General features: G+C 43.6%; 3 protein-coding genes and 1 pseudogene across 4 annotated transcripts; all 4 read right to left on the bottom strand.

The window, feature by feature from the left end:
* Positions 1 to 4819: 4819 nt before the first annotated feature.
* GAD1 (glutamate decarboxylase 1) lies at positions 4820 to 45673 on the bottom strand. 2 transcript variants are annotated; one of them, XM_037044485.1, is made up of 17 exons: positions 45566 to 45673; positions 44011 to 44155; positions 40714 to 40776; positions 35139 to 35297; positions 33559 to 33801; positions 27070 to 27160; positions 20045 to 20157; positions 18693 to 18808; positions 18529 to 18608; positions 18251 to 18305; positions 16858 to 16974; positions 15724 to 15788; positions 11979 to 12057; positions 10776 to 10925; positions 8492 to 8599; positions 7085 to 7174; positions 4820 to 6263 (listed from the first exon to the last, which is right to left on the bottom strand). In XM_037044485.1, the coding sequence occupies exons 2-17, from the start codon at positions 44090 to 44092 to the stop codon at positions 6090 to 6092; spliced, it is 1785 nt and encodes a 594-aa protein (XP_036900380.1). In that variant the 5' UTR covers positions 44093 to 44155; positions 45566 to 45673; the 3' UTR covers positions 4820 to 6089. The 2 variants fall into 2 exon arrangements, with proteins under 2 accessions (XP_036900380.1, XP_036900379.1); XM_037044484.1 differs by lacking the exon at positions 45566 to 45673 and adding an exon at positions 44710 to 44877.
* A 13132-nt stretch (positions 45674 to 58805) lies between these two features.
* On the bottom strand, positions 58806 to 96932 carry ERICH2 (glutamate rich 2). Its single transcript, XM_037043468.1, has 10 exons — positions 96388 to 96932; positions 89189 to 89224; positions 86824 to 86854; positions 86573 to 86621; positions 86310 to 86346; positions 80481 to 80629; positions 77284 to 77471; positions 66388 to 66445; positions 59775 to 59846; positions 58806 to 59119 (listed from the first exon to the last, which is right to left on the bottom strand). Exons 1-10 carry the CDS (start codon positions 96930 to 96932, stop codon positions 58998 to 59000), a joined length of 1287 nt encoding a protein of 428 aa, XP_036899363.1. The 3' UTR covers positions 58806 to 58997.
* A 29403-nt stretch (positions 96933 to 126335) lies between these two features.
* On the bottom strand, positions 126336 to 129337 carry SP5 (Sp5 transcription factor). The gene is made up of 2 exons (XM_037044486.1): positions 128790 to 129337; positions 126336 to 128079 (listed from the first exon to the last, which is right to left on the bottom strand). The coding sequence occupies exons 1-2, from the start codon at positions 128838 to 128840 to the stop codon at positions 126934 to 126936; spliced, it is 1197 nt and encodes a 398-aa protein (XP_036900381.1). The 5' UTR covers positions 128841 to 129337; the 3' UTR covers positions 126336 to 126933.
* Positions 129338 to 132079: 2742 nt separating this feature from the next.
* LOC118985159 (uncharacterized) overlaps positions 132080 to 144179 on the bottom strand; it is a 62257-nt pseudogene continuing 50157 nt past the window's right edge.

Consider the following 144179-nt stretch of genomic DNA (forward strand, 5'->3'; position numbering starts at 1 on the left):
GCAAAAGGCAATCATACAATTAAGAGTATTGACCAAGACAAACATTTTCTGAATAGCTTAATGGAACTTATGAACCGCTGCTAAGATGAATACAAAAAGAAACACAAATGGCTGCTACTATGGAAAAACATGGAGAATATAAGTACTGATGCAACAGATTTTTTAAAAGAAGATATTATGTTTAACTTTATGCCAATGAATCTGAAGACTTGAAAATGTATATAAATTCCTAGAAAAATGCCACTTACAAAAACTGACTCAAGAAGACATGGAAACCTTAGTTTGTGAGGTATACAACATTAATTAAACCTTTTCATTTATTATAGGAACTCTTAGCAAACTAGGAATAAAAAGAAACTTCTTTAACCCAGTAAAAGGCATCTACAAAAAACCCTAAAGGAAAGATAAAACTAAGTGGTAACTGGTGAAAGTATTTTCTCCAGTATCAGGAATAAGGTAAGGATAAGTGACCAACGCTCATTCCTGCATTGTACTGGATGTCCTGGCCAGGGCAGTGTATCGAGGAAGAGAAAAATGGTGTAAGGATCAGAAAGGAATAAATAAGCTGTTTTCATCCATAGGTGGTATATTGCTCCATTTGGAAAACACTAAAGAATCAAAAGTATTTGTGTTTACCAAGCTTTCTGAATACAGAATCATTACCCAAAAGTCAACTACATTTCTGCACAACAGCAATAATCAGTTAGAAAATGTAATTTTAAAAATGCCACTTAAAAAGCACTGAGGAGTAAATGTATCAGAGATTGTGCATGTCTATTATGAAATTTTACTGTAAGACACTAAAGATGACCTAGTTAAATGGAGATACACACTATGCTTGTGGTTACTATATTCAATATTGAAAATATGTTAATGTACTTCAAACTGATCCACAGATTCAATGAAATTCCAATAAGGATTCCAAAAGGATGTTTTTTGTTGTTGAACTGGATGGATTGATTTTAAAAGATAAATGGAAGAGTAAAAGGCACTTGAAGGAGAGCAAAATAGAAAAATCAATTCAAGGTGGATTAAAGACTTAAATGTCAAAGAAATAAAACTTAGAAGCCTCTATATATGAGAATATCTTTGTGACTTTGGGGGTAAGGAAGACTTTCCTAAAGAATACACACAAGAGAAGCATAAATCATAAAGATAAAAACTGATAAATTCTACTACATTAAATTTAAGAATGTATGTTTTCAAAAGGACCATTTACCAAATGAAAAGGCAAGCCCCAAATTGGAAGATATTCGCCAAACATATAATCAAAAAGAATTAGTATTTAGAATATACAAAGGACGTCTAAATATCGTAAGAAAAGGACAAACACCTCTATTGAAAGTTGGACAAAGGGCATGATTTAGGCATTTCAGAGGAGAGAGAACACAAACGGTTCATAAAATCTGTAAAAAGGTGCCTCGTTTGTGAGCAGGGAAAGACAAATTAAGACCATATGAGATACTCTTCCAAACTCAGCAGACCAGCACAAACCTTAGACCCAGTGAGGGCGTGGTTACAGAGCAATGTGCACTGCTCGTTGGAGCGCAACCTGGTGGGACCTCTCTGCTTTACTCGATACAGTTCAGCAAGTACTCTGCGACCCAGCACTTTCACGTCCAGGTGTACACTGTAAAAAAAAATTTGCCCCTGCATACCAGGAAACAAGTACAAGAATGTCCATAGCAACATTTCCCTAAAGGCAAAAAACTGGAAAAAAATTTAGAATGGGTAAAGCAACCAAAGCTCACTCATACAATCAAACAGCATTACAGCCACAAAAACGAATGGATGACACTGGAATCATCATCAAGGGGGAATCTCAGCGGCACGAGACCACCACATAAGACTGTGCTTAAGGCTGTGGAGGGGGGTGAGTAGGCACTAAAGTCTGTCACGTGCTCCACCTGCCGAGTGGCATACACTGGATGCCTGTCCCTGAGGAAAGGGCTGCCTTTTTGATTTTTTTTTTTACTGCACAAAGGCTCCCTACGGGTTAGTTCTGGCTCCACAAAACCATAGTGTTGAACAGAAAGACAAACAACAGAAGTATATGTGTCCTGCATTACGCCACTTATGTAAAGTAGAAAACCAGGTAAAACTAGATGATTCATATATGTGTGATAAAACTGTAACAGAGAAAAACAAAACAGTGACTAATCAAAATTCAGAGTAGTGATCCTGTCCTAGGGAGGAGGTGCATGCGGTTGGGAAGGGTTCATGCTGGGCTGGAGACCCCTGAGGTACTAAGAATGGTCTGTTTATTTGGCTGAGTAGTGGGTACTCAAAAATTGCTAAGGTCATTCTTTATCTTATACATGTATGTTTAAAAAACCTTCCTTACATCATACACACAATTGATTTCTGCATAAGAGGGACCCCTCCGTGTAGAGTACTGTCTGGGGGGAGGGACCTCATTTGGAGAGTGTAGGTTGCTGGGGGCCATGGTCTGAGGATCTGCGTGGATCACAGGAGGACAGATCTTGATTGCTTCGGGTGTGGTGAGGGGGGGGGACACCAGTGGAATCCTTCAAAAATGCCTCAGGAAGAAGCAAATTAAAACAAAAACTTGTAGACGGATGTTATCGGTAGTATTATTTTCAATAGCCAAAAAGTGGAAGTCACCCCAATGTCCATTAACCAATGATTGGATAAATACAGTATATTTATACAATGGAATATTTAGTCAGTAATAGAGGAAGTGAAGGTCTCATACACGGTACAGCATGGACGAACCTAGAGAACATGCCAAGTGAAAGAAGCCAGCTGCAAAAGACCACACATTATGGGATCCGTTTCTATAAAGTGTCTGGGAAAGGCGTACCTGCAGCCTGAAGGTAGACTGGTGGTTTCCCGAAGCCGGAGGGCATGTGTTTGTGGGGATGAGGGATGACTGGAAATGGACACCAGGTTTCTTGGGGGGGGCGACAAAAATGTTCTGCCCTTGGCTGGTGACGGCTGTGCAGCTCTGAGAGTGCCCTGCCAGCCAAGGAACTGTATGCTTTAAATGGGTGACTTATACGGTACGCAAACTACATCTCCATAAAACTGTTAACAAGATGAAATGGCTAAAATAAAAAAGTGAGAACACAATTATTACCAAGAACACAGAGCAACTGGAAAATCTGTACTTTGCTAGTGAGAATGCAAAATGATACCGCCACTTTGGACAACAGCTGCTTATAACGTGAAACATAGTCTTGCCCAGCAATCCTACACATAGGTATGTACCTAAGTGGAATGAGAACGTATCTTCACACAAAAATCTGCACATTAATGTGTATTTGCCAAAAACTGCAAACCACTCAAATTTCCCTCTCCGAGAGAATGGATAAACAAAGTGTGGTACAGCCATACGGATGGGCACTAGGCAGTAATATAAGGCGCAAACAACTGACACAGTCAGTGTTGGTGAATTTCAAAGGCATTGTGTTGAGTGAACGTGGTCAGAATCAAAGGGCTGAGGTGACAGGATTCCATACACATGATGAGGCAGGCGAGATGCCAGAGGCAGAAAACGAACCAGAGGTCTCCAGGAATCGGGGTGGGAGAGGCGTTATGTGCAAAGGGGTGTGGGGAGCTCATGGGTGTGATGAACCCTCCGAAGTCTCGCTTGGGGTGGTATTAGGTGACTGAATGGGTTTGTCAAAGCTCACAGAACACTCTACATAACACACCACAATGAGTAATTTTACTGTATCTTAATTTTACCATAATAAAAAAGCCCCATTCCCTCCAAAAAAACTGTCCCATGGGAAAAAAAATCTCATGGACCACAGGCCCCGATGCCAGATGGTAATCTAACAGCTACCTAAAACTGTACCTTTGTTACTTTGTCCTCTTCCCCACCAGGCAGGCCCTAAATAAGGAAATACAGCAGCCAGGGATTGGAGATGAGCTGAAAGGCGAAAAAGGGCCCCAACTCCGCCCCACCGCCAGGGCTGCTCCCGCCCCCGTGGGGCTGCAGTCTGAAACAGAGAGGAGAAACTCTGTGCTCTACAAGAACGTAAAGACTGGCTTACTGCATTGAGCTGGGCATTTAGTTGCTGAAATGAGACTCCTCCTGTGACTGAGAGGCTGGAAACGCTACGGGACTGACCCGAATTCAAATTGGGACGTGAAAAGAATTAGCGCACAGAGGGGATTCGAATGAACAGTGAGAAAAAACTAAAGTGATGTTTTACGATTACCTCCCTGGAGACCCCAGTTCGTTTAATACAGTGGTTACACACGCAATCAGTATGCTGATGACAAACGAGTCTTGCCCTGTTCCTGCATGTGCTAACCAGGGGTCTCCTTGGATTGCAAACACGGGAGATAGTCTTATTACAGCCTAACAGAATGTCAGAACATGGGCCTTATTTCCTAACAATCCAGAACCAAAAGATGGGACACTGGACAAGCATAAGCAGCAGGATGGTGCAATCCTGTCATCTTAGAGGCATTCAGATGCCACCGACACCAGGTGACATGGAGTCCCACCAGAAGGACAATTTGTCGGAGGACAGTGCCTGGTACAGAGGAAGAAACACTTGTGAGTGACTGAATGAATGGAACTCCGAGACACAAAGGGGAAAATGAGAAGGAGATGGCTTTTCTTTCCCCAGGCTTACACTGCAAATATTTTTAAAAAGTGTAATCATTATGATTTTGTAGCTAAGGGGCTCGGGAACCTGTGACAGCGGGTTGAGTCCCAGCCTGGGAAGGGTACTGAGTGCTGGGGAGTAGTGAAGGGGCTGTGGCGATCCAAGTGACTGTAACTGGAAATCTCTCTTTCTGCATGAAACACAAACTGGAAGAAGATTTTGTTTAAATTCTCCATGGAGAATATTTTTATTTATTTATATTCTTGCACACTCTCAAACGCACAGTGTGAATTTCCTTTCCTCAAAAACAGTGGTGAGCCTGGTCAATGTATCTGAGATCTTCAGGAGGACTTCGGAAATGCTGCCTTAGGTTTGAGCTGAGCGAGTCACAGAGATTGGTCATGAACTACTACAAAATTACAGGAGATCTAGTTATTGTCCAACTGTTCCTAGAAAAGCATCGGGAACACCAGACATACAGCCAGACAGAGAGGGTAACAGGAGAGCAGATGCTGTTGAGTAATGGGATTTCCATATATATATGGCTCTATGTACAGTATCGGGATTCTCTTATAGACAGTAAACTTATGCTTAAGTCATTTTAAGGGCACTCTAATAGAAATACAGTTCTCACTAATTTTAATCTTTTTTTCTTTGGCTCACAAATGCACAAAAATACCATACACAGTTTTCAGAACTTACTGCATTAATATATAAATAAGGTACATTACAAATGGGAAGAAAATACGAGACACCTCTTTAACATGGTAAATCTCTGAATATAAATAAGGAAATATTTCATTTACCTACAATTAAACAGTCTTTTAAATCATTACATGTGTTTCCCCCCTGCCCCCACGGTCAGACAACAGAAATACGCACAATCTACACAAATTAACCTCTGAAAATACAGCAACAGTACACCTGAAACAACGAATCTGCTACTACGTTTCCCTAACAGGACACTGATGGGGAAGGTGTGACTCTTGTCATCCGGTGGTGCTTTTTCTCATCTGTCATCACTTTCGGTGGGAAAAACAATGCTAATGAGGTCAGCTCCTGCTAACAGAATTTCCCTCGGTCCCTACAACATGACAATTTGAGAAACACCTTTCCTGGGGTTGCTGGGGGGCGCTGGCGGGCAGCATGTTTGGTCGCTGAGTAACTGCTGAGGGTAAGGTGAGTGTTTTTGGAGTGGGAACATGCTCTGATCTATTATTAAGCCACACTCACTATACATACATATATATATAGAGAGAGGTATATATAACTGTACATATATACTGTGTTCCTAATGTGCAACTTTTTAAAAAGGACATTACATCCTGCTAACTATAACAAGCTTAAGTAAGGGATTAACAGTGTTCTTCAAGATACTACGTTCATCCGCAGTGAAATGGCCTATTGTTGTGGCAACTTACAGAGGCTCCTCTGGAGTGCGGGGGGGGGGGGGGGGGGGGGGTGGGGGGGGTGGAGCCCCACAGACGCCCGCTCTGCGGGCCATTACAGGTCCTGGCCCAGCCTTTCTATCTCCTCGATGAGGAAGTCAATGTCAGACTGGGTGGCGGCAGGGTTCGAGATGACCATCCGGAAGAAGTTGGCCTTGTCCCCCTGAGGCTGATAGCCCACCATGGTCGTGCCGGACTCCATCATCAGGGCTTTGATTTTGGGAGCCACCTTGTGATGGAAACACAGAACAGAGCTCAAGACGGATGTCAACACCACTCTTTTTTTTTTAAACAATGCAGCTCATTTCTTGGTTGGAAAAGAGAGCAGTTTGCGTTTTACCCTTTTTACACTGATGTAAAAACAAGAAATATCTTATATTGAGGTTTTTTCAGCGGCTAAGGTCTAGTGACTATTCGAGTCTACTCAGTCATATGTTCCCTCAGAAAATACTGTGTGACTGAACTTTGACAGTCAATCATAGAATAATGATAATAAAATAAAAATAAAAACAAAAAAACTCTTCCAGGCGACAGCACAGATCAAGGCTCCCATGGAGTCCGGGGCCCAGGAGTCTGCCTGGTGTGCAGGCAGGCATGTTTGGTGAGTGGTTGGATGAATGAATGAAATGCTACATAAATGAAATATACCAACAAGTAGCAATAACGTGTAAACTAGACATGGAAATCAACAATCAGTCAGCATGGATCGGCATCAGAGTAGAACTTAGTGAAAATATATTGTAGGAGAAACAGGATGAGATGGAAGTTCCCAGGAATATGCACAGGATTCCACTGCCCTGCACAGGACCTGTTCTTCAATAAAGAATGCCGACCTCAGACAGGAACACACCCTTCGGAGGTCCCTGTTGTGTCCGAACCACAGCAAGGGGACGATCCAGATCCAAGAAGAATATAACAAGGTGGCTCCCCACCACCCCCAAGTCCCGAATTTTTATCTCTCCCTCATTAGAAAAACACAGGAGCGTAAGGCCGTTCCAACCAGTCAGAGTAAGGCCAAGGGTTAGATGAGACAGAGGAGAGACTCCATACCCTGTGCAGCTTTTCCCGTCGCTCAGGGCTGTCCGGCACGCCTCGGAGGCTTTGTGGAATATACCAGAAACAGACGTTTGTATGTTCAGGCTGCAGAGATTTTCACAAACAAATGTATAAGCAAAAGAGAAAATTAGAGAACTTGACAGAAGGCTTCTCCCACACCCCTCGAGACCCTTGGTGTCTAACTGAAAAGAACAACAAAAAAGGAAAAACATTGAAATGTTAAAAAGTAATTGCATCCTGATAGTATTTTTTAAAAGGGTACTATCCATCTTGCCATTCTGTAGTGCCTCAAATCTATAAGATGCTTGAAACACAATTTTATTGACAACTAAGTATTCTGTTGAGTTCATTATACTGGCATACTGAACCTTCTCTTGATGACTCAGGGTTATTCTAATGAACATTAATACCGGTTCTCGCCCATAATACAGGACTAACTGTGATGCCTGGAACTACTTAGTGTCCCTCCCTTAAAGACTGTTACATTTTTCAGTTCTTCCAGATTCTTGCTACAGTTTTTCCGGTTCCTTCCTAGTTGCAGGGTTTGTCCTCGTAGTGCCTGCCTCTTACAGGCTGGAGACATCGAATCTTTAACCCAAAGGATGTTTAAAATGGTGTAGCTGACCAGAGCGAGGTCTCGCGGGTGAAACGCATGAGCCCTGTGTCATTGACTTGAACTGCCCTGGGCTCTTCCTTCCTCCTTTGGTGATTCTCCTGGGTGGTCCTACTAGTCTAGACTGCCTAATAAGTGGACCACTGAGCTGAATGTAGCTGTTCTGACATTATACCCGGTTACAAGTGAATTTTCTTTTATTCAACAGTGGCCCCCATTCAGTGATGGAAACTTTTTTTATTAGCCAACTGAAAGCCCCATCAGGGCAGGGACAGTGTCTGTCCTGGTCACTACTACATAACCCAGCTCCTGACCTGGGGCCGAGCACCCGGCAGGCACTCGGTCCACACTGAGTGACAAACACCGCCCTGCGTTGTGTCAGAGAGCGCAGGGCAGAACCCCTGCACTTTGCTCTCCTCCTAATGAATCTGTGTGAAGTAGCACTTCATTTCTGAGCCAGTCCTGGGGGACAAGTATATGCCCATTCTATAAGCCTCTTAGAACTGAGGAGTAATAATATAGCCAAAGGATTCAACACAATAATAAGATCAACCAAAAGTGATACAGGATTCAGATTTACCAAGGAAAGACCTCTTGTCTGCAAAGAGGTGAAGGGGAAAAGTCATCCCAATGCCACTGGAAGGAAAGTTCACGGACACATGAATCATGCAGAAGCATGAAAATTCAGAAACAGTGTTTGGCAATACGGGAAAATACGGTTTCCGGAGCTGCTCTCCACAGATTTTCTGGAAATGCTGCTGTGCATGGAATCCATGATGACAACGTACCTCACCATTGAAAACCATCTCAAATTCTTCTCTGTTTTTAATCTTGGCGTAGAGGTATTCGGCCAGGTCCAAGCACCTGTTGATCTGATTTTCAAATCCCACTGTTCCCTGTTTGAAAAAAAGGAAAAGTCAAGTTTGTTGGCGAGAGGTTGTATGTCCCCGTGATGGGCATCTGAGAAGGCCATGCTGTCCTTGTCTTCTGGCAGTGGACATAGTATATTCTTGGAGACGATTAGAAAGAAAGGCAGTCATCCTCCACAGGCTTCCAGTTCCCTGCTAGTTATCCGCAGCCTGGACCTGAAGCCCATTTTCTGCTTCGCTGTATGACAGTGCTGCTCAGTTCTCACAAGCTGCAACTGGCCCATGATAAGATGAGTCCAGAAAGTGGCATTAAGCAATAAGAAACTTGTATAGCAATTGGACAGAATAATTGTAATGTGTACTGAATCTCATTTAAAAAATTGGTGCTTGTACCTCATATGGTTTTTTATTTCATTTTTCAAGCAATTCATCCTTATGGTATTGATCTGTGATAGGTTAAAAAAACCTGCTGGCTCTTCGCCACAGAGAGCTGGAGAACCACTGCTTAGAACCCACCTTCCGCAGCGGTCAGTCCTGGTCAAACACGTCCCCCAGGCAGGCTGCCTTCCCCACAGACAGCAGCACCCCTTTGCGGGGGCAGGCAGGCAGGCAGATGGGAAAGTCACTGGTTTCAGTACATGCCCCGAGATTGCAATAGTTTCAGCTATTGACAAACTGGTTGAGCATGAGTTTCAAAAGCCAGCATGACTGATTGATAACAGCAGTGTGGACGATGCTGAGTAGGTCAGGGTTAACCAGAGCAGATGCACAAGGCTGGCTTGTGCATGGCTAACGGGCCTGGATGAAGTCCGACCCTGGTAAAGCAGCAGCCACTGCTGGGTACACACCAGCCAGGTCACTTTGCACCCAGGAGGTAAGCCTACACCAGGGCCCCACCCCAGCAAGCAATGCATGAGGAGCCAAACTTCCAGCAGATGGGTCAAAGGGTTATTTATAGGGAAAATGAAGACGCAAATTACTGAGACAGTGTGGTTATTATATTTCTAAATGATAGGGCTCTTTCTCTTGTTGCTTATGGATAGTTATGTGCTTAAAATACCTATAATTACTTTGTGGTAGACATCAAATTCAGACTATTTCTATATTAAGACAAAATGGCTACATGAGAAAAAGAATTAATGATCTGTCAAATTCTTCCTACAGAAAAAATATTTGACTAGATATTTCACTGGAAAGCCTTGCTGTTTTGGTGTTAGGTAGACCCAATCTTAATCATGGAAATTATTAAAATTAATTTTCAGTAGGTAAATAAAAATAATGGACTTGGTATACTGCTGTGAAATAAAAATTGCCTTTACTTGACTGCATAAAAGTACTTTTGAAATGAATAGTCAAGTGGTAATCCTCTCCCTCACCCATATTTTGGAGAAAATTCTAATAGTTTGCTTTTTAAAAAAGATTTTACGTATTTATATTTAGAGAAAGGGGAAGGGAGGGAGAACGATAGGGACAGAAACATCAATGTGTGGTTGCATCTCGTGAGCCCCCTACTGGAGACCTTCCCTGCAACCCAGACAATTGGGTTTGGTTGCCCTGACCGGGAATCAGACCTGTGACCCTTTGGTTCCCAGGCTGGCGCTCAATCCACTGAGCCACATCAGCCAGAGCCTGTCTTTTTTTTTTTCTAGACACAGAAATGTAACCTGAAGGGTTGATGAATGCAGAACCAGCACTCAGTCTAACAGTAGGATTTCTCACAATAAAGTATATATTTCCCAGAATAGTGTATAAAGTACAAGCAAAGGGAAAGCCATTATTTGAACAGGACTTAAAACTGTCATATGTATCCCATGATTTGAGGCCTCGTAAAGGAATTCAGGGTTCTGTACACAATAATGCAGTAGTTTTATCTTTATCTCTTCCTTTACATCTGCACTAAATAATTGCAGCGTCCCTAAGAATTGCTGTGGAAGTCCCTATCTTGGCATCATTTTTAGTTGTTAGAAGAGAAAGTTGTAAGGAAACTTCGCAGTCATTCAAACTGAAGAGACTGACTGGAGGAAGGGAGAATTTGACTTGAAAAATAAAGTGATTTCATTGCAAAGAAAATACAGTTAGCTCAATTATCTAGATATTGATTGAACACATACAGAATTATCTGTGATATACCTTCCCTCTCTTTTGCCAACCAGCCTGTGCAAATTACATTTCTGCTCTATTTCCTGAATTCCCTTTCTCATACCTTTGCTTTCCACATCAGCCAGAACTTGAAAATGTCCACGTGGCGGCCACACTGAATTGCCTTGTCCCCAGTGTCATAGGAGACATCATACTGCTTGTCTGGCTGGAAGAGGTAGCCCGCACACATCTGGTTGCATCCTTGGAGTATCCCCTATTGTGAAATCAAGACAGGCGTGCATCTGTATTCACAAGTCAGAGATGTGGATGGCTTTGAAACAGGGCTGGCTGGACTTGGGGTCACATGCAATCTTCCTTCTAATGTCTTAGGAGGTCGAACGCTTGTTCTGATGTTCTTCTCTGAAACCACACTTGGGAATACCTTTGCCCCTTTCCCTCTGTCAGTCTAATTAGAAAGCAATCGTTTGTCTCAGGGGCCAACAACAAGGGCCCCACTGTCCCTCTCAGGACATCTGGAAGTAGGCGTGGGTGTTCTGGGTTGTTCAAAGGCTGGGAAGTGCGGTGGCCCTCAGTGGGCAGGGGACGGGATGGTCTCATGTTGCAAAGACTTTCCTTCCCCAAAAGCACGCCTTAAGAAGTCTCCCCATCTTTTTCAGGATCGCCTATGAGGTTCACAGGCACTCTCGTTAGGAGCGGGGTAAAGAGCTTGTGCAGGTTCTGGCTCCTCCAGGGGCGGGTAACAGATTTCCCAGAATGCCCTCCTGGAGCACCTAATGCCTGAGGGCGGCGTCCTGTTATTAGATGCTCACAGAAGGGAAACACTACTAACTCATTCGCAGGGGCTTTGGGGTCAACAGCTCTTGCTCGTCTGAGCTGACATTTGTAACATGAAAAGGTCAACTCTTTTTCAGCTCTTGGGACCACAAATTCATGCTAAGGAGTTCAAGTATGTTCCAGTGACCACTCTTTTGTTCTGAGGTGAGAGCTGGTACTCCAACTGCTTTCCCTTCTGCTTGTAGAGCATGAGGAGTGTGAAATGAAATACTGCCCTTACAGTCTCTGTGGCGGACAGGGCCCTGAGCACCGGGGGAGAACGAAGGGCAGCGGCAAGCGAGAGCCCAGGGGAGGCCCAGGGTCAGCGGCAGACTAACAGATAGGGCAGGGGAGAGCAGCAAGGACCGTCCGACGGGGGTGGTCCACCTCATGAGTCTGCCACCCAGCACTGTAAAAAGACCCCATGCTTTGTTCTCCTGTGCCTTCTAAAGGATACGCAGGCCAGCAGCTCGTCTCTGGAGGGAGTACAGACCTTCTCCTTGACGAGAATGGCAGAGCACTGCAATAGCACTCCCATCATCTTGTGAGGGTTCCAGGTCACCGAGTTGGCCCTGAGAGAAACACATGAGCTCTGAGAAAGGAGCAGGAATCAGCAAGAGGCAACTGTCCTCTTAAAGAAAACACCACCCAGCACAACCCAAGTCAGTCCAGTTTTCAACCCTCAGTCCCCTAAACTGACTAACCAAGTGGTAAACAACTGTTTTGCGGGCAGTCTCAGGGCACTAAGTTGCAGGCTGCCTCTTCTGAATAACTGCTACTAATATCAGCTACCATTTACGAAGAACTTACTTGTCCTCTCATTCTGAGAGCTTTACAGGCATTATGCCAGTATGGCGTCAAGATTAACAACTCAGGAGTTTGGAGCCCAACTGTCCAAATCTGAATCCTGGCTCTGACATGTGCTAGTTTGGACAAGTTCCATAACTCCTTTGTGCCTCAGTTTTCCCATCTGTAAAATGGGGAGTATTTGTCATAGAATATAATAAAGGAGGAAATGAGTTAATAAATACATATTGCTGATAACTGTGCCTGGGATACTTAATTCTCACAACAACCCTCTTATGTAGGAACTAGTCTCTATTTTAGGTGGAGAAACTGAGGCACAAAAGGGTTAAAAGCATCACCCAGAGTCACACGGCAAGGAGGTGCAGGAGCCCAGGTTCACGTCCAGGGAGTGGAATGCAGAGCCAGTGCTCCTCACCCCCGCACTACCTGCCTCCCTCTAGACAAGGCTCTGGCTGCTTCTGCCTTCCTGTTCTTAGTTATGCAATGGGCTGGCCACGCTGACCTGACTACTTATGAGGTAGTATGAAGAGTGACGCTCAAAAGCAAGGATCATTTAAACAATTCTAGACTTTGACTACTTAGCAGCTTTGTTTAAACGCTAAATGAAGATGACATTGCCAGTTTAGGCTGCCAAGCTAGCTTAACAAGCATGGTCTCCTAGCAACTGCATCACTCTGTCAGACACAATTAAATGGGTAAGGAGCACACTAGTGAGGACATTACGGAAACTACTAAGTAGAATGCATGACGATTAAAACTTGGGTAACTGCTTCAGTGGTTTAGAGTCCTTCCCAATGGCTTGGTCCACAGCGGGGCCCAGGCTGTAACACCTGTGAAGGGTGTTTCCCCAGACACAGCAATTGGCTCTGAATTATATGGACTCTGTACTCCCTACAGCTAAATCCTTGCTGTGAATTTTTAACCTCTTCATCTTGCTTAGGTCCTTTAGAGGGAAAATGATTTAGTGTAAACGTGACAATAAGGTGTGCACCGTGTTTCAAAGACAAGAGAGAGCCCTGACTGGGGTGGCTTAGTTGGTTGAGTGTCGTTCCTCAAAGGAAAAGGTTGCTGGTGCAATTCCCAGTCAGCGCACATGCCTGGGTTGTGGGTTTGGTCCCTGGTCAGGGTGAGTACGAGAGGCAACCAGTCTGTTTCTCTCTCAACATTGATGTTTCTCTCCCTCACTTTCTCCTTCCCTTCCCCTCTCTCTAATAATAAATACAATTTTTTTTTAAAAAAAGGTAAGTAGCCCTGGCTGGTGTAGCTCAGTGGATTGAGCGTGGGCCTGTGAAGCAAAGGGTTGCTGGTTCAATTCTCAGTCAGGGTACATGCCTGGGTTGCAGGCCAGGTCCCCAGTAGGGGACACATGAGAGGCAACCACACACTGATGTTTCTCTCCCACTCTTTCTCCGTCCCTTTCCCTCGCTCTCTCTAAATAAATAAATAAATAAAAATAAAATAAAAATTTTAAAAAAGGTAAGTGATAAAGGACTGAAGTCCTGTGCCCCTGAGTGTATAATAAAGAAAACCTTTGTAAAAGAGACCTATGAGCCCTGGCTGGTGTAGCTCAGTGGATTGAGCGCGAGCCTGCGAACCAGACGATCGCGGTTTGATTCCCAGTCAGGGCACATGCCTGGGTTGCAGGCCAGTTCCCAGCAGGGTACACATGAGAAGCAACCATACATTGATATCTCTCTCCCTCTCTCCTTCCCTTCCCCTCTAAAGATAAGTAAATAAAATCTTTAAAAAAAGCATTCTTCATTTAAAAAATATAAATAAAAAGCAACAGGAATTTATTTTTAAAAAAAAGAGACCTATGAAAAGCTCTAAGAAAAGTTGACCAAATGCTTAGTCATTAAAATGCATTAGTGTGTCAAGCCATGTTTTAAAGGTAGTAGATTTAATCAATTTTCTCATAGCTATCACCACTGAGTTATTAAAAATTATATTTAGATTGCCTATATTAAGTGGTTTTGCAATGTCCTAAGGGTCTGAAGTAAATGATCCTTTACTGCTACAAATGGAAAGTAGTAAGATATGGTATGGATTCAGTTTCCTTCAGAAGACATATGTGTTTTAACATATGCTAACTGTTTCCAGTTTCCCTACACTCAAAGAGGGAATGTGAAAATTGCCTAAGAACTCTAAAGTATAGTTGAGCCGGCTCATCTATATTTAATATATTATCCTCCAAGTTATGGAGCTGAATAATTATGCTGCAAAGAGTCAGTCCCACTCACCTTGACACTGGCCTTTTGAAACTATACCAGGAGGGAAGAGCCGAGGCAGAGACAGCAACACCTCAAGCCAGAGCTCTCCCTGCGAGAGAAGCCACTGGTGTGTCTGCTCCCAGTCCCCTCTCCATCCCTGCCTGCTCCCACCTGTCACTTTGCCCCAATCACACTGGCCTCTTTGATGGTCCTCCACCACCTTGCCAAGAACGGTCCTGCCTCCTGGCCTTTGTATGTCCTTCCTGCCACCTAGACACGCTTCCCTGTATCCTTGCTTCCTGTCTCCCGTTATTCCAGTGCTGCTGAATGTCACCTCCTCAGAAAGGCCTCTGACTACCCCATCTCGAACAGCGTGCCTTGGCACTCACGGCTATTTAACCCTCTTTTAGTTTTCTTTACTATGAGGGAGGTGAAATATCTCTTTGTTTATGTACATCCAGCCCACTGAAATGTAAGCTTTGGGAGGGTAAATCTCTTGGTCAATCTAATACTGCCTTATTTTTCCTACATGTAGCAGGCACACGTTTTTTAGGGAAGTGCCATAGATGACTGGACAGAAGGTGGGTAACCAAGTGCTCACATTATGCCTGCCTGGCTTGTGACAGGTGCTGAATATTTGCTGAATCAGTGGGATCAACAGGGATCAGCACATTGGTGTCAGGTCAAAATCATATTTGGCTTAGCATACCCACTGAACTTGGATGGTGAACAAGAAAATTAAGTTGGATGAGCTGGCAAAGCATAGAGGCGGATACTCATTTCCTGAAGATACTCATACTCTCCCCTTTTCCCAGCAGTAAGCTTAATGAGAAAGGAGAGTGAAACGAGTGCCGCTTCCCGTAACCCTGGCAAACTCTTGTCTAGCTTCTAAATCTGCCAGCTGCTTGGTTTCTCTTCTCTCCTACCTGGGCACCCAGCAATCACATCCATTTTTGTGCTTATCATGTTGGGTTGTAACTATTTGTTTACTTGTCTCTCTCTCTCTAAATTGTTAACTCATTGTGGGGGGAGGAGTCATTTGACTGAGAAAGCAGTTGTTTTTGACTTCCCAGGGCCTAGCATACCATACGTGCACAGTAAATGCCGATTGAGCAAGAGTGAGCTTAGTCACACTGAAATAAGATGTTGGGAACACCAGCAGACTCATGGGCGGCTTGTCTGATGGCCTGGATGGAAGGAGGCCCAGACTCTGGCCCTTACCTCTCTATGCCGCTGAGTTTATGACGGTGCTTCCTGGACATGAGCAGACCACCGCCCCAGGCAGCCTGTGAGGACACAGAAAGCAGGGAGGGGGAACAGAGACATTTAAGAATCCAACCCAGTCACTCCATACCTCCACTAAAACATGAGAAAGCAAATGGTCATGAAACATAAGCTTCTTTGACAAAAGGGATCCACACTGATTGTTCACTGGTGGCAGTTGTAATGCACCATTTGTCACTTCTTCATAAGTTCCTCCAGGTTAGAGTCAGAGTAGCTGTGAGCAATACAGGTACATCTTGTGTGAGCCTGTATGGGCTTTCCAAAGCCTACAAATCCTCTGGAAAGGGAGAGGACGCTCAGTGACCCTGAGGGGTGGCTCTGCAAGTGGCACAGAGGACCAGAGCCTGTTACCTGGTTCTCTGGGGGGTGGACCCCTAAGGGCTTCTGCAGACTCAGGAAGTAGCAGCCCTGCCAGACTCGATGTCCCACCCCAGCGCCTGCTACACCCAGACATTTTTGTGGGTACGCTGATGCATCCATTTACGGAATAGCTTGGGACATCACATGGCACAAGAACAGCCTTTGTTAGTCATTTGTTCAGCAGTACCACAGGCCACCCAACTGTCCAGTTGTGAGAAGTTATATCCATAAGAGAATGAAACGAGAAAAAGGAGAAAAATATACTCAGTCACGTATGTGAAAATGTATCTTTTCTGTTCTTGGGACAATCTGGGACTAAATCTCTTAGTTGGTAACTCCTTCCATATACTGTCTTATTTTTCCTACAGGAATCAGATAAGCATTTTTTTTTTTTTTAGAGAAGTGTCATAGATGGCTGGCTGAAGGTAGTTAGCTTGGCATCCAGATTCATGGCCACTTTCGACATATTGTATCTTATATTTTCTCCCTCTGACATCAGTTATATTTCTCTCTGTAGCTATTTCTCCAGATAAAAGCTACCTGGGAAGGTGATAGAGACCATATTCTGAAATAAATCACAGAAGGGCAGAACGAAAGTGGTGTGGACAGAGAGCCAGCTGTGGCGTCAGAAGAGGCTTGAGGCGAACCACAAGGCAGAGGGGCTTCCACCCCCCGACTGGACTGGACCACTCCGTGAGTTACAGCACTTACATCGACGTGCAGCCAAAGGTTGTATTTCTCACATATGTCTGCAATCTCCGGTATCGGATCGAAGGCTCCGTAAACAGTCGTGCCAGCAGTTGCATTGACATAAAGAGGAACATACCCCTGTAAGGCGAGAGAGACAGGCTGATTCGCCTTTTTTAACCTTCCTCCTTTCCACAGGAAGCGGGTGAATTGCAGTGGCATTTATTCGGAGATCAGCTGAGCTGATGGGGTATCAGACACTACACCTGGGAGTATTCTTTGTCGGTACATTCACTCATTCATTCATTTATAAAACAGATAATTTCTGAGCAGTGTGTTATGTGCCAGCCCCTGTTGTAGATGTGGGGAATACAGTAGTGAGTAAAACAGATGAAGATTTCTATCCTCATGGAGTTTACATTCTGGTGGGCAGTGACAGATAACCAACAAAATTAAGTAAGCAAAATACACAGTATGTTTGCTACTGACAAATTCTATGGTAAACAGTAAAGCAGGAAAGAGTAGTAAGTTTCAACCGCTAGGCAGGTAGCTCTGACTATCATCTGGGCTTTGTAGTTTTAGCAGCTGTGTTATTTTAAGTGTACTGATGTAATAATAATACTGAAGCATTGTTTGACTATTTAAAACTGGATATACATTGTTTCACTAAGAGTGGACATGGTAAGATTTTGGTGTGAACAAGAAATAAATGAGCAAGGGGAGTCAGACAGGCTGGGGGAAATCCCTGAGTCCCAGGTTCTACCGAAGCTCGGCTCCACCTCCGCTTTCTGCTCAGTCCTAGCGACATTTCCACCAGTCTCACCCACTGAGACCCCAGCAAACAGCTACAGTTAGAGAAAGAGGTGAAGGATGTAACCACAATGAGTTGGTAAATGCCCTGACAACTACCTGGCAGTGTCTTGTGGATACATCTGTTCTACGAGATTTTTTGTTTAATAGGCTTTGCTGAGGCTGATTCACCAAGCATCACTGGCCATCTGCCAAGGCACAGAAGCACTTTGTTAAACAGATTCCTAGGCTAGAATGATATTTGTTAAAATAAGATTACACCTAGCATGTAGCAAATGAAAACCTGAAGAGGCTATATCTTCATAGTGCTTGGGTGGTAGATTTACTGAAGTACATCACACTAACCCTTTGGCACAATCAAGACAGGACCAGTGGTTTAATGACTGAATTTTTCATTTTTGAAAAAAAAAAGTGATATGGTATAGACACAGCCTTAAAGCCAAATCATCTCACAAGTTGGAAATAAACAAACACTTGAGAACAGAGTTTTAGAAACACAACAAAATACTTTCTTATATTATCAAAGACTTTTATTGTCTACAGCAGAAAGAAGGTATTTTTTAAAATTTGTATTCACCAGAGTTTAGATGTACCATAGAGTATATACCTTTTGCTTGGCTTCAATAATTTTTGCCTCTAAATCAGCAGGAATTATCTTCCCCCTGTAGTTATTATAAAAGGAGAGAAATGAATATGAAAAATCAATGAGACTGCACATGAAAAAAACTTCAGCCACAGCAAAAAGTAATTTAATTGGATATTTTCAACAGCCCATTAGCAGCTTGGCACGCTGTACTGAGTCAGTCCTTAAGCACAATAAAACAAATTTAACAGATGAACACATTTAATACATCAAGAACCGAATATCCACTTTCCCCTGCCTACCTTTCATTGCACTTTATCAAAATCACATTGTCGGTTCCAAAGCCAAGTGCAGCCCCAGCCTTTTTTATGGAATAGTGACTCTGTAACAAACAGAGGCTTGAAGTTAGACGATAGAGAGTCCCTTGGAAAACACCACAATCCATGAGCAAGAGCACCCAACTCACATGTTCTGAGGTGAAGAGGACCAATTTGGGCACAGCCGCCATGCCCTTTGTCTTAACTTCCGGGAAGTGCTTGTAGCGAGCAGCCATGATGCTGTACATGTTGGATATGGCTCCCCCTATCGGCAAGCAGACACATTGGGAGGTGTTGGAGCTCCTTCATTATCGTTTCTAACAGCAAAGGCTAAGCTGGTGTCTCAGGAGACAAGGGAGGTCGGAGAGGAGAAGGATAATATCTTGATAGGTTTTGATGGCTTCCTATTGCCAGGACTTCCCTCTGGCCCCTTTGCCCTGGGAACACAGCAGTCACACTCATCGCCAAAGCCATTGTGGCAGTTTGGCTGGAGGTGAGTCACATACCCTAGGGCCCGCCCCAGGCAAAGCCTAGACATAAGATATAGCAGTGACTGCAAAAAGATGGGTGAGTTACAACTTCCCTGCTTCTGCTTTATTTAAATTTTTTTATTTACTGATTTTTAGAGAGAGGAAAAGAGAGAAACACAGATTTGTTGTTCCACTTTTTAATGCATTCACTAGTTGATTCTTCTATGTACCCTGATTGGGGATCTAACCCGCAACCTTGGAGTATGAGGAGAATGCTCTAACCAACTGAGCTAGCCAACCAGAGCCCTGCTGCCACATTCTGCTCAATCTATTTACTGAACAAAGATGAATTTGTTCCCTGAGGCAGAAACATAGAGAAAGAGAGAATAATGGAACCCAAAGGAAACAGAGTCATTGCCTGAATATTCTCCTCAAAGGACTCCGGAGAACTGAGGTAACTAGGTACATCTGGCCAACACACTCACTTTTGCATCGATTACCTGACACTCAAACAGGCAAACTGGTGGAAGGCTTGAATTCCCTGGACAATTTCTTCTCTTCCCCTTGTACACAACCACACCATTTCTGATACCACTCCAAATTCCTTCCTAACACCAAGAACATCTATCCTCTTAAAAAAAAATCCTTATCCTTTCTACATCAAACTAGAGATTCAAAGTAGATATACTATTTTGGCATAAATCGATTAGTCCATTGATAAGCTTGATATACTGATCCTCAGCTTAATTAAACTGCTGTGGACAAACTGGAGCTGTTTAGCATCATTGCGGCACAGCGTTTGTCAGTTTACACAGGTTAGGCACAGCCTTTGGGGGTTAGCGCGCACAGAATGCAGCATTCTTGCTAGCCTTCACCCTGACAAAGATAGAAAGGTGGAGTATAGAAAACAAGTATTTTTAAAGGTTATTATCCTTCTGCAAACTCATCCTGTGTTTCATATTCTCAAAAGGGCCCTAAGGATTCATACTACAAACTTGGAGGAGCATCAGGAAAAGAGAACAGCAACTTACCAGGAGAAAATATCCCATCGCCATCTTTATTTGACCATCCAACTATCTCTCTCATCTTCTTAAGCGTTATTTGCTCCATGAGGACAAACACTGGAGCAATTTCGTAAGTAAACCTGGAAAGGTGGTAAAAATGAATGAAAATAAAGACGTCAACCACTTATTTGGGGAACACAGATGATTGGTGTAGTGTTTGTACTTGGGGTCTTAAAAAAAAGAGGTTCAAAACCACTAAAACAATTCATTTGCTGGAAATGCATGAAGTTGCCAGTCATAAAACGTCAGAAACCAGCCTGGACTACCAAAAGAGCTGGTGGAGGTGCCTGCTCTCCGATTCTTCACCAACAAAATAGATTCTCATTTGAATGGAATATCTTAAATGTGGCCCACTGAGAAAAATAGGAGGGAAGAAAATGACTTTTCTGGGTCCCTTTCACCTCTAAGATTGTAGGATGATGCAAATGTTAATTGAAAAATATGTATTCTAAGTTTTATATAAAATTGGTTTGCAAGACACACAAAGAAACATGACTGCTAATTTCACACTTGTAGAATCTATAAAACCCAGAGCCAAACTCCATCTTTTAAAAACAATGTAAACATCTGGAAGCTAACTGTGAAGATAATTGGAAATATTGACCCAGGTTTCAAAGATCTCCATACAATTATCTACGTGGTTTTTCTACTGATAATCCCCAGGGACAGCGTGTTTCTATAGAATAATTATAAGGGATGACTTTCTAATTACCAATATAAAAAAACAAGAAGATGGTCAATTGGCATCAACAGCTAACTGCAGGCATCAGATATCCTGGTAGGTTACCTTCGTCTTCTAACTGATTTAAAAGTAGCAAGCCATGCTATTCTCAAAGCAATTCAAAACAGAGCGCAGTCTGGTAGACTAGTCACTGAGACAAGATCATGGTGCCAAGCATGGGGCTTAAGAGAAATCAAGGAAAATCATAGGATTTTCTGCATCCACAGAAAATTGAGCCAGGAAACAAAAAGATATTCACTGGCTCCAAGGCTCTTTGTCTTTCCTCCTCTGCTTGACCTTCTCAAGCACTGGAGTCTGTGGGCTCGGCTCAGACCATGCTCCCTGCAGAGAGATGCCTAGATTGACTCAGCCGACTGATAGGGGGAGACTTTATCATTGGATAAGGTGTTTGAGCTGAATGTCAATGATGAGGACTAATGGGAATTCTCACTGGCTTCATGATTTAGCAAAGCTATTTACAAGGATGAGATAACAATTGTTGTATATGACACACAGGTGAAGGTACTAAGTTTTAATCATGGAGAAAAAAGCAACAAAATTAATCACATGGCTGTAAAAGAGCACAAAAAAATCCTGGAGGATCCTCAGGATATATTCTCCTGGATATATCCAGGAGGTAGAAGAATTTTGTTTCCCCCTGCCCAGACCCCAAAAAAGAGTATGTTCATTTTCCTTAGTAGGACCCTTGAAATTTAGGAGGAAGGGGCTCGGGAATCAGGTCTTCCGCTACCATCACCTCTGGAGGTCACAGTCGTGCTTTGGTTCTGCTCTGAGCCCCATCACGGCAGCAACCAACACCCCCTCATGTGTTGGGCCTGATAAAGGAAGAAGAAGGGAAGGGTTCCTGCTTTAGCCCGCACTGGACCAAGAGCCAAACTCATGATGTGTTTCTGACCATTCTTAAACAAATGTGTTGATAGTGCCACTGATTTTTTGGAAATGCTGGAATGGCAAAAATGTTTGCATGGTGAACAGGTACTAGTGGCAGGGTGTGTGCTGGAATCTCACAATAGGCAAGGAACATGACATTATACATGGCACTATCGGAACCTTACCACGGACTGGATGGAAGCTGACTGGAACCAAATCAGTGTTAGATGGCCAGGCAGGGACCACGTGGGGAAGGAGAAGGGATGGGGCTGGAGGCAGGGGGGTGGTCTACTTCACGGTTTGAACTAATCTAGGCCCCAGGTTTAGTCTTAGAATTAGTCCTCCTACTTAAGGACAAGGAAGGAGCATGTCCATTACTCCCAGGACCTGGAGAAAGAGTCTAGTGAGTTTGATCATGAAGCCATCTGATCTCATCTTTTTCAGGTTTCTTATTTGTGCCAGGTACACAGTTCATACACCTTTCTTTCAATTCTGTTCAACAAATGCTTACCAAATGACTATTCTCTGTCAGGTGACTTGTTACATACTGAAGAGACAAAGATGTTATAAGACACCATCCTCAACTGCGAGGAAAAAATTTACAAGGATGAATCCAGCATCTGATTTTTGGCTTAGCTGCATCTCATTTGACAGTTCCTGCCTGGCTCTGAAGGACCAGTTATTTCACAGCTAAGACCAGCGTATCTTAGTCTTGAACTCAGTCCTGATATCCTCTCTTAGAAGCACATAGGTTGGTCCATGGCTGTTGATCCTCAGCCAGGTCTGACAGATGGGCTGACATGGTGCTCCCCGTCTCTGACATTTCTGTGACCCTGCCTTCCCAGCTTGGGCCATGCTTACAATTGGCCTTCTGCCTACACCCAAAACCTTACAGAAAGCCTTGAAGTTCACCCTAGAGCAGTGATTCTTAACTTAATTGGGGCCATGGACCCCTTCAGGACTCCTAGGAAAGCTATGGTCCCTCCTCCCAGGAAGAAAAGGAGGACACACACATCATTTGGTACACAGTTGTAGGAGGCACCCCTCTTGCAACCTGGACTCCAGGTTAGGTCCCCCTCCCCTAAATGACAGACAAAAGCAGATTAAAGTCAAGAGATCAAAGGTCAAATATGGATTCAGAAGAAGTTGGTTAGATGCTAGAGTTAGAGTACAAGATTATATTTCAGAATCAGAGACCAAGGACCTAAACCTGCAAGAATCTCTAAGTTGAAGCACAAGAACATGGGACTGGAAGTAGGGATGAAAAACAGCCACAGAGTGACACTGAAGGAGACTTCTGGGCCATTCTGTATTCTGAATAGGGTAGTGAGTCAGCCCTTTTTTCATGGCTCAACTCACCTTTCCAGAGGGACGCACTCAGAGCCAAGGCACATTGATTAAGCAGCTGTATTTCTCTTGTGGCAAAGTCTGCTGACTGCTCACCAGTATCATCTTGGGGTGGCAGTTCACCCAGACCAACGATGACATTTCCTAGACCCCTAGGTGTGACCGCGGGACTAAGTTCTGGCTACAGAGATGCTGCAGGAAGGAGGGGGGGTGCTTCTGAAGTTTCTTAGAAGAGTGTGTTCCTTTTTTGCTTCCCCCCTCCCTCTCCCACCTCCCTGAGGTCTGAACGTGGGTGTGATGCTAGAGCCACGTGGTGCAAAGGGGTGAAAAAGGCACAGGGGGTCTGGGTGCCTGGTGACTGCTAAACTCCTTTAATGAGAGAAAAACAATTCATTTTGACCATCTCAAAACCCCTCTTAGATTTCCTCTCCTTACAGATGTGGCAGGTGGCCTATCTTCACCTTAGAAGCTAACACGCCCGAGGGGACATCTCTGCTGTCCAGAGATGATGAGAGACAGAAACAAAAGAGCCGGGAGGCTGAAGGAAGAGGTGTTGAATGACCGCAGAGACCTGCGGGTGGCTGCCTTTCCTCAGTGCGGGTGTGCACGCTGCATGGTGCATACCCTGGGCACTTAAGACCAGTGCCTGTTTTAGTCTTCAGAACCTCTCTGTAGAATGGATGTTATTATCCCCCATTTTCCTCAAGAAGAAACTGAGGTTCAGAGAGATTCTGTGATTTGTTTGAAGACCTCTCAGTTAGTGTGTTTCCAAGTCAGAATGCCAAGTCCTTGTGTCACAGCTGTGTTTCTCTGACAAATGAGAACTGCTTGTTGCAGGCTCCTCTCTGACAGCCTGCCCTGTAGCACAGAATGACCGATAACTCCCATAGAAAATTTCTCCTGGGTAATTTCAATGAAAATAAAACACTAGGTAGTTGAAATCATAACCTCGTAAGAAAGGGCTGTGACAGATCTCGCCGGAAAGATTATGTATCGTGCTCAGCTACTTGTGGGAAGGCTGTTGTTCACACTGGGCACTACTCCCGACCCGCAGAGCTGTGCCTGCTGGCCTGGGTTGGGAATAAAAGAGCTGCACCCGCCACGGAAACTGCACACTTGTGAGGTTTTCTTTGGCTCTTCCCTGGGTCCTTGCTTGGAAAAACATATCTCAAAGATGTATGCACAGGCAGGTATAAAGGCATGAACACAAATGTTCTTTGTACTCCAAGCGTTAGACGTCTATCACTTTGCCATTTGATTTAGGATAGTGGACATTTCTTTTAAAAATACTATGCTGAGCCCTGGCCGGTGTGGCTTAGTTGGCTGGAGTGTTGTCCTATTAACTGAAAGGTCGTGGATTTGATTCCCAGTCAGGGCACATACCTAGGTTGTGGGTTCAGTCCCTGGTCGGGGTACGTACGAGAGGTAACTGATTGATGTTTCTCTCTTGCATTGATGACTCTCTCCCTCCCTTCCCCTCTCTCTAGAATCAATAAGTATGTCCTCAGGTGATGGTGAAAAATAAATACTATACCGAGGAATATTTTCCTATTATCTGTACCACCCACACTTAATGATAGTGCAGGTAAAACAAATATGAGCACATCACTAAACCCTACTCTGCCCCAACAAGAGCTTTTGCCATTCTTTCTCAGACTTACGTCGAACTCTGTCCCCAGCTGGAGAAGAAAGTGTCGTCACGAGGGAGCACATTTCTGCATCTGCTCTGATAGAGCTGCCACATTTCATGGTCGTCCAGGGGGACCGGCTTAGGACAATTTCTAGATAATACTTATTACTTCTCTAGACAACGCCTTGTCTCCAGAACTGACAGAAACTATTTCACTACTTTAAATAACCTTCTCTATCGATCTGTTGGAATCGGATCATATTTTATAAATGTCATCGTCTAGCCCAGCTGCAATTATGAGGTGCCATTTAGTTGGACTGGCCTTGACCTCAGATGGCTGGGACATTTTTAGTGTTTCATGGCTGAGCTGAGGTAAGGAAATAATAAGGGACTTTGATTTTTATGAACACATACCACAAAAGGGAGAGTTTGTGAGAACTCTCCAGTTGAAGAAAAGCCTTTTAGGAGACTATCTGGTCATAAATGGTTCAGAGGGGTAAGTTCTTTCATTTACCTTGAGATTGAGATACATATACATATATATGTGTGTGTGTATATGTATATAAATATACATATATATCCCACTCTCATGGAAAATAATACACAGGTGTATAGATACATAATCCGTGTGTGTGTGTGCGTGTGTGGAAATTGCAGCTGGAAGGCCTACAGAATGTACACTTAAAGGTGCTGGGCAAATGCAGGGCCTACATTAATAAGCGTATTTCGGCCTTAATAGATATGTATCTTTTACTCTATTTTTCTTATTCATTTACCAAATAATTAAGTTTTTTTAAAAGCTGTACTTTCTAATTAAAATTGTTCCTTAGTGTGAGATGCTCCAATTAAGCATTAGTGTCTTTTCAAGTTATAATTAGTATATTACAATGTCTGTGCTTGCTGATATGCTTTTATCTCATAAATTATACTACAGCAAAAACTGCAAAGGCAAGTGTTTGGTTTGAGGAGACCAGACAAGCAACTGTGTCTTTGACCCGAATCCCTTTCTGCCCTTTGCAGCCTGCGCGGTCCAACACGGACACGCCGTGAACTTAACCGTGACTGGCAAGCAGGGAGCATGAAAAACATTTTCAATTTCAATCAACATAATCTTTTATGCCTTTTAGCAGGAAAGGCTTCACCTGTCACATCTGCTTTTAAAAATATGTCATTTTTATCTTAAATTAGCACACATAACAAGAATCCTTAATTAATATAAACTTTTCTACACGTAGTTAAGGATTTTGAGTCACAGTATTAAACAGTGTTTTTTGGAACACATATGACTCAATAAGTAATTTTAAAGTACCCTTCCAGATTCTGTGGCTGGGAGCAGTTTGCTTAAGAAAAATAGAGTACTTTGAAGTCAAATGGAATAGCTTATTTTAAATAATACCACCCTTTCACCTAAATTTATTTTTCAAATCTGTTTTACCACGAACTTAAAAGGTAGATGATTATCGTTTAAATGTTTCCACAGTCACTAAACCCCATATAATTCTCATGTAGTTATTTTAAAACTATCGTTATTGTGAGAAACTTGTTTCATCATTTCTCCTGGATACTGAAACTGGTGGTGCTGCTGTCTAGGGGACAGATAGTGGGAAAACACCACCCTTGTGCTAGAGGAGAGACAGGACTTGGTGGGCCATCACGACCCCCCATCACCTTATCACCCGTCCTTGTCTCCAAAAACGTCATAATGAGCATGTCAGCAGGAAGCTGAGGCAATTGTCAGAGGACTGACTGCTCAGGTAGAACTACAGTGTACCCACCTCCCTGCCTGCCCCTCCCCCCACCCTCCCCCACAAGAACTGAAAAACAAACAAAGGCTTTGCCTACTCAAACTAGTATGGAAAAAAAGTCAAATTCAGAAAAACAAACAATGATTTTGATAGAAATACATATTGTATCGCTACCGGCTGAATTTTGTTGGGACATTTTTAGCTAAGCAATAGGCTGACTAAATTAGTTTGTGGCTTTAAGGCAGCTTTAACTATGAAGGAAATACAACTGCAGTATATGAACCCATGTGTTTGGATAGGAAAATGGACCAAGACCATACTCTAAAACATGACCTCTTCAATATATCATTAAGAAATATGGAGTCTTTTAACATGGAATTCACACTAAATTTTGAAAGCTAGAGTTATTGTTTCTTATAACTATGCTTCTATCAAAATTCATCATTCATTTAAAAAGCAGTTCATCAACTGTCCACTATTAAATCAGTATAAACCTAAGAGATTTATAAGGTGATAAACCTAAAAAATTTAAAGAGAAAAGATGACTAGGGTAACTGTAATAAAACTGTATTATAAAGCCATTGGACTAGATGTTTAAAGTAACAAACCATAATCATACGTCATGGTTGTTTATACGAAAATAATATAAGGGACTCACATATTTGTATTGGCAGTTGAGGTCAGCCATTCGCCGGCTAATCCAATGATGTCCAGTCCAGTGGAGAGCTGGTTGAAAAACCGAGGATGACCTAGAGAGTCAAGGGACAGGCAAGCATCAGGGCAAACCCAGCTTTTCCAAGGAATCCTCTAAGCAAAATCCTGCCCTGCTAGGGCCACACTGAAGGCGCCTCCAACCCAACGGCTTATTAGGGCTGCCAGGGACATGGGGAAGGACAGTCAGGTGGACTCGCCCTCCACCAACTTCTAGCGTGAATGGTGTCCCCCAAATTTGTATGTTTCTAAAGCATAACGCCTTTAAATAAAAAATCTAATGTCATGACACTAATAATCTTCCCAATACCTTAATTAATTCCCACATGAAATTCTCATTGTATGTATATTTTAAATTACATATCAGAGGGTAGTGGTCCTGATTTTCCTCAAAAATGTTTCAACCTTTAATCCTCAAATCAGGGCTTACTAACAGGGGAGGCTGCAGGCCTCAGAAAGAGTGTGCAGCATGGACCTATCCAAGCCCAGGGGAAGTGCCAGCTGCAGTGAGGATGCTGAGGACATGCTGTCACTCTCTGGGTCTCTGCGTCAGTCAGATGTGACATCAAGCACCAGTGCATTTGCCTACACACAGACAAGTGCCTGTTAAACTAAATTCACTGCTAAGGTGACCTGGCATCTCCTCTGTGAAACATGGGCAGACACAGCCTCACTCACTCACTGGGTTGTTGGTAAAGTAACTGGTTTCATTATACCACTTTGGAGCCCTTTGCTGCCCAGAGCATGTGTTCACAGGCTTTGTTCTCAGCAAACTGAGTTCTGTCGCCAAGCTTTGGGCAACTTGGCACTCACGGGAAAGCTCAACCCCGCATCAGCAGGCTTGGCTCTGCTGACCCAAAGGAGTCAATGCGACAGATTATCTGGGGTGTGTGACAGAGAACTGGTGCTGGAAAGATCTGCTGACTGCTGTGTTTTCTGCAGAAATTGCTTTTGCCTCTGAAATAACTGTCAGAAAGCTAGCATTTGAATGTTTCTCACCTAAGTTTCCTCTCTGAGAATGCTTGTTTCTGCCCACATGTGGGGATGACCCATGCAGAACATCTGGACTCTCCCTTCTTAGAATAGGCCGATCCCTGAATCTCAACAGTCCTCAAAAAGTCATACTGATTTTTAGAATAAATAAAAGAGGCATAAATATTAAACTTAGTGTAAGGATGAGGCCATCCATGCAGCCATCCATGTAGACTGCACTAAATAGCTTAAACTAGCCTATTTCACTCTACTTTGCTCAGTGTCACGGCATCTGGGAGCTCTCCTATAATAATTTTGTTAAAATTCATTTAAAAATACATGTGATGCCCATCTGAAAACTTTGAACAAATCTTTCATTTTAATGCAAAACTGAATTATAAATAACTTCAATCATGCTATTTGACAGTGCAGGAAAACCACACAGCCTGGCAAAGAGAAAAGAGGGTCAAAGACAGACAAACTGACAGAAACGCCCTCAAATAAAAGTGAAATAGTATGTCATTTTCCATTAAAATATAAAGGACCCAAAGTCCCCTAAAACCTTACTTTTCTCTTATAGCTACAGGCTTACGCCCTCAACAACTTAGACCAGAATTTGTATCAAGTAACAAAATGCCTTAGATTAAATTTCCCTTTCAACTCTCTGTATTCCATGAAAATAACAGATGGCAGATATGACGTGGAGCAGCACATGGTCAAGAGTCAGGGAGGGGGAGAAAGAAAGAGTAATTTTTTAAAGTAAAGCTTTTGAACAAATAAACTATGAAAAAAGGGTTGATGGGAGGGAAAACCTACTTTGGTTATGAGACATATCAAGCAGCTGCACCGTGAGGGACTTATTTGGGCTCTAACTCAAATGAATTATAACAAAACAAAACACTTCTGACATTCATGAGACATTTAAAATTTCAACACTGACTGAGTATTTGACACTGAGGAACTGCAAATTTTGTGGGCGGTTTGGATATAGTAATGATATTGTGATTGTTTTTATTTAAAGAGACCTTGATAGTAAAAAATATTTATGGATAAAGTAATATTACGTCAGGGAGGTGCTTCCATACAATAAAGAAGAGGGCGGCAGTCTGGGGCAAAGATGAAACAAAGTTGGCAGGAGTTGATAATAGTTGAAGCCGGGCGTTGGGTACATAGGGCTAATTTTTATACTATTCTACGTTTGTATGTGTTTACAACTTTCCATAATACAAAGTTAAGAAGAAAAATGAAGGAAGTCAACATATTCACTGTGACTGAGGGCTGATCAGCATCTGTCTCAGCTCATGGACAATCTAAGTATCCTGGTCCTTTTTTCAGAAGTCTTTTGCTAATTTGTAGAGAAATCTCCAGATGCTTCATCATCATCCCTTCATGGAGTATACCCAGATCAGCATGTCTGCACTATTAAAACACAATTCAGCCCTGACTGGTGTGGCTCAGTGGGTTGTGAATCATCCTGCAAAGCCAAAGGTCACAGGTTCAATTTCTGGCCAGGTCACTTGCCTGGGTTGCGGGCCAGGTCCCTGATTGAGGGCATGTACAATCGTTGTTTCTCTCTCTCACATTGGTGTTTCTCCCCTTCTCTTTCTCCCTCCCTTCCCCCTCTCTAAAAATAAATACTATCTTTTTTAAAAATTAAAAACATGCAATTCATTATTTTGGCTGAGTATTAATATCATTTTTTAGAAAAGAAATCTTCCACTACGTGTAACTACCTGCAGGATTAACCCTAGTGCTTTGGTATCCACGTCTAAACAAGAGCCCAGCACCCAGGAGCTATTTTCCCACGGCAGCCACAGCACACTTTGCCAGGCTGACACCCTTGAGATGCAGCAGGAGGCTTCACACTGTCTGGAAGACAATAAGCTCTACGGATGCAAATATCTGCTCCCAGAAGCTGCTCTGAGGAACAGGGTTGGATGGCTGCAGGGTGAATATCTAAGTGGATTCATACTCTGGATTAACAAGAGTCCATGTTTCAGAGCCCAGAAATAAACCCATGCCTATGAGGTCGATTAATATATAACAAAGGAGACAAGACATACAATGGGGTAAAGACAGTACATTCAATGTATGGTTGGAAAAGTTGGACATATACAAGAGTAAACTCCAACTGGATTGAAGACTTAAATATAAGCCTCAAAACTATAAATGTCCTAGAAGGAAATAGGCAGAAAAATCTCTGACATTTCTTTTAGCAATATTTTTTCCTGCTATATCTCCTTGGGCAAGGGAAACAAAAGAAAAAATAAATAAATGACACTACATCAAACTAAAAGGTTTTTTTCACAGCAAAGGAAATCACCGATCTCCTAAATGGAAGAAGATATTCACCAATGATGCAACCAATAAGGGGTTAAAATCCAAAACTCATACAGAATTCATGCAATTCAACACCAAAAAACCCCCCTCAAACAATCCAGTTAAAAATGGGCAGAGGACCTGAATAAGACATGTCTCTAAAGAGGACATACAGATGGCTACTAGACATATGAAGAGATGCTCAACGTCACTAATTGTCAGAGGAACACAAATTGAAACCACAGTAAGATATCACCTCACACCTGTAAGAATGGCTATCATCAATACATCCACAAACAGCAAGTGTTGGTAAGGGTGTGGAGAAAGGAGAACCCTCATGCACTGTTGGTGGGAATGCAGACTGGTGCAGCCACTGTGGAAAACAGTATGGAAGTTCCTCAAAAAAAAAAAAAGGAACTGCATTATGACCCAGCAATTCCACTTCTGGGAATATATCCTAAGAAACTCAAAACAATAATCTGAAAGACTCTATCCACCCCTATGCTCACTGCAGTGTTATTTATGATAGCCACTTTACGGAAGCAGCCCAAGTGTCCAACAGTACACATATACAATGGAATATTACTTGATCATAAAAAGAATGAAATCTTACCATTTACTACAGCATGGCTGGACCTAGAGGGTATTATGTTAAGTAAAATAAGTCAGACACAGAGAGAGATGAATACCATATGATTTCATTGTATGTGGAATCTAAGGAACAAAACAAATGAACAAATAAAATAGAAACAGAGGCACAGAACAGCAAACAGACACTTGGTTGCCAGAGGGAAAGGGGGGCTGTGTGAAACAGGTGAAGGGATTAAGAAGTACAAAATGGCAGTTGGAAAACAGTCATGGGGATGTCAAGTGCAGCCAGGTTTGCAGTCAACAATACTGTAATAACTGTGTATGGTTCCAGCCAAGTGCGTGCTGGAAATATTGGGGGGACCACTCTGGAAAGTATATAACTGTCTAGCCACTATGCTGTACACTTGAAACTAATACAAAATAATACTGAATGTAAACTGTAATTGAAAAATATGATTTAAAAAGGGTCCATGTTTCTCTGACTGGGTGATGCTTCAGGTTTACAGGCAATAGGAGTTGCTATTATGACAAGTTCATGTATTTTCCTTTGAGGGACAGCACTATTCTGGGCTTCAGGGATAAAAGTATGGTGTCCCATCTCTCTGAGAAAGTATATGTAGAGTGAACTGACAAAATAAAAAACTCTGGACCAAAGTAAGTCAAGCTAAAATAGACGTGGAGAATGCTGACTCCTTTTATCCAGCCAAATAACACTACTCAACCTCCATCAGAAATGGGTTAGCCATCAGACACCAAGGCGAGATGTAACCAAATGGATAAGTGTGCTTTTCTTTAAAAATCAAACACAGACTTTGTAATATAATTAAGTCTTTATCCTACAGTTATTGGAGGAAGCTACCATTATTCTAGTGGTGTTGGCAGACCTCAAAAGCTGTTTGGGATTCTCTATTTAAAAATGCCTCTTTGGACAACCTCATTATTTCATTGTAACACTTTGGTTTTGACATCTAATAGTCTTACTCAGCTTTATCACCACCACCGTCCCCACTCAGACTTTCAAATGACTAGGGAGAGTGAGAGGGATAATACAGGAGACAAAAAGAAGACAAAAGAACAAGAGGCTCCCATTGGTGGCTACTATGCCACGGACTGCCAGTTCCTGTAGACCTACCTGTCTGCCCGAGAGCTCCAGAGAGCCAGGCTGCCATGGGGAAAGACAGTATGGAGAAGAAACCACTGCTTAACTCTCAGACTTCAAAATCACCAGAGAGAGATTCAAAATGTCCTTGAGCTTGAGGCAATTGAAAAGTAACCATTTTAGCCCTCACTGGTATGGCTCAGTAGGTTGGGCATCACCCCATAAACCAAAAAGCTGCCAGTTCAATTCCCAGTCAGGGCACATGCCTGGGTTGTGGGCCAGGTCCCCAGAAGGGGATGTGCGAGAGGTAACTGAGCTATGTTTCTCTTGCTTATTGATGTTTCTCTCTTTCTCTTCTTCCCTCTTTTCCCCTCTCTCTAAAAATAAAAGAAGAGGTAAATAAATTTTAAAAAAAAGAAAGCAACCATTTTGGCCAGCATTGCTGATTAGAGAAGGCTTGTGTCACAAGAAAAGGAGGCAAGAGGGCATCTCCCAGGGCTTCCTGTTGGAGATAAGAGTTGGTGGCTTAGGGTGTCTGAACTCTGGAGGTAAGAACAGAATTCGAAGCGTGTGTGTTGGCCTAGCTAACAGAAAGTGTTGAGGGCTAAATTCAACACCTTCAAAAAGATATGTTCAAGCGTTATCTCCTGGTGAGTGACTATTTGGAAATAGGTTCTTTGCAAATGTAATCAAGGTAAGATGTTAAGATGAGGCTATAATGTAAGGTTAGGGCGGCCCTACTCCAAAGACTGGTGTGCTTCTAAGGAGAGAGAAATTTGGACACAGACACATGGAGAATGCCATGAAAAGGAGAAGGCCAAGCCCGGGGTGATGCCTCTCCATGCCAAGGGATGCCAAGGAGTACCCACATCCACCGGAAGTTGGAAGAGCCACAGACAGATCCTCCCCAAGAGTCTTCGGAAAGAGAGTCTGGCCCTGCAGACACCTTGATTTCAAACTTCTAGCCTCCAGAGTGGGCAGAGGATAAACTTCTATTGGTTTAAGTCACTCAATTTGAGGTAACTTGTTTTGACAGCAGGAGGAAACTACCACAGAAAGGGAAAAATACAGGCCCAATTCTCCCCAATGTCAAGAACATGCAAGGCAGCATTTATCAGAACGACATAGGCATAAAAAGGGTCATTCTGCTATCTCTAGGTTGTGAACAGCTTAGAACCCAGAATGAAGCTTTTTACAGAATTTGACAGAATGCCATGTACTGTACATCTTTTAGACCTACTTTTACAATAAATGACGATGAGCTTTTGCTGGGGTTGGGGCCTTTTCTTCCATGACCTGTCACTGTCTGAGGTTGTTGTGTGGTCACTGAGTTTGCGTCCTTCCCTCACTAGGTTTGTGTTTCTCCTTCAACGTGAAGTTTGACATCCTCACAACTGGAAGGGGTGTGGTGCAGCGCAAGCTCGCACTGCTTCTCCAGCTGGCTCCTCCCCTTACCTGTGCGGACCCCATACTTCAGGGTGTCTCTGCAGTCAACCAGGATCTGCTCCAGGGACTCAGGGTGGTCAGAGAGCTCCAAGTTGAAGCCCTCCATGCCTTCCAGCAGCTGGTGTGGGTGATGGAAGTCCAGCACCTTGGTGGAGCGATCAAATGTCTTGCGAACATAGTTGAGGAGTATGTCCACCACCTCCAGGAGGAACTGCACGGTTTGCTCCTCCCCATTCTTAGCTGGAAGCAGATCTGGGAGGGGGAGCCAATGAGTGGTTATCACTTGACTCATATCTGCCTTTCCTAGGCCCAGAAATCCTATTGTCAGTCAAGATATCTTTATAGGCCTAATTTCATCCCAGGATATGTATGCACATTGAGAATCTGATGCACCATCTCCCTAGAAAAATGCACTTGAGCATACACACAGAGGCTCTGCACCCCTTTCTGGGTGTTCACAGGCTTTCTGATAGCCAGGCTGCCCATAAGAGAAATGGGGTGCTGTACGGAGTGGGGAGAAGCTGCTGCTGCAGTTGTGCATTTGCAGGCTGAACAGACACCTGTGAGGTTTGTGGAGGAGGGGCCTTCTACCTTGCTCCCCTGGTACCAGTGTGTCCCTCTACATCTGACTGAGATACTGGGCTTTTTGGTTTGGTGTCATGATACGCTTGATTTGGTGGTGGTGGAGGGCAAGGCCTCTGTGGGTGGAGGCTGAGGTGTCCCCTGAAGAGGGTGGTCCTTTGTGGTGGCCTCAGACAGAAAACTAGAACTGGAAGATGAGACTCAGGGAGGTGAGAGAGGGAACTCCCACCTCTCAACCCCATCCTTTTGGCCCGCACTCTGGGCTGTCTGCAGATGAATTTGGGTTACTGCTTCCATTAGGCAGAGTCAGGCTAGGGGTTCGAGTAGAAAAATCGAGGGGCCCAACTGAGGTTGTCAGCCACAGCTCAGAAGCAGAACGGTTCTATGTGACACTCTGTGTCTATTCGCAGGGTCATCACTGAGGTTCACTGAAGTCTTGTTCCCTGTTCTGGTCTGGGCTCTCTGGCCTGTGGGGAGTAAATGGAAGGGGGCGGCAGGGGGTTCACCTTTGGGCCGTTTGGGAGAGAGACTGGGAAGGCCCCTGCTGAGACCAACGGTGTTGGTGAGAGTAAATGAGGAAAGGAAATGAGTTTCAGGACAGCACTAGGTCATGGGGCCGTTGGTGCTTTTGTTCTTGCTGTCATTGAAGTTGTCGCTGACCTTGGAGGATAGATGCTATTAAGGGAGTTACTGGATTTTCTTGTGTGTGACAGTCCTATGGATTCCGAGAGTCCATGAATCCACATTTGTCCTTGAAAGTGTCTTTAGTGTTGACTGTCTTACTGCCTACCCTCATCTGGCTTCCGAAGCAGGGAAGACCTGGGCACAGAGGAAGGAGGGATTCAGATGTTGGAAAAGCAGTTTCATGGCAGTTCATAGAAAGTAGTGACATTTTTGGTAAAATTTCAGGAAAAAGTCAAGAAACTCAACTAGGGGAATCCAGTGGGCACTGGATAGCACCAGAGCTGGGAGAACAGGGTACAAGGGTGAGGGTGGGGCGGGGCTACCTCGGGCAAACAGGTTGGAGAAGTCAGTCTCCGTGCGCCGGAAGTGGCCATCCCTCTCACTGTTTTCACAGGAAATCAGGTTCTTGGAGGTCTGCCTCTCTTTGAAGGCGCTCACAAGCCGGCTCTTCTCTTCCAGGCTGTTGGTCCTTTGCAAGAAGCCTGCAGCACAAGAAGCTGGGTCAGAGGTAGTGACCTGAACTCCAGCGTCGGAGACTCTGCGAGCAGGGTCCTCACTTCTCCAGAGAAGCTGAGTGTCCGCATTTTACATGTCAGGGCTCTGGCACTGCTTCCCCTCAGGCAAGGAGGGGGCAGCGCCAAGTGTCAGCTGTGGCACAGACCCAGTCATGCAAGAGAGAAAAACAGTAAGCAAAGCCCATTCTCCTTTCTGAATGTGACAGTGAACTCAGAATTAAGTCAATTGGACAGCTTCCACTCCAGTAACCAGCCCCAGGATGGGGTTTCAAGGGAAGGACATGATCAGAGAAGATGCTTCCAGCACTGGGTTCCCAGGCTGTGCAACTAGAGGGAGGAGTGAGGACCAGCAGCAGGGATTAGAAGCTGTCCTCTGCCACCGAAGACAGCTCACAGGTTGGGATGTGTTATTTTTCGGAAGATAAGTGAGGCAGACCCCTACCGTCCACGGGCTTACAGTTTGGCAGATGGTGGCCAATGTGGTAATAAAGCTAAAAAGCCATCTGAGAACTCCACGGAGGTAACCTCTGAGCCCAGGGTGGGACTCAAAGGGCCTTGAGCGCAGAGCCTCCCTGAGGGCCTGCATACATCCCCTCAGGCTTGGGGCCTGCAGGCCCACTCCCTCTCCCCTTGGCCCAAAATGCACCAGACTGAAAAGAGGAAGACAGGACTAGGCTTCCTGGTGACCCCAAAGCTGTCTTTGTAGCTACGGGGATCCTTGGGGAGTCACTTACATCACAAAGCAGACTTGGAACAAAGTCTCAGGAGGTTCAAGAAGAGGCAAGTTAATGTGAGGGGTTTGGCATTCCTTCCCCAGGACTGCAATTCAGCGGTGAGGGGTGGAGGAAGGAGGGGTGCAGTGGGAAGGCTGGGGTGATTAGAGTCCTCCTACACACTCAGGAGCAGGGGCTATTTTCGGAGGGAAGAATAGGAAGGCAGAGGCGCCACCCCTTCATTGTTCCCAGCACCCTGTAAACTTACTGCTAAAGTCCCAGAGGACACCAGGAGGGGAAAAACACAATGCTGTAGCGATTCCAACCGGTGTGCTGCAGCACACTGGCATTTGTTTTAAAACGTGCAACACCTGCCTATTCAGTCAGGGGTACCAACCTCTTTTCCCTCAGATTGTCAAATAAAAAAATGACAATAGCCAACACAACAATAGCCATCCATTGCGAATGAATCAAAATTATAACTGGTGGGTTTTTTTTTTTTGGTCAGATCAGCAAAAAATGTATCTTTTGGTGCACTGTAGAATTTTAGTAATTAGTTTGTGTGTGCCATGAGATGAAAAAAGTTGAAGATCACTACACTAATGCATAACAGAGCTCCATGCTTAGATATAAACGTGGGGTGTTTATCTTTTCCTTCACCTCTTCTCCTACTTTCTAAATTCCTCCTCCAAATCCCTAAAGTCCCAAACTGGGAGCCATACTCAGCCACCACTCCTTTGCCAGAGGGATCAGGGTCACCTGGCTCCTGAGTTCAGAGCCTGCCTCCCTGCTCGGGGGAACAGGGAGATGGGAATTTGCTAGGCCAAAAAGACCAAGTCTGTGTGGCCGGATGGCAGGGACGTCCTGCCTGCTGACATCCTACTCTTAGGTCCTGAAACCCTGGTTGGCTCCAACCCACTCCTAGGAAAAGCCTCAAGTCTCTACCTGAAACCTCCTAGGAATGCCTTTCCTCTGGGCATCTGCAGGGCCTCGGACGTCCACTTAGGCTTTGGGTATTACCTCTAAATCTGAGAGGTGTCTTGACAGGATTGAGAGACAACAACTGTGACACAACTTCAAACCTGCATCCTGTTCCTGGACCTCACTCCTTGGAGTGCCCCACGAATCTGTATCTTCCGTATGTCCCAGAGTGATTTTACGAAAAGCACACTTACATTGCATTATAATTTGTGGCAAAAACCATTCATCTGACAATATAATCACTTACTGTATACTGTTACCGGGATAACAATTTTTGGAAGGTATTTGTTTCCTAAAATACTGGGAGCCTCATAAAAGGTAAATGAGCAGGGCCTCTGGTCTCTGAGCAGCTCTGGAAGGCACTGTGTGCTTCTGCAAGGATGACCAGGCGATGGATGACTCGAGGACAGTGTGCTGACAACTTCCTTGGCTAGCAAGAAGTCCCTGAGACTGAAGCAGACTGTACTCCCTCTTGCTCTGCACCCTGGCTGTGAGGACCTTGTCTAAGACTGAGAGTAACTAGTAACCCAGTGCCACTTTCTTAAGAGGCAGACAGGCATAATAGAGTGAGAGCCAAGCTGCAGCTGGCTTTGGTCAGGCTTCAAGGGGGGGGGGGGCAGGAAGTGAGTCCTGCCATGACTCTACTTCTTGGCTGTGGGGAGATCCTGCTGCTGGTTCCTTATGCTGCCACCAAACTCAAAGGTCTAGGGGGCCCAGGGAGTGGGGGAAACGTGGGGAACTAGGAGCACCTGGCATGAGCCAAGTGTTTCCAAGCGGGGCTGTGAGTGGTGTGGGGCATAAAAGCACATGACCAAGGGCGTAAGTGGGGCCTGAAGACCAGCCCTTGTTCTCACCAGCTGAAGCAGGGAATTGCATCTAACAAGAGGAAGGGGCTCTTGTTCTGATTTTTATGGGATCTACCCTGTCGGAACGCCCTGCCCCCTTTCCCTTTACTGTTCCAGAGAAGCCAAAAGTACAGAAAACTTGAAGTCTATGTTTAAAAGTTGGCAACTGACACAAAATCAAACGTACACACACACATTGCATAGGCTAAATTAAAGAACTCAGAGGCTTTAACTGGCAGCCAGTCTGGGGCCTCTGCATAGATAATGATGAAAACGCAAGGACAAACTGGTAAGTTAGTACAGCCCAGAGCCAGAACGTAGGGCCGCTGCATCTCCTTCTGCTTATTGAGATGATGCCACCATGCCTGTAGCCACCCCACTCCTCTTGACAAGACCCTGGGTTTCTTCTAGTTGATTCCTTTCCCAGGGATTCTGCCTCCAGAGCTAAGGACACTGGGGGCGAGACCCATTGTCTTCCCTGCAGCTTCATTTCTGAGGGTTTCCAGGGAAGGGGGCAGGAAAGTGGGTGGGGGTAAAATCTTGGCAAGGCACTGAAGAAGTTTGGGAGGGGCAGGGCCATGGACCTGGGAAGAAGACCATGAGTCACTCTACCCTGTTAAGGTGGAAGGTCAAACCAACCCCAAATGGTGCCAGGCCAAAAGGGCACCCTTCAGGCCATGGAAAGTGTGTAATGGAGTGGACATGTCTGTGTGGGGAACAAGGGAGGGGGCTGCGGATTCAGGTCAAGACTGCGCCTGGCCTCCACTAGATTAAAATGGGAATCGGAGTTGGCCCATGGTATGGAAAACAAATCTCCTGGTGTTTTCTTTCTTTTCAGATTCAAACCTCAGGTGAAGCCTCCTAAGCTGTGGCCCCAAAGCATGCATTTTAGCAGAAGCCAATTTCCCCTTAAGGGACTACCAGCCCTGATCTGCTATGTGGATCCGACTGTCCTGAACTTAGCACTGGGGCTGGGGGTAGAAAGAGAGAAAAAACTCTCCAAGGAAGGTAGCCCCCTAATGCCCGAGAGCTCTCCTCTCAGGGGAAGTCGATGCAAACTCTGGTCCCCTATTCCCGGGCCAACAGGAGCACCTTTACCCAAAGGAGCTTAGATCTTTTCTTCCATTGGAGTCGAAGGGCCGGCAGTGCCGGCAGCACAGAGCGCGGCCGGGACAGAGGCCTGGAGGCGGGGATTGGGGTGGATGAGGGCTGCCCCCCGCCCCCCGGGCAGGCCCAGGACCGCAGGAAACGCGAACTTCACCCCAAGCCTTCCCACCCGGTCCTCCACCTCGGCAGGCGCCCAGGGCTCGCTCGGTTCTGCTTGCCCGACTGCATGACAATGACGGCTGCTGAAGCCCAGCGCCTCGCGGAAGGGACACGGCGCGGAACGGACCATTAAGCCGGGAATGGCGGCAGGGGGAGGGAGCTATTTATAGAACAAAGCTAGGCTACTGCCAGCTACCCCCGCCAGGGACCCGGCTACCGGACGCGCCCCACGGGCCTCGCGTGCTGGGGAGAGGGCCAAACCCCCGGGCTGGGCTTTCCCTGTAAAATGGCTAGATCTGGAGTTGAACTACCTTGCCAGGATCACGGACACAGGGCCCCCTAAATGCAGGGAGGGCGCCGCGCTTTTGGAAAGGGGGAGTGGCACCCAGAAGGTGCTAAATAACCCCTCGGCTACCGCCCGGGGACCCGGGACGCAGGGAATCCGGGAAACTCAGGCCCAGAGAGCACCCGCTCGCCCGCCTGCGGGAGTCCGGGGGCCAGGGCGCGCGGGCGCGCTCAGTGCGGCTCCGCCGCTATCTCCGGCGCGCAGCAGCTGATGGATGGCTCTTTAATAAGCCCCTCGTTAATCTTCCCGGGCTGCTCCACCCCCTGCTCGGGGACGCGCGTATTTTCTAGCCCGATAAGGCTAAAGATTTTAGACGGTGAATTGTATCAAGGAAAGCAAGTCCTCATTGTTCAGCCGGAGCCACTCGGCTGTGTCCATTCGTGCGAATCTCCTTTTTCTTTGAAAAAAATTACATCCCTTGGGCGTTTTCATTTCAGACCTTCACGTCTCCAGAGAGCTGTTCTTTCTCCTTTGCAGCTCCCAGATCTATTTTCCTTTCTCTGGCAGACCGCACCCGACTCCCCCTTTCTCTCTTGCGGGCCCCTCACCCCCGCCCTCGCCTGCTCCCTTTCCCTGCCCTCCTCTACTTTAAGGGCAAGCTCAGCAAACCCTCAGGCCTGCGCCGCCCGCACTCGCTCCAGGCAGGGCACCGGGGGCTGCGGACAATCCTTTCTCTTGCCCTCCGAGGCCCCAGAGAACGAAACCTGAATCTGTTATGGCATCTTGAGGCAAAAATCTGTAGCCTTGAGAGGCCGCTTTCAACGCAGGATGGTAGAGAGGGAAGGGGGACAACGTGTCAGCCACCGCCTTAGGCAGATACTGGCCATAGGCCTGCTCTCCAGGAAAGCCAGGCCAGTTCACCTTCTCTGCACGACCTTCCGCGCGCGCGGGGCAGAGCTCAAGGGGAGGCGCGGCCCCTGCGCGCCGCCAGAAGAGCCGGGCTGCCGCACGGGGGCGCTGTGCTGGCGCTCCGCAGCCTAGACACGCTGGGGAACCTGGCGGTCTCAGGTTGTCCTGGACGCCAGCGGAAAGGCGCCCCCGGGACTGGTCGGGAGGGGACAGAGGAGGTTCAGGGGCTGTAGAGCTACGTCTCCGCCCCGCCTCAGAGCTGTAGATACAGTAGAAAACTAGACTCAACAGCCAGGGTCCCCTTTCGCGTGCATCCCTCTCCTAAACCCGCAAGCCCGCAGGCCGCGCCGCCTGGCCCGGCCCCAGCAGGACCTTTCACTCACCGCAGATCTTGAGCCCCAGCTTTCTGGTGCATCCATGGGCCACGCCGCACCACGTGTCATACGCTGGAAAGCAAGAGAGGGGCGGTCAGTGAGGCTCGCACCGCGGGAGAGCCCGGTGATGGCAAAGGCTTTTCTGGGAAAGGGGGGGGGGGCAGGTCTTTGCCAGTGCGCCTCCTTAAAAGCTCTTTCCTGAAAGGAGCAAGAAGCCAGATCTGTGGGCAGACGGGCAGACTCGTGTCCTGCTCCCACTCTCAGGTACAGAGCAGTGTCTCTGAGAGGCCACGCACCTGTGCCCCGCCCGGTCTCCAAGAGACCCTCGCTGGGGAGCCGCGCAGGCGTGGGTGGGGGTCCGGCTGGGGCAGACTGACCCCGAGAGCAAAGGGCCAAGCTCGGCAGCTCGAATTGCCCGGAACCCACCCGCCAGGCCCTGTCTCTCGGTCTCCGCCCCAGGACTCGAAAGGGAACACAGAGGCATCTGGGACCAACACGTCTCATAATTTCTTGGCGGGTCTCCAGCTGAGTGGCAGCTTAAAATAAACTGGCATGAAATGGGGTCGCGGAAGAGTTCAGGAATTAATTGGGTGAAAAATAGTATTTGACTAGATGATCGGACTCGCCTGAATGCTCTTCAGTCTGGCCGGGGAGTCGAGCAGACAATAGTGCGCATCCCGTCTCCATTCCCGTTCTTTTCTCCCCAACCTGCCCCTCGTTAACCCTCCCCTCGACATCTGCGGGCTGGAGATGGGGAAGGGAATCAAGCACCTTTCCTCGGGGGCCCAACCGCCGGCCCGGGAGGCGTCGCACTATCAAACTCCTCAGGGTCTATCCTGCCCTCGGGGCTCAACTTCCAGCACGGAGGCCAGGGTGCCCTCGAAGTCCCGCGTGAGGCTTCTGGTGCGCCCACTGTGGAATTCCCTTCGGACCCTTCAAGGCACGGCTCCTCCACCCTCTCCGTTCCCCCACTCCACTTTACCCTAGCCGGCGCCTTCCGTCCCGCACGACTGTCGGCTGCCATAAGAAGAGCGACATCCATTAAACCGAAGCACAAAGGACACCCAGCGGGGAGAAGAAATGGCCCGACGTCTGTGAGACGGCCTGTCACAGACAGGAAATCGGTGGGCAAGCAACCCCCTAAGAACAATACCTGGTGGGTAAAAAGCCTATAAAGTGCTTACACTTTAAACGCCGTCTCAGCTACTTTTCATAACAACCCTATGAAACAAGAGGAGTGTTCAACTAAGACTCACTCTACAAATACACAACGCTGATGCTCAGAGAGACTAAGCAAGTTTTACAAGGTCACTCAGCTGGGGCGTTGGTTGTTCAGACTTACTGCTCGGACTTTCAGGGCTGGGAATGATAGTAAAAGAAAAGGAAAGAGAGATTGGGGAGAGGAACTGAGAGACCCTTTGATGTAGTGAGTGGCGGAGAGAGGAGGAGGGGTCGCTGGAGCAAGAGACCAGCACAGTTGCGCAGAGAGGCCACCTCCCAGGAGAACTTGCAGGGGCAAACAAGCAGAGCCAGCTGCACGGCCGAGGCCTCGTCTGCAGCGGAGGCTGAGGGCCGCGGGAGAGCCCGGCGTGAGCGTTCGGCCCAGGTGCTCACGCCGCAGCTGGGCTGTGGGCGGCGGGCAGCCGCGTTATCCTGACAGGTGTATGTGTTCTTAAGGCCCGCGGGGTTTTCGACCATCTTCCGTCCGCCTCGGCGGATTCCAATTGCGTCAGGCCGAATGCTAATAACTCAGTTCAGATCCTCCAGTGGGTCTCGGACCCGGGGCTGGGCACATGCACTCCACCTCCGGCTGCCCCCCGAGAAATAGGAGCTCGGTCCGAGGTGGGAATGCAGGACTCAAGGGCAGGGGAACACAATGGCCGCCCAGCCCCACTAGGCAGCAGAAGAGGGGCGGGAAACGTGGAGAAGACTGGAAAGGAACCCATCAAAGCCAACGCAACGAACAAAGAGGCGCGGGCCTTCCGTTCCTCTCGGCCTGCTCCAGCCAGCTCCACCGCCAGTGCCGGACTCACGTGCTGCCGGGGCTGACCGCTCTCCCGAGCCCCTCTTTGTCCTGCGGGCAATTGTAGCTCGCTGGGGAGAGGCGGCTGCAAAGGGAACTAGCCGCAGCCTAAGGGCTGAAGACAAGGACTCCAGCCCGACAGCACTGAGGGGCTGGAGAGGGGGGCTTACCGCATAACACCCCCCATCTTCTAAGGTGGAAACAATCCCGTTCTCTTAACCTCCTAGAAAGTCCTACAAGAGCCCAACAAAAAGCCCTCTCAAACACACTGCCATCCCTACGCCTGTCACATAGAGATTTCGGGGTGGGGGGGCGCTGCTAGTACCTGGAACGGATAGATTCGGGGGGAGGCACATTTCAATCCAAATTGGAAAAAGACAAACAATTCCCTCATCGCCCTGGTTCTACAAAAAACTGGGAAATCAATCTGAATTAAAGGCAGATTCTGGAATGGGTTGAAGAGCTCACTGAGCCTGGAGTAAGGAAGCATAAATTTCCTCCTCGCCTCCGCCCTCCGCCTCCCCTTTTCTTCTGTGTTCGGGACATGTCAGTGGCAGGCAGGTCTCCTGCCCCCAAGAAAAGAGAAGGGTGCTCTCTCCCCCTGCCTGGTCCTCCTGGTCCCTCAACCCTCTACGCTCTGAGTGCTGCTGCCCCCCCTTTTTTTTTTTTGGTCTCTGAGATGTAATTGTCTTAAACGTCCAGGCTCATCCCCCAAACTGTTTCATGCACCTTTCTCGCCTTTGGCTTCTCTCTCAGTCGTCAATAGCTCGAGGCAAATTTGGAGCAATTAGGGACCCCGAGTTTTCTAAAAGCTGCAATTAACGTCTAAATTTCCGCTGATTACAGACTTCGAGCGCAGTGCAGGGGGGAAGTGGAGGGGGGCAGACCTCCGCTTAACGAAAGCCGGAGACAGAAAACTCAGTTCCCGCGGAGACTTCCCACTCCTCACACCGCTCCCTACCCAGAGCCCCGACGTCCCATTAAGCAAAGAAACCACGCACAAGAAAAACAACGCTCTTGCCGCCCGTCCCTCCCCCTCGCTGCGAAGCCCTCAAGGATCCCCGCCGCCCCAGCCCTGCGAGGTTCCCACTCACCAGCGCCCCCAAATCGCCTAGCATCCCTGTCAGTCGAATGACCTCTGGCCGGGAAGGGTCGGGGACCCAGTTCTTTCCAGCCACCATCATCGCGCTCTCTCTTCCCTTTCCGCCAGCGTAGCCTCCCCACGTCCCAGCGTCCTCACCTTCCCCGCAGTCTATTAGATAGGAAACTGGGGCAGGACCTACTTGTGGGACGCAGGTTGGTAGTATTGGGGTCCGCTCCCGCGTTCGAGGAGGTAGCGGATGAAGAAGGGGTCGAAGACGCCATCAGCTCGGTCGTCTCGGGGCCTCTGCTGTCCGGGGTCCTCGGCCGGTCAGGCGCAGGGGCAGGCTGTAAAGAAAAGCGAGAGCTGTGCGGGGAGGGCTTCCGGGGTCCGGCGCGCGGTAGGCTCCCCCTGGACTCCTGGCTGCGGGGAAAGCAGCGGGAGGAGGGGCAGCTAGCCCTCTGGGTCGGGGCGCTCAGGGAGGGGTGCGGGGAGAGGTGGACGCGCGCGCGAGCTCCGAGACTCCGGCTCCGGCAACGCAGCCCCCGAGCGGCTCTCCAGTCTGGCGGAGTAGCGTGGCGACCTGGAGCGCAGAGCTGAGACTAGAGGAGCCCGAGGCAAGTGCGGGTCGCGAGGATACGGGGGCTGGGCTACAAGGGCACGGGAGGCTCAGCGCGCGATTTTCCAGCCGAGCCGGGACAAGCCCAATTGGGCTGTCGGCAGCCGGCGGGCGGGCAGACGCGGGGAGGGTGCGCGGGGCGGGCACGTCTGGTTCGGTGTCTGATTCCCGCTGTTGTGTCTGGCTAATTCCCTGGAAAGAAGGAGGCTAACTGCCCCGGGGACCGAGGACTTCGGTGAGACAAGGTGAGGAAAGAAAAGGCCCAGATCTTTCCGTTCTTACTCAGACTTGGCCGAGGACGAACTACAGCCACCTGCACCCTAAACAGCCAGAAGGCAGAGGGTGGCAGCCTCGTCTGTCTCCCTCCTGTCCCACCCCTCTTTGAGCCATCTCGAAGCCCCGGACAAGGCTCAGTCCAGGATTCTGTGTTTCCCCTCCACCCAAATCTCTTGAGGTCCCCGGATTTCTCGCCGCACAGACTCCGAGAGGGCGAGGGAGGCACGAAGGGGGAACGTCACCAGGGAAACACATTTGCGCCCAGCGCACGGGCGGCGGGAGACGAGGATTGGCGCGCCGCGCCCCTGCTCCGCGCCCCGCGCTGGCTCGAGGGCGTCCGTCGACTCTGGGACGGGGAGCGAGGGCGAACGCGGGCGGGTCTCAGAGCCCGCAGAGTAACGCTCACCGGCCACCGCGTCCTCGAGTTCCCTAGGACCCGGTGCCTAGCCCCGCGCGCGCACACGCACGGAAACTCCGGTCGCGGGCAGGCCGTGGCTTCTAGGAAAGTAACAGGTTACCGCTCAGGTCGCGCCTTCGGCGGCTGCCGCCCTGGAGTCCTCAGGTGAGACGGGCGCTGGGAGGCGGGAAGCGCAGCGGAAAATCACTCTGGATCCACTTCTGCGCTAGCCTCAGCCTCGGGCCGTGCATCCCCGGGCCGTGCCTCTCGTTAACGGGGCGAGGGCGGGGGTCTCCGCGAGGCGCACCGGCGGAGAGCCAGGGCCCGGACCGGCGGTGGGCTCTCGGCTGCGGAGGGTGGGTGGCGGGCGCCGGGTGTTGGGGTCCGAAAAACCGCGGGTGAAGAGACCCGGCGGCACAGCCGAGGCCGGGCACTGGAAAGTCGGGCGCCTGCGCGCTTACCCACCTTGGCTCGGAGACAGCAAGCCCAGCGCTCCCGCCGCTGCGCCGCGCAGCGCCCAGCGACCCGGTCGGCTCGTCTGGCTCTGCCACACAGCGGCTGGCCCGCCCGGCGTCACCTCCGGCTGCCGCCGCGCTCCCACTAGCACTGTCCCGCACGCTAGCGCCGGGAGCGGACGAGAACGCGGGGAAGAGGCTGCCGCTGGGCTTCGGGGGAGGCGGGGGCGGAGTGGGGAGGCGGGGGAATCACGCGGCCGCTGCTCGCGGGGGCAGCTAGTCGATAGCAGCGCCGCGGGGCTCCTTTGCAGGTGCCTGACCGCCTCTAGAGCTTTATACGCGATTATAAATCCAGATCACGGTTTTGCGCACGGAAAAAAGGGGGGGCCTTATGAGTAATCCAGAATGTACTCAAAGCGGTCCATTTTTTTGAAATAGGGAGTGTCGAGTGAGGCGAGGGCACAGATAATTCCCGCGAGGAATTCTGCTTGGCTGGCTCTCCTTCCTCCCTCAGCTCTCCCCTCCCCCATGCATTTGAGAAGACGAAAGCAGCGGCTTCGCCTCAATTTCTTTTCCAGTAGTTCCCCAGATCCGCGACCCTTCCGCGCGGGAGCGCGTCCAGTGTGCCCCCTGGCTCCCCACTTAGCCCGGATTAAAGAAGCAAAGGAGGCAGGGACGGGGCGGGGGGGCACTCAGACCCCTGAAGGAATCTCCACTTCCTTTGCATTTGTTCTCGCGTTCAGTTCAAGGTCTCCCTGGAAGTGCGTGACTTGAGCACAGCGACTCAGGGCCACGGCAGAGAAAATAGTCCCGTTTCCCACTCCTTGGCGCCCCCTCCTAGCGTCCACCTAGTATAAACGAATCGGGGGCTTGGGCTAGAAATAAGTGGTAAAGATATATTCAAGGGTTTTAGAGTCTGCATACTAGAAACACAATTAGGCAACACCCAGAGAGTTCCGAAGAAGGAAGATAGGCACAGGATTCTCACAGGGAAAATTCTTGGGAAAATTCAGTCCTGCATGCCGAGCTTCTCGGTTGATGCGAGATGGTATCCTCTAGACCACAGGGTGGTGCGGATAGCGGCCGTCAGGCGGTCTGGATCCCTGCGTGCCGTTTCCTTAGTCCTCACGGGCGATTGTGGGGTTGCCTCGAGGTTTCATGTATATCCAGGCACTGGGGCGAGGCCGGAAAGTTAAAAAGTCGAAGTTCCCAGATTAGTTAAAATAAGAGTGGGATTGTTTCCTCATGTCTCATCCTACTTGTTTTTTAGTAATTTAGCAGCTTGACTATATGACTTCATTTTATTTCTTTTTTCTGTTGCCCACTGGCTTTGGTCTTCTTGGGGATGGGGAAAGAAGGGATTCTGATAGATCACATCTGAAGGTTAAGAACATGCCCGAGCGCTCCTCTACCCACATGGGGAACCCGAGAACTGTGTTGTCACGGTGTGTGTTTTGGTGTGTAAGCCCTAGACTTTTTAAAAGGATTTTCCTTTTGCAATATTTAATGAATTTCCGCGTCCAGAAAGCCCCTCACCAAAAAAAAGGCGTTGGGAGGAAATGCCCACCAGAGGGCGCCAGAAACCCAGAAACGGAGAGGCCCTCAGCTCACCGGAACTCGCCCGCGGCGCCAGGGCCCACACCTGGAGGGGCTGGCTGCGCTCTGCTGCCCCTTCAAGCCATCCTTCAGCGACCCTCGTTGCTAAATTGTGTTCTCCTCTTTCCTCTGCTTGAGCTTCTTTTTATTTAAGGCAAAACAAAATTGATTTTTCGGTGTGTCTGGATGACACCGGGTAACCTTTACTCGTTTTCAGAGTGACTTTTTTCCCCTTTTGCGGCGCAGCCGGCAAAGGTTATCTATGGACAGGTTCGCGGCCTTGCTGGTCCACCCAAGGCCTGCCCCTCCTCTCCTAACGCCTTTATCCCTTTCCACCACGACAGAGTGGAAATGCGGAGAGATCTTACAAATCTCTGAAAATTCCGTAAGGGAGATGGAAGATTTGCCCCGAGCAGACACAGTCCGCTCAGTAAGAGATCTTTGCTGTGAGGTTTGAAACAACCGCGTTGTCCTTGATACTAAAGAAAATACTGTCTCCCTCTCTCCACCTTACCATAAAAGCGTGGGCACTATTTAAAGACACGAGAGCACCCCGAACGGCGGGCCTGGGGTGCAGACCAGAGTCTGCGGCCCGGGAGGGTGGGCGTGCCCACTGCGCGCGGGGATCCATCCTCGGAACCGCGCCCCGCGCCGCTGCTTCGCGGGGCTGGAAACGCGCGATTCACGGTCCTCGGCTGAGGCTTCGAACGCCGCCCACGCCCCCTCCTGCAGCCTCCGGAGGAGGGATCGTCGCACCAATCGCGGAGCCCCGCGCTAAATTGTGCCGGGCGCGGGGCGGGGGACGGGGGGAGAGAAGAGACGACGCCTCCCGCGCCCCTCGGGGTCCGTGGCTCTGGGAAGGCGCCCGCTCGCCCTCGGGCTCCTCCACGCTGTCCGGGGCCCCGATCTCCCGGAGGCAGACTTGCCTACCTTCACGGGTGTCATCAGACCGAGGAACTTCCAGCCACTCCCCCCCCGGACCCCCGAGTCCAAACCGCTCACCCCCAGCGTTTTAGCGCAGAAAAGTCTCGTTGGGAAAAGCAGTCTCCAAGACCAGGTATCACAAATTAAAGCCCAGTGGGTCCAGCTGCGAGGACATCCCTCCCTTTCTCCTTTATGGACGGGGAGGGATAAGGGCTCGCCCTTAGTTTTAAAATGTTTAATGAAATATTAGACATTAAACGAATATTTAGCCCCTACTATGCACCAGGCACTGTTCTCACGGGGCTTACACTGCCACAACTCGTATTATCCCCTCACTCAGGGAGTTGGCCTTCCAGGTCGGGGCGGGGGGGAGTAACAGACTAGGGGTCTTTGATTTGTTTTCCCATGATCTCATCCCAAGCCAGAATCCTGGACTCAGAGGAGTCGGGAAGGAACTCGGGCTCTAGAACCCCACACGATTCCAGCAAGTCGAGTCCGGAGGCGGGGCCCAGGCCTCTCAGCACCAAGGACAGTGCCCACCGCGCGGTCGTCGAGCCTCCTGGGCCGGCTGGCCCCGGCGCGCCCGCCCGGCCCGCCCGCCTCCTCCCGGGCAACGGCCACGCTTCGCTCCCCTTCTCGCGGGCGGTGGTGGAAGATTTCGCCCCCTTCTCGCCTCCTCCTAAGACATCTCACTGAGGGGTGGTTGTGGCCGTCTTTTGGCTCTCCAGCACATTTGGATTCTTTATTTTTGTGTTTTTCACTCTCTTATCTTTTATTACCACTGGGGGAGACGCTGCGGACAATGGGGGCTGGTGGGAGGACCGCATCCTCTCCAGGGACCTGAGGGCGGCGGCGGCCGGGAAGGGAGCGGCGGCCGCCCAGCTGTTTCGTTTCCGTTCGGTCCGAGGGTTGGCGCTTTGGGGAAACGGGGCCGCGACGCCCGGGCGCGGGAGGAGGGCGCGAGCTCGGACTCTGCCCCCCGGGTTTGCTGCCCGCAGGTCGGCGTGGGCTGGACCCGGAGCGCGACCCCGCGCCCACGGCGCCCGTTCCCTGGAGGCTTCGGCGCAGGAAACCGTGGGCGGGGAAAGAGCGGGGCGTGCACGGGGCGCCCGCGCGGGCCGCGGGGGAGAGTTTTGTGCGTAAAATAGCGCCCACGTCAAGGTGAGTGAATAAGAAACGTCAATCTCGATTTTTTCTTTTTCTTTTCTTTTTTTGACGTATTTAGCCTTTACAGCCTCCGGGAAAGGTGATGTAGAGCCACGGTGTTTGTTCATTTTAGCTAGCTCTTTGGGGTCTATTTTAAGTGTCTAAGGAGAGAGAGGGGCGGGGATGAGAATATGAATGGACGCGGATGGCGGTGCTCGCGATGGAAACGTCTGTCCCCCGAGACCAGGGCTGTGGGGAGCGTGGCCAACTCGGCGCCCGGCTGTCTTTGGGTCGGGGCTGAGGTGTGTTCGGTGTGCGTGTGGACCTGAACGATGGCTCCCAGGTCATTCTGGACTCGAGGCCGCCGCTGCGCCCCTGCCCGGCCGCCCGCACCGCGCCCGCTCCGCCGCGGCCGGGACGCGTGGAAAGGGCGGCGGGGGAGGAGGGTCGGCAGCCCGGGCGCCGGAGCGGACTTCGGGGATCACCGCCTTCGCTCCTCTTATCCGCGTCGCTCCGAGAGTAGGCCAGTGGTCCCTTTCCCGTTGACACCCAGAAAATGGAAGTATTCTAATGCGAAAGAAATTAATCAAGGAGGACAGAGTGGTTGGTATTAGGGCAGATCTTGTGCAAATCCTAGGACGCCTAGTTCTTGTGCTTCCGACTGTGGAGACGAAGCGGCCACCAGGTGGCGACAGATAACAGTTTCTGAGAACCGGCGAGGGCCCCGCGAGGGGGCGGTTCTTCCAGGGAATCTGCGGGCCCTGCCAGTTCACGCGCGTCCCCCGCCGCGTTTCTCAAAGCGGGGCCTTTTCCAAATCGGAGCGGTGGTTGGGACACCCCGAGGCTCTGTCCCCTCGGTGAAAGGAGGAGGTGCAGACTATCCATTTCTCCCAGAGCCGCTCCTTGGAGATACCGGTCCGGAGGAAACCCCTTTGCTCTTGGGCGAGTTGTCTCACTGCGAAACTGGAGACCAAGGAAATAACAGATTTGGGTTGCAATTCTGGCAGAGAGCTTGTACGATGTATCTGTTTTTAGTTCTTCGTTCAACAAAAACTGAGGCAAACTCAGTCCTTTCCCAAAAGAGTGGGATGCAAGAAAGGTGATTTCCCATGAGATGCTTTTAGTGAAACAGTATAGAATAGGATACCAGGTATAGTAATATTTTATCCATTTCTTTCCTTGTAAAGCACCCTTGAACTATTTAAAATAACAGGTGTTTAGCCCTGTTTCAGACTTAGATGTATGGGACTAATGGGACTACTGTTTGTGAGCATTATGGAAAGTTCTGATTTAGTTTCAGAGAATCCAATAACTTCTATTTCAGATGGGATTCATGACCTAATCCTGGCCAGTTAACTGCTTGAGGGAGAAAACTAGAACCTAAAGGAAGGGGGGTCTTCATCCTTGCTGCTGTGGCTCAGCCCCCTTCTTGTAAGAGCTGGGGTCTTATCACACCCAAGGGGCTCGTCTGTGTCATCTGAAATCCCCACCACGGGTTTTCCTGGAGCAATTAGCCACCTGGAGCTTGTTCTTTCTGTCTTATGGAGTCCCAGCGCCCAGGTCCTGTTGTCTTTTCCCTGGGTGTGTCAGGGATCCCTGAGATGTACACAACATGAAATCTCAAGCCGTCTCTCAGTATCTTCTCTCTGGGGCTGTAGGCACATTTTCCTCAACTTTATAGCTAGGGACAAGCCACAGGTAAGCATCAGAGCATGGGGAGACTTGAAATGGTTAGGAAAAAATTTCCTCTTCTCCAGATCAGGACTTTATACTCCACTGGTCCACACGCCCCCTCCCGACTCTCTTTTGGCCACTGGAATGAAGCTGATCCGCAAGCATCATTTTTGTGGCAGGAGCTGACATCTGCACCAAGGCGGCCAGGGAGGACCGGCCCAGTGGTGGCAGTGGTGGAGGGAAGTAGTGTGTGTGAGAGACCGGTCTTTCTCTGTGTGTATGTTTCTCTCACTCTAAAACATAATTTATATTATAGAGGTGAGAAGTGACTCACATGGAAATTATGTGGTGTTCATTGTATGAATTCTCATTTAACTATCACCTGTATTTCGCTGATGAGGAAACTGAAGTACAAAGACTTCCAGGACTTCCCAAACCACATCCTTCATGGGAAGTGGGCTGAAAACTCTTCTCTCGGTCCCAGTGCCCTGTACACTGCTCGGGAGGCTCCCCGACTCTGCCACGGAACCACTTGACCTTGGGAAATCAATCTCTCTGGACTCCCATAATGGGAGGGTTAGGATATCAGATGAGACCAAATAAGACTTCATTTATCTGAAATAATTTAGTAATAGTATTTTTTGCCTTCTCCCATTGGGGATTCTTCTTGCGTTATGAGTGCTAAAGACTCCTTTCAAGGACCTCATGCGGTCCTCCCAGCAGCCTCTTACAGGAGGAAAAGCAAAAACTTTCAGGTCAGTCAGCTGAGTTCAAATCTAGATTCTCCTTATCAGCTATTAGTTACTGCTCTGGATTTTCTCATCTGTAAAATGAGGGCGAATACCAGCTTTGTGGGCTATCTTATTTGATGTTCATAAAACTCAGCAAGTCCAACTGTGCCTTGTTTATGGTGTGCAACAAATGATAATTCTGCTCCTGTCCTAGCCCGAGTTCAGCAATGGTGTTGATCCATTTAAATGTCTCCGTGGATGTGGAAGCGAAGCCTCCCAAGTGTTTTATTCTGTTGCCCATTTGTCTCAGCGGAGCTTGATCACCCCCTTGGCATGGGCTTGAGGCTCCTTTCCCTGGTGAGTTAGAGGTTTTTTAACCCACAGAGTTTTGATTCCGAAAGAAGAAAGCTTTCTGGTGGGATATTCAGATTCACCTGGCCAGGGTGAAAGGGAGCCTGTTTGGGGACAAGGTCCTCACTCTTCCCCCCGGACCCTGCTGTTCCTTGAACACCCGAGGCATGCTCCCTGCAGGACCTGACAGTTCCTGCTCCCTGCCTGGGAAGAGAGCTCTTCCCCGAGTGGCTGTGGGATTTCCTGTTCCTTCTGTTCTTGGTCTTTGCTCAAACGTTCCAATGTTGTTTTCTCAGCGAGACCTTGCTTTATCCTTCCATTTAAAATTTCAACTCTCCCTCTCCCATAGTACTTCCTGTCCCTTCCCTGATGTCTTATACCACTTGATATATTGTATAATTTATTCATTTATTGTTCCTTTCTTCTCACTAAAATGTAAGCTCGATGAGGGCAGGGATTTTTTTTAAACCAAGGTATTCCCAGCGTAGGGTGATTCCTGGAACACCATAACTACCCCATGTGTGCGTTGCTGTCTTTTATTGGTGCAGCTGAATAGACACTTCGTTCCTAACCTCTTCAGCTGGTCATTTGGAAGGCACCTGCAACTGCAGAATGAGGCGGGCAGTCATTTTGCATCAGATTCTTTTCTTCATCTGGATTCAGAGAAGTTGAGAAGAAAATGTAGAGGAAGAAGAAGTAAGTCCCCCCCAAATCAGAGCCACCTAGGAGGAGACTTCAGTTGTCCTAAAAGGGAGCAGCTAGTTGCGTGAGTATTCAGACCTCTGCTCTAAGAGTTGTGAAAGATCTCAGTTTAGCAAGTTTTAACTTGAGACGAGTGTCTTAAAGTATTCTTTTAATTCCATTTAGTACATGTAATTTTTAATATTTTTCCTCATTGGTGGGTTGCAAGCCCAGAGAAGAAGGCAGCGTTAGGGTGGGGATGCTGGCTGTTGATTCAGGTACTCCGCCGCACCTCTGGTGGCATCCTCCCGACACGGACAGGAGGAAACCGGACGTGGTGCCGGTTGTGGTGGAGAAGAGATTGTCCTCCTAACACACTGCCCAGGAAACTGAAACTCACTGTCTTTACGAAATGATCATTTTCAAATGATACTTTCTATGGGAAGACATTTAGAATGATTTTATTAGAGATGAAGACACACTTAGGGACCTGAGGGCATGAAACACCAAAAGCCTTGTTTCAGGATAGAAGAGGAAGCAAGCTAAAAGTATTTCAAAGGGGCAAAAGAAACTCATGGAAGTTACCCAACTATCACAGTTATATGGGTAATGTCCCATACCATATTCATGTGTAGTTACTGGGAAAATGAAATGAGGATGAAGAACCACCAAGCAAGCTTTGTATATTGGTTACCTGTGTACCTATCACCTCATTCAAAAATCTACAGTTAGTCAATGTGGATGAGAACTGAGCACTGATGGTCAAAGTTATAAAGCCACACACACTCACACTCACACGTACTCACTCACACACACACACACAGACCTAGATGTCAATCTGCCAGTTTCTAGGCATGTGGTCTCCAGGTAAAGTTCTCTCACTCTCTCTAGGCCTCAGTTTCTTCATATATGAATAAAGATGATAATATCTGCCCTACACTGGTGTTATGAATAAAGCATTAAGATATGAAATGTACAATACTTAACATATAATAGCTTATCAATACATGTAATTATCATCCTTCCTAAACATGCTCATCTTAAATATTTAAAAAGTAATTCACCTGTGCCTGTGTCCTCCAACCATACTTGTTTGTTTTCCTGTGTCCTCCAACCATACTTCCTTGTTTTCCCTTCCTTCATGGTCACGCTCCTTGTTCTCCTTCTCCCCACTTCACATGCACTCACACTCACTAATACGCGTGCACAACATCCTCCCCACAAATGGTTCTGCTCCCACGAATGCCACAATCACCTCTTTGTTTCTATCCAACCCTTTTTAGTTCTTGTCTCACTTGTTCTCTCTGCAACTTTTGGCAAAGCAAATCTTTCCAGACCTTCAGAGTGTTTTGTTTTTTTAAAAATTTTATTCTTGCCCTGGCTGGTATGGCTCAGCAGACTGAGTAATGGCCGGGGAAGCAAAGCGTTGCCAGTTTGATTCCCAGTCAGGGCACATGCCTGGGTTGTGGGCCAGGTCCCCAGTAGGGGGCACATGAAAGGCAACCACACATTGATGTTTCTCTCCCTCTCTTTGTCTCTCCCTCCCCCTCTAAAAAATAAATCTTTAAAACATTTATTCTTGAAACATTTTTTTCTGTTGGTACTTTGTTTTAAAAGATTTTATTTTTTAGGGAGAGGGAAAAGGAAGGAGGAAGAGAGGGAGAGAAACACTGATGTGAGAGAGAAACATCAGTTGGTTGTCTCTTGTAGGTACATCAACCAGGGATGGAGCGTGCAACCCAGGCATGTGTCCAGACCAGGAATCAAATCAGGAATCAAGTCAAATCAAATCAAAACCTTTTGCTTTGCGTTACGACACCCAACCAACTGAGCCACAGCGGTCAGGGCCTGGCCTTGAAACTCTCTTTTGGGTTTCTGTGGTGTACTCACTACCAGTTAGGAGGCTTTTAGCAGCAGTTAAAAGAAACCTCAATCCAAACTGGTTTAGACAATAATAAAGTTATTTCACATGATATTAAAGCTCAGATGGCTGACTTGCAGAGCAGTTGATTCCAAGGCAGAACATCACTAGCAACCTGGGTTCTTTTTGCTTTACTCTCCACAGCATCAGCTTCATCCTAAGATTAGTTCTTCTCATGACCATAAAATGGCTGCCAGCTGTAAATAAGGCAGCATGCTTCCTGGCTCTTAACCAGAGGAATGGCGGAACCCCTCCTCCCCGTTATGAAATAAAGTCCTTAATTTGGTTGGGCCAATGTCAGTTACATGACCACTTTTGGAACAAGAAGTCACCAAACGCTATGCACTGGTTGGCTGAGGGTGTCTTTCTTGAATCCCGTGGCTCTGTGTGTGGGGAGTGAATATCTGAACAAAATCAGGGCTCTCTTAGCAAAGAAGCAGGGGGAGATGGATGCTGAGCACCAACCAATGGTGTTTGCTATGTTTGCTTTCCTGATTTTCCCTGGCTGTTCTTCTTAGGCTCTTTTGTGACTTTTCTTCCTTGGACCATCACTTAAATATAAGATAATTGTATTTTCAGTCCTCTTTTATTCAGACTACACTCTGTGGGCTACCACAGCCTTATCTTTGATGACTATCTCTAATCAACGAGATATCTGTTATGCATTATCTAATTCAGCCTAAACGGACGACTCCCAATGAAGGTGTGTGCCTCTAGCCGAAGTATGTGTTCTAAGCTCCATACTAGGAATTCCAAAACAACTTCTGCCCAGTACTCCATGTGGTAGGCAGAATAATGCTCCCCCACCCTGATTAGGTTCTAATTAAGACATTAGGACTATGTCCTGATCCCCAGATCTTATAAATATGTTAGGTTACAGGCAAAGGGCAGTTAAGGTTACAGATGGAATTAAGGTTGCTAGTCAGTGGGTTTTCCACATGGGCCCGAAGGAACTGCAGGTGTCTTTAAAAGAGGAAGAGGGAGGCAGTGTTGAGAGCATAGGTGAGCTATTCCATATTGCGGCCTTGTCATCTATTTTGTGTGGCTGGGCGGCCGACAGGCCTTTGAACCGACACAGGTCTCTCCCTCAAGTGCATGGCCTGGGTAAGAGTCACCAGTGCATTTCTGGTATGACTTTCCGAAGCCCCTGGTGATATAGTCTCTCCTGCTCCCAACTATTTCCCTTGTGCACTGCCTTGGATAATACCCTCGCTGGGCTTACTGAAACTCTGATCATTGTGTTTGAATTGACCAATCTGACCTTAGTCTGGGAACCCCAAGAGCATTCCACTTGAAGACCCTAATAAAGACATGTACCCCAGGTCCTGCTACTCACTCTCTGCCTGCCCCTTGATCTCCCCAGTCACATGTAAAGTGTAATAATCTTTCCTATTTCACTTTCCCTTTGGATCTTCAATGAACCCTGGCTCAACACCCCAGGGTTCTACTTACTAGGTGTTAATTTAACAAAAATCACAAGATAAGGGAAGAAAAGACAGCAGAGGCTGCAGTGTGAGAATGTCTCAGTCCGACATTGCTGGTTTTGAAGATGGAGGGACGCGGCCATGAGCCAAGGACTGCAGGCAGGTTCTCGAAGCAAGAGGAGGCAAGGAAACTGATTCTCTTTGAGAGCCTCCAGGAAGAATGTGGCCTTGCTGACCCCTTGATTTTGGCTGAGGGAGACCCATTTTTAATTTCTGACCTCCAGAACTGGAAGATAATAAATTTGTGCTGTTTTAAGCCACTAAGTTTGTTGTAATTTGCTACAGTAGTCATAGCAAACTAACACACTTCCCATGCTCAACTGTGTAAGTTAACTGCCAACATCTCCAGCAAATCTTTCTTTTCCTTTTTGGTGGGGATAGCACCACCATATAACCAGTTATCCAATTGGGGGTCACCCTTGCCCTCCACCTCTCCCCTGTGTTTAATTCACTAGTTCCTGTCAGTTCTTTCTACCTCTAAGATAACTCCCCCATTCAATTGCATCTCTTTGTCCTGACTCTTTCTAGGCTACGGCTTTGAACTGCCAGGATTACTAGGCAGTGGAGTTTTGTATTCTGCCCGTTCTCCACATTTTCAGATGTATGTGCATGGTTACATTCATATACATAAGCATTTTTAATGGAGAGCCATAGGAAGAACCACATTTCCCATCAAGATCTAGGACACACACACACTCAACCCGAAAGTTTCACAAAGCCCTAATTCATTCTCTTTCGTAATGTGTGCTATTTCCTATTATGCGTAATTTCGTTTTTAAAAAACCCAGCTACTTGTGACTCACTATAATGATTTCATAACTGACTAATGGATCATGACCTGTAGCTTGAGAAAACATTTTTCCACCTGGCTACTAGAATTTTCTTTCTAAAATACAATCATTATTTTCCCTAAAACCCTTCAATGGCCTCCCACTTATATTATCCATGGATTTTCCTGCTCCTGCTCTTTTATCACTATAGCTCCATCAGTCTCTACTCTAACTGGTTCATTTTCGTTTTGCAATCCAATCTTACCTGCTTACTTTCCGGACTCAGAATGTGTCTAGTGTTAGGACACTGCCCACATCATCTTGTGGCTAATTCCTGCTCATTCCGTCCCCTCAGCTGAGACTTCATCTGCTCCTGAGTGCTTTCCCTGGGTGCCTGGCCTGGGTTAGGAGCCACCCGCTCCTGCCGTGTGCTCTTTTGGCACATGGCACGTCCTCTGTGGCAGTGTGTATCACCCTGTATTTCAACAGCAACAATGCTATTTAAAAGCAGTATTTAAATGCTATTTATGGACTGGGGTGGGGGTAGAGAGAGGTAGGGAGAAAAGGCAGAAAACTGTACTTGAACAACAGTAAAATTAACTTAAAAAAACAAATGCTATTTATGGGTTTTGTTTTCCATGGTATACCTTTAGGCCTTCAGTAAATATTTATTGAATAAATAAAACTAGTGGATTCTCATCTTAAGTCCATCAAATGGACATTTTCGCACTGTTTAACGTGTTATAAAATTTCAAAGAAGGCACAGGTCTGGAACATTCAGCAGTTTCTGGAGTTCAGCTGTGTGTGAAGCAGCCTGTTTCAAGATTCACGAGCTCTCTCATACTGGGACTAGCATCTCTTAGTCTTAATTTCCTCCCCTGAATTCCAACACCCCAGTTAACATTTACCCTTGGCTATCCCCAAGCGCCCCATATTCAATTGTGTAACTTACAGGGGTAATAGCTGCTCTTAGAACAATTGTGAGAAGCCAGCAGGTTAAATAAAAACACTTTGCAGATTATTTTTTACCTGTTATTACTACATTTATACAGACACACATGCCTCTGTCAGGTTATGCCAACATCCTAAGTTACACTGATCAAAGACAGCAAGTAGGATGAATAACGGAAGAGGAACAGAGGGGAAGTAGGAAGAGAGGGGTATGATTATCCTGTATGAGCAAACCTTATAAACTCTTAGATTTAGCTATAACACAGCCTGTGATGTTTTGGCTTTTTTTTCAGAGTTTCTTCCTTAGAACTTTCCTGTTCCTTTAAAAGAAAACTAAAATCTCATTAGTGTAACTGATTTAGTCTGCAATATTAGTTGCTGGGTATTTTGTGAACCTCTTGGTGGGCGAGTGGGGAGCTCCATACTCGGGTAAGCATCACCAGATTGATACACGGTGGTTTTGCTATGGTGGGAAGGAATAATGAGCTCCCCCCCAAATAAAAAGAATAACCATCCATGAGGTCTATGTCAGCCGGCCCTCCGATGCTATCTACTTAACGTAACTAGAGGATTATACATACCTGCCTTCATTTCTTTCAGTCACTCCTACAAAATGGGGCAGAATTTCTTCCTCCAAATGTTAGCAGGGCACAAAATGCCCAAAGACTAAATTATGCTGCAAACATTTTAGATATAACATACTGGTGTGCTAATACAAGAATAAAAATTCAAAATACCTACATACAAATCAGATTGGCACCTTGAAAAACAAATTACTTGGGAATATTTTTCTTACTTTTACCTGTTACCTTACAACCTATTTTGAAGATGGCAGAAATTCATCAAGGAATACAGAATCAGCAAAATAATGCAGATTGAGACATCAAAGGTGCAATGAAGTCGTGTTAATTTGTTAACGTGTTTGTTAATTGCACTCCATTCACTCACTTGGTATATACATCCCATTATTTACCAGGCACATGTGCAGCTGCTGGGGTTATAATACCATTTTCAAATACCATTTTCCCTTCTGAGAAACTCACATTGAGCTAAGACCTAAATATCAGGAAGGAGTTCAAAGTAATATGAATAAAGTAAAACAACTCTGGACCATATAAAGCATAATTAGACTGAAATGCAGCTCTGCTCTTTATATTTCCATGGTACACAGTAATAGAAATATGTAAAGATTAGACCACAGCAGCATCTTCCATCACCCATCTTCACATTCATCCGAGCTTCCTTCACTGAGCTCCTCGCTGCTTTCTCCCTCGCTCTCACCGCCACTGTCTTCTTCACTATCTTTATCATCTTCCTCAAGATTTGGAGATTTCTCTGCCACGGAAAAAGAGAAAATTGCTTAATATGTTTCTTAATATTTCCACTCTTTGAAAAGTTATAATTCTCTTTGCTTCTCCCTCCACCAAGAAATACATATTTTTGGAACAAGAACTGAGCTGAACTTTGTTAACTGTATATGAGTTTAAATTAGTAGTACAAATAGAAACATCTTACTGGCATAACGATATTTGAGAATTTAAAGTAAACTTAAAACTAGGTCTATGAAAATATTTTTATTATTGTGAATGTAATTCTTAAATAGAATAAGTAAATTCTTAATAGACTAGGATAATTTAGAGGGTACTGGCTTTCCCTGGAATTGTGGGATAGTTCCTTAACATGGGACAGTTAGCATGTTCTGCTCCCTCTGAAGACTATGGTATACGTCCAGGAAGCCTGCTTTGTTCGGGCAGTTCCACCCCACAGAGGACAGGAAGTCATCTTGACCATCCACGAAGGACAAGCTGGTTTCATTAAACCATCCAAGATAACCATTTAGACTTTTCTTTTTTTATTCCCTTTTTTTCCCTAGACTTTTCTTAACCACTTCCTGAGGATGTACTTTGCCAATCTCCTGGGATAATGGCTTTTTATATAGTGACTGCTCACAGTTCTATGAGAAAGAAGGAATTTCAAATTTTAAACTTACCCATCAGCAACATTTCTTCAATAAGTGACAAAAACTCCTTGGCCTCAGGATTTTCTGGTTCATAAATTAGGACTGAAAATGGACAACAGAAGGTGTGTTATTAACAATCAAAGTGTTTCAGCCAACAGGCTCCTCAGAATGAGGTTGAAACGGCCAATCAGAGTGAGTGAAAATGCAAAAAGCAATAGACATCAACAATTATAGCATGGGTATATTTAAGTGCAGAGAGAAAATGCTCTACTTACCTTAGGTGCTTTGTAAGAGAAATCTCATTCTATTTTCTACCTCCTGTCCAAAGAATCAACCTCTATCACTATGAGGCTTCCCTCACAGGCCTGAAACCAAGCTGTTTCATAACTAATTCCACAAACAAGGCACACATATGGCAAAATATGGACACTTTGCTACTAAGGATGTGTGCCTAGAGTCTGTTAATCCCTCATTCATCTCAGCCTCCCAAAGGCTGCACGACATCCCTTGCTAAAGACCTCACTGGAACACACTGAACATAAAGGAACAGAGTTGGTTTTGTTTTGTTGTTTTTTAGTGCAAGCTCTTCCAGGGTAGAGATGCCATTTCTAAAAACCCATCTTTCATACAGGAAAACTGATGTTTCTTATTTTTCTTCCTTAAAACTTTCCCCCTAGTTTGCACCCCGGTCATTGCCTCCCCTGATCATCAGACCCACTGTTTTCAGCACTGGGTATTCCTTTTTGTTGGTCCTTTATGTGAATGTGCATGCGAATGTGTCATCTTTCCTTTGGACTACACCAACAGATTTTTCAAGGCTTGTTGGTGTGTTACCAGTGTCCTACAGAGCAGGATGATTTATACCTTTTGTTTGAGAGCTTTCTGGACTATTTTATTGTTCAGATCTCTCTCTACTGTCCTCCTGCCTACCTTGAGTAGTCATACTTCTGCATCATCTATTTCATGCCGTGGCTCCTGTGCAGTACCCCGATGGCACCCAGGGGGCGCTGAAACATCAAGTGTGCTGTCGGCCTGGCTAACAGTGAGAGAGAGAACCGTGGACGGTTCAGCCAGTCCCCACCCCCTCGGAGGACCACCCCCTACGGCTTTCGTCCTGACACACCAATCCAGTGTTTTTATTTCCTAATCCACTACCACAACAATCTACCCATCTGCATTAGCATGGCTGTGCACCTGCTCACGAGCTGCTTCTGAGGATCCCATAGGTATTTATACATCTTTTAAGGTTTCTAATAAAAGTAACTTTTTATACATTTTAACTTGGACTAAATCTTTCTCTGAGGCCAAGCCTCTTTCTCCCTCCTTCTAGAGAGGGGGTTCTCCAACCCGCTCCTTGAGAGACTAGTTTCTTAAGAGGTGAATACATACTTGGAAAACTAGGTTAAATAAAATTAGCCAGGGAACGGTTACAGTAAGAGGCAGCTGAAGGATTTTATGAAGTATAAACATGCTCATAACTACTTTGAATCTTAGGAGAATGTGGTTTCCCCAATTTATTATTCCTATGGGATCCTTTTTGGTAGGACATTTATTAAGAAGTGTTATTAATTTCCTAGTAACACACTTTAGGAAATTTCTTATTGCAATTAGGATTATTCCATGGGATTAGAGTGTGGCACCAGGTTACTTGCATGGTTTAACCAAAACCACTGGCAGTTGTTAATTTTCAGAGTGAGAGAAAGGCGTCCACACTGAAGCTTAGCCCAGCAGTATCCATTCCAGGTGATGAATCAAACATTCTTCTTACTCTTGGATAAGTTAGTAGAGTTTGAAAAAAAGTAAGAGAAGCCTCTAGCACATGCAGATGGTGTTCTGGGGGCTGTTTCCCAACCTGGGCAGAGCCCAGTGTGGGCCTTGAAGAAAGACTGTCAGATGTGAATCCAGGTTCTGCCACTGTCTAGCTGTGTTACCTTGCAGAAAGTATTTAAAATCTTGCCTTTCAGTTCTTTTATCTGTAATAATACTATTAGCCACCTCGGCCTACTTTAATGAATCAATGAGACAATGCAGATAAAGTATTTAGTCCAGACCTCGGTGCATGAGAAGTGTTGAACAAATGTTGATTATTATTAGTTTTTCTGGAATGGTCTGGGCCTAGAGACAGACTTGGTTCCTTCCTAAGAATTCAATGGATACTTCCTTCTGGCTGAAGCGAGGGCAGGGAGCCAGGGGCTCTGCTGCCCGTGGGGTTCTAAGTCCCTCAGGCTGCAGGCTGTTCTCGGGGCGACTGAATGTGGGTCTTGTTCACTGTTTACATCCCTGTGGTGCCCAGAACAGAGCTGTAGCCCTCGAAACACTAATAAATGAAATAAATGAAGAGGGACAACTGAACAGAAAGCAGTCCTTTTTGCCTAGAAAAATGATATCTAAGCTAATAGGACAGAATGATTTATTTTACTCAAAAAGAAAAAAAGTTATAGGAACTATGTTTTCTGAAGATACATCAGTGTTTGTGTTAGACTTACGATGATGAGAGCCACTTTGGTTTCCAGGCCACTTTCCTTGAGCGTTTACAGGTATTATAGTAGATGGAATGGGTGCTCCAGGCTAACAGAATCTAGGGCTGCCTGTGAGCAGAAGTGTGGTGCTGAGAAGACTGAGTTGCAGACTCCTTCTTACAGGTGAAAAGACCAAGAAATAGGAAGACTGGCACAAAATCTCACAGTCGTTCAAGACATGAACTAAGACAAGTGCTTGGGACTCTTGACTTTCAGCTCCATTAAAAATCACGTCTCCAGGCTGCTGCTAATGCCTGGCAGGAAATGGCAGGAGCAGAGATACCAGCTCTGCATGAGACAGCAGAAAAATGGCTGTGGAAATACTAGGACCACATAGAAACTGAGCATGGAAGGCATAAAATTCAAGCCTTCGCCAACAGGTAAAATTTCCTGGGGGGAACCCAATACAAATTTCTAAAAGGCAGGACAGAGAAAAGAACCCGTGAGTGCATGGGATGCCAGACGGGAAGCCCTGCAGCCAAGCAAGATGTAAATGACTGTGCTGTAATCAGACAAGACGAAAACACACCAGGACCCCGAGGCTTTGTTCAAGAAAATAAATTTGTAAAACATTTCTGAAGGGACAAGCTGCATTATTTCATATAAATTATCTCACAATAAATATATTTACTAATAAAATAAATATATTAGTCAACCACCAATTGGTCCACAACAGTGTCTCGTTTCCAAGTCTTTGCCTATTTGACTAGAAATACAAGCTTATTAATAAAATGAGACAGTGAGATATAGTAGGAAACCACAGGCTTTCAAGCCAGACCTGGGATCTCATCCAAACTTTACCACTAGGCAGCCGTGTGCCTTTGTGTGACCTAGTTTTCTTTGCTAGCCTCAGTTTCCTCATCTGTAAAGAAGGTTTAATAATATCAGCCTCACAGAATTATTTGAAGAATTAAACAATATAATATGAATGCTTTCCTAGTGGGTGCTCAATCTATACATACATAAATATGTAAATACATAATCTATGTTTACATACATAAATATATAAATATCTATCTATAGAGAAAGGGGGAATGTCTAGAAAAGAGCTAGAAGCAGGAAAAAAGAGACAAAAGACTATCTACACTGTAAGAATGTATATATATATATATTTTTTGGGGGGGTCCATGCTACATGAAAAATTCCATTTGTCTGTTACTGTGAATACAGAGAGGAACTTTGGCAGCCCTCAGCCAAGTGTTCCTTTGGCACCAAAGAACTAGTACTTCCTTCTCCCTGAGGCAGAGCCTGCCTTCAGCTCTGTTCTCCCTTGAACTTGCTTGGCATTGCTAACCCTGGGCCTCCCTACCTTCATATCAATAGCTACTTCCTGCCCCAAACCCCCACCTCTGGGCCTCTTTGCCCATGTTTCCACGAGCCTCTTCTTTCTTTTGAGAGTATTCTTTCCCAATTTGCTCCCTAGACCATGGTGCCTACGTTAGGGCCCTCCATAACTCCTTTTCCTAAAGCCTAGTCCTTAGTTTTAGAGGCTTGTATTTTCACACAGAAAAAGAGTGCACAGTGTTACTAGATGAGCCACTAGAGGTGAAAACCAAACCAAATCTCGTCTATGTCAATCCCAATGGGTTTCAAGCATGTTGGCTCTAATTTCTGCTCTCTTTGTAACTCCTGCCATAACATCTGGTACAGATATGGTGGTCAATATGTATTTGTTGGAAGGAAGGAAAGATGGGAGTGAGTGACTTTTTAAAGGGGTATAACCCCATTAAGACAGATCATTTTGACTTTTCATCCCCATTCACCTGGCACTTAATGTGTACTCACTGGCTGGAGTCAGGTCAATAAGCATTTTATGAAGCACCTGCTGTTTATGCAGCACACTGCAGGGCTAACAGCCGAAACTGATGGAGAGATGGGATTACCAGTGCATGTATTTTGTAAGCCTCAGCCAGAGACCTTCTAAAACTAACTGATGAATACTGAAAGATGCTATATAAATTTTCCCACAATTAGGCTCCACAGGAAACTCAGGGAACTGGGAGCTAGCGCCACAGTTGCTCCGTTCTACCCCAGCCCCACAGAGAAGAAAGGGGTTGTAGGGGAGGAGGCTTGGGTTCCAGGCCGTGCCACCCGCTCCCTGAGTGGGGCTGATGAGGCTGCTTAACCTCTCTCAGCTTCAGTTTCATTATTTATAAATTAGAGGATTGGACATGATTCTTTCTAAGAATTCCTTCTGATCAGAAATTCTATGTATGGGCCACCAAAAATAGTTTTGATAAAAATATTTTATTCAATGGCTTGTCCAAAGTGTAGGATAAAATAGGTAGCATTAAAGCATTCAAGAAACCCATTTTAAAAATTAGCCAATGAACCCTGGCTGGGTGGCTCAGATGGTTGGAGCATCATTCCGTACACCAAATGGTTTCAGGTTTGAACCCTGGCCAGGACACATACCTAGGTTGCAGGGTCGATCCCTGGTTGGGGAATGTGTGAGAGGCAACCAGCTGATGTTTCTCTCTCCTCCTTCTCTCTCTAAAAATCAACAAACATTTCCTCAGGTGAGAATTAAAAAAAAATTGCCAATGATTTCAGAAGTACTGTATCCATAGTGGGGACTCTGTGAGGCAAATGAGAGTAGATGCTCACAATTCCTATACTACACATTCACTTCATGGACTTTTACCATGAGACTGCAGCCTAACACTAGTTGATATTTTGAGTCCTGTTATCAATACAGTTTATTGGAGAGTTGCCATTTCATTTTGAAAATTACTATGACATATTAGAGAAAAAGATGGGTAAAATAGTTGAAAACGATGTGGACTTCAACAGAGAGTGGGAATCTTTCGAAGTTGTATAATGGACTTTCTAAAACTGGAAAATACAATCTTTGAAATTAAGAATTCAATGGATATCAAAAAAAAAACCTCATTGGATAGTTTTAACAGCCGATGGGACACAGCAGAAGATAGGATAAGTCTGAAGTACAAATAGAAACTATCCCAACTGAAGCAGAGAAATTAAAAAAAAAGGAAAAACAAAACCCAATAGTGACTATCAAATATACATGGGACACCATGAAAAAAACTCTAGTTTATGTGTAACAGAAGATCCAGGAAGAAAAGAGAGAAAGAGAATGGGGCATAAGTGAATTTGAAAAGGTAATGGCCAAGAATTGTTTGAAGTTGATGAAAACAACAACCCACATAATTAAACCCTGCAAACCTCTCAAATCTCCCTTTATATAAAGACAAAGAAAACCACAACTACATTGAACATCGGGTCAAACGACTATAAATCAAAGATAGAAAGAAAAAAATGTAGGATTATATTCTTCTACTCAAAAGTATCCAGCAGTTTGCTACTCAGAGAACTCTAAGTGAAGACCCTTAAACTGTGGAAAGGTGCAATGGAATCTGTGCAACCCCCAACCCAAAACCTGTGACCTCATGTCCTATCACACTTCCCATCGCTTATTCTGCTCCAATTACACTGCCCTCCTTGTTCATCAGGCACACTCTCATCTCAGCATATTGGCTATTAGTCCTCCCTGGAACTCACTTCTTCCAGATACCCACCTGCCTCAAGTCTTTGCTCGAGTCTTTTCATGAGGCCTTCTGGGACCATCTTATTTGAAGTGCTTTGCCTCCTCCCAGTAATTCCTAGTCCTTCTTTCCTACTTTATTCCCCCAGATAGCACCTATCTCTCTCTATGTTTATTATCTTCTGACACTAGATATAAAGGTGGGGTCATTATCTGTGTTGTTGGCTGCTGTATTTCCAGTGTCTGGAACAGTGCCTGACACATACAGGCACTCAGATACCTCTGGATCAACTGCATGTTCAGAGTTGTTGTTGTCAGTTGTTGCACTGACACGTCTCTGAAACTAAAGGCACAGATCCTTATCATAAAGGTAAGGATTTTGACTTAACCTTCATGGTAATTAGCGGTGATTAGTCAGTCTCTTTCACTTGATCTCACTCAAAGTTAGTCTAGAAGTCTACATTTGTCCTTATACCAATCAACCTAATTTACTGTCAAGAAATCACTGAGACACTATCAGGGAAATTCACTGGACTTATGAACACCAAACCATCTTATATAGTATGGAATGTATTTAGAAACAAAGAGAAGATTGGAAAACAAAGTATTTTGTACTTACTCATCTGACATAATTTTTTAGCCAAATGGTAGTCTTGGCTCATTTCTGCTCTTAAGAACTGGAAAACATTAAATTTTTCAGACAAGTAGTTACAGAGAATTTAAGTGTCAATTATAAACTTTCAAGAAAATATTCCATTAATGATTATTTTGCTTTTAACATTACACATGTTTTTCCAGGAATGAGTCTGTTAATCTCAATTAAGAATATTTAAGGACTTTTCGTGGTAACATATAAGTATACTTCTACTTTGCTGCCGCTGCCACACGATATATATACTACAGAACAATTTAAGAATACATAGGTTGATTCAACTGGCAGAGATGGTGAGGACATTAGCCATTTTAATATACTTTTGATTCTGATTCAGATTCAGCTTCTATTTGTGAGCTTCATCCGTAATTACCGGATAATACTTAGTTAAAAAATGTAGATTTACAATTTACATATGTATATTCATTATTTTCCACTATTGCTCTCATACCATCCTGCTTTTCTATTCCTTATATTTTTCTTATTACAAAGTAATATATGTCTTTGTACGTAGAAAATTTAAAAGCTAAATAAATACCTCTGTCCTGAATTTAAAGGATTCTATGTCTACTATCCAGACAAGTTTATTATTACATCTTCATGTATATTGTTTCCATAGATGACCACATATATACAAAAACTAGGATTGTTCAGTAACATTTTTAAAAATAAAAATCATGTTCATGTTTACATATCATAATTTTCTCCCATGGAATGAACTATTCTTATATATTTTTCTTTATCTAGGCTGCAGTTTACCAAACTACTATTTTATTATTTAAACTATGATACCATTGCAAAAATCAGCCTACACTTAGATGATTGTTTTTGCTTGTGTGACATATTCTGAAACATATGTAGATTCACTAGTTCCATATGTGTAGTCTCCAAGAGATACGAGCATCAAGTCATACACAACAAAAAACAAACAATACTTCTCACACATTTCCAGATATTTCATAAATACCCAGGGGCCATTCTAAAAAGCAGTTCCCTACCAGTTTTCTAAACTTTTCACATGGGTATTAGATTATTTAGTTTTCTAATGTAAATAAAACTCTTCTAGAGATTTTTCTATAATTTCATCACAATTTTCATTTATTCACATATTAATAATTCTCTTGTATTTAAAAATATATTCTTGTCTAAGGTTAATTCTTATTTGTAGATTTCTTCCATTTAATTATATCTGATTGATCTACATCATTTTTCAAATATCTAACTCTTAAATTGATATATTAATTTGATTTTACTTTGAATTATTAATTTGTTCCTTTAATTCTTTGTACCTATGCTTATGTTGCTCTTCTGGGTTTTGGCACTAATATTAAGTTCATTAACTGTCATTCTTTCTTGAATCATTATCATCATCAAAGCATTTGAAATTAAGCACTTTTTAAATGTTTTCATATTTACTGTTATGGTTGTCACTACTTTCTAAATAGGTTATAAGTTTAGATTTTTATTTTTAATTCATGAGTTACGTAAAAGACTATCTTTTAGTTTTAAGTAATTTTGTTAGTTCACTTATTATCTTTATATCTCTAAAGTCTTTATGGAAAATTTAAATTTAAACATAATACTAATCTCAGAAAATGAAATGGTGCATAGAATCCATTTCAAAGGCTCCTGCAAATTGACCTATTTTTTATTGGCATTGATCTATTTTATGTCATTAACATAAAATATATTTTCTCTCAATAGTTGAAAAGCCAGTGAAATTAAGCAATTCGCACAATGGATATTTGACTAAAGAGTTTCATGAAAATTACTTAAAGACTTCAAAATTAAGCTGAAGGCAAGTCTTTTAAAAACTGGTGTTCTATTAAATTACTTGTGACATCCAAAATAAATGCTCAAAAACTAAACTCAAAACATGAATTTCGACAGGATCCTGACTGGAAAATAATCCAGTTTTAAGTCATTTTAAAGACAAATTGGGAAGTCTAAATTTTAATATAATATACTATATTACAAAACTTGTTAATTTTCTTAGATGTGAGAAGGGTATGATGTTACTTTGAAGAATGAACTTATTCTTAGGAGACCCATGCTCAAATTTTAGGGGTGAAGTTTTATGATGTCTGCAACCTACTTTCAAATGTTCCTTCTATTTCCACTTTGATCAGAGTTTTTTATCATAAATGGATGCTGGATTTTATAAAATTCTTCTGTATCTACTGTTATGATCATGTGGTTTTCTATCCTTCATTTTGTCATGACTCATTTATTTTTTGTGAATATTGTACTTACCTTGCATCACAATGAATCTCAGTTGATCATGGTGTATGATCTCTTTGATGTATTGCTGTATTCAATTTTAATATTTTTTAAAGATTTAATTTTTTTTCTTTTTAGAGAGAAGGGAAGGAAGAAAGAGGAGAAACATCAATGTGTGGATGCCTTTCATGGGACCCCTACTGGGCACCTGGACCCCAACCCAGGAATGTGACCTGACTGGGGATTGAACTGGCACCCTTTGGTTTGCAGGCCGGTGCTCAATCCACTGAGCCACACCAGCCAGGGCAGACCCAGCTCTTGGATTCATTTATCTTTTGTATTTTGTTTTTAGACTGTATGTCATTTATTTCTGCTCTGATCTTTATTAATTCCTTCCTTCTGCTCACTTTAGGCTTTGTTTGTTGTTCTTCAAGATTGTTTAAGTGTAAAGTTAGATTTTTTTGTTGTCTTTTTGCTTTTTAAATACATTTTTTTATTATTATATAACCACTGTCCAACTCTTTTTCCCATTTGACACCTCCACTCAATACCACACATTCCCTTTGGCTTCCTCCTCTCCTTGCTTAGTTCATGTCCATGGGTAATGGATATATTCTTCTTTTTTTTTAAAGATTTTATTTATTTGTAGACAGAGGGGAATGAAAGGAGAAAGAGGGAGAGAAACATCGATGTGTGGTTGCCTCTTGTGTGCCCCATACTGGGGACCTGGCCCGAAACCCAGGCATATGCCTTGACTGGGAATAGAACCCACAACCCTTTGGTTTGCAGGCCAGCACTCAATCCACTGAGCCATGCCAGCCAAAGCTGCATATGAATTCTTTAGCTACCACATTTCCTGTACTGTTCTTAACATCATTGTCTATTCAGTACCTGCCAATTGGTTCTTCTTAATCCCTGCATCTTTCCCATCTTCCCCTTCCCCTCCTACCTGAAAACCCTCCAAATGATCTCCATATTTATGTTTAGGTTTCATTGTTGCTTGTTTGCTTAGTTTTTCATATTCAATTGTTGATAGCTGTGAGTTGATTACCATTTTAATGTTCATAGTTTTGACCTTCTTTTTCTTAAGTAAGTCCCTTGAACATTTCATATAAAAATGGCTTGGTGATGATGAACTCCTTTAACTTTACCTTGTCTAGGAAGCACTTTATTTGCCCTTCAATTCTAAATGATAGCTTTGCTGGACAGAGTAATCTGGGTTGTAGGTCCTTGCTTTTCATTACTTTGAATACTTCTTGCCTGCAAAATTTTTTTGAGAAATCAGCTGACGGTCTTATGGGAACTCCTTTACAGGTAACTCTGCTTTTCTCTTGCTACCGTTAAGATTCTTTATCTTTAACCCTCGACGTTTTAATTATGATGTGTCTTGGTGATTCTCTTTGTGTCCATCTGGTTTGGGACTTTCTGTGCTTCCAGGACTTCTAAGTCTATTTCCTTCACCAAATTAGTTTTCTTTCATTATTTTCTTTCAAATAAGTTTTATTTTTTTATTTTTATTTTTTTTTAAATGGAGGTTTCTTTTTTTTTAAAAGAAATCAATATAGTTTATTGATTATACCATTACAGTTGTTCTATTCCCCCCTTCATTCCCCTCCACCCGCACACTCCCTCCCCCACCCTTCTCCCCCCTTAGTTTATAACCACGTGTCTCAACTTCTTTAGATTCTATATTTCCCCTGCTATTCTCGCCCTCCCCCTATCTATTTTCTACCTACCATCTATGCTATTTTCTGTGCCTTCTCCCCCCTTCTCCTCCTCCCACTCCCCTGTTGCTAACCCTCCATGTGTTCTTCATTTCTATGGTTCCACTCCTGATCTAGCTGTCCTCTTGGTTTGCTTTTGTTTTAGGTGTGGTTGTTAATAACTGTGTGTTTGCTGTCCTTTCACTGTTCATATTTTTCATCTTCTTTTTCTTATATAAGTCCCTTTAGCATTTCATATAATAAGGGCTTGGTGATGATGAACTCCTTGAACTTGACCTTATCTGAGAAGCACTTTATCTGTCCTTCCATTCTAAATGAAAGTTTTGCTGGATAAAGCAATCTTGGCTGTAGGTCTTTGGATTTCATGACTTGGAATACTTCTTTCCAGCCCCTTCTTGCCTGTAAGGTCTCTTTTGAGAAATCCGCTGACAGTCTGATGGGTACTCCTTTGTAGGTGACTGTCCCCTTATCCCTTGCTGCTTCTAGGATTCTCTCCTTCATTTTAGTCTTGGCTAATGTAATTATGATGTGCCTTGGTGTGTTCCTTCTTGGGTCCAACTTCTTTGGCACTCTCTGAGCTTCCTGGATTTCCTGGAAGTCTATTTCCTTTGCCAGACTGGGGAAGTTCTCCTTTATTATTTGTTCAAATACATTTTCCACTCGTGGCTGTTTCTTTCCCCCTTCTGGTACCCCTATAATCCGGATGTTGGAACGTTTAAAGATGTCCTGGAGGTTCCTAAGCCTCTCCTCATTTTTTTGAATTCTTGTTTCTTTACTATTTTCTGGTGGGATGTTTCGTTCTTCCTTCTGGTCCACTCCCTTGATTTGAGTCCCATTTTCCTTTCCATCGCTATTGGTTTCCTGGACATCTCCCTTCATTTCAATTAGTTTAGCCTTCATATGTTCCTCTAATTTGTGACTAAGTTCCTCTAATTTGTGACTGTACTCTACCAATTCTGTGAGCATCCTGATAAATAGTGTTTTAAATTGGGCTTCTGAGAGGCTGGCAATCTGTTGGTCGCTTAGAGTTATTGGCTCTGGGACTTTGAGTTCTTGCACCATCTTTTGGGCTGTTCGTGCCTGTTAAGTAGCAGGAACGGAGCCCTAGGTTTTCACCAGAGCAGGGCAACTCAGTCGCTGGGTTGTGACGTTGTATGTGGGGACGGGGTCAAAGAGGGACAATGGCTTCCCTCCGGCGCCCGCCTCCACGACCCCCACCAGCACCGCAGCCACCACTGTCACCAGGGCCACGCGCCCCACTCCACTGCACGCGAGTGTGCCACCGCTGTCAGCTCTCCACCACTGGGTTCGCCCCCTGGGGCCTGCGTGGTCCGTCTCACTGCGTGCGAATGTGCAACCTTGGTCAGTCTGACCCGCACCCTGACTAGGTCCGGGCTGCCTGCGCTCCTAGGTCTGTCCTTCCCGACCCTGCTCTGCTGCTGGCTCTGTCTCTCTTACCATCCCCGTTGAACGGTTCATAGCTGTTGACTTCCATATAATTCGGTTTTCTGGTCTCTGGGTGTGTCTTAGTTCTCCAAAACTTTTGTTGTATCCAAACTTGGTTGTGGGAGAAGGCACAGTGTTTCCACCTATGCCTCCATCTTGGCGGAAGTCAAATAAGTTTTAAATTTCTTACTTTTTCTTCTTCTTCTGGCACCCCGATGGTTTGAATGTTGGTATGTTTGAAGTTGTCCCAGGGGCTCCTTAGCCTATCCTTCTTTCTTTTTTTTTGTATTATTTTCTCTTCTTGTTCTTCTGATTGAATGTTTTTTATTTGCCTTATGTTCCATATCGTTGATTTGAGTTCTCAGCTTCATCCACTCCACTGTTGATTCCCCGTACTTTATATCACTTCATTTCTCCCTGCATCTTTTTTTTATGCTGTTGAAGTACCCAATGAGTTCCTTGAGCATCCTAATAACCAATGTTTCTTTACTCTGCTTCTGATAGATTGCTTATCTCCATTTTGTTTGTTTTTCTGGAGTTCTCTTCTGTTCTTTAATTTGGGCCATGTTTCTTTATCTCTTCATTTTGGCAGCCTCCCTGTGTTTTTTTTTTTTTTTTTTTCTGTGTATTAGGCAAAGCTGCTTTCATTCCGTCTTAGGAATGCCGCCCACTATAGAAAAGTGCACCCATAACTTGGATGAGGTGGAGCCTTAGGTAATCTTAGTTGGGCAACCATATGAACCAGGGTGATGGGGTCTCAGATATGATGTCATGCTCTGTGGCTTTGTGTGGTGAAGGGCTCAGAAAAGGGACAATGGCTGCTGCCTGGCCTTTGGAGTTTTGTCCTGGAGGAAGCTGTTCCTTGGCACTTGTCCTGATGCCAGATACTTCTATTTCCTCCCATATGCCACTGGTGCCTTTCCAGCTGCTGTCCTGCCACTGGAGTGCACAGGGAGTGAGTCTGTGTAATTTCTAATATGGTTGTGGGCCCTTTAAGTGATGCCTGAGAATCCCACAGATTCTTCTGACCCTCTCCAATCCTACTGTTTTTTACAACCAAAAATTATGGAGACTGTTTCCTGGCACTGGAAACCTGGCCTGGGTGGTCTGGTGTGGGAGGGGATCCCTCACTCCTAAGGTATCCCTCCTGAATCTACCACAGGTAAGTGTGGGACTGCCCCTTCCATGTCTCCAGGTCTCCATCCCTCCTACCCATATTGAAGACTGTGACTTCTTTAAGTCCTTGGTTATCTGTCTTCCACACAGCTTGATTTTCTGATGATTCTGGGTGATAGATGTTTTGTATTTAGTTGTAACTTTTTTGTGGTTGTGTGAAGAGGCAAACTGTGTTTACTTATGCCTCTATCTTGACTAGATAAAGTTAGATTGTTTTTGAGCTTTCTCTTGTTTGTTTGGATAAGCTTGTAATGCTATGAATTTCCCTTTTAGGATTGCTGTCCCTGTGTCCTGCCAATTTTGGATTGTTGCATCTCATTCTCAATTGTTTCAAGGTATCTTTTGAGTTCTTCTTTTATCTTGTCGACCAATTCATTGTTTAAAATCATGTTATTTAGCTTCCATCCTTGTGTATTTTTCAGTGTTCTTTTGATTGATGTCTAGTTTCTTAGCACTGTGGTCAGAGAAGATGCTTGATAAGATTTCAATCTTGTTAAATTTATTGAGACTTGTTCTGTGTCCTAACATGTGGTCTACCCTAGAAAATATTCCATGTGCACTTGAAAAGTAAGTATATTCTGCTACTTTGGAATGAAATGCGCTGAAGATATCAATTAAATCCATCTAATCTAGTGTGTTGTTTAAGGCACACTATCTCCTTGTTGATTTTGTCTGGAAGATCTATCCATTGATGCAATTTTGTGTTAAAACCCCCTGCTATGACTGCATTTCTCTTGATCACTCCTCTTATGTCCATCAAGATTTGCTTTACATATTTAGGTGCTCCTGTGTTGGATGCATACATGTTTACTAGAGTTATATCCTCTTGTTGGATTGTTCCCTTTATCATTATGTAGTATCCTTTTGTGTCTCTTACTATAGCCTGGGTTTTAAAGTCTATTTTGTTGGATATAAGTATTGCTTCCCCAGTGCTTCTTTCCCCCTTTCCATATTTCCATGAAATATCTTTTTCCATACCTTTACTTTTAGTCTGTAAGTATCTTTCGAGATGATGTAGGTCTCTTAGAGAAAGCATATATATGAATCTTGTTTTCTTATCCATTCAGCTACCCTTTTTGTTGGAGCATTTAAACCATTTACATTTAAGGTGATTATTGATAAATATGTATTTATTACCATTTTACTTTAAAACTATTTGCCTCTACTTCTTTTTAAAGAACGCCCTTTAACATCTGTTGCAGTACTAGTTCAGTAATTTGGGGGAGAAGCTCTTTATTTCTCCTTGAATTTCAAATGATAGCCTTGTTGGGTGAAGTAGCCTTGTTTGTAGACCCTTGCTTTTCATTACCCTTGAATATTTCATGACAATCCTTTCTTGCCTGAAATATCTCTTGAGAAATCACATGACATCTAATTGGAGCTTCCTTGTATGTAACTCCCAGCTCTGCACATGGGGCTTTTAGGATTCTCTCCTTGTCTTTTAAACTTTGCCATTTTAATTATGACATGTCTTGGCATAGTCCTGTTTGGGTCCATTTTGTTTGGGACTCTCTGTATATCCTGGAATTGTATGTCTTTTTTTTTTTTTTATCACACCAGGGAAGTTTTCAGTCATTGTTTCTTCAAATAAATTCTTGATCCCTTGCTCACTCTTTTCTTCTTCTGGTACCCCCATGATGTCAATGTCGTTGTGCTTCATGTTGTCCTAAAGGATTCTTAAGTGTTCTTCATTAAAAATTTTTTGTTGTTGTTGCTCTGCTCAGCATTTTCTACCTTGTGTTCTAAATCAGTGATTCAATCCCCTGTTTCATCTAACCTGTTTATTCCTTCCAGTGTATTATTTATTTCAGATACTGTGTTTTTTAGTTGTAACTAGTCATTTATTATTATTTCTGGTTATCTTTTTCATGCTGTTGAGTATCCTTATAATCATTACTCTAAGCTCTATTATCTAATAAATTGTTTGCCTCCATTTCATTCAGTTCTTCAGGAGGATTCTCATTCTTTCATTTGGGGTCTGTTTCTTTGTCTTCCATTTTGGCTGTTTGTTGTTTGTTTCTATGTATTAGGTAGATCCACAAAAACTCTGGTGTAGACCTATGTCAGACACTGCATGTGACTGGCCCTGAGCAATCTTTTTGTATCTAACAGTGACCCAGAGTGTATGGGTCCCTCTGCTATGCCTATTTGTGTGCAGAAAGAATGGGATGCACACCAAAGCTGGCTTTTACAAGCAGCCAGACCAGCTAGAGTCCCAGAGCTTTAAGAGATCTGCTTTAGTTGTTAAACTTAATCACTGAGATAACCTCCAGGTATACTCCTCAGCACCACAGGGTAGGAGGAGTAATTCCTATGTGCAGGGCTTCTGCTTCCACTCAGGCTGATGTCGCTTGGAGGGGAGTGCCCTGCCTGAGAAAGGTGGCCTCTGCAGTATAGGGAATGATCCAGCACAAGAATCCTGGCAGGTGTTCCTTCAGCTCTCTCCCCAGAGCCACCATCCTCAGACTCTCCTCACAAGTCTCTAGTTCATTCTGCCCTCCCTCTGCTGGAGTCCAGGTTAAGAGGCTGCAAATGGAATTTTGTGTGTTGATCCTCTGATAGTCTCCAGCTATCAATCCCTAATGGACAGAAACTCCGTTGCTTTTCACGGCTGAAGGTTATCTGGGTTCCTTTCCTGACACTGTTGCTCTAGGCTGGGGAGCCCAGCTTCAGGTCTGGACTCAAAATTTCTTAGGGGGAACCCCCTAGCCACTGAAAGATCCTTCTAGAACTTCAGCTGCTGTCTGTAGGAGCATAGTCATCCCTCTTGCTCCTCCTCCACATTTCCTACCAGTGTTGTGGTGAATTGGTTTCTTCTGCCTGTCCATGGTTATAAGGCTTCTCTCTAGCTAGTGTTCAGTTGGTTATTCAGGATGATTTCTGTGCAATTTAGTTGTTTTCCCGGTTTGGTCCTGGGAGGAGGTTTGTGCAACTTCCACTTAATACTCTGCCATCTTGGATTTCCAGACACCTTTTCTGAAACTATTTGACAATGTAGCAACCTTTCAAATATAGGATTTCAAATATAGGATTTCAAACATAGGATTTGCCAAAAACCTGGCAACCTAGAACTCTCCAGCTAACACATCCCTGAAAAAAGAAGGTGACATTCAGACTTTTTCAAACAAAGATGAGATAATTCACAGCCAGCAGAACTGAACTATAAAATATACTAAAGGGGTTTTTCAGGTAAAAGGAAAATAGTATCAGATGATAGGTTGGATCCTCATAAAACTACAAAGAACACCAGAAATATGTTCCAAAAAAGAACATATGTTCCAAATAAAAAAATCTCACAGGGGAGACCAACCTTCAGCCTGTGGCCACATATATCCCAGGATGGCTATGAATTCAACCCAAGACAAAATCATAAATTCACTTAAAACATTATGACATTTTTTGGGGATTGTGTCACAATGTATTTGATGTGTGGTCCAGAGATGCCAAAAGGTTGAAAACCCCTGTGATACTTATTTAAAACAAAAAGAAAGTATTGTGGAGCTTATACTATATGTAGAAGTTAAATGTATGACAACAATAATACAAAGGATGAGAAGGGGAAATGAAAATGTACAATAATGAAGTTTGTACAATATACATGAAGTTGTGGAATTTTAGGTAGAGACAGACTGTGATACGATAACAGGTGAGGTAAAACAGTTTTGTTCTCCATAGATTATCAGTAAATGTTTACATACAATTTCTGCACGTGACATTGCAGGCTTTGGTCCCTTTGCACATGCTGTTTCCTAAGTCAGGAATGCCATCAACTCGTTTACCAGATGAATATCTACCCTTCCCTCTTCCTGTAAGTCTCTAAAACTTTTACCCCATTTCTCTGGTTTCTCTCCTGAATTACTCACTTAACCCTCCCTGTTCCCAGAGAACTTCATAAATACTGCAACAAGCACATATTTCATTTTATTATAAATTGTTATATATAAATAATATGTCTATTAGTTCTCAAAGGTATGACATGTCTTTCTCATTTATTTCTATATATTCCCAGTAACTAGCGTGGTTTCCATGCTTTGTGTGGGAAGCATTCCTTTAAACAGTCCTTGAAGGGTTTTATACCAAAGCCTCTCTTAGTCCTGCTTCTGCCTGTACCAGAAAACTGTCAGTCACTTGCAGAATCTCCTCTCACCCCTAACTTGTGAGAGTCATGAGAGAAATGAGTAGCCTGGTAAGCATCTGTACGTGGGCAAGGATCTTTTTACCATTTTTTTAAACTTCAAGGTTATATACTATTAATATTTCTACATTTCTAAAATCAAAATGCACAGGTAAAACTTACTTCTGCCATTAATTCTAATGGGGCATGAGTATCACTATTTGGGTTACTGTCTTCACTATCTTCATCACTGGTGTCATCTTCACCATCATCATCATCTGTTGATTCGGACAACTTATCATCTATATCCTGAAGGCAATATTCACTCTTTTTCTCACGCTTTGCAAGGACTTCATCTTTGCCCACTTCACCTAAAACAAAGTACAAAATTAATCAGTAAATGTTTATAAGTTAAGAAATTTTTAATTGTTACTCCTAATTTATAATGTAACTAGTGTACATGTTTCCTATATGGCTTCCTGTTCTGGAGTTTTGTTTTGTTTTTCATGACTAAACAGCACTGGTTTCCATTTTCAAAAAAAAGGTAATAAAATTGTCAAGTGAAAGAGGAAAACAACCCACACCAATAACATTGGGCTAATATTAATGTTGTTTGGTGCTTGAAATTTTAATAAATGGAAAAGTCTTACTTATAATTTAAAACAAAAAGAAATTAATGCTGTCCTATCTCCAGAAATATATTTCCTAAATTGTTCTTATAGGAAGGTAAATACAAAATAAAGAGCTTAAAGAGAAAAACACTGGAGAGGCTAAGAAGCGAATAACCTTATGTCATGTCACTCTTGGATGCTTGAGAATAAAGTTCTTTCTCTCTCCATACAAACACATGCAAATTAGGAAGAAATACACGTGTAGTACTGTAAATATAACATGATTAATGATTTCCCTTAATGTCGAGTCACGGTACCTATGACTAAACAGATGACTGAAAAAGGAAAATTCGGCAACACCGACAGACTACCCATGCAGTACCTAGCACTATGCCGAGTCCCAGGAACACAGTAATGAATAGTCCTTGATCTCGGAGTACTTGCAACTTTAACTGAAGTCATAAACAAAATGGATAATTATAAAACAGTATGGGAGGGCAGTGATGAAGATGTGTCCTAGGTAAACAGGAGAGCAAAGGAGGGCCATATCCCAGTCTGGGGAGTGGTCAGGAATGGTCCAGTCTAAGTGGATTAGTTTTTCCAGGGAGAAGGGACAGTGTGGGCCAATGCAGAAGCAAGAATATGTGTGGACTACAGCACTTTGATGCTGCTTTAGGGTCAAGATTGAAGCTGAAATGGTGACAGATGTGGCTTGAAGTATGGGTAGGAGCTACATGAATAATAGTCTCATGGGCTGGAAGCCTTGGGGTTTATCTTAAGAATGAAGGGGCTACTAATAAAAGATTTTCTGTAAGAAAACAAGTATGATCAATTTTGCATTTCTGAAGAAAAATCTGGATAGCAGGGTGAAAAGCCTATTTGAGGGGAGACCAAAAAAAGCAAGGGGACAGATTATAGTTCTTTTTTAAATATCCAGGTGAGAGAGATGATAGGGCACTGGTAAAACAGAGATGGAGAGGAAGTGGTAGAGAAATATATAAGAGGTATAATCTCCATGGTACAACCTATTAGAACATTTTCCAATCTTCAGTAATTCTTATGCCTTCTTCAGCCATTTTGCCATGTGAGTGCTACCTATACTAATTACTTAATATTTTTCTTTGAATCTACTTTTTTAACATAAAACTTGTCAGATCATAAACACCATCCTCCATGAAACTGATGGATGTATTAATAAAAATAACATAACAATCACATTAAATGCCACTGCTCTTCTGAACACTATGTCTATTCATTCATTTAATTTTCTCAACATCCCAAGGAGGTTTTCCTAGAAGAAATGGAGAGACAGACAGGTTATAACCTGCCCAACTTCACACTGCTAATGAAGTAGTGCACTGGGGAGTCAGTTTGGCTCCAGAGTCCATATTCTTCACCACATCTTATATTATTTTTTCTACTTATCAAAACATGCTACTTTTAAACTAATCCTTAAAAAAGTTTACTACATGTTTCCTAAACTTATCTCTTTGAGAAACACTACTGAACGAGCCCACAGGACTCCTTTGGCCCTGCGGATATCTCTGTCAGCTTGACTCTAACTTGTGCTACACCGCCCTTTTCTTGTAAGATTTTGAGTATCAGGGGAGTTTTCTGAGATACCTTCTTTAATGGGAAAGTGGCCAGGAGCTACTCTAAATAATGTAGAAACACCCGCGTTAGAAGAAAATGAGCAAGCCCAGAAGCGCTCTAGAGAAAAAAATTAAGAGAACACAGACCAAAAGAATTAAAAAATTGGTAAAACTTGCCCTGGCTGGTGTAGCTCAGTGGATTGAGCACGGGCCTGCGAACCAAAGCAACGCAGTTCGATTCCCAGTCAGGGTACATGCCTGGGTTGCAGGCCAGTTCCCAGAGGGGGACACATGAGAGGCAACCATACATTGATATTTCTCTCCCTCTCTCCTTCCCTCCCTCTAAAGATAAATAAATAAAAATATTTTTAAAAAATTGGTAAAACTCTTGAACCTAAAGCAATTTCATGACTCTAAAAAGAAAAAAAACCCTTCTACCCTGAAAAGGGATACCAAGTCCTTCCCAGAGTAGGATGGTTGGGCTATGTGAGCCATCTACCTGCGTCTGTTTCCTTTATAGTCTCCATCAGTTTACAGCTGCTGACTCTGATCTTCCAGTGTGGACCCAGCCTATTCACTGGCTCATCACACTGAGGTCATCAGGGGAAGGGCTGTACGTGATGTCACAGAAACTGTTAATTCACAAACACAGAGCTTCAGGAGAGATTTCCTGATCCCTAGATCTAAGGCAGTCCTCTCCAGGTGCCATTTAGTAACATTATAACACCGATCACAAACTATATGGTATTGTTTTTTTGTTTGCATTTATTTTATATTATTTGTTTATTTATTTATAATAGTTGGTTGTCCATCTCCCACTAGAATGTGAACGCCATAAGGGCAAGAACCTTGCCTATTTGCTAAGTATTGTATCCAGTGCCTGGCACTCAATAAATTGCTGTTGAAAGAATGGAACTTGTTAATGTTTTCATTTGGTATTTTAATTCATTCTAAAATTTAATGCTCTATTATTATCATTTCATGTAATTTTTTTCCCACGGGGCCTACACCTGACTGCATTTCAGAATCATCTGGTACATGAATTAGAAAAAGTACCGATTCCCAGGATCTTCTCCTGATCGAAAGGGTTGTTAAAAACTCCAAAGGCTCTGGTGAAAGAGGGCGGAATTGGAAACAACAATTAAACAAAAACACAAATAAAATCAGGAGTTATTACCTGTGCTTTCTTTTAAGAAGGAAGATGACCATAGCTTAGATTGTAGGTTTGTTTCTGTATCTTCATTTTCAATACTCTTTGAAGACACTCTATTTTCAGTATTCTTTAAAGAGGCCTTATTTCCAATATTTTTTGAGGAGACTTCCTTCCTAAATGTTAAAATTGATAGTCAAAAAATACTTTCCTAGACACAATTCTGTTTAAAGCCTTATATAGGTACATGCACATTTAATATAAACATACAGTAAAATTCTATCCCTGTCTGGCATTTGCCATTGTGTTATGATTCTTAGAATTTTTCATAATTCTTTAACATAGAGCATATAAGCAATCAGTTCTATGAATGTCTTTGGTACATCATTGTAACATATATAATAGAATAAAAGGATTTAAGAAATACTAGCCTTTTTTTTTTTAAGCTTGTAAATCGATTCTCACCATTGCTAAATGCTACATTATGGAGAGAATGCAACACTAATATTAACCTTTTGGTCTATTGACTTCCATTTGTCAAAGTGAAGTTATTTATGGTAATAATGCCTCTAACCATTTTTAAAAGTACCAACTAGTATACTCTAAAAGATCTGTTATTTAAATAGTTACAATTAAGGAAAGATTCAAATTTTTTCCTTTTTGTAATACCCTTTGGAAATGGGAGATATTTAACTTAGTATCTGCTAAGGTTAGAGTTAGTCTAGTTAGATATCTAGAACGTATATAGATATCTGGAACGTATCTAGATATCTGGAACGTATCTACACAAGAGGGTTTTAGGATTGAGCACTGGGCATTTATGAAATGCTCCCAAATTTCTGGAATTAGACAAGTCTTTCAGGAAGTTTATATTTTAAACTTTGTTTTAAAGTGATTTATAAATTCTTCAAACATGGGCCTAAAAATTAATTAAAATTTACTTTTCCAAGAATGTCTTAGCTCCATTTATAGAAACTTGTGTTGCTGACATATAAAGTTTGCTGGCCATTCTTGGTCTTCGTCCAGAGGCATTTATTTAAAGTGTAAAAATGAGAATAAAAAATAACTTGTCATTTGTTTCAGAAAAGATAAAACATATGCTTATGTAATAACATACAGCTAAAATGTTTTCAGCCTCAAGAGTACTGAGTGCTGTGGGGCTGCTTCAGCCACTTCCCCCTTCCATCTTTAGGTATGCTCAAAAGCTTGACCAGAGCCCTGGCTGGTGTAGCTCAGTGGACTGAGTACGGGCCTGCAAACTACACGATCACGGTTCGATTCCCAGTCAGGGCACATGCCTGGGTTGCAGGCCAGTTCCCAGCAGGGGACTCATGAGAAGCAACCATACATTGATATTTCTCTCCTTCTCTCTTTCCCTTCCTCTCTAAAGATAAATAAAATCTTTAAAAAAAAAAAAAAAAGCTTGACCAGAACCCCTAACAGACCAAGGGGCCAAGATCTACAGAGTTTGTCCAGCAGTAAAGATATATTTTACTTTTACTACGGAAAAGTTTGTTAATTAAGTGCAATTTGTTGAGTGGATAAAATCTTTCCCACATGGATCTATGGGGAAAACAATAAATGAGAGTTTTGTGTGCACAGCAATGTGAAACTCATGGTTTGTAACATCCTTGTGGCTTGGACCAGAATGAAGAATCAATCAGAAGATTAGGGCAAAGAACTGGTGTGAAAAGGAAACTTCTAGTTCTCCCCTAACCCAAGCTTAATAGGACCTTTTGGCCAATTCCACTTCCAGTCAGATTATGGGGCCTATAAGGGAGTACAAAGTGGAATGTGAAGGTAACTGAGAAAATTCATCAACTTCACAGGTCACACTAGTCCCCAAACAAAGGTCCCCTATGATTTTCTATTTTCTTACTTGATCATTTTTTTCCAGGACTGGCCCTGTTTGCCTCCAACTATGGGTAAGGTACCTGAGATGACAATGCCACACAACAGTGAAGCTTACTGGCTACACAAACCAACCACTTCAAACATCCAAACCACACCCAAACTCTTCTCTGCAAGCAAATTAGAGGGAACAAGATCACCTTACCATTTCAAAAAGTAGTTTGATAAGAAGATGCAGTTAATTATTAATGAGATCAGGAGAAAAAGTAGGCACTACACTATTCTATTTTGGCCCATGCTGCCCTTAATTTATCTCTGAGATATAACTACCTCAGGATATATATATATATAGATAGATAGATAGATAGATAGAGAGAGAGAGAGAGAGAGAGAAAGAGCACGTGAGTGTGTATCTCAATTAACAAAGAATTTACTTTTTCTGGTTGTATATAATGTTTAATCTGCAATACATAAACTCTCATCATTGATCTGTTATATATTAGTCTCCCTTTAATATAAAAAAAAATACTTAATATGTTGTAAAATACACAATTTACAACAAAGCCAAGGTGGATTCTAATTTTAATTTTTAGGTTTGACAGTGTAAAATTAAACAGGGTCCAACACAATATAAGAGCCCATTTTGATTACAAAATCATCAGCATGTAATTCCATAACAGTATCACACTCAAGCACACCATATATTTTAGGTGAAATGTTCAAATTAAAACTATAAATTATTTCTATATTTATTTTTAATATTTTATTGATTATGCTATTACAGTTGTCCCAATTCTTTGGGATTTATCCCCTTTATCCCCCTCTGCCCTCCATCCCCCCACACTCAAGCATTCCCTCCCCACTTAGTTCATGTCCATGGGTCATGTGTGTAAGTTCCTTGGCTTCTCCATTTCCCATACTATTCTTAACTTCCCCCTGTCTATTTTATGTCTACCTATTATGCTTCTTATTCCCTGTACCTTTCCCCCCAATTATCCCTCCTCTCCCTCCCCAGGATAACCCTCCATGTGACCTCTATTTCTGTGATTCTGTTCTTGCTCTAGTTGTTTGCTTTTTAGGTTCAGTTGTCGATACTTGTGAGTTTAATGCCATTTTACTGTTCATAATTTTTGACCATCTTTTTTTTCTCAGATAAGCCCCTCTAACATTTCATGTGATAAGGGCTTGGTGATAATGAACTCCTTTAACTTAACCTTATCTGGGAAGCACCTGATCTGCCCTTCCATTCTAAACAATAGCTTTGCTGGATAGAGTAATCTTGGATGTAGGTCATTGCCTTTCATAATTTTGAAAACTTCTTTCCAGCCCCATCTTGCCTGCAAGACTTCTTTGGAGAAATCAGCTCATAGTCCTATGGGGACTCCTTTGTAGGTAACTGTCTCCTTTTCTCTTGCTGCTTTTAAGATTCTCTCCTTATCTTTAAGCTTGGGTAATGTAATTATGATGTGCTTTGGTGTGTGCTTCCTTGGGTCTAACTTCTCTGGGACTCTCTGAGCTGCCTGGACTTCCTGGAAGTCTGTTTCCTTCACCAGATTGGGGAAGTTCTCCTGCATTATTTTTTCAGTGAGTTTTCAATTTATTGCTCTTCCTCTTCTCCTGGCACCCCTTATGATTCAGATGTTGAAACGTTTAAAACTGTCCCAGAGGTTCCTAAGCCTCTCCTCACTTATTTTTTTAAAGATTTATTTATCTTAAGAGGGGATGGGAAGGAGAGAGAGAAACATCAATGTATGGTTGCCTCTTGTACATCCCCTGCTGGGAACTGGCCTGCAGCCCAGGCATGTGCCCTGACTGGGAATCGAACCTTGATCCTTTTGTTCACAGGCCCACGCTCAATCCACTGAGCTACACCAGCCAAGGCTCTCCTCACTTTTTGAATTCTTGTTTCTTCATACTGTTCTGGTTGTTTATTTTTCTTCCTTTTGTTTCAAATTATTGATTTGAGTCCCAGTTTCCTTCCCTTCACAGTTGGTTCCTTTTCTTTATTTCACTTTGCATAGCCTTCCCTTTTTCCTCCATTTCTGCAACCATACTCAACCTTTTCTGTGAACATCCCGATTACCAGTGTTTTGAACTCTGCATCTGATAAATTAGCTATCTCTTCATTACTTAGTTGTATTTTTGGAACTTTAATCTGTTGTTTCATAATGGCCATATTACAGTGATCCCTCAGGAGTTACCTTCCAGAGACCCCCGTGATAGGTGAAAATCCTTGAGGTAGTGGCATTATATTTATTTTATTATTCATATGTATTTTAAGGCTTTATAAATCCTTCCCACACTCTTATAAACCTTCCCAAACTCTTATAAACACTTCATATTCTCTTAAATACTTTCTACACTCTTAAATCTACGTATTTTAACAACATATAAAATTCTAAATGGTACTTCATCAGTGAAGTATACAGTCATCCCTTGCTATATCACCATTCACTTATTGCAGCACTTCACTGTATTGTGTTTTAAAACCTGAGATACAGTGAAGCTGCTATAGGTGAACGGTGATGTAGCAAGGAATAACAATATTTTGTCTTGTCACAGCTGTTATGTTGTAAAGGGTGGAGTCTTAGTCATTTACTAGGGAGGGGCAACCCAAGCCACTGCATTGTGGTGCTGTGTGGGGGAGGGGTTTGAGAGGGAACAATGCCGCCTGTTCAGCACTTGGCCAGGTCTCAGTCACTTCCCCTGTTACCCACAAGGAAATTGGGCCCTTCTGATGCTGACTGCCAGGTGGGTGGAACTGTGTACGTATAGTACCCTGTGGATCTCTCCAAGAAACTCTCTGGTGAGACTTAAGAGTTTATTCCACCATCAAACCCCCCACAGGTCTTTACCACTAGAGGATTTGAGGCTTTATTTCCCCATACTGGAACCATGGGTTGTGCAGTCTGTCTCACTCCTCAGTTGCTCCTCCTGGTTTATCTGCATGCAAATGTGGGACTAGGTGGTCAGCCAGGTGCTGCCTCACCCACCCAGTTGCCGCCTTGCCTCCCCTCTGCTCTGCCCTGGCCGCCCATGTCCACCCCTCCTACCAGTCTGAATGAATGTTTCTTCTTTAACTCCTTGGTTGTAGGATTTCCATACAGTTTGATTTTCTAGCAGATCTGGCTATTTTTTGTTTTTAAATTTGTTTTTGTCCTTCTTTTGGTTGTGCAAGGAGGCAAAGTGCATCTACCTACGCCTATATTATTATACCCATAATATTACCCTACCAACCTCACTCAAGCAGGTGTAACTTCTGCCAGACCCTGTATATGTTACATCAGGTGAAAATTTTATTAACAATAAGCCAAAATAATATTAATTTCAGTAGAATTCCACCAGAAGGGTACTTATTTACTTGTCAATAACTTATCTCTACGAATGTTTTATGACCAACTTTCAAAATGTAATTCTCATGGAAGAAATGCTAGAATTATTTTTCAGGTGGTAGGAGATGATCATATCAGGAAGGGCTTTGGTGAATTATCATAATCAGTGCTTTGAACAAACCAGGCACCTAATATTTACCTACTAAATTTAAACTGAACTATGATTCTTTTTAACACTAATCTCTTCTTTGAACTACTTGGGGCGATTATGAATTTTCCTTATTTAGTAGTAACAAATTATCACATAGTAAATAAAGAATCTGTTTATAAATATTCATTTAAAGAGATATTCTGAAAGAAATTAGCAAGTATCAAAGGGAAATAGAAATGAACAATGAAAATTTTATAAGTAAAATACAGAACACTTGGTGTTTAAGCATTTAAAATAGAAGTCAGTATTATCCATCTCTACATTTTTATTAAAGTTCATTTTTCATTTTAAATGTCCTTTTATCTAGTAACAATCGCTCTGACTAAAGCAAAAGCTAAAGTGCTTATCCATGTATTTCTGGCCTTTCAAATTTAATTGGGTGACAAATGATTGCATTATCTAGTTCTAATTGCTCAAAAAGCATGTGATAGATCAGTTGCACAACCAGAGACATTTTCTTACTCTGACATGGTTTCATTTGGTTTAATGACCACTTTTTCTGAAAGAGAAGAAAAAAGAGCCTCAGTATTTTGTCAATGGTGATGTTCATAACAGAAATTCCTGACTGGCAAATATTTAGGCACTTTTTGAATGAGAGACAACATAATAAAGGGCTTAATTGCTAAATCTTTCAACCATGCTCATCCACCGTAGCAGACTATCTTCCTCATATTTAGGACAAAATGATATTCAAATATAGTCTTTTTAATTAATAAATCATTTACCCTTTGGATCAAACAATAGCAGTTTGCCATTCTGAATATATTTTTGTGCCTAAAATAGAAGCAGAAATAAAAGCTAGCATTATCATTATTATTTTCACATGAGGTATTTGAAATAACTTACTCATAGTCTTCATATAAACATGTTATCATGATTAAAAGGTAATTTTATCTAAAAGTAATTATTCAGAAACTATATAAATTGATGGTAAGATAGAACTGTAAGTGTCCTAAAAAATTTTATGTACTCTTACCTTTACAACATCTGTCTTGTCTAGATAATTTCTGCAAAAAACAAAATATGTACTTCATAAATTTAGAATATAAAGTAGAATGCAGAACTTGTTTTCTCAGTAGAGTGTCAAGTATGTGCTTTGTTTTTGTATTTGGTAGCATTATTTCCATCCTAACTGAAAAACCTCAATCTTTTGGATTATGAAATTAGGTTTAAAAGAAGTCTAGAGAAATTAACCCCCTCTCCCCATTTTACCTTGGAGTCTATGTAAAATTAACTATAGGAATAATTTTGCATGTTAGAAAAATTATGTATGAGTTCCAGCCAAGATGGAGGTATAGGCTGAAATGCTTCACTTCCTTGCACAACCAAAAGAAGAATAACAACCAATTAACAAAAAAACAACCAGAACTACCAGAAAATCAAACTGCAAGGAATGCCGACATCCAAGCAGACTGACAGCATCACAACAAAGCAAAGAAGATTGCTCTGCTCTGGTGAATACCTAAGGCTCAGCCCCTTACAACCTAAGAGCTGTGCCAAAACAAAGAAATATGCCCCAAATGAAAGAACAGGTCAAAACTCCAGAAAAACAACTAAGCAATGAGGAGATAGCTAACCTATCAGATGCAGAGTTCAAAACACTGGTAATCAGGATATTCACAGAAATGGTTGAGTATGGTTGCAAAAATGGAGGAAAAGTGAAGGCTGTGCAAAGTGAAATAAAGAAAAATAACTGTGAAGGGAAGGAAACTAGGACTCAGATCAATAATTTGAAACAAAAGGAAGAAATAAACATTCAATCAGAACAGTACGAAGAAACAAGAATTCAAAAGTGAGGAGAGCCCTGGCTGGTGTAGCTCAGTGGATTGAGCGTGGGCCTGTGAACAAAAGGATTGAGGTTCGATTCCCAGTCAGGGCACATGCCTGGGCTGCAGGCCAGTTCCCAGCAGGGGATGTACAAGAGGCAACCATACATTGATGTTTCTCTCTCTCCTTCCCATCCCCTCTTAAGATAAATAAATCTTTAAAAAAATAAGTGAGGAGAGGCTTAGGAACCTCTGGGACAGTTTTAAACGTTTCAACATCTGAATCATAAGGGGTGCCAGGAGAAGAGGAAGAGCAATAAATTGAAAACTCACTGAAAAAATAATGCAGGAGAACTTCCCCAATCTGGTGAAGGAAACAGACTTCCAGGAAGTCCAGGCAGCTCAGAGAGTCCCAGAGAAGTTAGACCCAAGGAAGCACACACCAAAGCACATCATAATTACATTACCCAAGCTTAAAGATAAGGAGAGAATCTTAAAAGCAGCAAGAGAAAAGGAGACAGTTACCTACAAAGGAGTCCCCATAGGACTATGAGCTGATTTCTCCAAAGAAGTCTTGCAGGCAAGATGGGGCTGGAAAGAAGTTTTCAAAATTATGAAAGGCAATGACCTACATCCAAGATTACTCTATCCAGCAAAGCTATTGTTTAGAATGGAAGGGCAGATCAGGTGCTTCCCAGATAAGGTTAAGTTAAAGGAGTTCATTATCACCAAGCCCTTATCACATGAAATGTTAGAGGGGCTTATCTGAGAAAAAAAAGATGGTCAAAAATTATGAACAGTAAAATGGCATTAAACTCACAAGTATCGACAACTGAACCTAAAAAGCAAACAACTAGAGCAAGAACAGAATCACAGAAATAGAGGTCACATGGAGGGTTATCCTGGGGAGGGAGAGGAGGGATAATTGGGGGGAAAGGTACAGGGAATAAGAAGCATAATAGGTAGACATAAAATAGACAGGGGGAGGTTAAGAATAGTATGGGAAATGGAGAAGCCAAGGAACTTACACATATGACCCATGGACATGAACTAAGTGGGGAGGGAATGCTTGAGTGTGGGAGGATGGAGGGCAGAGGGGGATAAAGGGGATAAATCCCAAAGAATTGGGACAACTGTAATAGCATAATCAATAAAGTATACTATTATTTAAAAATTAAAAAATTAAAAAAAAAACAAGTGCATATAAGCCAGAATAAGATACAATATTTTAAATAAAGTATTATTTCAACCATTTAGAAATTAACCTCCAGACTCATTTAAGAATATAATTCTTACCTTAAAAATGCCTTTACATGTTTATTAATACTTATTAGTTATATGTTTTCTCTGTGAACTTTTACCTTTCCTAAGCTACCCCCCCCCCCAATTGACTGATTTTCCTATAAGTTAGCCCTTTATGTATTTGCTTAAATTTCATTCTAATTGCAAGGAGAAAAATTAGCTCGTAAGGTTTTTAATGTATGAGAGAGGCCACGCTTCAACTTTCCATAGGTAAGAATTTACTTGTCTCTACATCCCAAGCAGACTTTTCATATTATTATTAGTAATACGTACCTAGGGATTTCTGGAAAACAAAACTTAGAGCCAAATCTGTGGGCAATAAAAGAGAAGCTTCATTATTTTGTATTAAGTTTTCCTCTTTTTAACTGCAGCTCCCTCACATTGATCTGCACTCCTGAATAAGCAGTAGAATGTCAACTTTTGCCTCAGGCTTTGTTTCCTGAGCAACCCTAACCAAGCCAGGCATTGTATATATTATTATTATTTTATTTCTAAAAGTATGTTTATTGATTTTAGAGAGAGAGGAAGAGAGAGAGAGACACTGAGAGAACAGGCCAGAGAGAAACAGAAACATCAGTATGAGAGAGAAACATAGATTGGTTGCCTCCCATAAGTGCCCTGAATGGGGAATGAAGCACAACCTACGTACGTGCCGACTGGTAATCACACCCCCAGTCCTTTGGTGTATAGGACGATGCTCCAACCAATGAGCCACACCAGCATGGGCTGTATATTATTAACTTGATTATCCCTCTGAGAAATTCGCAGAGAGCTAAAGTCCATCAGAAAAGTAAGGCATCATTTTAGGTAAAAATGTTGAAGAATATTTTCAACAAACTCAAGAATAAATGATTTTACTTCTAAATCTCTAGCGCAGAAGACAGAGATCAGAAGCTAAAAACAATGCAAAACTGACAAATAAGGCCCTTAAAACAAAGAAATTGAGGATGACCTCTCCGGAGAAACACTTTCATTCCATGGATTTCCACGATCCTGTGTGTTGACACAAGACCACCTGGGGAAGCATCTCTTTAGTTTTACAGCCTTCCTCTCCTTGTTGGCTCTAGGATCTTTATGGATTGCTAGTCCACCCTTTCCTGGAAGAAACATCAGTGCATAGAATTTTTATTCCATTTTCGCCTGGTAATAGGGCAGATCCTAGCCTTTGATGGAAACACAAGCTCTGCCAGGTCTCCTTACTTAAAATTGAATCCCTATGGGGCAGTGCAGAGTAACACTGAAGAGTTGGGGCCCTTGAGTGACAGAGACTGGATTCACATCCCAGCAAGCATGGGTTATTTACTTATTTTCTCTAGGCCTCAGCTCCTCCAACTGTAAAACAGGGATCGCAATGGTGCCAACCTCATGGATCATATAAGGATTATATAGGATGATGTGGGTAATGTGTTTAGCACAGTGCATGGCACATAGAAGGGACACTGTAGAAACCACCTGAAAAACTGGGAAGATGTTCTATGGGGCTGATTAAGATTGCGTAGAGAAACAAAAAAGGGGCTTTACTGTGATTGAGACAAGCAAATTAGCTTTGAAGACTTTTAATGAATTATTTTAAAAATCACACAAGCCCGAAAGTACTGATACTTGTTTAGAAAGAGCTTTGACTCCAGGAAAAAAACAGTAGTTGAGAACACAAGTAAAGGTAAAGTAGTGGCTGACAGGCTGAGCAGAATGAGGTATAGCCACTGAATAGGCAATATGCATTTTTTCAAATACCGATCAATATGGAATTGTTCAAGTGGAATTATCATAGAGGTTGAATATGAGGCTAGGATGGAGGTGTAGGTGAACATGGTTGCCTCCTTGCACAACCTCAGCAAAAATTACAACTAAATTACAAAACAACTAGCAACCAAAATCATCTGAAAACCAAGTTGTATGGAAGTCCGACAACCAAGGAATTAAAGAAGTCACATTCATCAAGACAGGCAGGAGGGGTGGAGAGCTGGGGATGTGGAACAGGTGGTCCCACACCCACACGTGGTGGATAAAAGTTGGGAGGGATTGAGAGATTGCAGCCCCATACCAGACCACCTAGGCCAGGGTTCCAGGGCCAGGAAGCTAAGTCCCATGACTTCTGGCTATAAAAATCAGTGGGGGTTGCAGTGGCAGAAGAATCTGTGGGATTCCCAGGTGTCACCTCTTAAAGGGCCTGCAACAGTCTTAGGACTTACACAGACTCACTCCCTCTGGGCTCCAACACCAGGGCAGTAGCTGGAAGGGCATCATTGGTATATGAGAAGAAGCAGAAGGGTCTGGCATCAGGGTGAGCTTCTTCCACAACAAAACTCCAGAGGCCAGGCAGTGACCACTGTCCCCTTTCTGAGCCCTCCCCCACACAGAGCCACTGAGTGTGACATCATACCTGAAACTCCATCAACCTGGTTCAAACGGGTTGCCCTGCCTTGGAGATTACCCGAGGGTCCGCCCCATCCAACTTACAAGTGCTCTATTCTAAAATAGGCCATGCTACTAAGACAGGGAGTCAAAGCCGCTGTACCTAATACACAGAAACAAACACAGGGGGGCTGCCAAAATGAGGAGACAAAGAAACATGGCATAAATGAAAGAACAGAACAAAACTTCAGAAAAAGAACTAAACAAAATGGAGATAAGCAATCTATCAAAGGCAGAGTCTAAAATACCGGTTATTAGGATGCTCAACAGCATAAAACTGGGTATTTCAACAGCATAAAAAAGACCCAGGCAGAAATGTAGGTTACACTTTGTGAAATAAAGAAAAATTTACAGGGAATCAATGGTGGAGTAAATGAAGCTGAGAATTAAATCAATGATTTGGAACACAAGGAAGATTACAAACAATCAGAAGAACAAGAAGAGAAAAGAATCCAAAAAACCAAGGAGAGGCTAAGGAGCCTCTGGGACAACTTCAAATGTACCAACATTCAAATCATAGGGGTGCCAGAAAGAGAAGAGAAAGAGCAAGAAATCAAAAACTTACTTGAAAAAAATGAAAGTAACTTCCCTAATTTGGTAAAGGAAATAAATATGGAAGTCCAGGAAACACAGAGTCCCAAACAAGATGGACACAAAGCAGACCACAACAAGATACGGCATAATTAAAATGCCAAAGGTTAAAGTAAAGACAGAAACAAAAGTAGCAAAAGCAAAGCAGATAGTTACCCGTAAGGCCATTAGCTGGTATCTCAAAAGAAACTTTGCAGGCTAAATGGGACTGGCAAGAAGTATTCAAAGTAATGAAAGGCAAGGACCTACAACCTACATTAACTCTATCCAGCAAAGCTATTTAGAATCGAAGGGCAGGTAGTGTTTCCCAGATAAGGTAAAGCTAAAGGAATTTCATCATCACCAAGCCATTATTATATGAAATGTTAAAGGGACTTATTTAAGAAAAAGACCAAAACTATGAACATTAAAATGGCAATAAATTCACAACTATCAACAATTCGATCAAAAAAACAAACTAGCAAACAAGCAGAACAGGAATAGAATAATAAATATGGAGATCATTGGGAGGGGGACAAAGGAAGATGGGGGAAGATTCAGGGATTAAGAAGTACAAATCAGTAGTTACAGAATAGATGAGGGGATGTTAAGAATAGCACAGGAGATGGAGTAGCCAAAGAACTTATATGCATGACCCATGAACATGAACTAAGGGGGCGATTGTTGGAGGGAATGGTGGGTACTGGATGGAGGGGGCAAAAGGGGAAAAATTGGGACAATGGTAATAGTATAATAAATAAAATGTATTTTTTAAAAAAGAATATGAGTCTAGAGCTGCCAGTAACCATGGTTCTAACCTTTGGGGGGAAAAAGTGTCCTGCAAGTGAAGTAGAATATACAAAAGAATCAGGGATGAGAGATGATGAGATATGCGGAGGTGAAGGGGAGACAGAGGATGTTTGAGTCCTTTTTTCCAGCTCAATCGCTGCCTTTACAACAAGCCAATTAACTTCTCTTTAAGCTAAAACAAACTGGAGTTGATTTTTGACATTTCAAGCCAAAAGAGACCTTGATAAATATGATTCCTACTCCTTAAAACAAAAAAAGGCTAACATACCTGATACCACGTAGTAAGAGCCACATATTAGAATTAATATAGTCTGAGGGAGCAGAGTGAAAAGTGGTGAATTCTATCTGCTATGAGAAGAAAGACTGAATCAGGCTTCATAATGAAGCTGACATTTACTTAACCAAGTCAAGACCAACAGTCAATCAACAAACGGGGAAGAGAAGTCCAGTATTGTATTAAACAATGGCAATAAGTGAAATCGGAATGTACGTGGAAGCAAACTTTAAAAGTCATTAATTACCAGGTGCTAAGGATTTTTGGCTTTAATCAGTAGGCAATGGAAAGCAAACCAAGCCTTTGAAATTTTGTGGAGGGTAAACCTAAGACAGAATGAAAGAGCTCTTTTCTCAAAGAAAGGTCTTGGTTCTTGTCTTTTTAGCTATATTAGTGTAGACTTTTGTTTTCAAGTTATAGGCACCATACTCCAGCTGGTTTAGGCCACAGATGGCAAACACAAGGCCCATGGGCCTTCCACCTTGTTTTATGTGGCAGCAGTACTGAACTCTCAATTAAGTGTCAAGGAGCAGTTACATTTATACAGTCCTAAAATTACATGCAGCCCTTTGAAGGTAACTGCGAGGCTGATGTGACCTCCAGTGAAAATAAGTTTGACACCCCTGGTTTAGGCAAAAAAAAGAAAGAAAGAAAGGCTGGCTCACAGAATTCAAGAGTTGAATACCCATGCTGTGTGGAATTCAAGACACAGTGGCTACAGCTGTGTTCAAGTGGGGAGAGGGGGTGAGGTTGACTTTCCCTTGTTCATTTCAGCTTCTCTCTGCTGGTGGGCGTTGGTGGGCATCATTCCCTCTCACCGCAGGCAGGTTTTCTACACAAGGTGCAAAACTCCCAGCAATGCTTGAGTTACATGCGATGTAGTGCCAGCCTTTAAGGAAAAGGTGACTCTCAAAAAGCAAAACCCCTAGTCTAGGGCCTAATTAGTTTAGATACGTGGGGGTTTTTGTTTTGTTTTTGTCTATAAGAACAGATAAAAACTCAAGACACCTTAAAAAACAATCTCTAGGATCTAGTGATCATGTGATATAATCTGGTGCTTAATAAATATGTGTTGAACGAATGGACTGGGAAGGAAAAAAAAACAAGAAATCAAAGGAAAAAACTGTATTAAACTAGAGCTTCACTGTCCAATACGGTAACCACTAGCCATAAGTGACTCTAGAACACTTGAAATGTGTTCAATATGAGATATGCACACTGGACAATAAAGGCTCGGTAGCAAAAAAAGAATATACAATATCTCGTACCTTCCATTTTCTAAGTTCACTAACCAACAGTTATTAGAGCCAAACAGGTTTTACTTGGATTCTACAGGTTTCAAATAGAAACTTTCATAACATGAGTCACTAACATTTAAAATCAGATTTCACAAAATTCTTAAGTTTTTCTTGTAATATTGGAAGACATTTTTTCCATCCCACTTATACAATTATTTTATCCTTTTGTGCTATTTGCTTTTATAAGCTAACCTGTATTCTAACAGGTGAAGAATGAATTACGAAATATCCAGCTATACACTCAGGCCCTACAGCTGGGATGAGAAGGAGAGACAGAGTTGACTAAGCACCATCTCCATCAGAGAGGAAGAAAATGGGGAAACATGAAGGGACATGGGGGCAATATTTCATCGCACAGTTAAATGTGTATAAAATGGCTTCAGTGATCATCTATTACTTACATCCTTATTTAAAAGTAGCCACATGTAAACTTTGTATATTTCATTTACAACATAAGATAGTGACCAGACTCTGAAGTCAGACTGCCTATGTTCAAATCCGAGCAAATTGTGACCTTGGGCAAATTCCTTAACCTCTCTATGATTCACTTTCCTTAACTGTAAAATGAATATAAAAGTACCTCTTACCTCATAGAGTTATTGTGAGGGTTAATATAAATAATAAGCAATAATAGTACTACCTGTCTTCTACTACAATTATAATTATTACAACTCCTTTGCCTATTAGTATTGTTATTATTACCTACAGCCTAGCAGGGAAAGTGCTGAAGGTAAACTCTGACTTAAGGAGACCAGATCTAAATGCACAATGAGATGGGATGGGGCAAAGGAAGAGGAAAAACACTGGAGGTTTAGCTCCAAGGTGGTAGTAGGAAGCTCTGGAATTCTAGAGGGGCAGTGGAATTCCTACAAAGGCACTGGAAGTCAGCTTTGGTAAACTCTTAATACTTAAAGAGCCATGTTGTTGTTTTCCCGAGATTAAAGAAAACAACTTCAATTAGCAAAAAATTAAAATTAAAAAATTAACACTCATTTGGGGAACAGTTTAATTGGTTTTCAGGAGACAGAAACAAATAGAAAAAACATTCTCCGTGTTTTTTTCAGATTTATTAAAAAAAATAACTTCCAGGGGTCTCTTGGGGTAAGAACGATTCAGTTCACCTATGCCCCCTAGAAGTCAAATGACAAGTTTATAATTATGCTATGAGTTAGTTTAAATGCTACTAAAGCAGGGTAAAGTAGTCTCAAGACCACACTATGCCTTTAGAAATCTTAGGTTACCTCAAGGCTGAAGACTGAACCTTACAAGTGATCAGCTGCAAAGCCCCTCATTTTACAAAAGGATGAAAATAAAGCCCGTGGAGGTTAAATAATTTGTCTAAATTACACTGAAATTTTTTATGGCTAAGCAAGTTGTGTCAAGCAGGAAACAAAAGGTTGTGTTCAACTTTTTGGTGTCTGTGGGCCACACATTAAATACTTTGTGAAATGTAATCACAAAAAATCTCAGTGTTAAGTAAATTTAAGATTCCGTGTTGGGCCGCATTCATAGCCATCTTGGGCGGCATTTGGCCCTGCAGCCCAGGGTTGGACACCCCTGGTAGAGAGTTAGGACATCTTAACCATAGCCAAAGAATACTTGCTCCTATTGGTCATTAAGCTGTTTCGGAAAAGAAAAAAAGAAGAAAAGGAAAAGAAATGTTAAAGTGGAGGGAGTGGAACAAGGACCCAGGGAAGTAGCGGAAGCCCCCCCCCCCCATGGAACGGAATGTAGCAATTTTCACTTGAGGGGGCGCGGAGAGGAGAAGTTGGCACTTGGGAATCTGTAGGTCGGAGCATGTGGCAGGTCTAGCCCATCACAACTGCCCCGTTAACACACAAACTCACGTAGACACTAATATCCTTTCTCCATGCCCAACTACAGCCAGAGGAGGAAACCAAGTGCGAGGTGCTCCTCCAGCCACGTGGATCCTACCTTCTCTGGTGCTGCCTCGGCAGCCGGGACGCCCTAGAGCCCAAACCTGGAGGGTCCAGAGAAGTCTCCGGGTTCAGGCGCTGGGCCTGGGTGGTCCGAGGTGAAAGATGAGTCCGGCTTCACGCAGGGATGGGGAGAGGGAGACCCGCAGTCGCCGCGGCCCCTCTTACCTGCTCGTGGCCTTCTCCAGCGGATCATCTGAAAAGCACTTAGCGAAGGCCAGGCGTTTAGCTAGCCTTGAGGGCGGCTTTCTGTGCGAAGAGCGTCGCCATGGAGACGATACCGCTTGCTGCTTGAGCTCCGGGAGCCGCGGAGGTAAGCGGCGGAAGGGGTGGGGCTGAGGTGGAGCGAGCTCTGGGAACTGAGGAGGGGTGTGGAGGGGGCGGGCGGCGCCTGGGCGGCGGAGGAGGGCATGAGACGGAGGGGGCGGGGCAGGGCGGGCCTGGGAAGGGCCCTGGAAGTGAGCCCGAGGGGGCGGGGCGGGGAGAGCGGGGCCTTGAGCTGAGGGGCTGGGCGAGGGTGGGGCTGGGGCGGAGTACGCTCGGAGACCCTCGATGGGTTCCGGAAGCGCGACCTGGGTCCGAGAGAGCCTCGCGGTTCTAGGAATCTCGCAGCGCAGCGAATTGGGTGCACACGCTTTCGGACGCAAGTCCGCACGTGCACGGGTTACTTTGAGAAGAGCAGAAGGGAGGGGGACTGAAATATCTTTTTCCATACCTGGTCCAGTTGCTGGCGGGGAGAGAGAAAAGGGTGGGGAGGCCTCATTAGTGTTTTAAACGTGTAACAGGAGAAGCCTTGATTTGGGAGAGGGTTGTTCCTGGATGTGAATGAACGAATGTCCCCTGCAGGACTTGGTCCCTCAACCTGAGTAACCCTAAAAAGATGAAAGGTTTCTCGGGAAATCTCTGGACGCCAGTTTCCCCAGAAATTAGATTCCAGGGATAAGAACGAGGGACTCTCCTCTGCCACGAGGCCGGGCCAAGTCCCGGGTGAAATCGACATTGGCCAGTGGAAGCTTATACAGCTTAAATCACTGTTTTGGTCACAGAAGCGGGTGGGGAAGAATATCTATTAGAAAATTCTAACTGCCCGTCAGCTTGGCTTCTAGGAAGCAATTGGTTGTTTTTCTCCACTTGGTTGGGGGAAGTTACTAGGATCGATTTGTTGCTAGGCAACGTGTTTTTAAGGAAGTGGGGTTTGTTGGAATCAAATCTGGATTCGATTTCATTGATGAGCCCTGATATGAGTTATAATTGCTATTTAACCTTTGGGCTTAGGTACCCGCTGGGAATATGTACCTTGGTAGATGATTGTGGGCTTCAAGTGACATGAAATGTATAAAGCTCTGACATGTAGAAGATGCTTAATAAGTGGCAATTTTAAATTATTAATACTATTATTAAAATAGAGCCAGTTGGACCATTTCAGAAACCAAAAGTATTCTTGTTATTTAAATTAAATAGCAGAGATTCTTGTTATTTAAATTAAAAAAATTTTTTTTTGTAGTTTTAACTGAGTAGGGGGAGAGAGAGAGAAAAACAGAAACATGGATGTGTCGTGCCCTGACCACAGATCAAATCCTCAACCCTGGCGTTTACAGTCGACACTAACCAATATAGCTGCCTTGCTAAGGCTGTTATTTTTACATTTTCCTAGTCATCTCCCCACATTCACTCGAATTACCTTGGAACTTTGATGGAAGGAAGAAGGCAAAGGAATAAAGCCAGAATGGAAGTTTTGTAAAGAACTCAATGAAGGCATTGAAAAATACATCCCTAGTTTGGTAAGGACATAGTAAACCACTATCTCCTTCCTCTACTATAAGAATGCCCTTACATAGCAGGTGTCGGAAGTTTGCAGATTTTTCATTCAAACAAAGCAAGGGGAAATTCATTATATTTCTTGGCCAAAATTTTAAAGAACATTTGTTTTGATGGATTTGCTTTGTACTGATGAATGTACTGATGTCTGATGGGCTATTCCCATTGTCCTACTCCAAGGAAAGTAAGAAAACCCCAGCTCTGATTAAGCTTCCTCTTCCTACCTCTGTTCCTCCCAACAGAAGATCAAGTCCATTTATAGAATGCAATGTTTTCAGTGTTTATTTTTTGCTCTTGAAAAAAGGGGCAAAAATGGTTTAATGATCTTTGAGCATAAAAATATTTTCTCCACATGGAGGGTGGTTAGATCAGGCTTCCACTTTGGGCTTCAGGGTGGGAATAATATATACTACCTCCCCGGATAACTTAAAACATGAAATGAGAGAAAATAAGCCCCTGACACAGACCCTGGAACATGACACTTGATTAATAACTTAGCTATTCTTACTATTTCTACTATGATATTATGTATGTGAATAAAGGGTAGCTGTAAGAATTAAGGATCATTAAGGTAAAGTGCCTGTACCGGTGCCTATTTGAATACATGATGGTTATTTTATTTCTCATTGAAGAAAAAACACATCTCATCTTTGTGTAACTTTGGAAATAATTCTCTCATCTCTGTAAGTTTTGTACAGAAGTTATTGGTGTAATTCCCAAAAGTAGAGTACAGTTTAGCTCTGGCTCATGCATTGAGGCCACTGGATAAATTACAGAAATTATGTATCTAGTGAGGGCTTGTTCTAACAAAATGATAAGGAAAAACCACTCTTATACAAAGTTTGAATTACCCTATAACAAGAACCTTTTATTGAACTCCACAGTTTTTAATGAATAAATTTTTATTATATATCTGATAGCAGGATCATAAAATGTTTAAAAAACATTTAGTGTTCTGATTATAAAAGCAGTACATGCTTATGAGAGACAATTTGCAACACAGAGAAACAAAAAATAAAAACCATAATTGATAATTTTACCCTTTTTGTGTCCACATACACTTATAAGATTCATTTTAGTGTACACATTGTTATCATGCCTTTTTTCTTAAAATTCTCTTTAAAGTCTTAACATTTCCTCAATGTGTTTAAAAAGTCTTCACATTTTAATGGTCATATGTAATACGAGTAAACCAATTTACTCATAGTTATTCAACCAGTCACCAATTTGGAAAGTTTCAAGTTTTCTCCTGTGATTCATCCTTTCAAGAATATTTATTGAGTTCTTACTGCATAGTAGGTACTAGAATAAGTAGGTGCTAGGAATAAGACTTACGTGGTGAACAGTAACTGAAAATATAAGGTTTTGATGAACATTTTTGTAAATAAATTTTTGATGGCATCTTTCATTCTTAGACTGAATTCCTGGGACTGTAACAACTTCAAAACAGGTTCAAAGGCAAACGTAAATAAAATTCTGAACTGTAAAACATTAACTTTTGGAAAATTGCCAACAGACTTAATATTTATTTTGTGCTAAGTGTGAACTTACCCAGAAGATGCTTTCTCCTTTAGTGACTGAAACATCAAGGGTGGTTGAAGTGTATTGACTTTGGCTTTTATCTCTAATTCTTTCCAGGATTTGCAGGTTTTCTCAATAGTGTGAGATTGTTTGAAGTCTATGCAAATTGCCCTACTTCCTCCTCTCACTCAGAGTTAAAATGTCAACTATTTTATTTCTAGCTTTTCTCTTGTAAACATATGGTTTTTCTACATTTTTTTAAATTTACCTTCCTGTGTGAAATATTTTGTATCCTCACACTTTTTAAACTTTCAAACCCAAGTTATAATGTACACATTCCTATATGGTACTGATATACCCTGCAGTTAATTTTGGTCAAGAAACATCATTTAAATTAACCAATGTATTTAGGGAATTTCATAATAAAGATTATTTATTAAAAGTAATAACTACTCCCAATATACACCCTCCATATTATTATTTGACAATTAAATGTTTACATATAAGGTTGAACCATATAAAATTGTCATTTGTGGGTTAAAATAGTCAAATGACAACTTCATGTGGTTCTATGTATATCATGAACCAGTTTATGATTTTTCAACTTTCTCCAAATATTGAACTTCCTGATTATAATACAAACAATTCTTTCATTATTACACACGGTTGTGTTTGCTTTGACTTTCGTAAATTCTGAATCTAGTCAGCAGAGTACCATAAAGTGTTTATTTATTATTTCAGAGACAGTAGAGGGAGCCTGTAGCCAAAAAGTTGTTATATTAGGCTTCACATAAATGATGATTGTCTTTCAATTCTTGATGTGTGGATAATTTAAATATTAAGAGCACATATATATGAGTATATATATGTATATATGTATATATACACATAAGAGTATATATATATATATACTCTTCATATATATATATATATATATATATATATATATGAAATGGCAGTCTTAAAAAAAAAGTTGGTTGTACCTTTAATACTTTAATATGAAAGGAAGGGAAAGGTTGGCTGCCAGTTCAAGCTAGACCCCATCAGGGTTCCTTCGGGACTGGCCTGACTCCTGTTGTCCTCTGAGTAACGCTGGAGACAGCACACCACCACAGTGACATATTTATGCTCCACAATTTTCCTCTTTCAACTATAATGTACGTCCCCCATTTCCATGGGCGTTACCTCATGATTATTTTATCAGAACTTCAAAAATGTTGCCATTCCCAAGCATCTTATTAAAGTGTCTGTGGTTTAGCTGACTGCTTCCTCCCGACAAGTAAGGAGGCATTTTGATCCTGTCTTGAACTCACATCCTTCCAGGAAGGAATAAATTACTCCTTTCACAAAGCAGGGATTTTTGTTGGCCTTAATTAAAGATGCAGTTTTTCTGCTGACCTCTCCTCAAACATCTTTATCCTCATTTTTTTGTTAATTGCTCTGGTCCTAGTGTTATAAAGAGGTCCCCAAGGTAATTGGTGGTCCCCAAGGTAATTGGTGGTCACCATTATTCTTCACTGTGTAGGGAGGGCTCCAAGTCCCAGAAGTCTAGCGGGAAGATGGAGAACATCTCTATTTAAAACCTAACAGCCCTCACAACTTAGGTAGAATCAATTTGCTGCAGCAGGGTTTCCTAAACTGGTGTTAGGGGGAAATTCTTCTGGAATGCTAATAACATGCAGAGAAAAAACGCATCCTGGGGAGGAAATGAGTTTGTAAACTTTTAAAGAGTTTTGTTTAACTGGCAACTCTCAGAGGCTTTAATATGCTAATGTACCTGGTCAGTCTCTCAGAGGGAGATTTTAAATGTGTAGCCTTTCTCAAATTTATTTGACCAGAAAATTTCACTTCTTTTCCTAGGGTCGTTTGGGAGCGTCCAAGATACCTCCTCTGTGATCTGAAGCTAGCTTCAAGTGAGGAAAATACCCTGTCAGTCTCCAGCTTCATTGGGAATCAGCTAACCTAAAATTGTAATGGAAAGAGTAAACAACTCTGGGAATTTTAACCAACTGTATATCGAGGAGAAGGGTCCTAATGAAAAAACTAAATACAAGTAGAAGGATTTTTCATGGAAGCTGGAAAAGAAAATGTTAGGAAAAAACATCCCATGAGAATATAACCCTCTTTTTTTTTTTTTTTTGGTTTTGGTTTTCTTTTACTACCTCTTTCCCCTCAATTACTAAAGAAGCCTTAAGTCACATAGCCTTAAAACAAAATAAAAATCAATAAAAATACCTAAAATACTTGGCACTAGAAAGTGCACTCCTTCTCTTTTGTACGAGGACTCTCTGTGCGAGCCAGCGCCCGTATTTGAGTTTTCAGCCATTGCTCAGCACGGCTCTGCGGGCTCTGCGGGCTCTGCCAAGGTGCCCCTGACACATGTTCCCTGGCAAATGGTGTCAGATTCAATGGGAGGACTTTCTGGTTCTGGCCTTACTAAGCTCTCTGCAGCATTTGACAGACTTCTTATCCCAACCCTTTTTTTTTTCCTTTATAGTAGACATCGAAGATTATACTGGTTTCAGGTGTCCACCATAGTGTACATTTACATATCTTATGAAGTGATTCTCTTGATGAGTCTAGTTCCCATTTGGCACTATACATAGAATTTTCACCCCTTTTTGAAACACTTTTTAAAAGCTTTTGTGCACCTCATTCTCCCATAAAGGGAGAATGGGCTTCTTTGTGGAGTGTCTGCCTACGCCCACCTTCTAAAATCTTGGTGCACCCCAAGATCCCCTTGCCATTCCACTGAACATGGTCTTCCTGGGGGTGCATCCACACTTTATCACCAATATGCCCACTGGGGTTAAACTTTACACTGATCTTTGGGCTCATATAATCTAACTACCTGCTGGACAGACACACTTCCTTAGATCAATTTTCCCTTTGCCCCTGATGTCACTGTGACCATACCTTCATGTCATTAAATCCAACAGGAATGTCTTATCTCATTTCACCTTTCAGCCATATCTGACATGGTTGGCATTTTTACATTCTTGAAACACTCCTAGATTTCTGTGGGTCAGTTCCTTGTTGCTATGACACCATACCTTTCTGGTTTTCTTCCTCTCTTCCTCTGGCTCCCACTTTCTCTCTCTCCCCTCCCTTCCCCTCTCCCTCCCTCCTTCCTTCCTTTCTTTTTTTCTTTCTTGCCAGCTTGTTTCTCTACCCAATATTTAAATATTGGAGTTTCTTAAGACTCTTCCCTGGGCTCCTATATCAGTGGTCTATTGCTGCACGTCAAAACATAATGGTTTAACAATAACAAGTATTTTATTGTTTCATGATTCTGATGCTCAGGAACTTGCGTTTGGCTTGGCTGAGGGGTTCCTGCTGCTCTGGCATATGGTCGCTCTGGCAGCTACAGTTAGTTATCTGATGATAAACTGACACCTGGATGATCTAAAATGACCTTACCCACAAGTACAGTGGTTAGTGATAGCTGTTCCTTTTATTGTCACTTACCTTTAAGAAGGCTAATCTAGGCTTCTTAACATAGTCTCAAGGTCAAGAACAGAGCTGCAAGGCCTCTTGATATCTAGGCTCAGATTCCTACAATGTTACTTTTACCATATTCTATTGGTCAGAGCAAGTCACAAGTCTGGTCCAGACTTAGGTAGGAGAAAGAAACTCCACCTCTTAATGAGAGACAAAATCATGTAAACAGTCACGTAAACCAGGATGAGAGAAATATGTGCCCATTTTTTTTACTATATCTTGTATTACTACCTCCTTTGTTTATTCTTCTGTATTCATTTCCAAACAGATTTCATCTATTTTTTTGGCTCATTGTCCATTGACATGCTATCGATGACTCCCTAACACGTCTTTTTCTCAGACCTCTACTCTAAACTCATACAGCACGTGCTTCCTTGACCTCCTGCTTGGATATGTCAATGACATTTCAACCCAATAGCTCTACAAATGCATTAATGACCTTCTGCCAGAATTGTCATCCTGTTTGTGTTCCCTATCTTAGTGACTCTAACCATTGACAAGACTGAACAAATCTCTCTTCTTTATTCCCATCTTCATTCCATAACCCAGTGAGGTCATTACAAGTCTTGAATAACTCCCCACACCATGTGCTTTTTTCCATTTCCATTTCCACCACTTTATACCCACCTACCAGCAACTCTTCCTTGGATTACATCAACTCTTTCCTAAAACCACTGCATCCACTCTCAACCAATCCTCAACAAATCCCATCTCAAAGAGCAGGCACTATCTTTTAAACTGCAGTTTAAGAACTTTTTGCTCAAGATGACTAGGCACATATATTTATCACCTTGTCCTCTCAATACCTTTTAAAGATAATACAAGAATGAAAAAGGTCTAAATCTACAAGAGAAAGGATGGGAGTGGAGCAGTGACTGTCAGACTACACTTACTTGGAGAGTATGATGAGTCAGAAGCTAAGATATATGTAGAAGTACATTACTCTAGAATCTAGTAGTGCACTATTACTATGTTTCCTTTCTTTCTCATCTTTAAATTCTTAAAACCACTTGCTTGGTTAAATTCACAACCCTGGTTAAATCCAGTTCTCTACCTTCTTCCTGCCTGTATCAGGCCAGCAGGCTGTGACTAATGGAAAACAAGTGACTAGTTTCATTTTAAATTCATATGGTTAACCCCAAGGGGGTTATCAGTGTATCACTGAACCGCATGTCCTTGGTCCACCTGCTCTCCCTCTCTCCTGTGCCAGTGGTCTTTAAATGGTGGTTACATTCCAAAGAAATTGCTTAAGGGAACCAGCTACCAGATCCTCACATCTGTATGGACTCTTTTCTAAAACTTCCCTGCATCTCCTCACACTTTATAAAAGAAAAGCATACCTCTCACCCATCTCAAATCCAGAGGTGACCTCCATGACGTAAGCACCTCATGGGCCAAGCTAAAGGGCAGTTGCTTTTTGATGGATCAAGATATATTTTGGATTTTTTTCTCCACTCTAAGTGTATTTCAGTGAGAGCAGAACCAGCATTAGAAATAGGGGGTTTTGACTCACACTGAAATGTTTTCAGTTGTGATACATTGTAGAGTGAGGTGGTGGAAGTAATGATGTTTTTGTTGGAAGACCCAGCCTCCTCTGTCCCCAATCCTCTTTGGTCTCCTGGGTTCTGCGGAAAAATATCGAATCCTAAAAATAGCTTCCTAAATTCACTTAAACATGAACAAATCTTTTTTTTAAAAAAATATTTATTTATTTATTTATGTTTAGAGGGGAAGGGAAGGAGAGAAGGAGAGAAATATCAATGTATGGTTGCCTCTCATGAGTCCCCTGCTGGGAACTGGCCTGCAACCCAGGTATGTGCCCTGACTGGGAATCGAACCATGATCGTGCGGTTCGCAGGCCCACGCTCAATCCATTGAGCTACGCCAGCCAGGGCTTTTTTTTTTTTTTAGCTTTCCTCAGTATTTATCTTTAGGGCCAAGTTATTAACTAGAAAGAAAAAAATGTGAACAGGAACTCTGTGTAAGTTAGTAACAGTGATGTATTTTAGGGACTAATTTTTAGAAGATACATGCAAGTGCCCTGGCTGGTGTAGCTCAGTGGATTGAGCATGGGCCTGCTAACCAAAGGATCATGGTTCGATTCCCAGTCAGGGGACATGCCTGGGTTGCAGGCCAATTCCAAGCAGGGAATGCATGAGAGGCAACCATACATTGATATTTCTCTCCCTCTCTCCTTCCCTTCCCCCTAAAAGATAGATAAATAAAATTTTAAAAAAGATACATAAAAGTTACAGATAAAATTTTTATGTGGTTTCTTTCAGATTGAGTGAACATTATTAAATAATCTAGTCAGTATCTATGTTATTGGGCTGGCCAAAAAGTTTGTTTAGTTTTTTCCATTTGATGGTTCTAATAGTTGTCTTTAACTTCATTTCAAAAATTTTGTTAGATTGTATTGTGACAGCTGTCATATCAGCATGCATTTAAGAAAAATTATCAAAATTGGTGAATTTTTGTGCAGCCATTTTAGTATTAAAGTTGGAAGAAAATATGCAACATTTTCAATAAGCATAAATATGTATTATGCTTATTTCAAGAAAGGTAAAAACAACTGAAATGCAAAAAAAGATGTGTGCAGTGTATGGAGAAGGTGCTGTGACTGATTAAACATGTCAAAAATGGTTTGCAATGTTTCTTGGTACTACTGACATTTTGGCCAAATAATTCTTTGCTGTGGGGCTGTCTTTATGCGTTGGAAGATGTTTAGCAGCACCGCTGGCCTCTACCCACTAAAGCCAATAGCAGGAGATAGCTAACATACTCAAAATATCCAAATCAATAAAGTTGTTGGTAAAAATGAAAAATTTGTCTTTTATTTTATGGAAAAAAATAAATGGACTTCGGCCAACTCAACATTAGATAATATCATAAAATATTTCAATTATAGTTAATCCTTATCTTATAAAATGTTAAATATTGTTTACCTCCTATTAAAAATGTAGTTGCTAGCTTCAAATCAGTTTTTTTTCAGCTGGCTATTCATTTCAATTTCATTAAATAGATAGAAAAATGTAATTATATATTGTCTACTAAAATTAATGAAGTCATTTCTAATTTTTATTTTAAATCTGTGTTAAATTATTCTCAAAATCAGAATGCCAAAGGTCAATATATGCACATAAATATAATGCTATTATTTAAGTAAACAATAGGATAATAATAATGGCAGCTAGAAGTCATTAATAGTAGGACTAATTAAGCAAATAACATACATGAGAAAATGTAACAATAATAATTTTCACCCTGGCTGGTGTGGCTCAGTGGATTGTGCCAGCCTGGGAACCAAAGGGTCACTAGTTCGATTCCCAGTCATGGCACATGCCTGGGTTGCGGGCCAGAACCCCAGAAGAGGGCATGTGAGGGGCAGCCACACATTGATGTTTCTCTTCCTCTCTCTCTCCCCCTCTCTTTATAAATAAACAAACAAACAAATAAATACGTAAATACATAAATTTCTTCTTGTTCTTTGATATAGCAATTTATCATCGCTTTTTAAACTATATTAGATATTTAAATTTTGTTGGCTATGTTGTTATATATTTTAAGATGTGTAAACATAAGATACTTACAAGCAACATAAATACAGTAGTGCTAATTTAATAGATATTACCTATATTAATAAAAAATAACAATGATTGCCAGAGCCACCAGAAATAAATAGGAGAGAGCATGAAATAAGATTCTTCCCTAGAATCTCAGAGGGAGCACGTGCCAGCTGATGAGTTCAACTCAGACTCTGGTCTCCAGACCTGTGAGGGAATAATTTTGCTTGTTTTCAGCCACCTGGTTTGTGGTCCTTTGCTGTGGCAGCCCGAGCCACCTAATACAGAGGCCAGCACGTCTGTTCCAAAATTTTCCCACAGCACCTTTTAGTTCCAACCCGTAAATCAATAAATGTAACTTTACTCAGTTCCGTAGAACCATAAGAGGAATGACACAATAATGTCTGTTCGTTAGTGCGGCATGCCTAAAATAATGCGGTGGTGGTCACTGTTTCCAACTGGAGGTTGGTGTCTTTGGGAGACAAAGTCTTTCAATTGATTTAGGAATCTCGTGAGGTTCAGTCTCCACGTGTGTTTTCACAATCTTCTTTTCTGCCATGTCTAACCCCAAACTATTTTCTGCATTGTCCAGCGTGCTCTGTTCGGCTACATACCCACACGATCCATTTGTATGGGTTCTTCCTTCTGTCATTCAAGTAACAGTCACTGAGCCTGCTTTTCCAGTTATATCTGGGTTGTGTTTGTGATATTGCAGTTCCCATTTTCATGATTTGAACTTTTAGAAAACATTGTCACAATGTTCACATTATTAAAAATTAACCTAGCACTACCTCTGTAATAAGCAGTCCGACTCCATTTTTGATGTTTGACTACCAACAGCTTCAGGCTTCATTCCTTTCCTTTCACTGATGACCTACAATTAGGAAAGTAAGCTGTGAGCAGAGCCTGGGTGCTCTCTCCTTTGGTGTCCGTGGGAGATTCACACCACACAAGCCTCTCCCCACACTAGGAACCTTTACTCCTCCTCCCGTCCTCTTGCCACCGTAAAAACTCCAAGCCAGTCTGTCTCCTTTTCCTGTGGGAGAGGCCTGCCCTGCTCTTCCCAATAGAACCGAATGATACACCTTCCACAGCCTCTTGGTGTGTGCATCCATTTCAACATCCAACACAGAGTTTTGGTGGGAATTCATCCTGATCAATCAAGGTGGCCACGATAATGTTAATACAAAGCACAACAGGCAATCCACAGTCCAAGTCAAACATGGATTGTTAATGCCATGACCACACACACTTAAGTGCACCCTAACGTAACTCAAAGTGACGCGATAAGAGATGACACATTAATGTGAATTGCAGATCATGGTTGCTCACATCAGTGGTCAGGGGAAAGTCAGTGATGATGACTACTAAGGCAGGTAGTCTGTGGTATATCCATTGGACACCCAAAACAGCGCTGCTTTTGGTCCCTGCTTTGTTTGTTTAGTCACTGTGTGGATTTTGTACTTTCCAGCCTCCAAATTCTGCACCCATCACCGAAACCCAGAACTTTTTGCATCTTTGGGAAGGGTTTCCCAGGACATAGTAGTTTCAGTGCTAACCTGGGACGTTTCCATGAGAGACCTTACACAAGAACTGCTCGGCTGAACCCTCTCTAACTCCTAACAGACAGAAACCATGAGTGATGGTAATTAATTATTGTTGTTTTAAGCCACTAAGTCTTGGGATGATTTGTGGTACAATAGATAACTAAAATGCAACTCAATCAGCAAAATTTGTATCCTTGATTTTTTTTAACCTCAATACCTGCCCTTTCCACTGGCTTCCCCATGTCGCCATGTGATGGCCCTGTTCCAACACGTACTCAGGGCAATGAACTTACCGTCATTCTTGATCCCATTTTTTCTCCCACATCCAGTCATTCACCAGTGATGTTTGTTCTACCTTCAAAATATATCAAGATTCTGACCACTTCTCATATACTTCATGCTATCACTTTGCTTCAAGCCATCATCATCTCATGCTTAGATTATTTTTTTAAAAGATTTTATTTACTTATTTATCTTTAGAGGGGAAGGAGAGAGGGAGAGAAACATCAATGTATGGTTGCCTTTCATGCATCCCCTGCTGGGAGTTGGCCTGCAGGGAACCGGCCTGCAACCCAGGCATGTGCCCTAACTGGGAATCAAACCGCAATCCTCTGGTTCGCAGGCCCACGCTCAATCCACTGAGCTACACCAGCCAGGGCTTTATGCTTAGATTATTTTAACAATCTCCTAATTAGTCTTCTTTCCTTGCCCCCTTCAGTCTCTTCTCAACAATATCCAGAGTGATCCTGTAAAAATGTACATTAGGTCCTGCCACTCCCTGACTCTAAACCCTCTCAAGGTTTCCCATCTCTCCTAAAGTGAAAGCCTAAGTCCTTACTGGGACTTACAGGGCCCTATATAATGTCTCGTCATTACTTTCTTTAGTCACCTCTAAGTCTCCCCCTTGGTCACTCTGCTCCAGCTACATAACCTTCCTTGCTCTTGTTCACACATGGTGAGCACTCTCCTCTCTCAGGGCCTTTACTTGCGATTCCCTTTGCCCAGATGACTGTCTTGCACCCTCACTTCCTTAAGGTTACCTTCCTGGTGAAGCCTGGCCCGCCCAGACCACCTAAAGTTTCAGCCCTTTAGTCTGACTCCTCCTATTCTCTTTCCTTGCTTTATCTTCTTCTTAGTGCTTTTAATTATCTGTCATACCATACATTTTACGTGTTTATCTTGTTTATTGCCTATCTCCCTACTGAAACCAATGCTCCATGAGAGCAAGGATTTTTGTCTGTTCTGTTCATTGTTTTGTCGCCAGAGCTTAGAGAACAGTGCCTGAAACAAAGAAAACCCTCAATAAACATTATGGTTCAAGGATAGTTATGATTGTATATGCACTGTCTGTTGACTTTCAAGGTCAGAATCAGCACTTAGGAAAATAATAAAAGATAGTCACAATTATAGAACAAAATATAAGTGCTACCAACCCTAAGAATGTACAAGTAGAAGCTTGCAGGTAAAAGGGGAGGAGAAGTGAAAAGAAAGGAAGGAAAACCAGTATCTTTATCCTGCCGATATTGGAGTTGAGGTACTTTCTCTGGTGGTTCAGGGAAATAGTTATAAGCACAAAATTGAAAGTTTAAGCATAACTCAATTCAGAACAATGAATTACCTGTAAGAATACAGGAGAAAGATATGAGTGATGATATTAAGTTGTACTTGTAAGTCAATATTTAATATTAGCTTGTTTTAGCCTGAAAACAGCCTGAGGCAAAGCTTAAGGCTTTATTAGGTACAATATCAGCTCTGCAACAGCTAGAGGAAAGGGAAGACAGGCAGGGAAGGACGGTAGCAAATACAAGGTGATGAATTACTGCACTGGCCATTGGTTCCTCAGCAGGTGACCACTCAGTCACAAAGGGCCTCTTTGAATAGGCTGTCTGAAAATATTGTGCCTGGAACACTCCATCAGAAGGAGAAAGAAAATGTATCTGCTATCTCCCTCTATCTCCTGTGTTCCACTGGTCAAAATTTACTGTCTGGAGAGTGAACTCTCCTACACATCCAGGTGTGGAGTCACCCGGGCCCTTGGCAGATCTGGGTATGTGGCCTGATGACCTCCTGAGCAACTGAAAGCTCAGACTTAGTTGGTCACCACTGGGGTGACCCGGGCCGGGCAACCTAAGAGGCAGGGAGGACAGTGAGTCTGAGGAAATCCAAGCAGGCACAAAAGGGTCCAGTGCAATGTCCAAACTTGGTAAATCAAGAGTGGCAATTTAAATATAAATAAATATATTTAAATATACATCTTTAAAATACTTAATTTTATAGTATATACTTTTTTGGGAGATGAGAAGGAAACTACTAGAAGAATAAAAACAGAAAAGTGTTCAAGTGGTTGCCTCTGGGGTTGGGAAAGAGGTTGGTGAGCAGCATTTGCATATTATTACTATCAGTCCTTCTATACATTTTTAGTGCATGAATTACATTGATAAAATAATTTTTTAAAACCTCAAAAACTAGGTTTCATCATTCTGTTTCCCAAATTCTTCAATGATGTCCCATTGCTTTGTGGATAATTGAAACATGTTGAATAACACTGTTTCCTACGGGAATATTAATATTGCTGCAATCTACATAGTCTAAATTTATTCTATTACAAATGTACTACTCAAATACCAGTGATTTTTGTACTGGCCTACCACAGGTACAGAGTTAAGGGGAAAAAAGTGGGATGTCCCGCTTTGATTTTCGGAGGTCTCAGTCCTGTACTAAGCTATCTCAATATCAGTGGGCCAAGGCCTCCTGGCCCACTGCAAGCAACTCCGTCGCACTTTCTGCTCAAGCCATATGGGCCATTTTTCTGTTTCTCAGGTCCTCTACTTTTTCACCTCAGAGCTTTTGAATTATGATGCTCCCTTTACCTCCCAAGTCTCCTCTCCCCGCCCCATCCCCAACACACCAAGTCCAGCATTCACTAAGCTTCAGGTATCCACATATCACTTATGCAGTGTCTGCCTTTTGTGTGTGTAATGCCTACCCTATTATTTCACTTACCATCTATTTTTTTAAGCTGATAGCTTTGCTAACCTTAAAGACAATTATTTAATAAGTAAACTTTATCTGCTAACAAAGATGGAAAACCATTGTCACTTGTCCTAAATTGCACAAAATAAATACCTAACACGGACAATAACAATATATCCCTGTACCACCAGTCATTCATGCAACATGCTTCACAACACCCTGGTTTAGTTACCAACTTTTTCTCATCTTTGCATTAATAACTTAAAGGTCACTTTTTCTTTCCAGGGAAATCTCTAATTCTCTGGAAACAAGCTTCTGCATTGCCCCTAGACCATTGCTACATATCAGTTTGAGATTAGTGTACTTGTGGTTAGATATTTACGAAACTTTTAAAGTGTCTTCCTCCCCAACTGGGTTTAAGCTTCATGAGAACAGGGCCTGTGTTAATTTTGCTCACCTTGTATCTCCTGAGCTGATCACAGTGCATGACCCATTGTTAATGCTTAAAAAATATGGAATGAATGGATGAATACCTGTATTAGACTATCACCTGAGATCCACCAACTTCCTTTGTTTTTTTTCCATGACCACCAACCCATCTTCTAACTACAATGAGTGCCCTCATATTATTTTTGAAGGGAAGCAGAGGAAAAGTAAGTGAGGTAGGAATGAATGAGTAGACGGATGTCACGAAGTGGGTGGCCTGGAGTGGCAAAGCACAGTTACAGTTACCAGAAACAGTTGCCATGGTACCTGCTATTCCACATGTACCTGTGCAGAGGGAATTGTCACTCACAGTAAGAGGTGAGTCTGATTCCCTCCCCTTGAAACTAGGTTAACCTTAGGGATGCTCTTGAACCAACAAGTGTGATTTCTTTTTTTATTAAAAATTTATTTATTTATTTTTAGAGAGAAGGGAAGAAAAGGAGAAAGAGAGGGAGAGAAACATTGATTGGTTTCCTCTTGCACGCACCCTGACTGGAGACCAAACCCGCAACCCAGGCATGTGCCCTGACCAGGAATTGAACCAGCTACTTTTTGATTCAAGGGACAACACCCAACCAACTCAGCTACACCAGTCAGGGCACAAATGTGACTTCTAAGGCTAGATTAATAAGAATGTGCAGCTCCCACCTTTCTCTTAGACACTCATTGTCTGGCTGCCCCTTCCAGGATACTCCCTCACAGAGCCTGGCCACCATGCTGGGAAAAGCCCTAACCCAGTTGAGCCCAGTCTCCAAGTGACCCCAGCTCAGGCATCAGTACCTGTGAGTGAGGCAGGCTCCAGGTGAGCCCCTCCCCTAGCTATTTGAGTTTTCTGGCCAAGGCCTCAGACATTGTGTGGCAGAGACCAAGCATCTTGGTTTGCCCCGTCTGAGTTCCTGACCCACAGGATTTGTGAGGATCAAATAACTGTTTTATGCCACTATGTTTTGGGGTATTTTTATGCAGCAACATAACCAGAACAGTTTGGTGCCTGGAACTGGGATTCTTCCATAACAAAAACAACAACAACAAAACATTAATCATTGGCTTTTGACTCAGTAGCAGGAAGAAGATTGTGGAAATAAAGGAAGACTAACCAAATGAGGACAATGAAAAGCTATTCAGAACTTGTCATAGCAAGGGAATCAGCCACCATCACTTGAGTTTTGGCAGACACTCAAAAGCAAGGAGCGGAGTGGGATAGTGGACAGAAGGGAAGACTTACGTGTGCCCTGATTGGAGGGTGCTGGCCTAGGGCAGCTGTAGGTGGGCTGATTAGAAGCTGGATGTCCTATGTGATTGGGATGTCCTATATTTGGCTTTCTCTAGTTTGTACTAAATTGGGAGTGGGGATAAAATTGGGGAAACTGTTGTTAATTAGTTTATCCTGGTCATTCTGGATTGCTACAAACAGGGGATCTTTTCTGGTTCCTGGATTGTTGCTAAAGGTAGCAGCTTGGCTTCCTCCGAGTCCTACTTACAGCAGGCAGACTTTCTGGGCTGGTTACTGTGGATAATGGGTTGGTTTCATAGGCTGGTTGCAGCAGACTGTGGGTCACAGTTCCATTTTTATAAGTTTCCTGTTTATTATCTCCTTGCATATGCTGACTCTCAAAGTCAAATGGCCTTGAGAAGTTAGTGATATCAGTCTGGACTTTGAGAAGACTGTCAGTGAAGGCCTGGAAGAGGAAATTACTATTGGAGGGTGGAAATAAGAGGAACTTGCTAAGTAGTAGCAAAATGTTTATCAACACTGTCACCTTCAGTAATGAGAAAAATAGAAAATATACCAAATGGAAGAGGATTTGGCTAAGAAGATTTCCTGGCAAAAAAGCGGAAAGTGCCAACTGGTTTATTTTAGTTATTGGTGATAAAATATGGCTAGAGAAAGAGGAATGGTTTAATTTTCCAGCAAAATTTAGAGGAACTATAGAAGGTTCAAGTCAGTTTTTCTAGTCGGCAAAGCATTCTCAAAGTAAGGAAGGTCCTCAGTGCAAAGGTCACATCTGGGGTGCTGTCAGGAAGACAGTCTCAGAGTAAAGATAAGCCAATGATGTGCTTTAAAAACCTCAGAAAGATTTCAGATTGTTCTCATGAGCCCTTTCAGACCGGTAATTGGCACTTTAAGGAGCTTAAGACACCACTTGTCTCTTTAGTACACTGGTCTTCAAATTGCAAGGAGCTGTGCTCATGGAGCGGTACCTGAGAAAGGCACCTGAGAAAACTTACCAGCGCAAGCGATGAACTAAATAGCAAGATCTTAGACTCTGAGTTGAAGCAAACTTTAAATATCTTGAGCATGAGGCTTTGGGAATCTTGAAGGAGGGATGAGGTCGTTTTGTACGTGGGAGGGGTGGGAACTGTTGTTGCCAGAGCAGAGACTGCGGCAGGTGGTACTTTTCCAAAACAGGCAGCAGCATGGCTGTTTTGCAATGTGAACTTGCTAAGCCCCCAACAACGAATTTGCCTTTTTACTTTTCCTTGCCTTGAACCTCAGTGCTTTGCTTACAACCAATAAAATATAGTAGAATTGTTACCAGGGGACTGCTAAGTCTAGGTCTGAAAAGGCCACAGACCTTCTGCCTGTTTTCAAATCCTCCCTGTTCAGATGGATGGTCAATCTCAAGATATTCCCTCTGGGAAGATGGGAATATCCCCATGTTCTGTGAAGCCCAAGCCACGTGACAAGGTCAGGTGCTCTGCTTGACAGACTCTTCTTGGGTCAGACTTCATGTCTTCTAGCTCAGGCACCAGGCACATCACTGAGACAGTCTCCAGGGGCATTGAGTCAAGCCCACCTGAGTCATTCCCAAGTGAGATCAGGGACCGTGTGACACAAACCACCCACCTTGTGTCCTGTGTGAATCCCTGTCCTGCAGGGTATGGGGGCATAATACGATGGTTGCTATTTTATGGCATTAATTGTCGGGGTGGTTCCACTTAGTAACAGATAAACCAGAGCACCTGGCTATATACACCAGTGTTGATAAGAATCAGGCCACTTTCAAGCAGGAAAGCACCTTAAGAGATCATCCAGTCCTACTCCCTTATTTTCTAGATGAAGAAACTGACCCTCACAGAGTTACACAACTTGTCTAAGTCATGCCATTAGTTGGTAACAGATCAAGAGTCTGAATTTCTCTTCCATACGCATAGAAGTGTCAAGCGTGTATGGCAGTCTCCTATGAACTGGAACAGCATCAGCTGTTTGGCTAGGGACAGAATCTTCTGTGAAATTCCAGCTCTCTTTGGGTGAGCCTTTAAGCTGAAAGCTCCCCGTGGGACCTGCCCACAGAGGAAGCCCTGTATATGGGTCACTTTAGGAGGCTGGCCAACTTGCTTCTTCCTTTCCCAGTCGTCCCTGGTCTCTATCCCTCTCCTCCCAGTGGCTTCTCTCACTCTACTATTTTCCTCCATTTTCCATTTTCAACACTGTGAACTGAAACCTTGGGTATCAACCAGTGGTCCTGAGAGGCAGTGGATTATGCTTGTAATTCACCAGGTGCCAACTCACAGCAGAAGTGAAAGAGATCACCCAGGTGGTGGATGATTATCAGAGAATGCCAGGGTAGGAAACAGAGGCAGAGTACCTGTTTCAGGAGACAACTCATAAGGCAACTCATCAGTTACCAGGGGTTCAAAGTAATTACATTTGGACACCTCTTTATCTCCCACCCGTTTATAAATGGGGACAGTGACTTCAGAGAGTTGATTTGTCTGTGATCATCCAGGCCTCTGTGCCTCTGTGTGGCTCTCAGAACTGAAATCCCCCTAAATCAAAATGGGTAGTTGAATTTTTTCACCTTAAAGATATTATCTGTGCCAGTTAAATATAAAAAAGCACTGGTATTCAACCCTGGCCAGGTAGCTTAGTTGGTTAGAGTATGACCCTGATACACCGAGGTTGTGGGTTCGATCCCCAGTCAGGGCATATACAAGAATCAACTAGTGAGTACATAAATAAGTGGATGAACAAAACTCAATGTGTATCTTTCTCTCTCTTTAAAACCAATACAAAATCACTGGTATTCCAAGAGTACATTTTTTAAAGTCACAAATTTGGACTAGACAGTGACATTAAATTATAGTGTTGAACCCTGGCTGGTGTAGCTCAGTGGATTGAGCACAAGCCTGTGAACCAAACAACTGTGGTTTGATTCCCAGTCAGGGCACAGGCCTGGGTTGCAGGCCAGTTCTTAGCAGGGGATGCACGAGAGGCAACCATACAATGATATTTCTCTCCCTCTCTCCTTCCCTTTCCCTCTAAAGATAAATAAATACAATAAAAAATTATAGTGTTGAGGGTACCCTTAAAGGGTATCCCACAAGTGTTTAATGGGACATATGTATCTTCTCAAGAGTGGTGCTTTAGAATGTATATAGAAGGAGACAAATCTAAATGAGGACACCCCATATAGAGAAAAAGACACAGGCCTTATGAAGACAGTACAGAAACTCAGATTTTTAAAGCGTGAGCGAGGAAGGTGCTTGGGGAAGTTTAACAAAACTCAAGTGTAGAGACTGGCAGCCCTGCTCCACTTGGGAGCTGCAAGTGAAATGGAACCATTACATTCAAACCTAGTGGTAAGACTGTTGGTTTGGGTCCTATGTTTATGTTTCAGTGTTTTCTAGAAAGCTTTCACATTTCGAGGAAAGAGAGGAGCAATTTAACTAAACATGCAGATGGGCTGGAGAACAAGAAGGTGACATTATGTGATCAAGGTCAAGGACTGGCCTTGATCTCAGTTCTGCTTTTAGATTATGAAGCCTTTCAGAATATAACTAAATTTTGGATCCACTCTCCAGAGAAATGAGTACTTTATTAAATTTGCATGTGTCTACTTATATAGACCCCACGTCCATCCGTCTCTTGGTCAAACATATTAGGATAAATGCAGAGAATAGAACATCATAAAGCAGTGAAAAATGGTGAACTTCATCTTCTATGTTTCAAAATGAAAAAATGAGCCTCACTGAAAAGGTTCAAGAAGTAAACTATAGAATAGTTGCATGTAAGTACTGCAGTGTAATACTATTTATATAAAAGTGAACATTTGTGCTATGCATACAGCAATAGTTTTTTTGAGTGCTTGTTCTAAGTCATTTAATGTATATGATCAAATTAATTGCCACAAAAATCCTATAAATCAGGCACTATTATTATATCCATTTTGCAAAAGAGGAAACTGAGTCTTTGGGAACTTTGTTTGCTTGAAATCCAGTAGATGTGTGGTGGACATAGTTTACAGACCCAGGGGGAGACACGCACTCAAACTGGGAGCCACAGGAGGTTGGAAACTATATCTAGCACATGCGGTGTCTAGACTAGGGCTGGGCTCACTGCAGGAGATCAATAAAGATCTTTTGTTTGAATGAATGAACCCAATGTTAACAGTTGTTACTTATGAGGAACGAGGATAAAGTAGCCCTTTTATTTTCTACTTTATATTTTTTGTTTGTTCGAGTTTTTGTGATGAGTACGTTGGCAGAACACTGTTAGTATTCAACAAATATCTATGTGCTTCTCTGTATTTCCCACTCCCCATGCATCTAGGTATGTTCACGGTACTATTTCTTACCAATGAGTGGAAATAATGTGCCTCCTTCACTCCAAGGCAGTTAAGAGACAAGGATGATCACGGGGGACCATCTTTGAGGCTGCTTCCCACAGAGACTAGCGGTGTGGCTGAGATTTAGTTTGCCTGTGTGGCCTTACAGAGCCAATAAAGATAAATCTCAGGTTGTTTTGTAATTCCATGAAACTATCTTATTAATTTGGTTATATTGTATCTTTACTGCCCACTGTACTAGAATGTCAGCCTCTTGAGAATATAGAACTCATCTGTTCTGTTCACTGCCATATTCCTGGTGTCTAAAGCAGGGACTGCCGCATGAGAAGAGCTCCGTAAATAGTGAAATAAATGAATAGCAGAATGCATGAAGCCTTCTAGGTGCCTGAGCACGGATGGGCAGGGCCGGAAGGCAGAGATGGCATTTTCCACAGCAGCCTCCTAAGTGGGTTCCCATTCAGCAGTGAGAACTCATTTTGAGGACTCCAGCAGACAGAGCCTAGGAGGAGGTGGAAAGGTGACACCATGTAAAATCTTTTAAAGGGATGTAATTCACAGCTGCCACAGGAAGACTCAGCAGGACCACTGCTAATAACTGTTTCTAGAAGCATTGTGTGATTTATTAGTTAGGATATTGGTTAAGTTACTGTAACAGATGCCAAGTAACAATGGCTTAAACTAAATGGTTTCTTTCTCTCTAATATAAAAGGCCAGCTGGTAGGCAACCCAGGAAGGTTTGGTTTAGGAATATAGCCTGGGAACTCGCATTTACAGAAACGTCCCAGGTAATTTTCATGCACATAAAAGGTTGAGAGCCAATCCTTTGGCAGCGTGGGGCTAAAGTCTCTCTTGATGCTACTTGCAGAGTCTCCTCCCACTCTTCCTGACCCTTCACCATTTCTCCCTCGCTAGGCGGCAGAGTTCCCATTGAGGGTGCTCACTCTTTAATGTGCTATAGATAACGAATGCTTCATTGACCACTCATGCCCTCAGTTTCTCTTCTGTTAACTCAGAGGGTCAGACTGAATGGTTTTTAACTTCTCTGCCAACTCCAATGTGCTAAATTCTATTTCTAAAAATTCTGGTTGAGGAGATTTATCAGGTTGTAGAGCGCTCCTTTAGCTTTAAGTGTTCTGGGAACTTTGGAAATATGCCATAGTCACCATCAACCTAGCTCCATGTTTTCATTCACTTAAGGTCCCCCAAAAGTACCCCAATCAATGACTGATTAGACCTGGAGACAGAAGGGCCTGATAAAATTGTGGAGATACTCACACTTATGTAACAAGTTTCTCTGGTCCTGGTAACTCCCAGGAGTTTTCTATAATTCCAATGGTCAGAAATCAACGGTTTTTCAAAGAAACTTTACCAAATCATATTCTGGTTAGAGAAGCAGCCCCAAGAATCACCTTATGCAAGAAAGATCTGGTGGAGAAGAGTGGTGCCTATGGTGAAACCAGAGGAAGTGCAGTCTGGCCTCTAAAGGGCAGCCCCAGGGTTCTGCACTTCTCTCGTAGGAGTTCTAAAGGGTTATTTTAGCACGCCAGGGGCCTGAATCAACTGTGCTTGCATTTTGGAAGTGTCATCTTTACATTTCTGCAGCATGGAGCGTCCGTGTATTTTTCATTCTTAGTGGTATATATCGGTGCCCTATTATTAGTTGGTAAACATTCAATGACACTAAAAAATCAAACTGCTCCGTTAGTTGAGTATTCCTCTTAAGAAAACAGATGTTGTTGAGGTCAGTGTTCTGCTTCATGGGGAAAATTCCACTGGCATATAAAAATGTGATTTGTGATTCAAAAATGTCAATCTGTGTGCATTAAAAACAAAAGAGGACAACTGCATAATTGTATAACATGCACGTAAACATCGCTAAGGCTATTCTTCTCGGCAGCTAGAAGACTTTTCAACGGAGTCTCTCAGTTGGGTGAGGATTGTAGCCAAGTGGCCTAGACAGTCTTCATTTCCCCAGAGTAACTTGTGTTTTAAGTTCAAATTTGCTTATTTGCTATAGTCTTACACATTGTTAAATATGCAATTTCCTAAACCAGTGGTTCTCAAACTGTAGTGTGCATCAGGATCACTTATTAAAACACAGAACTTGTTGAAACACAGATTGAGCCCTGGCTGGTGTAGCTCAGTGGATTGAGTGCAGGCTGCAAACCAAAGGGTCACCAGTTCGATTCCGTCAGGGCACTTGCCTGGGTTGCAGGCCAAGTCCCCCAGTACAGGGCATGTGAGAGGCAACTACACATTGATGTTTTTCTCCCTTTCTTTCTCCTTCCCTTCCGCTTTCTCTAAATATAAATAAATGATCTTAAACAAAATAGAAAAAACCCCACAAATTGCTGAGTCCCATTCCCAGGGTTTAGTAACCTGGAACTGGACCTGAGAATTCACATTTCTAACAAGTTCCCAGGTGATGCTGAGGCTGCTGGTCTGGGGACCACATTGGCTGGAACTCAGCTGCAGGTAGAAACCAAATTGAATTCTGAATGCTGCAGGGGAAGTTTGTGGATGGTTGTTTTTGAAAGCAGAAGACCCATGTATGGTATAAAATAGTTCATCATTGTTTTACCTGAAGCACTTCCTCTTTCCTTGTGCTTTAACAGGAATTCCTTTCATCGATTTTTCCGTTAGGCCTTGTATTGCATTAATTGGTATGTATGTCTATCTCCTTCATGATGGCCGACTCTTTGAAGGACTGTGTTCACTTTTGAATCTTCATTGCACTTTTTATTTCACAGATATCAAATCATTGTTTGGTCAATTAATTTTAGTTATGTGCACGTGCTTTGAATTTGCTTTGTTTTCTACATCTAATAATTGAATTAGAATAATAATTTGAATATGCTAGTTTTCTACATCTAATCATTGAATTAGAATAATAATTTGAATTTGCTAGTTTTCTACATCTAATCATTGTAACTAACAAGTACTAAATTACTAAGTATACAGTTCACATCTTCTTAATTGTACATCTTGAATTGACTGACTTTGAGGGTGTGGGAAAAGACTGGTTACCTCAAACTTAACTAGGCTGGAGTTTGTAAATCTAAATAAGTCTACTTAATTATTGCAAAGTTATCTATACTATTCAATCCTGTCACCTTACATAGACACAGGATGTGGGGGGTGTGCATTACCAGTTCAGCATTTACAAAGACTGACACACCCAGAGTGCGAGTTCCAAAAGCTAATATTAAGATCATGTGACTAAATTCTGATATTACTTGGAGGGAGATTCACTGATTTATCCCCAAATTACCTTTGTTCCTCTTTAATACTTTTAACTATTTAAAAATTAACTATTTTCAAAAATTAGATTTCTAAAATCAGATGCCAGAATGCCAGGAATATTCATACTATTGTTGCTTTTTTGGTACGTATAAGAAAATGTACTTGAATTTTGATTTGTAGATTTTACATTTGAAACTTTACAGCCTTGGAAGAAACCATAAGATCATCCAACTCCAAACGCCCTCCCTCAGTTAAGGTCCACACCTCCCTACACTGATAACACCCACACTCACCTTTGGTTTTAAAAATCCACATTAAGCTGGGTGAGGGAGGGGGCACTTTCCTTCCCAGGGGTCCATTCCAAAAGTGCTCAAACCTTTCCCTTCAACTTCTACCCAGTGGCTCTATTTAAACTCCTTTATGAATAGCCTATCTAAACAGCACACTCCAAGTGGCTGTTATTCCTCATGGTCATGGTATTCCCCCAAGATCAGTGGTCCTTTTTCACTACTTCTAGATCTCTTCACTACAGAAGCCAGGGAGCAGCTACAGCGCCCAGCCCCCAGCCCCCAGCTCCCAGCTGCTCAGGGTGCACAGTCTTGCTGTGGCCAAGCCTGAATGTTGATTGATGGAGGGAGTTCTTTCTCCTTACAAAACTTAGCAACTTTCTACACCAGACCCAGGCTCAGTACAAACTATGTTACTACAACGACTTCTTGGTAGTTATCTGCAATGCTATTGAAAGATGACATGGACTTTATCAGGTTCTAACAGGAGAAGAAAAGCTTTCAGAGAAAAAGAGATCACCATCAGATATAATAACCTTATTAAGGAATACAAATAGCTAAATGCTTACGGGTCTTAGTTCACACCCCCTTCTTTAAACCTTTGGCTCAATAAAGGGCTATGTTAAAGGTTAGGTAATCCATTTTGGAGGGTATGCTTTTTATTAATTAAGTGTATCCAACTTGAGATTACTTCAAACCATAATATTTTATCTATCATATTTTAAAAGTTTACTTTCAATTGTGACAGGGATATTTTTCTCACTGATGTTCACAAATCCACAGTAGACACCAGCCATGTACATACTACATGTACATACTATAAATAAAATGTGACTTGAATCTACAAATAGAACTATACATTCAGTTAACTCACATGTAAAATTTAGACCAAGGAATATAAATGTCTATTAAAAATACCACAGAGTTCAAATAACTAAAGTTTATAATCCTGTCAAATTCTGCATAATAGGGAGCAAAATCAAATATGGGCATAGATATATCAAGAAAGGAAGAGAGACACATAACATAAAATGAGTTTCCATGGTAGTGATATATAGAAGACATTTGACATCCGTAAGTAAAGAGACAGACAGAATGCAAAAAGAAAACAGTACGCAAAATATAAAACTCCCAAAGACAGAAATAAGAGAAATAAGCTTTCATGGTACCTTATGTAGTTTTAGGAAATTGCCACCAAATACTTTTCAAATTAGGACACATTTTCCAAACTGTAAGCATAAATGGGGACTTAGCTTTGATACTTGCCTTGTAAATTGGATGAAATTAAGCAGAGAGCCAGATGTTTTCCATCCGTGTTTCAGATTACGCTACACACAAAATAATTAGAAAGCACCCATGTGACTGAACCATTTAACTTTATATTAAAAAATCAGGTGACATCTAGCTACTGCCTTAGATTTAGAAAATTTTAGTATATTTTTGATGTCAGAAGTTTGCCAGGTGATAAAAAACAGAGTTTTGCTGTAACACAAACTTTCATTTCATAATACAGATTGAATCTCCATAATGGTGAAACAACTTTCTGCAAATTGAAAGCTTCATATTTTTAATATATCAAATTAGAAACTGGATTGTTTCCCCTGAATTAAATTTTGATATTAGATAGACAACCAAAATATCTAATATAGTTTATTAGGCATTGTGTAGGAACTACTGCACCTCCCATGCTAGCACTGAATTATGAATTAAGTGTCAAATACCCCACTGGTATTCTGCTTCAGCATAATCGCTAAAGACATGAAAGGAAAAGTATGTAAAGACTAGAGAGATAAATCATCAAAATGTCAGCAGGAAAATGCCTAGTATGTCGATCATCATATGCAAATCTCCCACTGGTAATAAGGTGCAATAGCAAACCCTGGGACTATCCAAAAAGTTGAAAATGACAGATTTTTTAAACATAACCAAGGAAGGAGTTTCTTGACACAAAGATCTTTATGCAAACATGTGCTGAGCCTGAAGAGCACCAGAGGAAAATGTATTCTGTACAGATGTTGAAAGCTGCATTAATCAGATTACCATGACAGTGGCCCAGTAACAAGACATGCCCTTTTGGGCATTAATCTAAATACATATCTCTTTACTAACGTACATCTACCTGGGCTTTCCCCTCAGTCTATCAAACTGCTGGCACACACACTCCTTTCAAAGCTGCCATCGGTGTCGAACTTTGGACGTCCCCCCCATCATGCCCACCCAAGGGAGGTAATGGTAACAGAACGTTAGTATGTCCTGCCTTGAGTGCCCCTCAGTCTGAGATGTTAGAAAACCTTAATTACACTCACTGGGGGTCGAATCGAATTCCACAGCAGACCATTTCCAAGTGAGATATTTACCTCCACTGGTCCATGTTTAATGTGGTATGCTGATCTGAGTGAAGTGGTTTACAACTTCAGAGCTCTGTACAACTTAGTAGGTGTTTATGGAATTGGATGTCATGGCTACAGGCCTAGTAACATTCTGTGAAATTCTCATAGCAGAATCAAAATAATAGAAAACACAGAAGTTGCTGCTTTAAACGGATTACTTAAAACCCCAGAGTATTAGCATAGAAACATAGTGCAAACTCGGCTGAAAAACTGCCTTTTCTGTAAACATTATTTCAGAAAGGTTTCTGCCATAAGTATGCTCAAGATTAATTTTTAAAATTGGTATGTCTTGTTTGATTGACTTACAGAAAAAAATTATCACAATATATACAATGTAGTGGTAAGATTTAAGCCCTAATCAAAACTAGAAAAGAGTAATATAATAGTGAATAATCTAGTGGTATTTTCTTTAACAAAATTTACTTTCATTCATTACCAGAACTGCTACAAATTAGTGGTCAGCCAAAGGTAAATTTGCACAATTTGCCCTTGAGAAAAGCAGAAAACTATGGAGTGTCAACAAGTTCAGAAACACACAATTCCAAATTACCTAAATAACTGATAACTCAGTTTCTCCATGTTTCTAAGTTCCTGGTAAAAAACGGCTGTTTGTCAATTGAGTGTTAAATTTTAAACAATCACATCACACTAATTATAGAATTTTCTAAATCATGACACTTTATGTATTATTGGCATGCTATTAAAACAGTTGCTTAGAAATGTAAAATGTCTATTGACATTTAAGGCTATTGGCAACATATTGCTTCAATTAGTTTTTAAAATTTAATGGTATTGGGTGTTGGGGTCTTTAAGTAAAGCTTGGATACAGGTAGCAGCTTAAACTGTCTTTTCTGATGTGGGCAAAACTCCAAATATAAATTTTAGTCTACATTTAATAATAATTTGCTTTTGAACTTCATTAATTTTTCTGCTACATGTGCTCAGATCCATCATTTATGCACACAATTTCTTGCATAGATTTATTTCAAAACAATTTGCAGTTTTATGAAACAAAGCATGCAGCAGCAGCTTACGTTTTAACAGCTTATATAATCTAATACATGCTCACACTCAAAATTGTATTTCTGAGCATTTACTAGCTTCTTTTTTCAGGACAAGCATGAAATACTCTCCTACACGTGGACAACACTATCACATCATGGTGGCCTTCTGGCTTCCACCTGGATGACGGTATGAACTTTTCCCCCTAAAGTAACTGGAGCCCAGGTTTTGCAGCGGAGCAGCAGGAACAGTCAGCTATGCAAAACTTGTCTGGAGACTGCTTTTACCACACTTCTTTACATGTACAGGCTCAATCAAGGGAAAAGGTAATGAAGTTATGTCATCAAATGGCTGTATTCTGCTTTTAAAATTAAATATCCCATATTTTTAGATACCTTCCATATATTTTACTTGATTTCTTTTAACAATCACCAAGTTATAGGAAAACTCTTCAATGCTTCACCTATTTGGATACTAAATTTTATACATTCATGTAATAACTACAAAGTTGAATTTGTAAGGAAACCACCTTCAACACTTCACCTATTTAGATCCTAAATGTTTATAGCTGTCAATCATAGTAGTTGACTCATTTCAAAATTGTTGTTTTTCTTCCTCTGCCAATGTGCATTCTCTTTCTCATGCAAGGATCACTCCTGCCTCTCTGAGTCTCTGACAAGGACTTGTCTCTCCCTGTCTGCCAAACAAACCTCTTCTGACTCTGAACTTGATCCCAGGACATGGTTCCAATGTGAGAGTTTCTGTAACTCTTCAAAGAAATAATTCTCAAGAATCTTGATTAAGATCGCACATTTAAATGTGTATTAACATTACCCTCTAGCATCTCTCTTATTCCTATTGCTCACAAAACTGCCACATCCTTGGAAATTTAGTTAATGCAAACTGCCCTTCCCTGGTAAAGAACCCTGAAGACTCAGAGTCTAGTTTGTCATCAAAACAGTTCAAAATCTCTCATGAGAGTAACTGGGTGTAAGGCATATTTCCACAATGATTCTAACATTCATTTACTACCTTGTCCCAAGTTAATAGAATAAAAATGCTGTTACTTAGGAGTATAACAGTAATTTTAATCTCAATTATGTTGATGTTTATGTTTTACTTAATATTCTGTCTCAAGTACAACCCTCACAGCTTTTAAGAATTTACCCTTTACTTTGACTTCAGACAAAAGGCAAGGTGACAGCAGTTTGTAAACTGAAATCCTATCACTTTATACACATTTCTACTACCATCAGATTATTCAGTTCCACTGAAATTTGGCATTAACGACGTTAGCTTAACATATTAACAAAATTTGGAACGTTTCTGTTCTTTGCTAATTCTAAATCTTAGGATTTAGAATTAATCGTAAGATTAAGGTTTCAATTTCAGTTTTACAAACTCAAATATCAGAAAACATCAATGAGCCAGTTGAGTTGAGCCATTTGGAAAAACATTTGTAAACTTTAAAACCCCAAATTTTAGAGTCAAGAGAAACGCAGATGAGTATTCCTGGCCCCTCCCTGAGGAAATTGTAGTCTACTTCGGTGATTAAAATAATAATAATAATAATAATAATAATAATATCATCCCAAGATATAGACTGGAACTAAACTTACAGGCCTAGACAAAAGTCCCTAAGTGGCTATTGTGCAACAAGACTTAAGATTTGCAAGCAAAATGATTAAGACAAAAACAAGCAGGACAGCGTGGAATACTGTGATGGGGAGGAAGTGCAGGAGTGATGCCTTTTTCCTGGGCAGAGACCAACCTGAACAAGGACCCTCAGCTTCTCTGTAACTCTCCAAAATCTCCTCCGTGAATAGATCCTGGAGTCGTTAGGACCTCTCCAAACAGCAGCATTCCCAGCTGCCAGGAGAAGCGAAGCTCGAGTGTGACCTCGGTCTCTGAAGTAGCAACAAATGGAAAGCCACGGGGAATTCGCCAGATAAAAAGAACATGTGTTGTATGTGCAGCAACTCTCAAACTTTTCGGAGAAGCCCAGCAGTTTCCGGTCAAGTCCTAAGGCCACCCAAGAGACTCCTAGTGTGATAGGAAAATTTTGCCCTACCTTCTGTACCACAAAACGGACCCTGCCCTACCTATGTCCTCCATCCATGCACCCAACACGCTTCCCCAGCACCTTCCACCAAAGAAGCCTCCAGGAAGCTCCAAATTCCTGGGGAAACTTGACCGCTTTGTAAAGCCTCCCGGAAGAATAAAAGATCAAATGAGACCGGCTCAGCGGGGTCTTCCAGAAGTGACCCTGGAGTTAAGAGTTAACGTATTTATTTTCACGCTGCAACTGCTGATTGCTTTACATAGACATTTCATGCTGTAGCTCTGCATGGAGCTGAGGACAAAAGTTAACATTTTTATTAATGTTGTAATTATTATAATTATTCTTTAACAAAGCTATTAAATAATCTGTACAAAGTCCGGCCCTGTCCTAACAAAAAACCCAGCACTATTTCAACTCTGCCAAGGTTCTTCCGCTTTAATTCAGAAGCCTTTCTTATATACAAGGTCAGCCCAAGATGGCCCCCAAACTGTAGGTTTCCCAGACGGTGGGAATGGGTTCAGAGCCCGAAGCCACCCTTCCGCAGAGCTCCCAACCCTACCTCCCCTGCTCCTCCTGGGCACAGGGTCCCTGTTCCGGGCCAGGGAGCTGGGATCCTGGCATCGCTTTGAGAGGCAGATAGCAGGAAGGGGCGAGTGCATCTCTTGGGTCTCCCTTCAGGCCCCCAAAACCTCCCTGAAGAGGTGCTGGGGAGTCCGAGGCAGGAAAGGCCTAGATTTGCTCCCGGGTGGGCTCACAGGTCCCGCGCATCCTCCCGCTTGACACCAGCCTCAGCGACTTTGAGCTTCTTATTTTGGTGCGTCTTGACGTGCTTGGCGAGATGGTCGCTACGCATGAAGCGTTTCCCGCACTCCGGGCAGGAGAAGCGTTTCTCGCCGGTGTGAGTCCGCAGGTGCCGCTGCAACTCATCCGAGCGCGTGAAGCTTTTACCGCAGAAGAGCCAGTTGCAAACGAAGGGCCGCTCGCCCGTGTGCCAGCGCAGATGCGCCTTCAGGTGCGACGTCTTGCCGTACACCTTGCCGCAGCCGGGCACGTGGCACACGTGCTGCTTCTTCTTGCCGGGCTCTGCCTCCGGGGCACCGCCCGCCGCCTGGCAGTTGGGGCAGCGGCAGCGGCGGCACCTCCTGGCCGTGGCCGCCAGGGGGGCCTTGGTCTGCAGCAACGCCGCTATCTGGCTCTGGTACTGCGCAAAGTCCGACGGGCCCAACACCAGGCCTCGTTGCAGGGCTGCAGCAGCAGCAGCGGCGGCAGCAGCCGCTGACGCAGGGAAGCGGGGCGCGTGGGGTCCACCGGCACAGGCGCCGGACAGGCTGCCCCCCGGAACCCCGGAGGTCCCCGGACCGGCGCCCGCCTGCGGGATGCTCCACCATGGGAGGTCGTCGGGGGCCGGGTTGGGGGACAGCTGGCGGCAGGTGGGAGGCGGTGGGGGCGGCGGTGGGGGCAGCAAGTTGGAGTAGCCGGGCGGCAGCGCGGCCTGGGCAGCGTAGGGAACGTAGGCAGGCGCGCAGCTGGCAGGCAGCGCGGCCATACTGGAGGGCAGCATCTTGACCGGTGAGAACTCGTAGGGGTACGAGGGGTCAGCAGGGGGGGTGAGCGGCAGCTCGTGCGCCGCCCCGAAGGACGGCTGTAGGTGCGTTTTCTGTGGCGTCAGCCCCAGGCTGGGGTGTGGGGGCGGCAGTGCGCCCGGCGAGTGCGCTGGCATGTCGGTGGTCCACGGGTGAAAAAGCCTGGAGGGCGAGCCCAGCGTTGAGTCGTAGGGCACCTGCAGGAAGTCCGGGGGCGCCGCAGCGCCTGGCTGGCCAATACGGCTACAGGTGGCGGCTAGCAGCGCCAGGGGTGAGTGCTTGCCCAAGTCCGGGGAGGCGCTGGGGGTGCGGTCCTGCATGGGCGGCGGCAGGGGAGGGAGGAGAAGAGACAAAAGGTTAACGCTCCAAGCGCGGTCTCCGGGCCAGCCCGCTACCCCCACGCCAGCTATTATACAGCCGCCCCTCCCCCGCCCTGCTGCCCCTCCCCCGCACCCCACGCACGCACCCACCAGTCCCTGGAAACTTTTGGTGCCTGCGCTACCTGCACAAGGAGCGCACGAGCGCTTCCGGCTGAAGTGCTGCACTTGGTTCAAAGACACGCTACCCGGTCTTAGAGGAACCAGGCACAAACTGGGAGGGGTGAGGGGGTCCAACAGGCGACTCCCGGCTCCACGGTAAAAAAGGGCCTGAAAACACCCACAGCCGGACTGCCCAAAGCCACCCCCGCCCCTCATCTTTTAAGCTCTGTTTCCACATTACTCTCCGGCTCCTCCCCCACCCACCCCAAGCTGAAATCAGCAGGAGGGCCCAGCTGGGTGAGCTCGGGCCTTGTTTTCAGCCAGACGCACCCCATACTACCCCAGCATCTGCGCGATCCTCCCCCAAAGGCCTCACTTTTGACACTATGGTTAGGTGTGAAGTTGGTGTGGGCACCCCTAAGTCCGACTTCTGCAGCATTCACTGAACAAGGCTCTCTTAGAGATTTAGGGTTCAGAGAGTACCACGAGAGATCGAGACAGGACCCTTCCGTGTTTCCCTCGCCCCCTCTGAGCCCAGCCCTGACCTGGAGAAAGGCCTGCAGCGAGTCGTTCCGGAGGACAGCAACGGCGGTCATGGCTACAGTTTGCGGGCAGTTGGCTTCGGACCAGGGCGCAGCGGAGGCATGGAGACCAGAAGGCGAGGACGGACAGCCGCCCAGAGTCCGTAGCCGGCGCCGGATCCACGAGCTGGGGCCCTCCCCGCCCGCGCCCCTCACTGTACCCCGTTCGCTCACCCTGCGCGAGGTCTGAGCGCTTCAGGATCACCTCCAAGAATTTGATAAGGACTTTGCTGGGCCGCCAGCCAGTCAGAGGGAAGATTTATGGCTTTGAAGTTTGCCGCTACCCAATCATCAAAGAATAGCGGCTCTTTCAGAAGCGAAAGCAAATCCTTTGAATCCACAAAGCTCCTATGGTGTGTTTGTTGGTCTGGATAAAAGAACTGATTATTAGGGGGGATGGGAAGGGAGGAGATAAAGGCGGGACAATTAATGAAGTAATCACTATGTGGGAAATGTATATACACAAATAATTGGATTTTCCTGATCAAAGGGGGCCTTGCCGCCTGGAGACCGGTGCTTGGTTGCTTGAGACACTCTATCCCCCTCCCCCATCCCCTTGCAATTAAAGATTTGCACTGAGGCAGCGCCCAAAGTGACAAAGTGTCTTTGTTATCTCCAGAGAAATCTGTCTTCGGCTTCCAAGCGTGGACTTCGAGACGGAGATGAGGGTAATTCTCCCCTCCCCGGTACTTACACACCCCACACCAGAACAGCCTGTGTGCACCTCGAACCCGAGGGAATTCCCGGGGTGTGGCGTGGGACGCACCTCCCCTGCTCGCCGCGTGCCCCCCTGCTAGTGGCGGTGAACCCGCGGGCTAAGCTGTGACCCGGGGCGGGGCCGGGCGGCTGCCCTGGGCGGCAGTGGGTGGTGCGCACGCTTCAGGGCCGCCCGCCTGAAAAGCTACTGGGGCTTTCTTGTGACGTTCCTGCTGGCAACTTGGGAGTTTTCTCGGGCCACAACTTGTGCAAATAGTGAGCCTGGGAAAAACACCCGCGCTGCATTTACCCCAAAAGCCGAGCTTGGCAGGACACCCAGAGTGACCCAGAATACACCCCCGAGGGGAAGCAATGCTGTCTTCTCACTGTTCTTTGTCCAGGCCGGCAGCCCCGGACCCGGTAGAGGGAGGCGCTGACCGCTGTGAGGCCGCACTGAAAACCCCCAGCGACACTGGCGATTTCACCCAAGTCCCGCCAGGCGAGCGCGCGCTCTTGCAAGCCGCACAGGTCTACCTGGGAACAACTCGACTAAAGTAAGGCGAGGCCAAGGAAGTCTTTTGTTGTTAACGAACTACTTTAGTACCTACCAGGACAAATAATCTTTTAATCGGAAAGAAAAGTCAACAAAAACGGTTGTTCTAATGACCTCTGGGAAGAAAAGAAAGTTCTTCAGGAGGGGGGCGTTCTTCGCCGAATCTGGGAAATGCTCACCAGGATGTGTCCCCATCCAGACCCTCGCTGGCCTTACATTCCCAGTTCGGGAGGAACTTGCCCAGTCAGCCACCAGCCTCCCTCTGGCCAAGCGTGCAAAGCAGGTCGTACGGGGGCTGAAGGAACGCCAGGATGAGGGGGAGGGCTGGGGAGGGATGAAGAGGCAGACTGAGCGCCACGGAGTCCCTGTGGCATTGGAGAGGATTAGGGGTCCCGAACAGCCTCTGAGGCCTCCCGCCAGCAGCCACAGCTCTGGGGCCTCCTGTGCCTGGCCCGCTGGGCACCATGTCCTTTCTCCCAGGCTGCGGGGGTGGGGGGGTGGGGGGGGGCGGTGGTGGTGTAGTGCAGGGATCTTTTGAGTCATCTAGCGCTTCCTGCGCGTTATCTTCCCAGGGACCACATGGGGGTCGGAACTGACGTGAGAGGAAGGACCCGGTAACAACTCCAACCGGGTTCTGATTCGGACAGAATCAGGATGCAGTGTATTTGTGCCCTCTGCATTTACCAAGGGGTCAAGGCACTAGTCAACCAGACCGACATTTCCCACCGCCTAGGGCCAATCAGTGAAATAGAAACATCTTGCTTGAGACGCCCCCTTTCTCTCCAACAAAGTACCACCCAGGAAATGCTGAGTCCTTACAGCCCAGCTCAGCGACTGGGGCTGGTTTCTGAAGATGAGGTCCGGGTGCTCTGGGAGAAGGAGAAGTGTTTTGCTCCGAGGTCAGGCAGACCTACCCCGTTTCGAACCCAGTCCAGGGCATGGAGTCCCGTGAAGCCCGGGACCAGAAGGAGCCCTTCCCGGGATGCAAGTCAGAGGCCAGGGAGTCCCGTGGCGAACAGCCGCGCCGGCACCTGTCCGCACTGGGCAAGCGGGTCTGGCCCCTTCACGTGTTTCCTTTCGCAATCCCTTGAGCTCTTCGACACCCCCTGTCTCCAGGAGGCCCGGCCAAGTAAGTTGGAAGGCATTCTCGCAAGCTGAATCTGTTTGCTATTTTAACAACAACAACAACAACAAAGCAAGAAAGGCCAATTCACATCTCTTTGATTGTTATAGGAGAAAACTTTTTTCCTGTCTAAGATGCCCCCACTTAGCCAACCACCAGTTGCCAGCACGGCAAACATTGATGGCTTAATGGTTAAGCGCTTGAACTCTGAAAATCCGAACCCAGATTTGCATTTTCTAGTCGGTAGCTTTAACAAGCAAATTACTCAACTGTGTGTACCTCAGTTCCATAATTCTAAAGAGGGGGGTTACAGCATTGCTCATTTGTAGTGTGTTTGTAGGTTTAAACTCAACGTAGTATATGTGAAGTCTTTATGTTGGACAGTGCCCGGGACAATGCACGGTATGCTGCTCTCTCTTGAGTGTTGGAAATCCTTTCTCTTAGCCTCATCTACATTTTGTGAAAATCCTCCAGAATTCTAGCCCTCCCAGCACAAGCTGAAGTTTGGAGAGACTTTTACAAACTGCTATTTAGCCTCCTTCCCTTTTCATTTTGTGCTCCTGAAAAAGTTATTCTTAATGAAGTGATGTTTGCAGCATCCATTAAAAATGCAATGCTGGGAGATCAAAGTACAATATTTATTTTAGAAAATTGTTGCAATCGCCAAGAGATACAGGTATCAAGGCCAAATGTCAGTTGCGCTACACAAAGCCTCGCACCGGGGAAGAACGTGGCGCTGCTCTGCGATAATGTAAAGAGACATCAAAGACCAAGCGTACTGCGAAAGTGCGCAGCCTGGAGGGAGGGAGGGAGCCCGGGAGGGAGCCTGGGAGGGCCCGGCGCGCCCCAGACGGCTCCGAGGCTGCGGGGGTGGGGGTCAGTTCAAAGAGGCATCCGTTGGGGCATGAGTTCACAGGAGGGGAGATTTAATGGGCTTTCTTTTGTTGGTGGGTGTGCTTGTGCGCCCGTGGACCCAGGAACTCCTCCGTGGTCCTCCAGCCCCAGGGTAGGGTGGTTATCGGGTGGGGAGAGCGGCAAATTGGGAGCAAACTCTAACTGTAGCACCGCAGGGGAGGTTGAATACAAGCCTCCCTGCGGCCGCTGGAGCGGAGGAGTCCCACCCACGCTGCTCTCCAAGCAGCAGGTTCCGAAGTGGGGAGTTTGCAACGCAGTTTCTTTGCGGGCAGGCGGCCAGCGCCGCTGGATGCCACCTTCGAGAAGAGGTGGGTAGGCGAGCTCTCGGACGCACCTGCGTGATTGGCGGGCCTGCTCGGAGCTTTCCGGGATCCGCTACAGGCAGGGTGGGGGCGCAGTGGGGCGGGGGTGGGGGGCAGAGGAAGGTGTTTGCTGGGAACTCTGGGGTGCTGCTACTTCGGGACCAAGCCTGGTAGGTGTCTCACCTCAGGGATCCCCCACCCCACCCTCACAACCGAGGAATTATGCCTCTGGAGTCAATCCAACCATCTTTAGGTGATTTTTAAAATCACATGATTTAAGACATTTAAACAAATTCTTAGTTCATTGGCTCTTTAAAGCAGGGTGTTGCTTTACAGATCTTGCCCCAGATCTTGCCCCCTCTCTGCCAAAGACTCAACCCTCCAGTTTCCTGCATTTGCCTAGTTAGTAAGTACAGAGTTGTTGCTTCATTAAGGTGTTAACAGGGCCCAGAGTCGCAGGAGAATGCCTGGGCGTTTCTTCAGTCACCACAACCTAGTATTCTGAGAGCAGTTACTCGGTAGTCCTTTGAAGTCGTACTGGAGCAGAAAGCTCCCATTGTTTTCATCACTCAACATGGAAGGGATCAAACTCTGCCTCTTCAATTTGAAAGGTTGTTGTTTTGTTTTGTTTCTTGAAATGGTGGCCATGGGGAAAGGGGTTGCAACCTCATACTAAGTTAACTTTGAGATTTGGATTGGTCTCCTAGTTTAAACTGCAGACCCAATCACAGGAGCCCTAAACCGAAGCTTCATCATTAACAGGCCCAGCCCATTCAATGGCAAACAGAAAAAAAAAAAAAGATAATGCTGGGATCTTTGGAAAACGCTGGCTTATTTTTGGAAAGTTCCCTCCACTGGAAACCTGGAGTTAATTTTAAGCTTAAACTTCAAAATTGAATCAATATAGCATGGATGAAAGAGTGGAATTGTAGCTTTGGAAGGATCTTTTATCTCATCAGATTCGATCCCTCCATTTGATGGCAGGAGGAAACAGCGTTTGCATGAATGTGTGGTGCCTGCACAGTGCTGTGAACTTCAGTAGCTGTTCAATAACTGCTCATCGGTGTCGGGTGGCCCAGTGGGATTCTGTGCACCACTGTCATTTCCACAGCAATTGGTGCTACAGGGCACACCAGGGCAGCAGGGCGCAGGGCAGCATTGCTGAGGGCTGGGGGAGTTGAGGGAGGTTCATCAAAGAGCTGGGGCTTATAGGAGCCTTTAAGGACCTTTGTGGATTTTAATGGGGTGGGGTATAGAAAGGAAGATGATTGAGAGGGGAAAGGACAACAAAGAAAGGGAACTCCCCTTCCAGTGAGGAGCTAAAGAGACATGGAAGATCAAGTTTTACATCTTTGATTTGCTGGTGTAGACATGGTGGGGGCCGGCGAGAGAAGCCAGGGAGAAGATCTTGGCCTAGATGCTACCTGTAGCAGGAATTTATTGTAGGCTCCCTAGCAGGTGAATTATGGGAATTCAATTCCATTTCTTGAATTCCGTTCCCTAGGAGGGTTGGCTTGTTGAGAGCTTGGAAGGATAGATGCTGATGCAGTCATCAAGGTAGGAGATGGTAAAGGCTTCCACTGGGAACTGGCCTGGTGGGGAAAGGGTGACAGATACTTTAAGGGGAAAAGGAGCAACACTTGATGACAGGTTGGAATTAGATAAAAGGACGAATAAAAAAGATCCCTAGATAAATGGTGCTGGGACAACTGGATATCGATGTGTGAAAGAATGATGTTGGGCATCTTTCTTACACTATACATAAAAATCAACTCTAAATAGATCATAGACTTAAATGGAAGAGTTAAACTATGAAACTCATAGAAGAAAACTTAGGAATAAATCTTCATGACCTTGAGTTAGGCAAAGCCTTCTTAGATATACCAAAAGCACAAGTGACAAAAGGAAAAATAGATAAATTAACTTTAGCAAAATTTAAAATTTTGTGCTTAAAGGATATCATCAAGAAAGTGAGAAGACAATCCACAGAATGAAAGAAAACAGTTGCAAATTATGTAACCTAGAGACATGTCCATAATGTACAAAGAACTCTTACAACCAGTAATGAAAAAAAAAACCCAACTCCAACTAACCCAATAAAAATTAGGCAAAGGATTTCACTGGACTTTTCTCTTATGAAAATATACAAAAGGAAAATAAGCATATGAAAAGGTACTCAATATCATTAGCCATCAACCATCACTGAAATACAAATCAAGACTGCAGTGAGATACCAGTACATACTTCCTAGGAGGGCTAGTGATGAAAAAGATAGTAACAAGTGTCGACGAGGATGTGGTGAAATTGGAACTCGTATATACTGCTGTAGGAATGAAAAATGGTGCAGCCACTTTGAAAAATAATTTTTAGTTCTCAAAATGTTAAACATGGAGTTATTATCTGCTTCTGTGTATATATTAAAGGTAATTGAGCCCTGGCTGGTGTAGCTCAGTGGATTGAGCGTGGGCCTGCGAACCACATGATCGCGGTTTGGTTCCTGGTCGGAGCGCGTGCCTGGGTTGCAGGCCAGTTCCCAGTGGGGGACTCACGAGAGGCAACCATACATTGATGTTTCTCTCCTTCTCTCCTTCCCTTCCCCTCTGAAGATAAATAAATAAAATCTTTTAAAAAAAAGGTAATTGAAAACATATGTCCACGCAAACAACTTTTACTTGAATGTTTGTAGCAGCATTATTTATAACAGCCAAAAGGTAAAAACAACCCAAAGTCTATCAACTGATGAATGGATAAACAAACTGTGTTACATATTACATTTGTACAATGGAGCATTATTCAGCCGTAAAAAGGGATGAAAGTAATGATACCTAACTGTTACAGCGTGGATGAATTTTGAAAACATTATGCTAAGTGAAAGAAACCAGTCACAAAAGATCACATGCAGTGTGTTTCTATTTATATGAAATATCAAATGACAAATCCAGAGACAGAAAGTACATTAGGGGTTGGAGGGGATGTGGAGAGGACAGACCAGGGAATACCTGCTAATGAGCACAGGCTTGTTGGCTGGTTGGTTTGTTTTTGGGTGGGGGTAAAATTTCTAAAGTTGATTTGATGATGGTTGCAAAGCTTTGTAGCCACACAAAAACTACTTTAAATGGATGAATTGTAGGATATATGATTATATCTCAATAGAGTTGTTAAAAAATAAAAGGACTCTGAGGTTTTAGCCTGTGAGGCAGCAAGAGCGGTCCAGTTGCTGACAAAAGTGAGAAAAGAAGAAAAGGAGAGAGTCTGGAGTTAAGTAGATGCACTGAATTCAGTTTGGGGCTGATGAGTCCAAGATGTGGGCTGGATATTCATAGGGAAATGCTTGCAGAAAGTTGGAAATGTGGGAAGTGGGCTGTGTGAGCAACAGTGCTAGAGATAAGGACTTGTGAGCCTTTGGTAAGCAGTGATGGCTGAGTAAGTGAGCTCATGAGAGTGATGGACATCAAGCAGCTAGAAAAAGGCTCCAAGAGAATTGGGGGTCGGGGGGGCACCACAATTACAAGATGAACAAAAGGAGAAGAGCTATGAAAGAAGCCTAAGGGAAGAAGTTTGAGAGGTAAGAAGAGGCAAAAAAACTGGAGGTGGAAGAATGATCAAGACCAATGGAAGTGCCCAAGGGCAGTGGGCAGGGCAGGGGTCTGGGCAGAGGAAAGGGTAGTAAGAAGCAGAAAGTGCCTTTGCTTCAGAACTGAAGTGGGGCCAGGAAGCAGCGTTTGAAGCAGCTAGAACAGATAGCAGGGTCAAAGCAAAAGTGTTTTTGTGTTTTAGGATGTCGAAAAAGGAAATGTTAGGAAAAGGGGTGCTTGCTGGAAACTGGGGTTTTGCGTCAGCAGGGTGGAGGCTCCCTCTAATGAGGAGAGGGGAAGCTCTTCTTCCCTGGCAGAGAAGCAACCAGGTGTTACTGCAGGAGAGAACTTCTGGTTCGGGTGGCCCCAAGTGAAACTCAGGGGGAAGCTTCTTATTTATTTATTTGAAAAATGCAAGGTGAAGTCATTGTTAAGAGTGAGAGGTGGAGGTCCCACATGAAAGTGCAGGGGGAAACTTGTTGCAGATCAGGATGCTTATACCTGCTTCTGACAGGCTTGTCCTAGTGGTTTTTCCTTGATCCCTTTCACACGCTTAGGTCCTGTCTTCCAGTACACTCTGTGGCCGTTGCAACTTCTGCAGACAAGAATGTGGCCCCTCTCCTTACCTTCTTGTCTTGTAAGGAGAGGGCCAGCACTCATGTCCTGCCTGTGGGGCTGTCACGTGGGACAGGAAAAAGAATCTTGAAGTGCCACCCACCTCCCATGGGAGGGAGGTCACCTAATAAACATGTTCTTTTTGGTCATGTAGCACAAAGCCCCATTACAAAAGAAATATCTTAGGAGAAGATATTGCCAAGAACCACTTGATGTCAGAAGAAATAAAGGCACAGAGAAGTCCAAGGACTGAAAGCCGTGGCGAGGGCCTGCAGAAGTTTAGGGTGGGTACCTTCCGTTTTCTTTCATTTTCTTCCTAGGCACAAGGAACAAAATCTGTACTGAGTGCAAAGACATCCGCTCAGGTGAGCACAGGTGTATTGGAGGAGCCGTGGGATAGAGAAGACATGCTCTGCCCTTGGAGAGTCTGGATTCCAGGACTGGGGGAGAGGGAGGTCATAGGGGAGCCACGGGTTGGTCACAGAATCCTGAGGAGGATATTGAGGGCTGATGAAGGAAGTGAAGTCCAGGGAAGTGAGGTGGCTTCCTGAGACCCCACACCAGAGTGAAAGAACTGAGTCTTCCACACATTATTTCTATAGTGCTGTGGGGAACGTGAGCATTGAAAGGGAGGATTCACCATGTGCTATTACCTGTTTCAGATGGCATCCCTTAATACAGGTGAAACTGATAAATCCTTCAAGCTAAACAATAATCTTTATATTTCTGAAAATTTGATCTGGATATAGCAATAAAATTAAAATATGTATTAATATATTAAAAATTACTTTGGATGGAAGCCTAATACAGATCCTGTGTGCATATCAAGAAGTGTAAATAAACTCTGGGCCCTCTGTGCTCAACTCTCCAAGCCCAGTACCTTGGATGGAAGAGGATGGGGTTGGCTGACTTAGGCTGGAGAAAAGAATGCTGGGGAGGTCCCTGATTTGCATCATGGTGCTCTGGTTTGCTGGTCATAGTCTGTCAGGTGGCCACAGCTTGTGCCCACACAGGAGCTCATAGTGAGACTGTTCTTATCCAGCTGTGGCTGGAGGACCATGATGCTGCTGCCAATCCCAACACTACCCCTGTTGTATAGGTGGGGGAATTGTAGCACAGAGGGGTTAAAGGATTTACCTAAGATCTTGCCTCTTGTTATTGGAATTGAATCTAGGTAATGTCACTACAGAGGACAACCTTTTAACCATCACAGTAGATTCCCTGAGTGAATGCATATCTCTTTCTATTACCTGGAAAAACATATAAATGTGTATGGGGGTCTGCTGTGATATCATTAAATAAGAAGTCTGGAGCAATTTATTGGCCACATTCTAGGTTATTTGCCTTGTGGTAAAAATGTCAGTCCCATGTGAACGGTTTGCTATCTGTGTTACACAAGGAGATGGGTATTTGCCTCAAGGATTATAGTGCGGATCCATGACCTTTTTTTCCACCTCTAGATACTCTTTTCTCCCTGCCTTACCCTCACCCCAAGCCACCAGTGGGCACACAGAATCAGCTATTTACCCGGGAAGTTTTTAGGCTCCAATTTAAAGGAAGTAAGTCAATATTCGTACATCTTTAATGGCCCAGGTGAGGACAGACTTGCACAAACATCAGATCTCTACATGTCCCTTTCCATTTAAAGGGTCACCTGTACTTCCAATGGTCACCTGTACTTCCTCTAGTTTTGGCAAGAGTCTCACGCGTGGGTTTTTGGTTTCAAGAAATGATGCCCTTTGGGGGGGTTTCTAGGATCATGGTTTAGTTTTCAGTTGGAACTGTTCTCTCTACTCTGTACCTGGTGTAGAATCACTCAGACTCAGATGCGCCATTTTGGGGGGACCAGCACTGATCCCCTTCTTAACTCGCTCTATGTTCCCTCTCACTTTTTCATGGCTGCTCCCCGAAATCCTTCTCATTAGTTATTTTTCTAAGGTTTGATTAGGTGGCTATTACAAGGGTTCCAAGACATACACCAGGATCTCTTGCTTACTGTACTGGTCAGGGTTCAGTTACAGAGAATGGAATCCATTCCACCCAGTTTGAGCAGAAAGGGACTTTCAAGGCATGAAATGTCTCACAGATTTCCAGAGCAAAGAAGCAAAGTCTCAGCTGAGCTTTCAGGAATGACTTCCAAAACCACACTACAGACTTAGGTCGACAAGAGAACCACTGCTGTGCCCCCACTCCTAACCTGGAATCAGGAGGCCGTGGAATCAGAAGGCTGCTTGCCTACTGGAAAGCCACCATGGCCCCCGCCCAGCTTCAGAATCTTGCCCCTGCTATCGTGTACCCTGCCTCTTGATAAATGCATATACAGTAGTCCCCACTTATCTGCAGGGAAAATGTTTCAAGACTTCCAGTGAATGTCTGACATCACGGATACTACCAAACCCAATAAATACCATGTATAACTACTATACATACATACCTATAATGAAGTTTAATTATAAATCAGGCACAGTAAGACATTAACAATAACCAATAATAAAATACGATAACTATAACAATACTGTAATAGAAGTTATATGAATGTGGTCTCAAAATACTTATTGTACTATACTCACCTTTTCACTTAAAGGAAGCACTTCATGGCTTTTCTTTGGCATATCCAAACTGCCAGCCATCATTAGTCTTCAGCTTTGGGGCCATTATTAAGCATAAAATAAGGGTTCCTGGAACATAACCCTGTGGTACCACAACAGTCTGCCTGATAACAGACAGCTGCTAAATGACTAACGTGTGGGGAGTATATGCAGCATGGATGCATGGAACACAGGTATAGTTCGCATCCCAGCGGGACAGTGGGGCAGCACAAGACTTCTTCATGTTACTCGGAATGGCTCAAAAAATTAAAAGTTATGAGTTGTTTATTTCTGGAATTTTCTATTTAGTATTTTTGGATGATAGTTAACCACTGGTAACTAAAATGGGGAAAGCAAAACTATAGAAAAGTAGGCTAGGACATGAGGACCGCTGTTGCAGCTGTCATAGTGAAAACCAAATATACCACAACTGTAGTGGTAGGGACAGCAGAAGCACAGTTCCTGCCTCTCTGTTGTTTATGTCTGCCTTGCAAATTTGGTATGCTGCATCTGATTGGCACAATCTGAATCATATATCTGGAACCCTAGCTGCAAGAGAGTCTGGAAAATACAGTTTTCAGCTCTTTAGCCTAGAAAGACGTTGGAGTAGCTACTGAATGAGATAATTTAGATAGTGCTACATTTGCTGATTTTGAAATTGCTTCACCTTAATTCCTGGTCCTCATTCCTAGACATTTATTTCTCCTTTAGGGATTTCTCCAAAGACTGATATATGTTTTTCATTGCAAACACTATTTTTGGTCCCAGCTACAGTGGGTTATGTCAATCAATATTTATTGAATTCCTACGACATGTAATTCTTTGATCATCTCCATCTCTCATGACTCCCAAATCTTTCCCCAGCTTTAACTTTGACCTTTCTTTGAAGCTCCAGCCCTGCATCACTAATTTTCCTCCTTGATATCTCCTGAAGAATGTCCCACCAGCTCTCCAAGGTAAATATATCCCCAGGAAACAGCCCCTTTCCCACTTTCTAAATAAGTTCATTTCCCCCAGATTTCTAATTGATGACTTTTAAGTTAGTTCAAGTTCACACTCATCTGGACTTCCTCCTTCTTTACTCCCCTTTCCATCAGTGGTAGTTCTAATTTCATGTTGTTGTACAAATCTTACTTCTCTTTCTTTCTCACCTCCATGTTCCTGGTTGAAGCCTTTATTATCTCCCAACTCCCATTTTGTGGTCTTTGTGGCAGACTGCATTTTCCAGAGACGATCCCAACAATATCTCTTATCCCACAGTCTGGCTGGCCTTTGTGATTCACTTATAATCAAAAGAATGCAGTAGAAGTGACTTCAGAGGCCAGGTCAGTAAAAGGCAAGTAGCTTCCACCTGGTTCTTTTGGACTGCTCCCTCTCCAGATGCTCCCTGCTGTAACACTCCCTCTTGGAGCCCAACCACGAGAAGCCCAAGGCACGTAAGAGGCTAACTATAGATGCTCTCTCTGGTCAACAGTTCCAGCTGAGGCCAGCCTTTCAGTCATCCCATTCCAGGAGCCAACAGGAAAAAGCCTGAGGATGATTCTGGCCCCAGCTGTTTGATTCACCTTGGTTGAAGTGCCAGACATTATGGAGCGGAGCTAAACCATACTTGCTGCACTGTCCAAATTCTTGACCCAGAAAACCCATGAGCACAAAGAAATGGTTGCTGTTTAATTCCACTGTGGATAGGGTGGTTCGTTACACAGAATAGGTAAACAGAACAGACCCGTATTGCACGTTACTGATGACTACTTTTCTGAAACACCAAGCAGCTTATGTTTTTATCATGCTAAAAAACCTTAAGTGTCTCCCTGCTGAGTATGGAATTGATAAGTGTCTGTTTTCCAGGCTACCATTCAATAGTTTTGAATTTTCCCACCGTATCTTCCACTTTACCCTGCTACCCACTTTTCATTCCAATTGTATGAGGTATTAGGTCTTCACTTAGCCATGCCTGAAGCTTTCCTACCTTCATAAACTCATACAAGCACTACCTTTGGCTTGGAATTTTAGTTTTATTTTTTTAAAAGACTTTATTTACTTATTTTTAGATAGAGGAGAAGGGTTTGGGGAAAAGAGAGGGAGAAAAACATCAATGTGTGGTTGCCTCTTGTGTAGCACCTACTGGGGACCTGGTCTGCAGCCTACAGCAAGTGCCCTGACTGGTAATCGAACTGATGGCCCTTTGGTTCTCAGGGCAGCACACAATCCACTGAGCCATACCAGCCAGGGCTGGAATTTTAATTCTCTATACCTATCAAACTCCTATTTATCCTTGCTTAGAGCTCTGCTCAAATCTCACATCCTCTAAGACCATGTTTGGTAGCCAAAAGCCACATGTGACTATTTACATTTAAACTGATTAAACTGAAAATTTATTTCCTCACTCTCACTAGCCACATTTCAGTGCTCAGTAGCTGCATCCTACTGGGCAGCGCTCCTCTATGAAGGTTGCTGAGCCTTCCCTTTTCCAATTAATTGCTCCTTGCCCACAGAACCTTAAACTGCAATTTTAGCAATTTTGATATGAATGATATTTGCAGGTCATGTAATTTAGTGCAATAAAAGTACAGGTGCATATAGTCTTTCTACTATTCTAGTGCACTGCTCTGTATATGGTAGGTGGGCTTAAAATGTATTGAGTTGCAAGGAAGCATATGTACTAAGGGGTTTGGGTTAAATGACCTCTTAGGACCTTTTCTAGTAAAATATTCAACAAACAACATGAATCATATGTCTTCATCAATATATCATCTCTTGGGTGAGCTATTTCTTGAACTGTGAATGATTTGGGAGGGCGGCTTCTTGAGATGGGCATCCCAGTGTAGCCTCTTCTCTTTTTCCCCAGCAGCTAAGTATTCTAGGGAATGTAATTATTTTGGAGTGTGTGTGTGTGTGTGTGTGTGTGTGTGTGTTTGATCTTAAAGTACGCCAGTTTTTACCCAGTCCTCAAGATGTCTTAGTCTATCTGCACACGAACTCTGCGTACCATTCAGCCAAGGAGGAACTTCCGTCTCACCGTCCTTTCTCTGACCGAGGAAGACGTGGGGATAGCCAGCTACAAGACTGATGAAATTCCATTCAGTTTAAGAAAAGGTCCTTACCAGTCCCCAATGTGATTATGTTCATACAAATAAAATACATAAAACGAAACCCTAAAAATCGCATGCTATGTAATAACACCACATTTTGTGTGTGTGTGTGTGTGTGTGTGTGTGTGTGTTGGGGAGAGAGATTTTAAAGTCAGTCGTCTGAATTTTCTCCTGTACAGTAAAGTCCGGTTACCAAGCACGTGGTGGAGTTGCTGTGTGCATGAACGGAGACTTCTACCAGTCCCACTAAAGGGGCTTTGATGGTCATATATATGACTCTTCGTGTTCATATCAACAGTGTTTATTGTTATCATTTCCCATCACTTACAACCATACAGTGAAATTCCTATTAAACCTAGGAATTTTTGAGGGTAATATTTGCTTAATATAAACGTTGTGTTTTAAAAATAAAACCTGGACTCTGTACCAGCAGCACTTTTTCAGTTACTCAGTAACTTTACTTTTATCTGGCAGTAATAAATGAGAATTCATTTACCTGCTGCTGCTGGCATAGATGCTTAAAATGAGGGTATTGCTGTCTGTTTTGGACTCGGTGACTGTTTTTTGAAGGCCTCTGCGTCACTCTAACGTAGCTGTGCCTTTAGAATAATTATTATTTACCCACAATAGCAATATTTTGTGCTTATTTAGTTAGGATGGGTTTTTAAGATGCTGAAAGCATTCATTTTTCTCAATATTCAGAAAGGTGCCCTCAGGTGTCCAAGTTCCTCAAAGCACTTTAGATAAATGCCTCTGGGGCAGAGGCTGCCTCCCAGCCTGAGGCAGCCTCTCAGTGTGGCCCAGACTCCCTCCCTGCGCCTGCCCAGAGAGGGGCCTTTGTCATTCCTTACCAGGGAGCAGCTGCTGAGTGGGTGGGGCCCTGGACTCCCATCCTAGCACCAGAAGATTGTTTTAATAACTTTTTATTAAAAAAAAGGCCATTTGACACCATGATGGTGTTTTTCTTCAGACCTCACCAACATAAGAATATGATGGCTTAGCCTTGGCTGGGTGACTCAATTGGTTGGACCATCATCCCTGTAACAGAAAAGTTGCAGGTTTGATTCCCAGTCAGGGCATGTGCTTGGGTTGTGGGTTCAGTCCCTGGTTGGGGTGCTGGAGAAAGGCAGCTGATTGATGTTTTTCTCTCACATTGATGTTACACACACCTTCTCTCACATAAAAATATCATGGCTTAAATTTAAATCTAAAAGGGAGGAACTATATAAAATACCTGTGTGTTTTGTTCTTCTCTACCCAATTCATTTTAAAAATATATATTTTATTGATTATGCCATTACAGTTATCCCATTTCCCTGCCTTCATTCCCCTCCACCCTGCATACCCCCTCCCCCAACATTCCCCCTCCCCTTTAGTTCATGTCCATGTGTCACAAGTTCTCTAGCTTCTACATTTCCCATACTATTCTTGCCCTCCCCCCTGTCTATTTTCTACCTACCGTCTATGCTACTTATTTTCTGTACCTTCTTCCCCCTTCTCCTCCTCCCACTCCCCTGTTGCTAACCCTCCATGTGATCTCCATTTCTATGGTTCTGCTCCTGACCTAGCTGTCCTTTTAGTTTGCTTTTGTTTTAGGTGTGGTTGTTAATAACTGTGAGTGTGCTGTCCTTTCACTGTTCATATTTTTATCTTCTTTTTCTTATATAAGTCCCTTTAACATTTTGTATAATAAGGGCTTGGTGATGATGAACTAACACTACTGCCTCCTCTCTAACCCCGCTGTATGTGGGGGTGGGGTCAGAGAGGGACAATGGTGTTTGTTCTGTGCTTTCTCAGATTTTGGTCCCCTCTGCTGCTTCCTGCAAGCAAATTTGGCCCTTCTGGTACTGGTTCCCTTCTGGTGTGTGGGCCTGTGCACCCTCCAGGACCCTGTG

Source organism: Sturnira hondurensis, unplaced genomic scaffold (assembly GCF_014824575.4).
Source record: "Sturnira hondurensis isolate 20B ecotype Veracruz unplaced genomic scaffold, ASM1482457v3 Scaffold0004136, whole genome shotgun sequence".
Taxonomy (NCBI): domain Eukaryota; kingdom Metazoa; phylum Chordata; class Mammalia; order Chiroptera; family Phyllostomidae; genus Sturnira; species Sturnira hondurensis.

Bases quoted from the DNA above. Each gene is read 5' to 3' on its own strand.
- ERICH2 (XM_037043468.1), bottom strand. From the start codon at position 96,932: ATGGAAAAAGATATTTCAGTCCCCCTCCCTTCTGCTCTTCTCAAAGTA. The intron at 86,347-86,572 runs GTAAATGATTTA...CTTCTCTTTCAG, and splicing joins GCTATTGTTTGATCCAAAGG to AAAAAGTGGTCATTAAACCA. The intron at 66,446-77,283 runs GTAAGTTTTACC...AATGTTTTCCAG, and splicing joins CATTAGAATTAATGGCAGAA to TTCTTAAGAGCAGAAATGAG.
- GAD1 (XM_037044485.1), bottom strand. From the start codon at position 44,092: ATGGCGTCTTCGACCCCTTCTTCATCCGCTACCTCCTCGAACGCGGGA. The intron at 18,609-18,692 runs GTGAGTTGGGTG...TGTTTGTTACAG, and splicing joins TCCTCTTCACCTCAGAACAT to AGTCACTATTCCATAAAAAA. The intron at 12,058-15,723 runs GTAAGGGCCAGA...TGTTTCTCTCAG, and splicing joins AAACTCAGCGGCATAGAGAG to GGCCAACTCGGTGACCTGGA.
- SP5 (XM_037044486.1), bottom strand. From the start codon at position 128,840: ATGACCGCCGTTGCTGTCCTCCGGAACGACTCGCTGCAGGCCTTTCTC. The intron at 128,080-128,789 runs GTCAGGGCTGGG...CCGCCCATGCAG, and splicing joins CGCTGCAGGCCTTTCTCCAG to GACCGCACCCCCAGCGCCTC.